Below are 130,088 nucleotides of genomic sequence, written 5' to 3'. Positions count from 1 at the left end.
GACATTTTTTTCAACAACAACAAAAAAAGCAATTCTAGGAATAAACCTTTTTCTGGCTGTTTTCAGATTTGTAGAGTGCCGAGAAGAGAAATCTAAATCCCATTTGCAAAAACCTTTAACTCTAATATGTGAAAAACAAAACTTTTTGAACCTGGCAACCTTTGAACCTGTTAGAATAGTAGCGTGCTTATAGTGGCGAGCATTCATCGTGGAAGAGCGGCTTAGCTTCCACTGTGCCTTTGTGTTGTATTCTGGCAACATTTACCAAAATTCTGTGTTAAAAAAGAGGTTCAGTTGGCCTATTGATTTCAGTGTAGCGGCCCCATTTAACAAAACCGCTCACGGGAAAAGAGAATTAGTCCCTGTAAAGCTACAGGTCGAGAGAAGGTCATTTTCCCCTTCAGTTAAGATAATTAGAACCGAGAGAAGACACTGCGAGCTTGCCACGCCATCCCAGAGTAAACTTGATCTCTCTCTTACTTTGCTGAACTCGCTGCTTCAAACACGAAAGGTATGCACCATGTGGAGATCTAGTCTCCTTTGTCCCTGATGGGCCCATGTTGGCCCATCATGTTGGTGGAGACTGTTTTTGACAGCTCCGTGGCTCCTAATCTCCCTAGAAGTGGCCTGTAATGGCCATGGCGCCTGTCTGCACCTTGCGCAAGACCTTCATGTTAATTAAAGTATCAAAACAGTCAGGCTGTTGAAGCTCAGACTCAGATTAGATTTGTTCTGAATAAATTCTAGCTAATGCGTTTTGCTAGTGGCTTTACAAACATTGGCAGTCTTTTCACAATCTTCGCAGAAATTAAATATCCCCCAAAGAAAGGCACGTTTATTTGCATAGCACATTTCATACATATAGTCATTCAAAGTGCTCTGCATAGAAAGGAATTCAAAATAATTATAACGGATGATTAGGAAATAAAGTCAACAATAAAAAGATAGAATAAAAAATGTGATTCCGATCCAATGTATTTAAAATATAATTAAAAACAAGTAAGAAGAAAAGAGAAATCTATGCAGAAAAATGTCAAAGAAAAGGTGGAAATAACATCACAACGTTTATTTCCATCAAGAGGCGCAAAAGTTTTTGGTCAAGATGTCGAATTGACAATGCAAGAGCCGAGCACTCTGTAAAGTCTCCTCCAGCACATCCCAAAGACTTTCAATGAATTTAAAAATGAAAATGTGATGTTTATACCCCCAGTGCATCCAACATGTAGGTGTCTTTGTTACAACAGATTTTTAACTGTTGTAACTGTTGTGTCATATAATGCATGTCAATGGGTAACAATGAAAGCAAAAAAAAACATGGCCTGTGGCTCATGATGACACATTGATATCTTAAGACACAAAACGATCAGTTTGACACAAATCGAGCCGTATTCATATAATTTTTTTACCTCAAATAGAACGCTATATCCAACAGCCTGGAGCTCACTTCACTTCCGGTAAAGGTGGTTAATACACACACTCTGGCGTCGTGTTGTATTTGAGGTAAAAAATGATATGAGTACGGCTCGATATCTCACACAAACTGATTGTTTTGTGTCTTAAGATATCAATGTGTCGTCATTAGCCACAGGGCTCTTTGTGCATGTTGTCTAAGCATGTTTTTCTTTTTTGCTCTCATAGAATTGTTACCCATTCACATGCATTATATGAGCTACACACAGCAACTGTTGGAGGTAAAAATCTTAATTTGGGTTCTGCCGAAGAAACAAAGACATGTTGGATGAACATCAAATTTTAATTTTTGGGAGAACTGTCCCTTTAAGGTCTGGACTCAGAGGTGAAAACGATTCTTCATGCTCCTTCCCGACCATTCCTTCACAATTTGAGCCTGATGAATCTTGACATTGGAACCCTGGAATATGCCATGGTGTGTTTTCCTACATGGTTGTTTAAAAAATTAAAACCTGCACACTCCATCACTTAGTGTTAGAAGAACTGTTGCCAAACATAACATGCTGGATACATTATAATCACTGCAATAATGATCCAGTCATAGACACTTAAGCATTTGCCTATATAAATCCAAACAGTGTCTTTTCTTTTTTCCTTTTTTTGGCTGGGAAGTATATATTATGATGTTATGTAGTGTTAAAATGTTATGTAGTATTTTGCTTCATTCCATCCATCAATCCATCCAACCAAATATTGTTTTATGTTTGTGTCATTTAGTGGCATTGTCTTTTCCAAACTGCTTCCACCATCTCAATCCTTCCTGCAATCCCCTCTTCCCCTGATTAGTCTTTACAGTGATAGGATAGAAAAACAAAACGGTTTGCTCGTTGCTGTGGGAAAATCGACTGAGTGTAGTCTAGTTAGCTTAATCAGGGACAGGTCCTCCCCACTGCGCCTCCGCAGCTGTTTCACGCTGTAGCAGGTGGCCGGCAGCCATTCGGGAGAGTCTGGAGGCTTACACACTAACATTTTCCTCCGCTGGCAGTGATGGGTAGACAAAGCATGGACGTGATGCAGATGGAATGAGACAAAGGGGCAGATGAAATACAGACATAATATGACAATATTGACATGTAATTGACAGTGCTGTAGACACAAAATTGATTTACCATAGCAAAGTAAAGACATAACACGAACCATTTAAGCACAGACTCAGTGTGACTGACTAAACATGTCAAGGTACAGACAAAACATATCAAGCAAGTGTTAGGAAGGGTTAATTGTAAACCAAATGTAACCTCATAAATGACTGATTTTAAATACTCACAAGTGTAAATTTTAGTAAGGTTTATGCTTAAAACAAGACAACATTTTAACAGTGGGGCAAATTTAATGAACTCAAGATACTGTATCTTATCTGAAAATTTGTATTAACTAACAAAACGAGGCAAAAACACTAATAAGAAAATAAACTCTACTAGAGTTTTACGTAATATAATTAGTAAATGTGTATAAGCAATGCAATATACTAATGACCTATATATATATATATATATATATATATATATATATATATATATCAGATACTTTTTTCATTTAAGTATTGAATAAAATATTTTTATTTGTAATGAAATATATGTATATGTTGTTTTTACATTGATCACAATCTTTTTGCAGTGTAGTTTTGCAATGTTTTTTTATTCAGTGGCACGATACAGTAGATTCTCAGTGGGGAATATGAATAGATGAGCAATGTTTTGTCATTAGTCTCCATAAGTCTGGCGCAGATGTGATTATGCACGTTGATAGACAAACACAGGTGTGCCCACACGCTTTTATGGACAGCTTTATTTGCACAGATGCATCAGATTCTTCACAATTAAAATGAAATAAGACCAGATTTAGTGTCCCCAACTGTCTTTGTTTTCACTTGTGACGTTACGTCTGCCATTTGTTCGGTCTAATGCTAGGGGTCAAATATTGTTGCTGTCTGTCTGTTTTATAATTACATACAAGGAAGTAGTAAAAGCAAAGCATGTCAACCCTTAATCCATTCTAACCAAAGAAATGACGACGTTCTTCTGAATCATTTATATTAATAGACCCAATTCTGAGAAGCTAAACTGCAATTAGCATTTCCATCAGAGGACAGGCTTCCACTCCAGAGACTTGTTATTCTTTAGAATGTGATAAGACACAATTTAACAGCATAAAATCGAGTGTGTGCATGTTAGGGGGAGGTGAATGGTGACATGCTTCCCTGGTGTCCATGCTGAGTCATGAATAAAACATGCTAACAGAGAAGTTTGAACTCTCTGGGCTAGAGCAGTTGGCTGGTTTGAATGCTGATGATGGAGCTATTACGTCTCATTTATATTCCGAATGAGCACTCATAGTGACTAAATACTGCTTGCTGTGCGACTCGCTTTAAAAATACTGGGGCTGTTTTGTTTTAAAGAAGTACGTTAACATTCATGGGTACTAAAGGAGTGTGAAGATGGTATTGTCAGCATTTCTAGTGGTAGCTCTCTTTGCCCAGATGGCTTTTGACATGGTATGTCATCATTTGTCTAATATAGGTTTCGTAACATTAAATTCAACACCCATTTGACTAGTGTGTTAGAGCAAATATCGAGGTGAAATGTCAGCAATTTTGCATACATCTTAAATGCCTGCATTATATAATGTTATCCAATTTGATTCAAAACTATATATATATATATATATATATATATATATATATATATATATATATATATATATATATATATATATATATATATATATATATATATATATATATATATATATATATATATAAATTGTGTTGGTTTTTGTTGGTTTAACTTAAAAAAGTAAGTAACCTGGTTGCCTTAAAATTTTGAGTTTATTGAGTTGATACAATGAAGGAAATTTGTTTAATAAATAGAAACTCAAAATATGATTGTATCTGAACCACATAAAAAAATTGATAAATCATGAAAATAGCACTATTTGGCATGTTTCACTGCGTCATCAGAAATAACACACACACAATTACCCAATCTGCTTACAGAATCTTTTAATAATATTTGAATAAACGTTGTCGAATCTCGAAACATTTTCATTGTATTAACTCAAAATGTTAATTTCAATGAACTTAAAATTTTAAGGCAACCAACGTCTTTGAATAAAAAATTTAAAAATAAAAAAATAAAAAGTAAATGCAGGCCCCAATCGAACATTTTCTAGTGACTGATCACATCTAAATAGTTCAGTTGGCCAAATTTAATTTCTGTGAATTAAATTGCATCAATTAACAGATATTCAATTTGGCAAACTGATCAGTCACTAGAAAACTTGGGGCCTGAATTTCTTTTTAATGTGAAGGAAAAAGGTGTAGCTGTTCAATTTGAAGAATAAAATAACTTCAAGCCTTGGACCTTGTTTGTAACCTCTATAGACATTGAGCGGAATGAATTACAATATTCAGATTAGTGGTTATGGTGCAATGAACAATTATTCATTTTCCCTCACTGATCGCATATATATTTGGTTACGTGTTTCTTATATAATCAGATCTCCAGAGTCGTGCTAGATGAGCACAAACTCAGGAGTGAAAGGAAACTAAACAACAGTGATTTCGAAGGCAATAACTAATTATTCACAGGTGTACTCTTTGACAGTAATTAACATGAAAGAAGTTGAGTTTATGCAGGTACCACAGAGAGCCTGGCAGATGGATCTAAAGTTCTCACTTCTGCACTTCTTCTTTACTACATATAAACCAATTTTCTCTTAATCTCCAACACTTTCCATTATCCCTAATTCTGGATGCTAAAACAAAACACTTTTATGCTGTTTACTGTATTTTTCATCGGAGTGTCTATTTACACCAAGTGCAAAAAGTGCGCCTTGTTAGAAAGCGCTATTTACACTAGCTCTGCCCATCAATGCCTGGTTGGGCCACACAAGATAAAAACCTTGCGTGTATCAGCGTCTTCAGTAGTGCAATCAGAAGAACGTATGGCTCATTGAACTGGGTTTTGAAGCGATCAACCCGGGTTCGAATCCGCCTTTTACCAACCTCACGCTTCTCCCTTTTCCTATCACACATCACATCGGAAAGGTATTTGCTTTCAATAAAAATGAAGAAAATGTTCTAAAAGTGGAAATAAAGTGCCTAATGAAATGTTAAATAATAATAAATGTATCTTTGGGAAGGTTTAGGAGTAGGTGTAGGGAAGGTTTTTATTGTCCCATTAAGGTGGCATCGATTTAATAATTTAAATATATCATGTACACAATTATTATTGCATCCTGTTAATGTAAAACAATACTGAGATGCAAAAAGTATGTATCTGCAAAAAATAAAGTATAAAAATAGCATCTAATAGCATCTCTTACAATTTACACATACTGTAAATAACACTGCAATATTTTCACATAGTGTAATTAGCATCTACAGCTATTTGCACTTAGTGCCTTTTTCTACTAATTCATTCCTCCTTGTTTACCAGACCAGGCTAGGATCAGGCCCAGATCTGCAGACTTTTTTCACATTTGCACTGATTTCACAAGGGACAATTGCGTTATTCTGCAAGCATTTTACAGTAGCCAAAATATGGCCTCAAATTTTGCTGAAAGTTCTGTCGGAGATAAGTTCATGTGAACCTGGTTAAAACCTCAAAAACTGCTAGTGAGTTTAGTAAATGGGTGGTAGTGTGGGAAACTGTATTTCCTCAAACAGAAAGTAATGGACAACTCATTATAGGAGGAAAGCAAGGACACGGGAAGCTTGAAGGAAGTGATTTAGCCTCCTACTATTGATCCTCTGTGGATAACAGAAGGTCTCATGCTTAAACAGGATTAAGAGCAAGTAAACAGCGGCGTCTTTTAGCAGGCGTCCATGCTTATCAGGGGCATTAGTTTCCCTCTGTTTGCTGCCTAATCCACGCTGAGATGGCATGCCGCAGCGTATAAAGGTTGCTGTGTTTCAAGTCAGCCCAGAACTGTAAGGAGGTTTCCTCACTCTGAATGAAATAACACACACAGACATACACATCTTCTAGACCATATCAAACCCTGCCAAATTGCATTCCCCCCTCCTCAGTTTTTTTCTTTAGGACTGTTATGTTTGGAAGACAAGGGAATTAAGTCTCTATAGAAAGGACTAACACATGGTGAGAATGTTCTTTCAGGGATTCTGGGAAGAAAAAAAACTTTAAAGGGGTTGTTTCCGACAAAATTAAAATTCTGTCATTAATTACTCGTCTTCATGTCGTTCCAAACCTATAACGCTGCATTCACACGGGGCGTCGGCATTAACTCTTGGCGGAGGGCGTGGCTGAAGCTTCATGCTGATGCGACCATCATAGTGACAACAGCCAATCACACGTCTGCTCTAGGGTTGCATGAACACAATATGCTAGGGGTATTTGCATAGGGCGATCTGATTGGATGACGGAATCTTCAACTTCTGCCGCTTGCAACGCAAGTGAAGCGACGCGACGGAACCCACATTCAGTTCGGCAACGCATGTTCAAAGTAAATAAGAAGCGTGAATGCAGCTTAAGACTAACGTTCATCTTCGCAACACAGATAAAGATCTTTTTGACTTCATTGACTGCAACACTGACACTTTGACGCTTCAAAAAGGTCATGAAGATATTGCAAAAACGAATCCATATGAATCAAGTGGTTTAGTCCAAATTTTCTGAAGAGACTCCCTTTATACAATGAACAGATTTAAAAAGCCTGTGAAAATGAGCTAAAACACTTAACCCCTTAACGCCGCATTCACACGGGGCGTAGGCGTTAACGCTTGACGGAGGGCGTGGCTGAAGCTGGGTGCTGACGCGATCGTCATAGTGACAACAGCCAATCACATTAACTTGCCGCTTGGACCAAAACACAACACAAAAAAAGCACCTTTTTATGACAGCTAGTCTGTGAGACGAAATGGATGCCGATTTGGTGTTATGTGTGATTGCGATTGCCCGTGTAGTTGTTGTCAGTGCACTGCACAGGTGCTCAAAGCTGTTGGCTAGCGTCTGCTGTAAGATATTTGCATACGGCGATCTGATTGGATGACGCCTGCGCTGACGCTTGAAAAGTTGAGAAATCTTCAACTTCTGCCGCTTAGAACGCGAGTGAAGCGCCGCGACGGAACCCACAATTCAGTTCGGCAACGGATGATGTCACCCATTCAAAGTAAATGGGAAGCGTTAACGCCTACGCCCCGTGTGAATGCGGCGTAAGTGTCACTGGCCCACCGGTGGGCCCATTTGCCACTGCATGTTTAAAACAATTATATCCTATATTTATCCTGATCTAATGTTGACAAACTATATATCATTCGAAAGCTTACGAACTCAAGATTCATCCTGTGCAAACCATTTTGAAATCGGACCTTGCGTTACCATGGAAACGGTGTTCTAAATTATTCCAGCGGGCTCCTCCCCAAGTGGCGTCATCATGTTTCATATTTATTTAACATATTTATTTAATTTATAATAAAAACCTTTTCTAATCTTGACAAAACGCATATCGTCGGAAAGGTCTGAGTCTTACGGTTCTATATCTGCAAACTGTTTTGTGATATTTACACAAAAATATATACATTTGACACAGGAAATTGCATAAAAAAATATCAGTGGAATTTCAATGACACCCGGTGGCTATTTGTGGTACAACGCCTAAACAAAACCTCATGGGAACTTCAAATTTTGTGATATCAACTTCAAATTTGGAACACAAATTGATTAGACATATGGCTTTGATTTGATAGTAATTTTAGAGTCCACATTATTTTGTAACATATTTATATTAAATATTAACTATCTAGTACAGTATATTTGATTTACAGTACATTTAAACTTCCATAACTTTTTTTTATACTTTAATTTTTTTAAATTTTAAATTTTTCACTTGACCAATACTTTGCTGACTGTCTTCTTTTAAACAAGACCAAACTTATGTCTATATTCCAAAGCATTCTTGAATTGCAACCATTTAAGTTTGGATAGTGAATTTTCATGTATATTTTCATAAGGGGGGTGACGCTTAAGCAAATGCATGTGGTTCGTCGAATGTAACTGTTATACCCATTTCTAATAAAATGTGGTAAACGGAAGCTCAAGCATGTTTTCTTAATGTGCGAGAACTAATGAGGAATTGATTTTCAAGTAAAAATGCTCCTAATCTGGTTTTGCTTCTGATATTTCTTCGTTGTTGAGTATAGCATCTCCCAATGCATTGTTTATTGATATTGACATTGACAAGTAGCGGGAAAAAAGGTCTAATCCACCTTGCAAAAGAAAAGATTGACTTTTGATCATTCTGGTACGAACCAGAGTTGGAGTAATTACATTAATTCTTGTAAATCATTATCTGTAATGGTAAATATACCATGCTAACTGAGGTGAGGTAAGCAGGATATTTAGTATATTGGAAATAAACTGCAATTTTGTTTAAGGCCTTAAGCCAAATCCCAGATCTAGATTAAGGCTATGTTTAGCTACACTGCCATTCAAAAGTTTGGTTCAGTAAGATACAAGCACGAAAATATTAAGCAGCATGCGAAGTCTATATTTTAAATGTAATTTTGTCAGTATGAATATTGTTTCTGTTCATTGTCTAATGCAGTGGCATGTGTCATCCCTGAGTGGTCATCCACTGGGTCCGTGTTAAACAGAGGGTGAAGAGGATCAGTTTGCACCATTCTGGTGTGTGTACTCCTCAGTGAGACGTGTCAGAGGTGAGCTGTGTGAATGGGGGTCCCGGTTCACTCCTCCTCCTCCTTGCTGAAGAGGCAGTGAGGCAGAACGTTTCCAGGGTTGAGGCTTTGTCTCGGGGTCGTGGGCTTCGAGGAGGAGAGGGATTCCTAAACACTTAAGTCTTACCGGGAACCAGACAGACACACAGAAAGGGATGATTGTGTTATTGACCTAGCTGATGGAGAGTGAGTGAGGAAAAGTAAATCTATACAGAATTGAATGGGAGTTAAGAGTTGAAAGGTAATATAAAGAAAAGGAAAGAACTGCCATTTTCCGTAACAGCAGTGAAGTAATATATATATATATATATATATATATATATATATATATATATATATATATATATATATATATACTCTATAAAACTTGGTGTTTTGTATTTTGTATCATTGTACTGACAATTTTATTTCTACACTGTAAAAAATTATTTTAAAAAAATAAGTTACCTGGTTGCCTTAAAATTTGAGTTCATTGAAATTAAAAATGTGAGTTTATACAATGAACATTTTTGATAATCGACAAACTTTATTCAAATATTATTAAAAGATTTTTTTCGACAACCTTTATTAAAATATTATTAAAAGATTTTGTAAGCATATTGGGTAATTGTGTGTGTGTTATTTCTGATGACGCAGTGAAACATGCCAAATAATGCTATTTACATGATTTATCAATTTTTTTTGTGGTTCAGATACAATAATATTTTGAGTTTCTATTTATTAAACAAATTTCCTTCATTGTATCAACTCAAATTTTTTATTTCAATAAACTCAAAATTTTAAAGCAACCAGGTTGCTTACTTTTTTAAGTTAAACCAACAAAAACCAACAACAAAAAATTACAGTGTGGCTCAGATAAAATAATATTTTGAGTTTCTATTTATCATTGTATCTTCATTCATCTTCACCTTCATTGTATCAACAAAAAAATTTAATTTCGATAAACTCAACATTTAAAGGCAACCAGATTACTTACTTTTTTTAAGTGAAACCAAAATTATAATGTTTTTACAGTGTTGTTTTACGTTTTAAATACCATGTCGTTTTGAAATGTGCCATGTTATGAGATGGTTATAGTGTGGTACTTTGACATACTGTGGTACTAAAATTAATTTATCATGAAGTATCATGTCAAATAAAACTTTTTTTTTTTTTTTCATTTTTTAAGGATTTACTTAATGTTGAAGTACCACATACATTCCACAGTATATACATAGTCATTCAGGACCATACTACATATAAAATAAATGTAGCATGGTTTTTACATCTTATACGCATCACCGTACTATTAAACCTCCGTAAGTTAATATATGGATTGGAAAAAAATAAGTAAAAGGCTTCCTTAGTGTTCATTTATGAAGCTGGTGAATCTTTGTTTCGGTTTGGAAGTTTCAGAGTTTGGATTCATATTGGATGTTCCAATTATCCCTCGGGCTGGGATTAGTTTTAATCCTCTTGGTTATTAGTTAACATATTCCCTCTTCAAAGCTGAAGTGCTCCGATCCTGCCTGTTTGAAAATCCGAGAATTTGATCCAGCAGCTTGTGAATTAGACTTTATATATATTTCTCACAAGTGATTTGTTTATTTATAAAGAAAACTGAATGCACAACGGATGCATTTCTAAAAGCCGTGTGAGAGGTTTGATACTGTGGACAAGGGGCAGAAATGTTTGATGTTAAAGAATATGGCATATAACTAGAGAAATCCATCCATGCCTCTCAGAAAATGTATCACTAAGCCATTATTTGTATGCAAATATATGTGTGCACGCATTTGGAGATATACAAGATGTTTGTGCATTCTGAAGCATTGCATCACCCAGTTTCTTGTGTTTTTTCTTTGAATTTCATCACACCCTTGTGTGTGTGTGTGGGGTGTGGGGGGGGGGGGGGCATGTTTAGGACACAAATGTGTATGATGACATGGGTATGACATAGGTATTACAAGGAGAGGGTTAAATATGAAGACGCCATGTCCCCACTTTTCAAAATGCTTATAAATCATACAGGATTTTTTTTTTTTTTTAGAAAGTAAAAATGCAGAATGTCTCCTGTGATGGGTAGGTTTAGGGACAGGGGCAGTGTAAGGGGATAGAAAATACAGTTTGTACAGTATAAAAACCGTTACACCTATGGAATGTCCCCATATGTCACAAAAACAAACGTGTGTGTGTGTGTGTGTGTGTGTGTGTGTGTGTGTGTGTGTGTGTGTGTGTGTGTGTGTGTGTGTGTGTGTGTGTGTGTGTGTGTGTGTGTGTGCGTGTGCGTGTGCGCGTGTGTGTGTGTGCAGATTTGCTTAAGTGGGTGTGAATGCCTCAAGCTAAGATCCTATCGAAGCTGTCTCGTCTAGAAATCAAAAATGAACAAATGGGGAATGCTGGGTTTGTTGAGACGAGAACATGGGGAAAAGCTCTATAAGCTCTGAGATAAGAAAGGCGGTTCACCCAAGGTCAAACATCCTGTTAGCAAACACACTAACAGAAACTGTCATGCTTTTGCATCCTAATGAAGGTGCATCAGCTGTTCGGTTCAGCTTGGCATCAGCCTAACCAGGACATTTGTATCGGATGTACATTTCTTGGAAATAATTTATAGGCTACAATACACCATATATATATATATATATATATATATAATTTTTTTTTTTTTTTTTTTTTACAGCTTCTCATTATGTTTTTGGACACGTGTTTGTTATTTGATTGAAGCAATTCATTTGTTCTCAGTATATTACATACAGTTTATTTATTTATTTATTTTATTATCACTCTGCATATCTGCATTAGACAAGAAATGTTTACAATGGTATTAAAGTTGCATATTTTAGTATAGCAACGATTGCAATTTCAGTACTGTACAAATTCATTTTCAAATGTCCCTTCATGTGTGCGATTCAGACCCCATCTGGCCTCGGTTCTCTGCACTAAAGATTGCTTTGAACCTTTCTTTCTCGTTTCCTTCAGCCCTCATCAGCAGAGCTCTGCTCTTGATTGTTGTGTCATGCTTTGGCCCTGAAGCTCGCATTCATTTCCTCATATACAGCGCCCACATTATCTTCCAGGGAGGTCCTCGTCTTCAAATTACTTAGCTAAATTTAGTTCCCTTGGTTCAGTTTGTGTAATGACCCTGATTAATTAGCAAGAGAAGGCTTTCTAATTTATGTTGTTGTTTTGCTGAGTCTATCTTTGACCCCCGAAAGTGGCGAGAGGCACTACAGGCGCTTTGTTCTGTTGTAACGGTGGTTCTTATTGCTTTGCTTCCTTGAATTTGTCCTCTCAGTACAGCTCTACCTTTTATGATGGAGTAGATATTAATGCAGTTTTCTCAGTCATGCAAAACGATTTTTATCATCAGTGCTGTTATGTGTGTCCATTTCAACAGGTCAATGGAAAGGACTTGTCCAAGGCAACGCACGATCAGGCGGTGGAGGCCTTCCGTATGGCTAAAGAGCCTATTATGGTCCAGGTGCTACGCCGTGCTCCCAGACCCAAACCGACAGGCCCAGCTGGGGAAATGCAGGTGGTGGACATCAGCACCCAGACGGACATCACCTTCCAACATATCATGGCCCTCAGCAAGCTTCCTACATCCTCCCCGCCTGTGGATGTGTACCTGCTTCCAGAGGGGTGGGTGACGGCTCTCTGGACCAATCAGAATGCATATCACAGATTTCAGTTATAACTAACTAGTGAAGATGGTGCTTTTTATAGCAAAGAGAGTGCTAAGACACATGACAAATGTAGCCTTTACTTGCCACTGCACATAATTCATAAGTTACTCAACTAGACTTTTAATATTTGTCAGACTAACAGTGTTTTGGCCAAGGGCACAAGATGAAATTAAGTTGCTCTCATTTTTTGGCTCTCACGTCTCACTGCATGTGTCCTCAGGGTTTGTCTCTCACATATTACTGACATCTATTTTTTTTTAAAGAATGAGAACGAGAAAAGATTTTAATTGTTTTTTAGCCAATACACCAAAATTAAATATAAGTTGCTGATATCTAATTTTCGCAGTTGCTTTTTTTTTTTTTTTTTACCTTATTAATTCTTGTACTTGGTAAAAGATTATGGCTGATTTTTTTTAAAACAGAGCTTGACTGGTGCTGTCCAAGAAAAGAAAAGAAAACATAGTTACAGCTCTAAAATCGATTAGATGAGCCATTTTTATCATTTTTATCTGTTATTATTATTATTATTATAAATTAAAATATTTATTGAACATTGCTATCTTTTATCACTATTTCTGCCATTTTATCTTCCGCATGCAAGATGTGAAATTGGCAGCTTAACCAGTAGCATTTCACTGACTGTATTTATTAATAAACCATCTAAAACTTGAATACAGAGTTGCACATTGCCTCTATATTATTGTTCTTTACAGTATAATATTGTTTTGGTTTTATGTTTTCTAGGCACTCTCCTGCACATGAATACTTCGACCCCAATGATTTCCTCGAGGGAATGCAGCACGAGATAGAAAGAGAGGAGCTGGAATATGAGGTAATGCCCTACAGAATCTTTCTCTTTCCTCCGTCGTCTTCATCCCTGAAACGTGAATTAAGACATGCTGACGCCAGGCCTGATGCAAACTGTCTCCACTGATCCATTGGTGAATTGACCAACCACACCCACCCTCACACAGACACCGAAGTGGTCAGCTGTACCGATATCAAGTAGCCTTTTTAGCCCTGTTCCCTTGAACAGATGCAAGATGGGGGTGTCATTATTTACTTTTGTCATTGACTTATATATCAGTGAAAAGAGATAATTGGATAGGTTGGAATTAGACTAACGACTGGCGTGATGGATCTGAGTGTACAATAAGCATAGACAGATTACGCTGTAATGAGAGTGGTGGGCTGTGAGTCATGAGGGGTCACGAGTGAGTCCATAAAGAGATGAAGTTCAGAGACTTATAGTAGCAGATGCTCTGCACGCAGCCCTCTCGACGACCTCTCATTGGCCCCTGAGGGCCTCCAGGTGCCGCAGTGGGGCCCTGTAGACAGAGATCAATGGCCAGGATGGGACCAGTCTGAATGCCCAACAACAACACCTCCCTCTTGCCTTGTTTACCTTGATTAATGCTCTCCGTTGCACTTCAAGGACAAAGTAAAAGCGTTTTAGAAGTTGTGAGGAAATAATGCGTTGAAACACAGTGTTTTGGAGACTTTTCATACTGTAGTTCAGTATTGGCAACTTTTGTAATTATGTTATGCAATTAACTAACCAGCTTATCAAATAGTTTATCAGCATTGTCATGAGCAAATTCATGCTCAAAGTAAGAATCAAGTTTTTTTTTTGGAAATAAGAGATTTATAACGGACATTTATTTCTTGGGTAAATCTCATGAAAACTGTCAAGCACGTTATGATTATATTTCACCCTAAAATAATAAGTAAGGAATTATATGTTTCAGTTACGTTTAAAACGGATTAGGTTTAGGACCATTAAGACTTTTTAATAGACAAAAATACAAAAAAGTTAGAAAAAAGTCTTATTCTCAATTTATGCTGAATTAAATAGTTTAGTTTTCACAAATGTATTAAGCAGCACAATTGTTTTTAACTGTGATTTATAAAAAAAATTACTTGAGCACCAAATCAGCATATTAGAATTATTTCTGAAGGATCATGTGACACTGAAACCTAGAGTAATGATGCTGAAAATTTTTACTATAAATCACACAAATAAATAGGTCTATACTATGTATATATATATGTGTGTATATATAAATATATGTATATGTATAAGGCGAAAATGCCTTGTTGATGCTAGAGGTCAGAGGAGAATGGGCCAACTGATTTAAACTGATAGAAGAGCAACTTTGACTGAAATAGCCACTCGTTAAAACTGAGGTATGCAGCAAAGCATTTGTAAAGCCACAACACGCACAACCTTGAGGCGGATGGAGTAAAACAGCAGAAGACCCCACTGGGTACCACTCATCTCCACTACAAATTGGAAAAAGAGGCTACAATTTGCACAAGAAGACTGGAAAAACTGATGAGTCTTGATTTCTGTTGAGACATTCAGATGGTAGAGTCAGAATTTGGTGTAAACAGAATGAGAACATGGATCCACCATGCCTTGTTACCACTGTGCAGGCTGGTGGTGGTGGTGTAATGGTGTGGGTGATGTTTTCTTGACACACTTTAGGGCCCTTAGGGCCAATTGGGCATCGTTTAAATGCCACAGCCTACCTGAGCATTGTTTCTGACCATGTCCATCCCTTTATGACCACCATGTACCCATCCTCTGATGGCTACTTCCAGCAGGATAATGCACCATGTCATAAAGCTTGAATCACTTCAAATTGGTTTCTTGAACATGACAATGAGTTCACTGTACTAAAATGGCCCCCACAGTCACCAGATCTTAACCCAATAGAGCATCTTTGGGATGTGATGGAACAAGAGCTTCGTGACCTGGATGTGCATCCTAAAAATCTCCATCAGCTGCAAGATGCTGTCCTATCAATACGGGCAAACATTTCTAAAGAATGCTTTCAGCACCTTGTTGAATCAATGCCACATAGAATTAAGGCAATTCTGAAGGTGAAGGGGGTCAAACACAGTATTAGTATGATGTTCCTAATAATTCTTTAAAATATAATAATAATAATCACAATATACTGACCCTAAACGTTTAAACAGTAGCATACCTGGACATGTATTCATTTGTCACCTATTTAAATTGACTAAGACTGATGGTGGAGCTTTTCTTGGTTGTTGTAGATTACAGGGGATTTTTTGCAGTAAGCTGTTTGATTGCTCAACAACAGCTTCATTCACCCTCTATACCGTCATGTCTGCTGTGAGAGCAGCCCCGTGAGAGCTGTGATCTCCATATGTATCTTGTAGATTACTGGTGTTGACACAAGATGAACGAGATTCGGTTCATGTACATGTTTGAGGCAGCATGTAGTTCTGTCGCGGCACTCTTTAATCTGGGCAAATTATTCAAATGTGTAGATCAAGACGACAGATTGTGTACATTTTTATGATTAAGCTGTTTTATGTACACGGTTTGTTTTGTCAACTTACAAATGACTTATAGTTTCTATGCATTGAAATACCCCTCTCTTCTTTCAGGAAGTGGATTTATACAGAACTAATATCCATGATAAATTGGGGTTAACGGTGTGCTACAGGACCGATGATGAGGATGAGACGGGGATCTATGTCAGTGAGGTGAGTTTTATCATGAAAGTAGACATTTTTGTGATTGTAAATGTCTGGGGTACGTTCTCAATTGTGAATTACTGTTTTCTTTGTTGGGGTTTTTTTTTCTTCGGGTATGTATTCTTGGTCACCAATGTTCGTCATTGTGCAGATTGATCCAAACAGCATTGCTGCAAGAGATGGACGAATTCGAGAGGGAGATAGAATCATTCAGGTTAGCTTTATTTCATTAGTCATTTTTCTTATTCCATCATATTCAGGCATTGTCTAAAAAAAATCTCCACTCTACAATTCAGATCAATGGCATCGAGATCCAGAACCGCGAGGAAGCAGTGGCTCTTTTAACCAGTGAAGAACACCCAAATGTGTGCCTGCTATTGGCTCGACCAGAGATACAGGTCAGAGACCCAAAATACAGACACACCATACAGGCTATTCACCAACTTTGAAGGACAGCTGATATATGATAGGTTTTCTCCTGTCCTTGTTGTTTTAGTTGGATGAAGGCTGGATGGATGATGACAGGAACGACTACCTGGATGACCTCCACATGGATATGCTGGAGCAACAACACCATCAGGCGATGCAGTTCACAGCAAGCATGCTCCAGCAGGTACAGTAAATCCATCACAAAGTCACTCGTGGAGTCTGTCAGGAGGCATATCAGTCAATCATAGCTCTGCCTGTCAAGGCATGACATCTAACATATCAATCATAAATTCTGTGTCCGTCACTGTGCAGGAGGTAAAGCGGGCAAGCTAGGACTTTGGTTTAAAGAAAGCATGAGTAGGCCCAATTTGCACCTGGTTCTAAAGGCACAATATGTAACATATTTTGATTTAAAATATCCAAAAATCACTATAACAATGTGATCTATTTTGTATACTTGTGTTTTTACCTTATCCAGATTGTTTCCAAAAATGTTTAAATCCAGAGAAATTAGCTATTAGCACCTATCAGTGATATCATAGCCGCATTACCCTCGATTTCCATGGAACTATGGAAACACCAAAGAAGCTTTAATATAAAAGCTGCACACTTCATCACTTAGGGTTAGAAGAACTGGTGCCAAACATATAACATGCTAGAAACATTAATCACTGCAATAATAATCGGATTCGAGGAATCTTAAGCATTTGCTATTTAAATCCAAACAGCAACTTTTTTTTCCGGACAGACAGTGAAATATGCACAATATGTATATTGATGGGGATGCAGCATTTTGGAAATATTTGATATGATAACTGATAATTATTATTTAATATTAATGTTTAAACCGACTGATATCCAATTTGCAGTATTTAGTCACACACATAGAGTAATGACATTACCTGACTTGTTTCTTTCAGAAGAAGCTGGAGGAAGATGGAGGTACAACAGACACTGCCACGCTGCTCTCCCACCACCATGAGAAGGACAGTGGAGTTGGCCGCACTGACGACAGCACTCGAAACGATGAGAGTTCTGAGCAGGAGAATCTAGCAGATGACCAGACCAGCGCCTCCACCACACTAGGCAGCCGACGCAGACTCGCCTACAGCCAGGACACTCTAGGTAGTGGTGACCTCCCCTTCAGCAGCGAGTCTTTCATTTCCGCAGACTATGGGGACGCAGACTTCTTGGGTGACTTTCCTGCTGACGAATGCGAACGGTTTCGCGAGCTTTTGGAGCTCAAGTGTCAGATGCGGAGCACGGGCAGCAGTGGTACACCGGAGCAGAGCGTGTTCTGGCCCAGTGGCAGTGTAGGTGGTGGACAGGGTGGCGTCGGCGAGGAGGGCGTCGACAAAGAGCTGGAGCTTCTGAACGAGGAGCTCCGCAGCATTGAGCTTGAGTGCCTGAGCATAGTCAGAGCGCACCGCATGCAGCAGTTGCGCGAGCAGTGCCGCGAACAGTCTTGGATGCTACATAACAGCGGCTTTCGCAACTACAACACGAGTGTGGATGCAAGACGCCATGAGCTAGCGGACATCAGCGAACTCCCAGAAAAGTCTGACAAGGACAGCTCCAGCGCATACAACACAGGAGAAAGTTGCCGTAGCACGCCACTCACTCTAGAGCTTTCCCCGGACAACTCCTTGCGGCGTGGAAACGAAAATCAGGCGGAGGCAGGGGCAAGTAGCAGTACATCGGGTGTCAGCAGAATTCTTAAACCTCTGCTGTCGCCTGTCCAAGAGGCTTGCAGCCCCAGCAGGGGTCGCCCGACCTTGTTGAAAGAGTCAGAAGCTGGAACCCAGCCTGAAGTCCGAGAACGCAAAGCAGGTCGTCACGCCCAGCCCCAATCGCCCTATAAACATGCCCACATCCCGGCCCACGCCCAGCACTACCAGAGCTACATGCAACTGATCCAGCAAAAATCAGTAGAGTACGCACAAAGCCAGATGAGCCTAGTTAGCATGTGCCGGGACCCCGTCACTTCTGCTGACTTGGGACCCAAGATGGAATGGAAAGTGAAGATCCGCAGTGATGGTACACGCTACATTACCAAGCGGCCCATCCGGGACAAGCTCCTGAAAGAGCGAGCCCTACGGATCCGAGAGGAGCGCAGCGGGATGACTACAGATGACGATGCCATCAGCGAAATGAAGATGGGTCGCTACTGGAGCAAAGAGGAGCGCAAGCAACACGCCGTTCGTGCCAAAGAGCAGCGCCAGCGCAGGGAGTTTATGAAGCAGAGCCGTATTGACTGTCTGAAGGAGCAAGGGGGCAGCGCCGAAGACAAGAAGGAGCTCAACATCATTGAACTGAGTCACAAAAAGATGATGAAAAAGCGGAACAAGAAAATCTTTGACAATTGGATGACTATCCAGGAACTGTTGACCCATGGTACAAAGTCCCCCGATGGGACACGAGTGTACAACTCCCTACTGTCAGTGACCACGGTGTAGGCTCTGAAATGTTCTGTATATAGGACACTACCGATTGGGGTAGACAATCCTGCCTCGTTCAATGCGGCAACATTTGTAAATAGGAAATAAGAATGCCTTGTCTGAAGGAACTTTGTCATTTGCCAAGAGAAAGTACCATGAGAGTTTGAATAGGACGATGGATTTATACAAGTGATGAGAACATGTTTTCTTATTTGCTCTGTCCATTTCTATATTGAGCTTGTGGTTTGAAATATTATATTAATGAACTGATTAATTACCATTCGTCCTCTTGAAAAGTTTTGCAAGGACCATAAACGACCATCAGCATTTTTTTTTCTTCCAACAAGTAACTAACTATCAGCAGTATTGTACTTTTTTATGCTTTTATGCTTATTAAAGTAATGCAGATATTTAGCGATATGGTCATCACAGAATATGTGGAAGATGTCATTATATACTTTGCAGTCAGGGTTTTACAACAAAAACGATAAGTTTGCTTTACAGATTTGAAAGAAAAGGTGCTGTTATTCCTTAAGTTCATACTTCAGCTACTGTTACATTAGACATGCATCACAGTGAAACCATTTATTAAAATCTAAATCTGTTCTTATTGTTGATATCAATGTTTGTTGTAGACAAAAAAAAGCCTTTTGTATAGGTCTCCATTCTATTACAGCAAGATAATACAGTTTAACAAATCATTAGTTAGGAATGCAATTTGATGTCTTGTAAAATGAGAGAAATAATAAATTATTGTTTTATATTTGATGAGCTTTTGAAATATTGTTGAGCATTTTTTTCTTTTTCAGTACATTTCCACTAAAAAAAAGGTTTCAGTTTGCAGCCACGAAGTTGTGTTTTTCTTCAAACCAGTTTAAATGACGGCAACAAAGGGTTCGGCAGATGTGTGTGTTTCTGTTCATGTCTAAGTCTGTTAGGGGGGTTATGGGTGGATGGTGTCCAAACTTCAGTGACCGCTCGACCTCAGGGCCACTGACCCAGCCCAGGCCCTTGTTTCTGCTTATCTGTCCCCAGCTGTGTGTAGCTCTGAAACGTAGAGCTCAGGTCAGTGAGCAGACCTCTATCTCATTACAATCGCACTGCAATACCACAGCTGCAATGAGCGGCTTCTGTTCCTGGAACACGTACTAGCTCAGTCTTTTTCTGGAAAACTTCATATATTTGCATTTGATGATAAAATATCAAAGTGCAAACAAATGCTAACTTTTCTCAAAACTTTTGTCTTAGTTTATTTCACAGTTTGATTTGACCAATTTTAGTTGATGGTTTAAGTTCAGAAAGCTGTTTATATTGAACTATACATAAACTATATTGGACATGTTCCACAAGGTTTGACAACCGGAAAGTGTCCAAATGTATATATATATATATATATATATATATATATATATATATATATATATAAATGTATAATTTTTTTCCTGAAAGGTGTGCCATATTTTTTTTTAAACAAGTGCAACGTATCTCTTTTGCAATAACATTCATACATTTTAAACATGTCTTAAATGTTGCGTTTACTTTGTGAGGTCATTGTGTATACAGCAAATAGTCTTTTTAGGCATGTACGATTTACCACTGTATTATCTAAAGACTTTGTCAATACAAATGTAACTGAAAAGACCTGTTTCATACCTTGACATCCTCCCCCACACCCCAAAAATAACACACTGCCACAGTTCTGAGGTTATAAAGCATCAAAGCCACTTACTTATGTACTGATTACTTGTATATATAATACTGAGTATATAATAGACAAAAAAGCCCATACTATTGTGTATCTTTGTGCAAACGTTAAGGAAATAATTATGTTAATAAGGGAGGAGATGGAACATGCTGTCACCCTCCTCCTCTCTGTCTGCTTGTGCGTAATTGATTGCTTTTCTGCTTGCCTAAAGGAGGACTGTTTGTGTGATTTATGTCCACAGAGATCTCTTCACACACACTCTTTTAATAGGAGATAACAGCTTTCCATGCAAAGACAAACAAAAAGAAGCAACTGCAATCAATTCTGAGTTGTTCCCTTCTCGGGCCAGGAAGAGAGGCGAAGTGAAGATTGCTTTGATCCCGCTCTCTGTTATATTTTTATATTGGTAATGAATGAAGGTGGGCAGCTTGTGATACGGTCGGCCGTTCTCCGCTGTTAGTTTTGGAGCTCCTCTCATTTGTCTAAATGTCACGGCAAAAGAAAAGGAGAAGCTCTAGAGTAAATCGGCTGTTGACCGATAAGACCACTGTTTGCGTCCTTGGCTCTTGTTCAGCTTTGTGAGAGGAAACCGTCTGATGGGATGGTTTTATTGTTAAGAATGAGAATGAACTCCAGTGTGCCTTCTCTGCTTGGGAGATCGGCAATAGCTTATTGTTTTGGAACTTTTAAAACCACACGTCTTGAGGTGGCAACCGCAATATGGTGAAAATCCCATTATACAAATTATGTATTTATTATATTTTGTCCATCTCTGTTTATGACCTCGCCCACTGATATGGTAACAACTATTACTGTCCTGCAGAGACCTATACTTGGCGTCATCGCATCCTATAGGTCCACCCACACCGAAACTCATTGCATTAAAGTACTCATCATGTATATTAATCATTATATATGAATGAGAACTAGTAAGCAACCTAATCAGTATTATTTTTTGATTTAGTATTCAATTTAGACCAATCTACCTTTTATGTAAATGACTTAAAAAAGTTATGACCTTGAAGAGGGAAAAATTAGATGACTAACTTGTAAGACTAGTCAGTTTATGCAAGCAGTCACAGATTTAGAGCGTTGCGAGAGCGAAAAGGAGAGAACTACTCTGATTGGCCGTTTGTTATTTACTGTCTCTCCTCTGGATGAAAAAAATGACTGGAGTCAAGCGGCAACCTCCCATGGTCCTGTGGTCCCATTGATAAAATGAGAGCTCAGATGAGCTGATCTTGAATTCTCCTGTTATGACGTCATACCAGCAAAGGTTTTCTCGCCTTCCTCTGCTTTGCCCATGATCTGTCAGAAAAAAAGGTACATTGTAGGGCTGTCACTTTTCATTCGATATTCGAAAATGCATTCGAACATGACGTGAAATATCCACAATCGAACTATAAATAAACTATCCATTTTTTAAAGTGCCATGTAGCGCAATTTTTTACAGTCGGGTGCGTTTACATGGAGCACTAATCGGTTTAAAAGTCCAATCTGAATGAAAATGCTCCATATAAACACCTCAATCGTAATAAAAATGGCCAAACTGAATGAAATTGTAATCGGTTTGAGATGGGTGGGATAAACCTTTTCATGAATCAATAAAACGGAATGTTTCACCATATAAACGACCTGACTGGATTACTTTTGAGTGTGCGTAATCCAGCGCGCGCACAGTACTGTGCATATAAAGTACACAGCACGGCCTTCGGCACTGAAGAGTGAATGTGAGCCCGCTCACATGCACCAAGCATGTTGACAAGAGAGGAAAGTACATTTTTCTGAGCTGAAGGATAAACTTTTAATTTCGTAAGAAGTTATGAAGATAATGTTGGCATAATGACAAGGTCCCTAAACCTACCCATGTAAGCAAACAATCAACTACTTCAACTGCACCTGACATAGAATTTATTTATTTTTCTGAGATGATTATTACACTTTACATTAAATAAATAGCTTTTATAAAACCGTATAAGTCCTGGTGGCCCTTGAGAGTTATATGGTATCCATAAACAAATTCCAGCAGTTGGAGAGGGCGGCGTCGACATCTGATGCGGTAGACAAACTGAAAGCTTTGATGATTGCATAGTGGCACTTCATATCGATTAAGTTGATAACCTGCTGTTTCAAACATTAAGTTAACAATTTATTTTTCCATACAGGCTGTGGCCTGAATCCTGTTTATGACTGTCAGACTGTTAATGCATTTGTGATTAAATCTTCGTTACTGCGGTGTCCGTAGATATTCGAATATATTCGAATACATTGCTTGATATTTGATATCCTTTCGAATGAGATGATTTTCAAAAATGACAGCCCTAATACAATGCTGGGGTGGTACCCTAAGGTACAAAACTGAAAAGGTACTAATACCTTTAAGGTACTACTATGTACCTTTAAGGTAGGCCTACTAATATGCACTCTTAAAGTAATGTACTACTATGTACCTTTTAAGGTATCTGGATCTGTCAATCACATGTATATCTGCAGTGCATAGCCTACTTGTCCAAACTGCCGTTAAGCTGCTCAACAGAAGCTCTTACTGTATTCATGTCGATGTCGTGTCTGTTGGTTTTGGACTTTTGGTGAAAGCATTTTGTGATTGTGAGAGAAATAAAGTTGCAAAGTTCACTCTTGTAGCCTATATTCAGAACTCTCAGATACAAACAAAATAAACTCGCGCTCACAGCGCTCTCAAAACGGTCATGAATCAGCGTATTGATTCATGATTCGGTTGCGTGTTTGCAAACTGCTGATATCACGTGACATTGGCAATCCGAATCATTGATCGATTCACTGATTCGTGGCCGTTTGAATCTTCGTTTATTTAAGGTTTGAAAACAAACGCGGAAGAGAAGACGATGAGTAAAGTAGCAGTTTTTGTTATTTTTGGACCAAAATGTATTTTCGATGCTTCAAGAGATTCTAAACTAACTGATATCATGGACTACTTTGATGATGTTTTTTATTCCCTTTCTGGACATGGACAGCAAAGTGTGCTTGCATACGCTCTCGGACTAAATATAAAATAGCTTAAACTGTGTCCGAAGATGTCTTACGGGTGTGGAACGACATTAGGGTGAGTCATAATGACATCAATTTCATTTTTGGGTGAACTAACCCTTTAAGGTTAACATATCAACAATGTTTGTCATGTTTACATCGGCTTCAAACATGGTGGTCCTAAACTGGTTTTTATAATAAGCTATCAATTGAAATTCAACCCTGAATAATTGGTCAAAAATTAGTATTGTGTTCACATTTCAAACCCTGTAGGGTTTCTTGTTTCACACTTCTCCAAGTCCCTAAAGGTCACAGTACAAAATGAAAATGGGAAAACGTACTGAATGTTAATTAAACTAAGACTGCTCATTTTTAAATTGCTGTAGGCAACTGCACTTATGTCATGTTTGGTTTCTTGTGGTCTGTTGTTAATTATTTGACATTTCCAAGCTTACAATATTTTGTGGGCAAATAATAGATTGAATTCAACTTCAGGTCATAACATGTCATAAAAACAGCACAATGGATCAGTCAGTCACATGTATCAGACATTAATATTTTCACTGTAAAACAACAAAATCTGTACAAATAGGGCATAATGTACTGTATAAATATTAAGGAATTTTCGGTATTGGTTTTGTACAGGTGTTTTACCTATATTTTAACACATTGCATTAGTTTGTGTTTTAAGGGTTAACAGAAATTTCCGTAAAATTACTGGATTTTTTTATTACATTACCAGTACATTTTCAGTTTTGATTTTTTACAGTGTAATGCATAAACAATGTAATTTCTCAAATTATGCAGGTGAAAGGGCATCAGACATAACAATGACTGATAGCAGGAAAGTAGACTCCTGTCTGATCATTCACCATATAAAACTCCCACAGACCCTCCAAGATGTCAGAGAAAACGTGAAGTATGCACCCAATTCAATTAAACCTCCTCAGCTGGGCTGTCTGTTTCTCCAGATCCATGAATTCTGAATAGTGACATCTCATTATTTTAAGATGATGTAGTTTATTTAAAAAAAGACCCTTTACTGAAACACTTCAATCAGTTGAAATGTTGGACAGAGTTTATGTGCAATTTCCAGAGTGCATTGAACTGCAACTGCATATCTGTAGGAATGCAAGAGACAATTTCAGTCTCAATTCAAAGGCGCGTGGAATAATACCTGGTCACACATTTAATTTTTTCTCTGAGTGCTTTTATTTAAACACACATTCTACTATAGTTAAATATATTTTTAATAGGCCTACCCTGTCTTGGTGTGCTGAGAGGTTAAAAAAATACCGGTCAATGAATCAAACTTTAGTTCTGGATTAATGACGCAAGAAGCCCATCCGTAGTTGCGCAGCACCAACTGAGACATTTAGCAAGTAGTCTATGGGTTATTGAACCAAAGAACTGGTTTGAAATCAACAAATACAAAAAAATACCTTTGACAGAACCATCACATTCTCTTATTATTGAATCTGGCATGTTTTAGGTTTGATTTGTTCATTTCAAACCGTTATTTGGTTCAATAACCATTCGATGCTGTGCAAGGAGAATGCGGGCTACTTCAGATGTGCATCTTGCGTCATTAACTCGGAAATAAGTGTTGATTCGGTTTGATTTTGTTTTCGTTTAAAACGATATTCTGGTCCTCTATTAGTGCAATTCATTTGAATAAAGGTGCTTCCACATCTATAGTTCGGTTAATTTAATCCGTTTCATTTCAAACCTGTCGGTTCAATATTTTTTGGTCCATATTTAGTTCATAGTGGACTAGGACTAAATGTTTTTTTGTCTGTTTTTTTTTTTTTTTTTTCTACAAGTATAAACACTTAAAATAATGATTATTTCAATAATGAGCTATACAAAATCATCACTGCACTGATAGGATTTCATTCCATACCTTATTCACAATAGCACCATCTTTGATTTTTAAAGGGGTCATGAACTGCGTTTTTTTAAAATGTTTTATGAATGAAAGCAAGGCTGTGAGGGATAGACATACATCTCTTTGATGGGTTGTACTGTTATTTAATGTGTTTTTGGATTGTTCTGCTAACAAAACACTGCAAAATATCTTTCCAAGGAATTTCACTAGACAAAAAACTGCAAAAGAGCTTTATACAGCTTTTTACAGTGGATCCCATTGTAAACATGGCAAGTTTATCCCTCAGCCTTACTTTCATATTTGTCATGGCACTGCTCTGAATAAGGTATATAGTCTCAATGATTTTATTCTGGTCTCTGGTTATGGTACGGATGTTCTTAATAGGTTCTGCCAAACTGAAGAAATAGTAGAAATCTTTCAGTCTTCAAACACAGATTTGTCATTCTCCCACCAGCTGAAAAAAAACCTCCACACTGACCTTTTTCTTATCCTCACATCTCACAAAGCTTACATCATTATCTTTCAGACTCTGGGCAGTAGATGCAATTGGACCAGTGATTTGAGGTGTGGAGGTCAGCAGTAGCCTACAGCAACACATCAAACGAAAAGTAAGATCTGTTCTTTGTTTCTATGTTTTAATGTGAAGATCTATTGACTGATAACAGACTTGGAAAAAGATGATGGTAGCTGAATCATTTTCATTCTCATTTTGAAGAAACATGCCTGTCACCAAATCATTCAGTGTTGTTTGAGACAAGTCCTTTTGGGACTTGCACTCAATAGTGATGCATTGCATTTCTGTAATAATTTTCCAGCAGAGTACTTTCTCCCATTTGACTACAGGGAAATGAATGGCATTGGTTTCACAAGCAAGAAATCAACAAGCAAATCGTTTTCTTTCTTTTTTTTTTCCTTTTTTTTGTTGATGGTTCTTTTGCAATATATTATCTCAAATGCTGTTTTGACTTTTACATCAGTCCTAAATTAAAAAGAGGTTATTTATTGATCTCTGCGGTGCAATTCAGGAAATTATCTAAGTCAGAAAATATGCAATTCATGCATTTGTTGTGTGAACACACAAATGGTAAAGAATGGCCTTGACCCTGTGCATGACCGCAAGCAAAATTTACCCCCACTAGTCACCTGACCCTTGAACTTAGCAAGGACTTGTTAGGTTCAAAGGTTCTGTTTAGCCGTGTTGTTTATGGCTTAGTATTGCAGTAAAACTTCTATGGCATTTTCCCTTTAGAGCTGTAGAAGGGCTCTATTCCCATCATAAATATATATATATATATATATATATATATATATATATATATATATATATATATATATATATATATATATATATATATATATAGCCTATAGGGCTGTCGAATGTAACAAGTTAGGTTTAACTAGTGTTACATTGTGTGACTACAGTTTTATTCATGTAAATGCTTTTAAACCACTAAAGCCCAAAAAGACACAAAAAAAGGACGCAGTGCGGTACAGGGGCGCACGTCAGTGAATCTCCTGTATGTGTGACACAAACACAACTCGTGCATACATAAAGCTGCTTCAGACAGTGCTTGAACGGACAGTGCCTGTGAGTATCGTTGCAAGCACTGTCTTACATTGAAGTCTTAAATGAAATGAGTTGTGAGAAAATGGGATGCATGGCGGATGAGACCAATTCCTGTAAATTGAGAGGTGGGCCCTCCATGGATCAGACTTGTTTGTTCAGAACATCCCACAGATGCTTTGAGATCTGAAAGGCCAAGTCAACACTTCAGACTCGTTGTTGTGCTCCTCAAAACATTTCTAAACCATTTTTGCTTTGTGGCAGGGCGCATTATCCTGCTGAAAGAGGCCACAGCCACCAGAGAATACTGTTTCCATGAAATCCTCATGGATGGCAGGACACAAGGTTTCCCAGCAGAACATTGCTCAAAGCATTACACTGCCTCCGCTGGCTTGCCGCCTTCCCATAGTGCATCATGTACCATGTATTTCACAAGTAAGCGACACACACGCACATGGCCATCCACATGATGTAAAATAAAGTGTGATTCATCAGACCAGGCCACCCTCTTCCATTGCTCTGTGGTCCAGTTCTGTTGCTCACGTGCCTAGTGTTGGCACTGTGGTGGTGGACAGGGGTCAGCATGGGCACCCTGACTGGTCTGTGGCTATGCAGCCCAATACGCAACAAATTGCGATGCACTGTGTATTCTGACACCTTTCTATCAGAACCAGCATTAACTACTTGAGCAAATTGAGCCAGTAGCTCATCTATTTGATCAGACCACACGGGCCAGCCTTCACTCTCAATTTATTCCTCATTTATAATAATATAATTATAATTTATATTATAATGGGTTTATGTGAATATTGTTTTAAGTTTCAACATTTACTAATACATTATTAAAATTAATACGTTGTATTTGTTAGCATTGGTTAATGCACTGTGATCTAACAATGAATGACTGTATTGTTATTAACATAGATTAATAAATACTGTAACAAAATTATTGCTAGTTCATATTAGTTAATACAATAAATGAAAGCTTTAGCATAAGTTCTGCCGGGAAGACTTAATTGTTACGTCACTTCAACTTTGTATCTATCCAATCACATTCTAATACTTGGGTATTAAAGATCGGTACTTACTCATGTTTGAGTTCGCAGATGCTGATGCCCCAAATCACCACCATCCTCCCCACCACATCCAAGTCATATCCTTCCCTACATCCACCCCACCACCACACGGATGGTCCCTTCCATACCTCACGAGGGGCTGTGCCTCTGCCTTCGTCTTCAGGCAGGATATGCAGAGTCCGGACCCTTTAGATTGTGAGCTACTGGCGGACCTATGCCAAAAGTACTTTATTGCTTTACAGTATTTATTTTCCCGAGTCTTTCTGGCAGAACTAATGTTAACAAATGAGGCATTGTAAAGTGTTACCAAAATGTAGAATTACAGCACTTTCTCTTGATATTTTCTTTGCATTTACACTTTTCCACACCACATTAGGTCAATATCAAAAATATTGGAAGTGAGAACAGAGGTTAAAACAAGTACTATACAATGTAAACGTTACGCTCAAACCCCCGGCGTTCCTGTCACTGGTTGCCGTAGGCACTGTTGTGTCGGAACATTCAGTGAGGTGAGAGTCGCTCTGCTCTCCTGGCAGTAGCAACTGTACAGCATCGTTCCATCATGTTTACCCTGAGTACCTCGAGCCATCAATACAAGACCTGTTTCTTCAGCATTCTCCGTCTCTTTGAGAAGTCAAACATCATGGCACAATGCTTAACATGCCTTTCCTTCCTTTCCTTGTGTTGCTATAAGAATGCTTTTGTAGATACTTCTGTTTTTTTCCATTGCAAATATCTTGCACACCTTAGTGGGCAATAATTGAGTTTTGATGAGCTATGCCAAAACCAAAACAAAATAAGGTTTTGTTAAGCGAGTCAGCAAGCCTACATTTTATATCATGATGCATAATAGATTTGTTTAGTAATTATTCACCTGTTAAATTTAAATTCAGCAATGGGTAACATAATGGAATCCTCTGAACCGAAATAAATACAGCAGATAAAAGTCGCTGGCATGACATTTCCAAAATTGCCAACTATTTTAAATCTAAACTGATGCATTTAGATGCTTTAAATGGAACAAAACATGCTGAATGCCCCTAGTGCTTCAAAAAAGTGACTTCTGTTAAAAGGTCTTTCACAGTGTAACAATGTGGTGTAGCATCTCATTTAATTTACTGCCCCTCTTTTCCTATGAACGTGTTGATTTACTGCCTTTGACTGTGTTGAGAAAAAACGTAATTCTAAGGATTCTGTGGAATGTTGTGCCTTTGAAAGAGCAAGATAAGTTTGAGCACTTGGATGATTTTGTGCTGTTTGCTAAAATCTAGATTTAGTTTTTGCTCTGTATTCAAATAGTTCACCTTCACAACATACCCTGCAATATGCATATTGGTTTATTTTAAAGCCAATTAGATTTACGTTCAAAATTCATATTTAGTTTTAACATTTTTATTTAGTTGAAGAATGCATTTTTTTCTTAATGACATCAAAGAGATAAAATAGACACATTTGATGACTCTTATAGATCTGTGTGTTTCACAGACAGATCAGGATTAGGACATTTAAGTAGCTTTCATAAATGTGCCTTAGGAAAAAACATTACTACGACATATTTTAAGATATACTAAATTGCCAAAAGTTTTGGCACACCTGCCTTTACATGGACATGAAACTTAATGTCATCCCTTTCTTAATCCATAGTGTTTAATATAGAGTTTACTCTCCCTCGTCTGCTTTAACAGCTTTGACTCTTCTGGGAAGGCTTTTCACAAGGTTTAGGAGTGTGTTCATGGGAATTTTTTATCATTCTTAGAAGCGCATTTGTGTGGTCAGACAATAATGTTGGACGAGAAGGCCTGGCTCGCTATCTCCGTTCTAATTCATCCCAAAGGTGTTTTGTCTGTGTGTTCTATATGAAATTGTCCAAAATGTCTAGGTATGCTGAAGAGTTCCTTTCACTGGAACTAAGGGGCCTCACACCATAATCCATGGAAACCCATTCCATGAAGCTCTCTACACACTGTTCTTAAGCAAATGGTAAATGGACTGCATTTATATAGAGCTTTTAACAGACCCTATGGCCATCCAAAGCGCTTTACATTTTGCCTCACATTCACCCATTCATACACCGACGGTGTTGATCTGAAGGCCACACAAAAATTGAGCATCTGTAGCTATTGACTTTATACAGGAAGTTGGTGACTTCTGTGCACCTCAGCATGTGCTGACCCCGCTCTGTGATTTGATGAGGCCTACCACTTCGTGGCTGAGTTGCTGTTGTTCCCAATTGCTTCCACTTAGTTAAAATACCACTAATAGTTGACCGTGGAATATTTAGTAGTAAAGAAATTTCACGAACTGACTTATTATACAGTTGGCAACCTATCTCTGTACCACGCTTGAATTCACTGAGCTCCTGAGAGTGACCCATTATTTCATAAATGTTTCTAGAAGTGTCTGCATGCCTAGGTGTTTGATTTTATACACATTTGGCCATGATTGGAACACCTGAAATTAATTATTTGGAGGGGTGTCCCAATACTTTTGCCAATATAGTGTGCGTTTGTGCAAGTTGCTGTCAGTTAAAACAGCACAAACATGCATTTTAGTCTGGGACTATAGGCGTAAGCCTTTTCTGTGAAACCAGGGGGTAAAAATAAAATATTTTCAATACATTGTTTAGCTGAATTGTTTCACTAAAATATCTGCCTGTGTTGTTGTTTTTTTAAACAAGAAATGATACTTTCACATTTGGTGGCCTGCATCAGTGTAGCTACAGTGAGTTACTCACATTTTATATGTCATGGGAGATTTGGTTTATTGACCATCAGAACTAATAATAGCTCCCTCGGGGGATGAGGCAGTGCTGATGGCAACACACCGGTTCAAAGACCATCTTAACAGCAGCACAAGCCCTAAATCCTCTAGCTTTCTCAAAATCAATCCACTCACTGTATTTAGACGTTATTGATTTTATTGGTTTTCACTTGTCAGGTCATTTAATACCCTCCAGCCTCTATTATGATGAATCTGCTATTTCACATAGCTGTAATGTTGATGATTACATCATTTAATAACCTCTGCTCATATGTAGCTTATTTAGTCACAGTATGAGCAGCTATGCAATCACACTGGGATATTGATTGAATGCATGACCGCTTAGAGGGATTCAAAGAGTTGTCCAAATGATTGTGCATTCGCTGCGATAATCAGCGCTAACTAGTGCACATGCTCAAATTGGATGTCAAGATCAGTCGATTGACCTGTACCTTGATGGCATGTGGGTTAATTTCTCCATTGCTAATTGAAATGCTAAACAGACAAACAGACACACAAAAAAATCCCACAAATGTGCACTGAAGGTGGGACACAGAATATAGAGATTTGAGCATTGGTTTTTTACATATGTTGTATGTTGCACAAACACAAAACAAAATGTTCCCCACCATTTCCCAAGTCCTCAGGTAAGGCACCCACACAGACATGTACCCTTTTTCCTGTTATATCAGGGGCAAAATTGCTCAAATTGCCTCTTTATTAATCTCCCATTTACACTTTTAACATCCTCTTGCAAAAAGCAGCATTCCCTGCACAAAATGGCTGCTAAAAGCCTAGCTGTGTAGTAAACCAGGTCCTCAGCTGCTATTAGCCTGAGAGGCCGAGGGTACATCTATAAATGGAGCGATGATGGAACATCCTCCACAAGAGTCAATTAAAGCACTTCATTAGACTGCAATACTCCAACAGAGGCCACAGGCCCACGAACCCAGTAATGATGCCAATCAATGTATGTATTACTCAGAATTAGCTACCAGCTGTCTGGAGAAGGGCTAGATCTTAATGCTAAGATGAATAATGAGCCAGAAAGTATAGCAAAATATGAAGTGAGTTTTATGTTTTTATGAGGTAGTGTTTTACTATGTGGATGCTAAACCTTTACAAAAAAAAATGTATTTAAATTTTCTATTAGTATACCTATAAACTAAAAATAAGTATGCTTTCAGTGTATATTTTATGTATTTCTGACAAATGTTCTTTATGTACATTTCTAAAAAATATCTGTGCAAACCAGATGGAGTTTTGTCACGTTGAGTTAAATAAGATGATTGACAGCTGGACAGCGAATGAGAAAGCTCTGAGATCATAAGTGGTGTGCACCAAGACATAAACAGACTCATACATTGCTGTACATGTCATTCAACTCTACAAATCAGCATAATTCAGTGAGAAATGAATAGAAATGTTATTCTGTAAGATAAAATATTTTGCAAACATGTTTGATAAATCTATATTTGTCCAAATATGCGCATGTTTTGACTAAGTGCCCCAAACGGATGTTGTTTAGTACATGTATGTGACCACAAATAAAACGGAGAACACGTGACTGGCTTTTGATTCTTGTTGATATTCTATTCAAAATATTGTTCATAACAGATCGATTATAATGCACTCCTGACATAAATTAAGAAAGTATTGTCGATGCAACCTCATTTTATCATAAACAATGGTCAAATAACTAAGCTGAAGGCTTTAATCTTTAAAATTAAACCAAGTTTTTCCAGATTAAGTTAGAGTGTGATGTTTTAACGTTCATTAAATGTTGACATCAGTAATTTGGGGCCGTATAAGATCTTTGACTGGAAAGGGATTAAGTTATAGCGCCACCTATGGTATGATCTCCATAAAACTTCCCATGCTTCTTCAGCATTTTAAAACACATATACCCAACAATTATCATGAAGTTCTGAGCTTTCCCTTAGGATTTATAGGCTTTTGAGTGTATTTTGCCACACCTCTTTTCTAAATGTCCCTGCTATAGCCATCCAAATGCAAAAGTTCAGCTTTTTTTTCAGAGATTATTGATCTAGAGACTCCAGAGAATTGTCCTAGACTAGTTTGGTTCTGATCAGGAAAAAAAAACAGGGACTAGTTTGCAAAAGTAGGTTTTATCATAATTACGAATATTTAATTAAGGATTTGATTGACAGCAATGGTTCCAGAGGTAAAGTTGTTCAGCATGAGGAGATCTATCAAATGATATGCATATATTGCAGATGTGTTGAACACCACGTGATTGCAGAGCCATAAAGCTCGTTAGCGCCAACTAGTGGCCGTTTTCTTTCAAAACCTCTAGTACCATGAGTCAAACAGGCCCAACAAGTTTCGTTATGATCGGCCTCCGTTAACCCTGTCTAATAGGTGCTCAAACTCCATTGGCTGATGGCAGCCATGTTTTTGAGGTACGCCAATGTCCTCATAGACCACCACATACCAATTTTCAAGTCAATCGGACTAGCGGTCAGATGATTATAGCCGTTTTTAAGTTTAAAAAAAAATTATAGCGCCACCTAGAGCCCAAACGTCGCTATTTTTTAATTGTGATCAAAAAGTAAGCCCATACATTTGTACCAAGTTTAGTGATATCTCATTTCTTTCTTGACTTATAGCCTTATTAATAAAATAGGCTCCACCTTGAACGTCCATTTTGACGCCCCATAGCGAAATTGAATCGAAATTTTAACTTTTTTTCAATGATTATTGATAATCTGACTCCATAGAACATGTCTGCACTGGTTTGGTTTCTATTGGTCAAAAAACCATGGACAAATTTGCAAAAGTAGGTTTTTCAAAAAACCTAAAATATCTCAAAATTGCAGCCTGAAGAGCGAGCCAATCCGAGGCATACGTCTGGTCCGTTTTGAGTCAAGGATTCCAATGATATAAGGCACTTGAGGCTACGGCCAACGGTCTAGGAGTTATGAACAGTTTCGCGCAATTGATCGTTATAGCGCCACCTATAGGCCAATCTGGCTCATAATTTGATAACCTCTCCTCGATTTTTGTACTACCTATTGCCCAAGTTTCAAGTCTCTAGCCCTTACGGTTTGGTCTGCACGATGCGTTTTACGGCAGAATAAAAAATGCTACAAATACAATAGGTTTTTAAGCACTTCGTGCTTGAACCCCTAATAATAATAATGATTTATTATTTATTTATTTAGACAGAAACTATGGTACATTTTGTAAGGGTTCATGCAATAGAACCATGCATCATAGACAGGGTACTTTACATGAAATGCATTTGCCACTGATTCCATCTTGTAACTAGCCTGTAAAGAGTTGAGCCAAGAAAACGGGCTTGGCAGACTGTGTTCAATATGTTCCCTCACCTGTTAATGCGGAGAAAACAGATGGCAAAAAGCAGATGTCGGATACATTTTGCAATATGAAAGCAGTAATCTTCTTGTTACTTCTTCTCCCGCCAAGCTTCATTTTAAGTCTTGGTAGAAATACCAAATAGCACACCTGGGAAAATTTGTGAGTTATTTTCCCATTTAATGATATCTAAAAGCTCATCCATAGAAAAAAACTAGTGGCTCTGCCTCATCCTTGGACATGAAGTTCAGAAGAACGGTCTTGGTCAATGCCTGTCTGACAAGTCCGTGGTAGTTCAAATAACATTTCCCCGAGAACAGTGTTTTTTCCATCACACCTCTTCAACAGTCTGGCAATTCCACGACTTGACACAGGACAGGACAGCTCATCCCTCTACACAATATTTAAACAAATGAGTCATCATCAAGAGGTTGAAATGTTTAAAGAACATGTCTATCACATAAAACCTAGAGCTGCAGTACGCAAACATATTTCGCTCCACTGTCCGCCGGCCCTTTGCCAGTTGTCATGCATGTGCTGAATATGACCACATGCATATCCGCAGTCAGACGGGCTCAGGCAGAAATCATGTTCATCGGTGAGCTAATGTATTTGAGTTGTATTAATGTTACAGTGGTATGAAGAATGTCTGGATGACTTGTATTCCTAAATGGATTTCTGATCATGCTATGTTAGTCACTTGACAAAATATCTTTGTCTCTTAGGCATGCTACTCGAAACATGTTACTCGTGGGAAATCAAGAAAACAATAAGGCTAACCGTATTGAACTACAATGATTAGTCTTCTGTCGATAAAAGTATCCAAACAGTTGCTCACCTGTCTAATAAAATGCACAACATATTAAAACGTATTGTTGTTTCCACCAATTCCATTGTTTACTGAAATCAAGCACAGCTATGACAAGCAATGCAATGACACAAGCCATTACACTTGGTAAAATGGCAGATTTCTCTGAATTTAAAAATTGAAAATATTTGGGATAATGTTAGTACAAAAGTCAACTAAATATATAACATTGTTTTAGTGATTTTGGGATATTTTAATCCAAAAATCCTACATATTATGCCTTTAATTTGACTACTTTCTGTAGTCTAAAGTCTGGCTGCATACCTTTTATCCTTTTACCAAGTTCAAAAAGTCTCTACATTTTTAGAGTTTGCGATTGCTCCCTAATTTCAGCTTCCACATACTTTAAACGGCTCTTTAAGCTGATGGCCACGTGGGAGTCTCAGCTGACGGGTACATTGGACACGGTGCCCACAGCAGTCGAGCAGTCATCGAGACTTCATGCCAGGGAGAAGGATAAAGGGGAAGCGGAACAGAGGACGGTGACAGCATCCCATATCTACAGCCCCGGGGCTGTCAGCCTGTCTCCTCGTTCTGGGGAGGGGTAAACCTGTTAGGCCTGGCTGGGAGACTAAACACTACCCTCTATTGGATGACACAGAGATTGTGCATGGTGAGGCTTGACCCTCGCTTGAACCACGTTGAGGGTTACAGCAATGAGAAAAGTGACCAAACAGTGAACTTCCAATCCAATCCAAACCAAGTCAATCCAAAATGATAATGCGCATGAAGGATGCAAGCTGCTTTTCATTTTGGAATGAAATGATATAGGATGGGTTTACAATTCTCTAAACTTGTTTGTTTGCATAGCAAGTTCTTGTTCTTACATTCCTAAATACAGATTTTGAGGTACACGAATTGCAGTTTTCCTTGCATAAGTTGACATGTCTTAGTAAAACAGGCTATTTGATGAGAGAGAGAAAAAAAACTGTTGGCACTTGATCTTATTTATCCTGAATTTAATCGGTTATTAAAATTAGGCATAGCACTCTGAATTTGAGTTCGCTAAACCAATGCATAAATATCTGTTTGGTTATTCTTTGATAGAAAATATATTAATCAGTTAGGTAACACTTTTACTACATGTACTTATTAGAGTAATAACAGTAAATTATGCATAATTACAAGTAATACTAAACCAAACCCTAATCTACATTAAGTTAATTAATATTACTCAGTACTTATTTGAGTAAGAACAATGTAACGACCTTAAAATAGTGTTACCACTAATTATTTGTATTAGTGCTGTCAAATCGATTAATCACATCTAACATATATATATATATATATTATAGTGTGTATATACATAAACACACACCCACATACATATATATATATATATATATATATATATATATATATATATATACACATACATATTTTATGTAAACAAAAACTGTTATGTAAGATGTGATTAATCAATTTGACAGCACTAATTTTTTATAAAAATTTATTTTGAGTTCATTATAATAAAATGTAATTCAAGATAACTAATATTGTAAAATGACTAAATATAATTTAGACATGTATTCAATAAACAATGTAAAAAAAATAATTTAAAAAAATTAGGTTGGACACTTTTTACCTTTAAGAAAATTGTCCCAAACAACCTTAATTCATCTCCGTTGAAGACAGCTGTTTTTTTTAAATTAGCAATAACACTCACTGATGTTCACAATACGACCAAAAACATTAAGCATTAAGAAAGCAGATATCTTTAGTTTCAATTGTAGACATCAATGACAACAGCATGGTGCATTCATGATTTTGCATTTATTGTTTGGTCCTCATTTCCAGATAACAGCTTTTGCTTTAGAATATGAGACGTGCAGGACCACTTCACCACAATGGCCTGTTTCAAACGTTTGAACTCTTTTCATCTCTTCTAAGTCTCAGACACTTTTAACGTGCCCTCTGTTGGGAATAATATAAACATTAGACATGCCTCTTATGAAGCACACATGTGGTAATTGCAAATTATGAATGGGCTTGATTGGTTATGCAGAAGAAGCAGAGACGTTTTCCTTGTGTGTGTGAATTCACTGTATACCCTAATGCTCAAATAAATTCATTGGTTTCATTTGGTCAAACTTAAATTCTTTAAAACTTCAATCAAATTAACTTTAACGAGTATATATACATTTATTTTTCTTTTGAGTTCGCAATACTGACACATTTTAAGTAGTCCTAATTGTTTTATGAGTTTTATGAACTAAATTTAACTGAAACTTTGCTGGGATTTCTATTTCCCAGCATGCTTTGCCATGTAACTCTAAATGAAGAGGAAATGTATAAGTACAAAAAATTCTGACAGTTCAGCTTACTTAAACTTTTCTTAATTAAAAATGACTTATTACTTTAAAGGGGCCATGAATTGAGAAATCAACTTTTCCCTGAGCCCAACGTCCCAGGGTTAAAGTTATATGTTTTCCAGACAGGCTACCAAGTGTGTTGTTCACTTTCTCTGTATGTAATGCACGGTTCGCGGTTATATCCTATGATCGGGCACACTGATAAAAACAACTTGTAAGATTTACTTGATAAAATCTTTGTAACAATTTGCACTCAGTTTTTCTAAGTAAAATTTACTGCTGCGATATCAAGTACAACTTACTTGCCAATATCAAGTAAAATGTACTTAACTATAAATGTAATATTTGCAAAGACATTAAGTAAATGTTACTTAATTATATTTAACTTAGCATGTTGTATTTATTAAAGGTAATCAAGTAAATTTTATAAATCTGTATTATTTACTCTTATGAAGTAATTAAGTAGATTTTATAATGTTTGTCCATTTGACATTTTGAATTACTTAGTTGAATTAATTTATATTACTCACTATTATTATGTAAATGTTGCTATTTTAAACCAAATAAATGTAATAATGTTCTCTGCATCAAATACATTTATCACAAATCACACATAAATACAATGAAGTTGAACAGTTTATTATGTCAAAATTTACAATTAACCATTAAATCAGTAATGTTCACTTCAACTGATTAAGTAGTTAAGGTACATTCATTATAATTTACAATAACTGTAGAATTAACCATGTATGGTTCAACTAAACACCAGCAGCCAACAGTGGCATAACTAACATTAAAGGGTTAGTTCAGCCAAATATGAAATGTATCACATTTGAGTCCAAAAATAACAAAAACTACGACTTTATTCAGCATTGTCTTCTCTTCCATGTTTGTGTTCAATCCTCAAATAAAGATTCAAACGGTGAAGAGAAGCCAATGCTGAATAAAGTCGTAGTTTTTGTTATTTTTGGACCCAAATGTATTTTGGATGCTTCAAGAGACTCTAATTAACCCACTGATGTCTCATATGGACTACTGTGATGATGTTTTTATTCCCTTTCTGGACATGGACAGTATAGTGTGCATACACTTGCATACGCTCTCGGACTAAATATAAAATATCTTAAACTGTGTGTTAAGATGAACGGAGGTCTTACGGGTGTGGAGCAACATTAGGGAGAGGAGTTAATGACAGACATTTCATTTTTGACTGAACTGAACTAACTTAACCCTTTAATGACGAGCACATGCATTGTCCAGCTGAAACAGAATGGTCACTTTTCCTTAATGCTCATTCATCGACTGGATCCTCTCGATCAGCTCCATGGACGACCATCTGAAGGATATGTTCAGCAGCAACACTGCGACTGTCCTCCTGCATACAGTTTGTAAGAAAGAAAGAACACAATTCCATTTAAGAAATAGAATTACATTTATAACATTACATTTTATTTTCATTAAAAAGGTGACCGGACCTTCATGTCGTTAGCTCACTAAAATAGAATTGCTGACATTCATGCACTTGTTGCTAACGTTATACATCAATGCTTATTTGGTATCAGAGTTCACCTGCCATCCAAACTTTCCTTCTTTAGTGCAGAGTGCAGACTAACTTATGCTTTGATATAATAATTGCTGTGAAATTTTCAGTGGATATAAAAACAACTAACTTAGACACTTTAAAAAAATGCTAACATTAGCTAGAGGACACACACACAGGTAGCCAGCACTTAATCACGGCCAGCTAACATTAAATTATTTTGAAGTTAACCAGACAGGGTGACTTTTTCTACAAGAACGTGGCTAACTACATTTAATCCCCTCTATCTTTGACTAAACTCCAGTCTCAACTTTATAGAAGTGGATAATGCTTTAGCTTTAGCTACCGTTATTGTGATTAAAACTCACTTTTAGTCAATTTTAAACCGTAACATCTATGCAATAATCAAACCATCAAAACGAAGTACATCGTTATCACAAATCTAAAATAGAAAGGTCAGAACTTACCGAGAATAAGTCAGCCATGTAAAAGCGACATCCCAAACCGACCGTCTCTGCCACTGAACCGGGATCTTTTTGAGCAACAACAAAAACGGCCGGGCAGATTCAAACACACTTTGCTTTTCAGATTAAAATTTACTTAGTATTTTTAGGTGAATGTGCTGTGACTATAAAACATTAAATACTATTTGTAAATATATAGTAAAATGTACTCTTTCTTCTCAGTTAATTTATTACATTAATAAATTGTGTACATTTTACATAAGATATATAGTTCCAACTTAATCTTGATTTTACTATGTATAAATTACATGAATTAATGTAATAGATTTTACAATACCACAAAGTCATTTTTTTCAGTGCAGGTCAAGTAATAAAAAAATAACATTGTAATTAATTGCAGGTGGATGAGAGATAAATCATTTTGTTTGTTTGATAAAGACATTTTTTCTAGCTGGGCGAATCTTTCCGGTTGCCCCACGTGCTTTCAAAACAGTCCCTCACATGTACTCAGAGGGGAGCCGAAGCTCATCGGCAAAGCTTTACTTCCAAGTCTTCAGTGCGGCACGCCCATAAAAACCAAGCGTTCCAGGAGAGAGGCTCAAAACCAGGATAGAAAAGAGCCCTTTTACTTATTCATTATGATGTTTCTGAATGTAAAAACCACTCGAACGTCATTAAGTTGATATCAGACAACAATATAATAAAATATAAAAAGCCAGTTCATGAACCCTTTAACTGTTGGGTTTTGCCAACTTGTTTGAGTTTACAGTGGTGTCAACAATTTTAAATGTCGAACTTCACGTATGGTTGTGTTGCTTTACAGAGGTAAATTGTAAGAAAAACTTTGAATCAAGCTCCAGTATCTGCATGGCCACCAATATCCCATCACTGTTCATCAGCTGCACATTGTCTTTAACTTTAGCTTTGTAAATAACAGACACTTCCCGGGTTATTAAATCTAATTTTGAGTTCTAACAACGGGGCAGACCAGCAATTACTATAAAAGAGTGCATGAGAAAATCAATAACTTTCACATTATCTCTCAGTCAATGCATCAGCTTAGTAGAAATGTGCAAACTTTGTGTTTTAGATCATGTTTAGCATATGGTTATGTTTTCTCATGCAAATCTGACATTATTGTGGTTGTTTACCCTCTCATCCCTTTATCCCCAAGTAATGAAACTTTGGGAGTCAGCTCTAGGTCGATGTTGTCATATGCTGCTACGACATAATGAAGCTTTATGGTAACAATCACTTCATGTCCTCTTTGATGACTAATGAATGAATATGATATAATCTATAATTTCATGAAACCTGGCAAGAACATGCCCAGTCCATATTTCACCATTAAAGGGATAGTTCACCCAAAAATGAAAATACTTCCATCATTTAGTCATAAAACTGTATACATTTGTTTGTTCTGCTGAACACAAAAAAGATATTTGACATTTACATTTATGCATTTAGCAGACGCTTTTATCCAAAGCGACTTACAATTCAAGCGAGTACAGGAAGCGATCTGTCAAGAAGAGGCAAAGAAACGCAAAAAGTGCCCTTAATACCAAGATTTGTAGAGAAGCAAAAACCAGAAAAGGGAAGAGGAAAAGAAAAATAGAGGAGGAAGAGAGAATTTGAAAGAATGTTTTTAACCAAGCAGATCCCAGCAGCAATTGACTACCATAGTATTTCCCCCCACTATGGTCAATGGCTTTTTTTTTCAGACGGGAAACCTAAAAGTAAGCCCAGAAAATAAAGAACCTTTTTGTGCATTGAAAAGGTTCCATGGAGTTTAAAGTATTTTCATTGAACCATTGATGCAAATAGATAGATACACAACACACACACATTTAAATATATATATATATATATATATATATATATATATATATATATATATATATATATATATATATATATATATATATACATACAGTCTTGTTCAAAATAATAGCAGTACAATGTGACTAACCAGAATAATCAAGGTTTTTAGTATATTTTTTTATTGCTACGTGGCAAACAAGTTACCAGTAGGTTCAGTAGATTGTCAGAAAACAAACAAGACCCAGCATTCATGATATGCACGCTCTTAAGGCTGTGCAATTGGGCAATTAGTTGAAAGGGGTGTGTTCAAAAAAATAGCAGTGTCTACCTTTGACTGTACAAACTCAAAACTATTTTGTACAAACATTTTTTTTTTCTGGGATTTAGCAATCCTGTGAATCACTAAACTAATATTTAGTTGTATGACCACAGTTTTTTAAAACTGCTTGACATCTGTGTGGCATGGAGTCAACCAACTTGTGGCACCTCTCAGCTGTTATTCCACTCCATGATTCTTTAACAACATTCCACAATTCATTCACATTTCTTGGTTTTGCTTCAGAAACAGCATTTTTGATATCACCCCACAAGTTCTCAATTGGATTAAGGTCTGGAGATTGGGCTGGCCACTCCATAACATTAATTTTGTTGGTTTGGAACCAAGACTTTGCCCGTTTACTAGTGTGTTTTGGGTCATTGTCTTGTTGAAACAACCGTTTTAAGGGCATGTCCTCTTCAGCATAGGGCAACATGACCTCTTCAAGTATTTTAACATATGCAAACTGATCCATGATCCCTGGTATGCGATAAATAGGCCCAACACCATAGTAGGAGAAACATGCCCATATCATGATGCTTGCACCTCCATGCTTCACTGTCTTCACTGTGTACTGTGGCTTGAATCCAGAGTTTGGGGGTCGTCTCACAAACTGCCTGTGGCCCTTGGACCCAAAAAGAACAATTTTACTCTCATCAGTCCACAAAATGTTCCTCCATTTCTCTTTAGGCCAGTTGATGTGTTCTTTGGCAAATTGTAACCTCTTCTGCACATGCCTTTTTTTTAACAGAGGGACTTTGCGGGGGATTCTTGAAAATAGATTAGCTTCACACAGACGTCTTCTAACTGTCACAGTACTTACAGGTAACTCCAGACTGTCTTTGATCATCCTGGAGGTGATCATTGGCTGAGCCTTTGCCATTCTGGTTATTCTTCTATCCATTTTGATGGTTGTCTTCCGTTTTCTTCCACATCTCTCTGGTTTTGCTCTCCATTTTAAGGCATTGGAGATCATTTTAGCTGAACAGCCTATCATTTTTTGCACCTCTTTATAGGTTTTCCCCTCTCTAATCAACTTTTTAATCAAAGTACGCTGTTCTTCTGAACAATGTCTTGAACGACCCATTTTCCTCAGCTTTCAAATGCATGTTCAACAAGTGTTGGCTTCATCCTTAAATAGGGGCCACCTGATTCACACCTGTTTCTTCACAAAATTGATGACCTCAGTGATTGAATGCCACACTGCTATTTTTTTGAACACACCCCTTTCAACTAATTCAACTAATTGCCCAATTGCACAGCCTTAAGAGCGTGCATATCATGAATGCTGGGTCTCATTTGTTTTCTGAGAATCTACTGAACCTACTGGTAACTTGTTTGCCACGTAGCAATAAAAAAATATACGAAAAACCTTGATTATTCTGGTTAGTCACATTGTACTGCTATTATTTTGAACAAGACTGTATATATATATATATATATATATATATATATATATATATATATATATACATATATTGATGACCTGGACATACTGCCATACTACAGTTTCATAAAACATTTTTTTTTGGTATATATTAGAGTCTGAAGTAGTAGTATCTGTTAGCTGAGCTACTTACGTAGTCTACACATAACACAAGAAATATCACTCGACTTCATTATTAATAAGCTTTGGTTCCTGGTCTCGTGGATCAAATTACAATTCATTTACTTAAGACTCGTTTCCATTCCCACAGCGGGCAGGGTTATTTCCCAAGAGATGGGCGTTCAAAGACGACAGTTAAACGTAACCTCTCACTGCGCATCATGGCAGGATTTAGACAATCCACTTTTTATTTCCTCTGAGAGGGCTGGGTAAATTTCAGTAACGCGTACTCATGCGACCCTGACATTAGCCAGTCAATACGAGCACATTCATAAGACAGACGTTTCCAGCCAGTAAGGTTTCCATTCTTGAAAAAAACCTGAAAAAAGCATTGTTCTGAGTCAGCGGGCCTGTTAGAGACATATGACTGTGACAACAAGAAAAGGAAACTTGTATTTAGGAAATGAAGCAGAAAAATTTGTGCAAGAGCTTATTAACAGCAAAATGAATTAGCATGCATTAATTTGAGGAACATGATTATGGCTTATGAAAAGGATGAAAGAATAAGGAGAAGTTATGTAACAATAATCCTCCTATGAATGACATCTCTCCCTACTTGTTTGTGGTGCTTACTGAGAATTAAACTTTGCTGTAGATTAGAACACCCATAGGACAAACTGTAAACATGGATGCATCAAATAGTGTGGTTCGTTGGGGACAGTTCTCTGATCTTGTCTGATCTTTTGACATCAATAAAACCGGTGGAAAAAAGCCCACAGACTTACATTGAGGGAGGGACTCGGGTGAAAACGTTTTTTTTTTTTTTTCAGAAGAGTTGGAGAATCCATCTCTTTAACAGTGTAAATAAAACAGAAAATAGCATTAGTCCACCTAATCTTAAACTTAATGCAAACAAACATTTTGTTATACCTTCAGATACTTTACATAATTAGGTTTGTTAAATTAAAGAGTCTTCCAAACATTTAAAACAATAACATTTATTGCTTCATCTGAATACTGTATTGAAACCACACGCATTCAGTAATACACCAAAAAAAAAAAAAAATTATACATGGATGCACAAAAGGCAGTGAACACACAATGCTCTACAAAACACTACTTTACAGAAATTTAAAAAGTCTAAATATCAAAAATCACACAGCTGCAAAACAGCAGCCAGCTGTTATTGGTGGGACAACTTGGGGTTTGACTGTCACAAATGACATTATAAATGAGCTAGTCGGAGCAGTCAATAACCACCTGCCAAAACAATAAAAATGAAAACAACTTCTCATAAAATAGATTGAAATGCTGGTATAAATTAATGTGAATTATGAAATCAGTTTAAATCAAGAGGTAAATGTACCTGACATAAACCATTCACTGTCAATGCAGTGCAGACTGCAGAGATAATACAAAAGCGAAGGTGGTAGCGTGTGAGAAGAGATTTTACATCCTGTCAGTTACACACAAAGGAGCAGAAAGAAATTATGTTACGCTAGGTTTGAATCATTTAACAGAACAAAGATAGCTATGGCTTGTATTTGCTTTGAACAGAACCAAAATGAAGCAGCCAGTTATGAGTCTTCAGAGAGCGCAGGATGATAAACTCCATTGCCCTGATGTTTGACACTGTGACTAAAATATTAATACACCGTTGCAGAGGAGACACATCCTAGCATGTGTCCGAAAACTTAGAAACAAGACTGAATACAGATTGAACCCTCTCTTTAACAAAGACTAAACTATTAAAAGAAATATTCCAAGATAAATACAAGTTAAGCTTTAACAACAGTTCATATTTTGTCTCTGAAATGCATTTATTATAGAAGGCAATGGACAAGCGATATACACTTATGCTTTTTCTTACTGAAGAAATGAGTCCGAATGATTTACTGTAGAAACCAAAATTATCCCAAAGCTGTGTCAAAAGACTTTAACTTGTATTCAGTCATGAATATTCTTTTAATTAGCCGTTTAGTGATTTCTCAGTTGACAGTGTGATTACTGGACACCAAAGAACTTCAGTCAAATCGCTTTGACAGACTAGCAGAAACCAATGACATGGATGAAACTGAGGAAAGAAACTTGTGTAGAAAACAAAAAAACTTGTGTTTAAAACCTTGACTTGAGCAATAAAATCATATGTACATCTGCATAAAGTGTCCGTTTGGGAAGGTTGGAGAAGTTAGGTACTCTTGACCAAAAGGCGCATGGTGGTAGATTGGGTGTTGCTTCTGATGGCTTTTGTGGAAGGCCACTCAAATGTGTGCCATCGTAATCTCCACAAAAGGACGCAGTTATTGTTTAGAGCAGTAGTCTGCAGGCTTTTAGTCCTGCTCCATAGGCTCCTCCTCCGCACTCTCAGAGTCCTGGGCCCCTGACCCAGAGTCGCCCTCTGTGGGTGACTCTACACTACTGCTGCTGGATGTGGGTCCAGAGGCAGTTTCATCAGTGCTACTGCTGCTGACCTGCTCGCTTGGCTCCTCTCCTTCTCTCACCTCAGGGCTAGAGGCCACACCCGCTGGGGCTCTCTGCTCTGATTGGTCCATATCACTAGGCTCTTCTGAGGAGTCATCTGAACCACAGGGAACCTCTCGCTCAGTAAAAGCCTCTCTGGAATCTGCAGCGGAACACTCAGGCTGTGTGCTGGAAGGCTCTGCGTTTGTAAAGAATAGAATACATTAGAGCACTGTCTAGTGTGCAAACACCCTAAAAGTGTAGAAACAGGTTACCCTACCTTGGTCCTCAGAGCCTTCAACTGAACCATGAGGTTTCCTTTCCTCCTCTTCTTCACTCCCCTCCTGCAACATTGATGACGGCGATTCGGCATCCTCTGACTTGTCTGAGGAGCTTTTGGTCGGCGTAAATCTGGGTGTCTCGACAACCTGCTCGTCTACATCATCTTCATCCTCATCATCTTCATTGCCATCCTGGTTGAATTTGAGTCTCTTTACTTCATGTTCCTCCTCCTCCATTCCTTCATCTTCCTCATCATCTAAGTGTTTGTTTTTTACAGAGCTGCTGAGAGGCCCACCGATGCCCGATAAAGACGCATCACTGGAACACAGATATATGAGGATATGTTATATAGGAGGATAGTTCAAGCAGTTTCATTAATCATCATGCAAGAGATAAGTGATGTAACCATCAACATTTTACACAAACAAAATCATGAAAGATGAGATATGATGGTAAACTTAAGACTACCAGGCCGTTTTGCTGAGTCCTTGTGGTGTGTTTGTCTCTTTGTTTTCTGTACTGTCCGGAAGGCCGTTTGTGGCCAGCGAACTGGACATTGAGTGTTTCTGTCTGTTTAACGGTCTAGGTGTTCCTGGACCATTTACTTTCCTGTAATATAGAGAGAAATCAAGTCAAACCCATTTTTTAAGCGACTAGTCCTAAGCTCCGTACATTTTCCTCACCTCTCTGTAAAGGCAGATGTGTTCCCTGACAACATGACTCCATTCATTCTGTTGACACCACTGCAACCATTTTTCCTACAAAGGCCAAAAATAGCTTTTCATTCATCTACAGTAATTAAAGATATCCAGATGATCAAATTAAGATGTAGCAGCTTTATGATTTTAATATTGAACTGTAAATACTTACTCAGATGTAGGATAAATGCAACTGACCACCATCACATTCTGACAAAGAGAGAAAACAATCAATATCACATAACATAAGCAACATCAATTCTACATTTACAACCTCCTACTTGGGTGAAAAATAAAAGTGCAGCAAAATGAAACTTTCTGCTTGTATTTAAGCACATAAAACACAAAGTTCCTTCATCACATAATAATAAAACCCATTTAAGAAACACATTTCTATATCGATAAAATCGCACACCTGCAAACCAAACGCAAGGGACCATAAAATCAACAGAGTACCTTTATGGAAGTCAGAGATAGCACGTAATAATATCCCACATCTGACTTCAGATGGAACGTAGCAAAACTACAGTAAAAATGCAAATACAAAGAGAACACACTGGGAATGCACTGTCAACCCTATAACAACATGATGAAGAAGATGTCTCAAAGTATTTCGTAGCAAGTGCATCTAAACAGTAGGGATGCAACAATACAGTTAGTCCACGGTTCAATACATACCTGGGTTTTTAACCACGGTTTGCAGTTCGGTTTGTTTTTTTGTTATTCTATTCTTAGGCGACAGGAATAGAAAGAAAATGTTTTTATTGCAATTTCTTTATTTTACTTAAAAGACTTGAAAAACCTTACTTAAACTTAAAACTTTAACCCTTGTACACATTACTAGAGTACTGTATAATATAAAATAAATATACATAAAGAGTTACAGTGGCAGCTCAGAGATGTACAGTATCATTTAAGTATGAAATTTAATTAAGTGAATTGTTCCAATTGTTTTGTTGTTCTATTAACATAATTTTACAGGTGAAGTGTCCCTTTAAGGACAAGTGTTCACTAAGGCTGCGCTGCTAAGACCTGCTTGTATCTCATATACAGACACATGATTTTAATTTCACTTTAGACATAACCGACTAGGTTTATATATGTTAACCTTGTGTATATTTGACGGTATAAGCGCAATAAGACTACTTTAGTAATCACGCGTTTGACAGGCTTTTAGTGCTCACGCTCAGCGTATGTAAAACAGTGCATAAGCACGTGAATTAAATGTTTAACTGGCAAGGCTTTTGTAACGCATGCAAATAATGAACTTTCGTGATTGTGAATAACTATAGTGTAGACTCACAGACCCACTCAAACAGAGCCGAAATAACCTGAGAAATATTTAAAACTGAGAGATATAGAAATAGTTAATTAAATGCAAAACCAGAAAAAAAATTCACAAGCGCGTGTTGAACTGTGAATGTTGTACCGAATGGTTCAATATTATATTGAGAATTGTGGCATCCCTACTAAACAGCATCCATTTATTAGCCTTGTTATTTTTTAACCTGAATAATGCATCACGGATCATGCACTGACCTTCTCTACCCCTCTGAGAAACTTCTCTGTTCCTGTGTAGTTCCTCTTAGGTTCAGTAAGCAGCTCACACAAGCGCTGGATAGTAAATGGGATCCTGGATAGAGAAAATATTTGAATAATATTTGAATTAGCTGGTGCAATCCCCACAACAATCTCCACAATGTCCTCTACTCTTTCCTGACACGCATATAACAAGGATTTACGCTAGCATGGTTATATTCAACAGCCAGAAGATGGCACACTTGCTCTGGGGTAAAGAAAAAGGCTTGCTCTTTATGCAAAACAGCTTACACCTTTTACAAAGACAATCCCCAGTGCCTTCCTAAAAGGACAATAGTGATAGCACCACACAATGCAATTAATTAAGTGTTACTAACCCGTTGTATCCATCAACAATCTTAAGTATTCTCTCCTTCATTTCTTCAAAGGGAATCGACTCCACATTAGGGTTGGCAGGCCCTCGCTGCTCTGGGGCCGACGCTCGAAAATCCTCCATTACTTTCTCCAGTTTGAATATGAAGTAGCTTTTAAACTGAGACCAGGACACCCTGGAGAGGTGACAATATGGAGTATTAATCACACAGACAACTACTTGTAAGGAACAAGGTCTACCAGTCTTGATTCTCTTCATTACACAGCCACAAATCAAAAGAAAAAGCATAAAATTGCTTTGTGTTTAAAAAAATGCTTGATAAAAGAGACATACCATGTAGGATACTTTTTTTAACTTTTTTTTAAGGGCCCACAATTCAGTGGGTCATTACGCAAAAATATTTAAACACAGACTTCAATGCAACAACAACAACAATAAGAAGGTATTTCAGAGACCTAGATACAATTTGAACTCTCGATATGCATCTGACTATGTATTCTCACAATTACTTCATGTGAAGGGAAAATGAGGGCAGGTTGTCTAAAGCAGATCTCGTCGATAAGGACAAAGTTCAGTGTGTTTTGGAACAAATCCAAAAGTGATGTGGTGTTAAAAAAAAAAAAAAAAACCTTGTGGTACTACCGAGCAAAGCATTGATGATTTTAAACAAACCACTGAAACAGAGGTTTACAGCAAGGGTTTCTGTGCCCCTCTTAGATCACCCACCCACGTATATCTGGAGGTACTTACAGGGTTTCCCCGGTCTTCGCAATATGGCACAAAAACTGGTCCAACTCTGGAGATGCTTCTTTCTTCACCCTCTTGTCAAAATCTGCAGAAAACACAATAATAAGAATGTATTGTCAAATTCAAGTTAATATGACACAATCATTTAGAACATCTTAGTTCTGGAGTGCATTTAACTGCAAAATCTAATAACAGCTTACAATTTTTTTTTTTTTTTTTTCCATTCTAAATCTAGCTAGTCCATTCTGACCCTAAATCCGCATACATGGAAAAAGGTACGTTATAATTTTTATATCTAATATAATAGTTTGTAATGTTCTAGTTTTAGGTAATCTGCAAGTTCAAAATTCAGACAGCATTTTCTTTTCTACACCTATCAGAGCACAATTATTCTTGTAATAACATGCATGATTTTATGAAAATTATGAGAAAATGTATCTTAACAGTCTTGTTATTAGGACATTTTAAAGTTCCGAGTGATATTTCATGGTTATGTTATTCATGGCTAACAGTTACTTCAAATTAGACCACTTATAACCAGCCCAGCCCTAAACTTTGATGACAAATATGAGAAAATATTAAATCCTTTTCATAACACACCCACATAAGAGCTAAAACAGGTTCAATCAATCTGAAATAAATAAATCTATTTAAAATCACCATAACTATATATATATATATATATATATATATATATATATATATATATATATATATATATATATATATATATATATATAGTTAGTGTAAATATAAACACACACACACATAAAAAGAAATGAATGATTAACGTTATTTACGCTATAAGAGTAGAGCTGAGAATACACCTTCCTTTAGGATGTAAATGCAAAAAAAAAAAAACGTTATAAAGACTAATTTAAAAGAAAAGCAGACTTTATTATTAAACTCACTAGTTTAGAGTTAACCCGGTGAGGAAAATATAGTTGAATCAGCTCTATATCATCCTAAACCACTAACTCAATTACTTCTCAATAAAAATAGTATATTTTATAAACGTATTAGTTTACTATCCCGGCAAAAATGACAGAAGTCATAAAACAGGAGGATGAAACCTGTTCATCTGCTCTTAACACACAACAGACCTCGAAAAACAGTAAAAGCCATTTAGCCACAGGCCATGCTAACATGAGCTAACTCACATTACAAGCTCCTAAGCACATATAACCCCTCTCTAAACTCACGCAGACCACCTCAAAACACACAACCGGGTACCTTTAAGAGCTTCCAGAAGAGTGTCTATCTCCATGTTTGTGTTGGTGTCCCTGTCTTCAGCTGAAAATCGAGAGCTGATGGCTGCTGTTGAGCTCAGTGAAGAAGAGGACAGGGGAAACAAATATGGCGGCGACCGCGACGTCACTGCCGGCCGCTCTTCAGGAGCCCTGACTGTTGCGCAATAGTATGTCTGCGTCTCAAAATCCAGTCAGCTGCCTACCAAGTCCTAGACATCATTTTTGGGACATTGATTGTAATCGGTACCGATGCAATGTTTTTGTAGATGTGCCTCACATCCTTGTTGTGAGCTGTCTACGTGGACATTTTGAAGCACAATAGGCGCGTTCTGAGCAAAGCGTTTGTCTGTGCATAAATGCTGTGAAGGTTTTGAACACGGCCTTAATCTTGTGCAGTCTGACTGGAAAATTAGCCTATTTATAAATGAACGGTCATCTCCCTATTTATTTTAAACAAGTATCACAATTATGATTTCGCTCTGGAATTTAAATGTACTTTTAAAATTGTAAAATGTATTTTTACTACCGTAACATTATAGCCCATCGAGATACCACACCATCTAATTATAATGCATGACAATGTTGCATACATAAATATTGTTAATGAAAGTAATTAAGTCTTCACATATTTTCTGACCAATAGAATTGTGTATAAATTCCTTAATTCTTATCAAAAAACGTAATTTCAGTACAGTCACGTAATACAAAGCCAAATCAAAATTAAATGCATATTTATTCATTACATTTCTGACATACACACTTCTGTATAAAAGACAATAATACAACAATAGAAGACATTCAGAAAGACAGAAAAGCACACTTGATACAATGAACATAGCTGGTGCGTCTCTTGACACAGAGATAACATGAGATGTATAGTCCCCTGAGTTTCCAGTTAAATAAATCTCATCACTGATCCCAGACCAGTGACAGGAGGCTGGAAACTGGTCACGCATATAATTAAGCACATTGTGCTAAATGAACATATCAGAACACACAAAACACTTACAACACACTCTCCCCCTTTATAATGTTTGCACTTTCACACACAGTCAACAAATTAAAAGGCTGCAATTACACACGTACAATTATTTTAGAAAGAAAGAAAGAAAGAAAGAAAGAAAGAAAGAAAGAAAGAAAGAAAGAAAGAAAGAAAGAAAGAAAGAAAGAAAGAAAGAAAGAAAGAAAGAAAGAAAGAAAGAAAGAAAGAGGAAATGGGTAAACTGATCATACTGGTCCAGAGTTTGTTTCATTAATCTAATCTTGTTGCCATTTTAACTTATATTTCATGTTACTTTCTCTAAACTCAGTATTTGTTTAAAAAGAACAAAAGTGCAATTATCTGCAAACTGTACATCTGTGTATTATTTTATTGTTTTGTCATAGTGTTTTTTTATATATAAAATACTGTCATGATGTACAAACCTTTCTAATCTGCACATTTATTTTATATTACATTAATTTAATCCCACCATGACAGAAGTTCAAACTCTTAACAAAACATCATAAAACAATAAAATGCTGAAATTGACCAGACTGAATATTGCTAAAAATATTTTAACACTTAGACAGCTAAGCTCTCATAAACTGGTAGATTATCCTAAAAGGACATTCTGCCACATATTCAACATCAGATTCATATCAAAATAAAGGACATTGGAATTAATTGGAATTCTCACAAAAAGGCCTTGTGAGATACCCCATAGAAAACATTACAACATCAGACTCCTAGTCCTTTCTAATCTCACTAACAAGTCATCTTCAATGTAAACAGTGTGAACATCCACCATTAAGGCTGCGCTTAAACTGAATGTACATCTTACTGAGTTCTAAAGGCTGACAGGCTAATCCTCTTTGGTTGTTTCTGCGTGCTACATTCATTTTTCGTGATTTGAAAACAAGGCGTTATCTCATGCTATTAAGCAGAAGAATGCACAAACAAATCGGTGCAGCCACTTAAGAACAAGAATTAGATAAAGTGTTCTGAGACACAAATGGTGTAATACTAGATTTAAACTAAATGCTGAAAAATGGTACAACACAGTTGTAAATAAACAGCTCTGAATCCATATTTTTGGATTTGCTGAAAAAAGCTTGCCAACGAGTCTCTCACATTCACATTCAGATGGTTGGTTACCCGCAGTTGGAGGCACTCAATGCATTTGGTTACTTCTCTCTTTCCATCCAGCAGACCAAAACTGCTGCTTGTTCCCGCTTAAATCTCCAACTCCGCTGGCTCATGAAGCTCATACTGGGCCTAATGGACCAAATGTAGCTTGCCTCTGGCATTGCTCATCTTCAATGAAATAAAACAAAAACAGATCTGATCCAGGCAGCAGGCAGAGACCCTTCCATTTGAAGCTGAAATGCTGCTGAGGATCATTTCTGGTGTGCCAGTCGGACATGGCGCACCACTTTTTTCTCATAAACAGCCCTCATGGTCTTCTCGATCTGTTTGAGGAACACTTGTGGTATTCTTCCACAAAGGGTGTTAACTGTGTCTAGGAACTTAGTCTGAAGAGGGTAAAACAAAGACTGGAACATGTTCTCCTCAAAGGGATACTGAAAGAGAAGATGAAATGCATAAGTGGTTGAGCAACTGCTTTGGTATAACTGTAGAGGCAAAATTAATTATGTCCATATTTCATATCTGAATTCTGAACAGCAGAGGGGCCATGTGACTCAACCAGCCAAAAGGCTTCCTCTTGAAGAGACGTTTTCCTGCTATTAGCCTTCAAGGAGAGATTCAAGGAGACTGTACTCTGAATGCACAATGCAACACTTCAATTTAATCTCATGATTCAACACCCCCAGGATTTGATTTGTTAGCACTGAAAAATTAGAACGTGGCCTGAGCAAGCAAAGCCAAATGAATTATATTTCTTAAGCTTACATAATTTGATTTGATTTGTCTATTTAAATCGATTAATCACATCCAAAATAAAAGTTTGTGTTTACATAATATATGTATGTGTACTGTGTATAATTTTTTATGTTTATTTGAGTACACACACACACACACACACACACATATATCTGTGTGTGTGTGTGCGGGCATGTTTTTGTGACATATTAGGGCACAAATGTGTATAATTTCATGGATATGACAGGTATTACAAGGAGAGGGTGAAATATAAGGACATTGACCATGTCCTCACTTTTTTAAAATGCTTATAAATCATACAAGATGAGTTTGTTTTAGAAAGTAAAAATGCAGAATGTTTCCTGTGATGGGTAGATTTAAGGATAGGGGCTGTGTAAGGGGATAGAAAATATGGTTTGTACAGTATAAAAAACATTACGCATATGGAATGTCCCCATATTTCACAAAAACAAAGGTGTGTGTGTGTCGCACACACACACGCATATATATCTATATATTGAAATGTTGGATTCTGAAATCTACTGCTGCTTCAATATACAGTATATATCTGAATTAAATTCATAATCAAAGCCATAATCAATATTTATCCTCTTTTATTACTATGATGATTTCTAATGAATCATTCCAGTTATGATTTTACTTAATCAATAGAACCACTAATTGTTTGTTTCTTCATATATTTGTTTTCTAAAGTTTGTATTTGGTCTCTCAGTGGTGATGTGGGTCTGACCTAGGGATGTGATATGTCACTAAACACTTGATTGCAACATTTTTTTAAGTGTTTGAATTTTGGAGGGCCAAACATGCCAGCAGTGCCTTAACAATGCGTGCTCATTTAGCCCAGCTACCAGATATGAAAAATGGATTTGTCTTTTATTTTATATGGTCTTTTACATGTCTTTTATATTTCCTTTTACTGAAACACTAAAGAGTTAACGTGAATATTGCCTGTGCTGTGCTACAGTCTGTACCTTCACTGAGAGCAAGCATGTGTTATCAGTATGTTTTGGGGAGCATTCTAGTTAGAACTGGAGCTTAATCAACTTCAACCTTGGAGAGACTGTGCAGCTGTGAATGTGCACAATATTCTGTGTTGCAGATCAGTATTAAAAGGGGATTATAGGCATCCTAAGAGATGGGTGGACTTGTTGTTCTGGACAAGCTGGCTCCAGACCTGGAAGGTCACAATGTGCCTAATTCCGTGGTTAAAGCATCAAAAAGTGATCTAGGGACACATGAATCTGGTTTATTGACAATGTGTGTTAATTTACTCTGAGCCAATCAGAATCATCCACCTTGCAGTAATGGCATGGACAGACTTCAAAAACAGTATAACTGTATGTATGTGATGGGGAAAGAGGGAGCGTGGCTTCATTCTTCACTACTGGTTCTGATATATATATATATATATATATATATATATATATATATATATATATATATATATATATATATATATATATATATATATATATATATATATATATATAATTTTTAAATATTTGTTATTCACATATAAATATAAACATTTGATTTTGAAAAATGTGAAATGTAGTTTTTCTTAAATATATGCATACAAATGTATGTATATGTATATATATATATATATATATATATATATATATATATATATATATATATATATATATATATATATATATATATATATATATATAGGAGAAAAAAGTTTTACCAATAATAAAAAAAAATTTTTTGTATTTTTTGCTCTTGGTTTAACTAAAGGTCAGCAGCAAATTGGTCAATAAAGGTAGATGGAATGCATAAAAATATTTGTTTTGTTTAACATTTAATTATTGGAGGTTTGCATAGTCTGATTTTGCATATGACTGATTTTAATCTTTTTGAGGAATACTGAATCTTAACGCAAGGGAGATGAATAAATGCTCAAATTTAGTCTAGAACTACAATAACCTATTCACACTTACTCTTGATTTCTCGACATGGAGACAGGAGAGCTGTCAGTCCCATAAATGTGAAAAAGTAACTTGCGTTACTTTTATGAAAAAGTAACTCAGATATTTTGTTGTACATTTGAAAAGTAATGCTAGTTACTTGAAAAAGTAATCTTATTACGTAACTCAAGTTACTGGTAATGCGCTACCCCCAACACTGGTCAAGACATTTATGTTACAAATACAATTGATTTCTATTTAAAATAAATAATGTTCTTTTTAACTTGAAAATCAAAGAATCCAGTTAAAAAAATTAAAAAAACACAAAAATATTTTGCATAACAAATGAAGGATCACTGGAGTAATGGCTAGTGAAAATTCATCCTTGCCATCTAAGGAATGAATTTGAAATGATAAGTTATTTGAAATTATAATAATAATTAGCAATATACGGTTTTATTGTATTTTTTATGCAGCCTGGGTGACAAAAGAGTTTCTTTTCAAAAACATTTACAAAATCCAAGTGAGCCAAATGTTTGAATAGTGGTGTACTGTACATATATAATTATGATCAATCTGACAGCCATTCTATTAGTTCTATCATATAACTGTCTCCTGAAAAGACAGTGCCAGCCCACCTCACGTATGGCATCATACACCACTCTGAATGCGGGCTGCTTGTCGTCATGGTACACTCCACGGTTACCATGAAGAATAGACACTCCCTCCTCTTCCGCAGCTTTGCAGTTGCTTCCATACATGCAGTGATCTGGTCTGTAGTTCCACTGGCATGGAAATATGTACAGACACTCTGTAAACACAAAGAAAAATATTCAATGTTTTATCGAAAACTGCAAAATAAGTGCAGCACTTGAGCTGAAAATCTTAATTTTCCTTCTATTTGTTGGTGTGTGTAGTTGCGCTAGTCTCTTGGATCAGTTCCATTACAGTTGTCAAACAAGCACTACCCTTGCCAAATGTCACACCAATTTAGGGACTTTAATAACATCACCTGTCAATATCTGTTCCAGTCAAGATAAGTGTTTATCTACACAAAGGTTCTTATCTCTATAAAAAAAACAGATAAAACGATAACATTCAGGAAGGTGAGGAAAGAGAGGGAGAGATGAACTGTTTTTTTTGTTCTGGGTACAAATGGAAAGATGTCGCTTTAAGCTCTGCACTAAAAATAACGATTGGACTTGGAAAGTTTAGTTGGCATGTTCGTGATACAAAGCCACAATGCTTCACATTCATCTTTCAATTTGGATTTAACCCTCCAGCAAAACAATTAAACTAGAGCTGTAACACACTAGAGTACAAAGCAACACAAATACAGAAAGGACATGCAAGTGTATGCAGGTTTAAAATTATGCATCTGAATATTTTATTTTATTTTTTATTTTTACTGTGCCAGTCTAATGATACAGCGATTGTATCGCATATGCTAATATAATGATACTTATTATACTCATTATATTTTCCAAAACATGGTAATATGGAGGCATTTTGACATTTACCATAGTATGTACCAGCTTTTGAAAAATATCATAGTATTATCTTAAATGCCTAAAAACATGGTAAAACCAAAGTATTTTGATATACCATGATATACCAAGTAAGGGATAAGCCACGGCTAGCTGTGCATTAAACAATTTTAATGCATGAAATTTGAGGCAAAGAAGTGCATTCAAATAATTTAATGCACAGCTAGCTGTGGATTATCCCATGGTCATTTGCAAGAATTGACAACTTAAAGCGGTTATTGATTATTGCAGCAAAATATTTGACCGGAAAGGTAAAATTTACGGTTATTTTAGTCAAATACGACTTGCTAGATCTAACATTGTGTGCACTTGGAATCAGACACAGAGATAAAGTAGATTTATAGCTTTGTTTTTAATTAATTTTAGTGAGAGAGTGAGAGAGAGAGAGAGAGAGAGAGAGAGAGAGCGAGAGAGAGAGAGAGAGAGAGAGAGAGAGAGAGAGATTTGTATCTGTGTGACGTGTGTGTGTGTGCTTCAATGAAAACAGTGCATTAATATAGATCTGTGATTAAACTGACTTGGAACTATCTGTGCATTAAATGGTTTTATTGCACACTTTCCAGCCAATCAGAATCGAGTATTCAAACAGACTGTGGTATAAAGAATATACCATGGCTTTTACAAGATACTCCAAGGTACTTTAAAGATGTAAAATCAACAACAGTACTTGACTTTGAATAAATGGGTCTTCAAAACATACTATTTGTGTAGTACATGCCAAAAAAAAATATTTTTTGATATACCTCCGTATTTTACAAGATAATTCAAGAGCTTCAAAGAATACTATGGCACATATCCAAAAAACAAGGTATTTTGATATATGCCATAGTATTTACAACATACTTAAACTTTATTTTAAAAGCACCATGGAACATGTCCAAAAACATCTCTTTTTTGTTGGTGTTGTCTAATCATACTCATAATAATCAAGCATATCTTTTAGCAAACAAACATGTACCTGGATTGTAGTGGAAGATGATGTTGAGGAGGTCTTGGTCTCCCCATGTGATGTGGTTCTTGTATTTCTGATAGAGAGGGTGTAACAGATTTTCCCATGACAGACCGCTGGCGATCATGCTGTTCTGTAAAATCAATAGTGGCAGGTTATTTTCTTCAACAGTGAATCTGGCAGCCACTTTTCAGACAGCTGTTGATATGGAAATTGAGGGGGGTTTTTTTCAGAAGAAATTTTCTTTTTGTCCCCCCCAGACAGCCTTGAAAATGTGCTTGGGTTGGAAATTACAGTTCTAGCTGAGTTACAGAGACATGCTAATCCAGACTTCTCTCTCTATCTCACTCTTTCGCTCTCTCTCTCTCTGGCAATCAGTAGACTTCCATCACTGCCTACTAAAAACAGCCTGAGGTTAAAAGGGTTTAAATGTGAAAAGAAACCTCAGAAGGCATGCGAACGTCATAGCCTCAACCCATTACCAAGAGGAATAAACTATAAAAGAAAAATGCTGGCAATACCTAGTTATAACTAAGCTAAATAAATAAATAAATGTATATATACATATATTTTTTTGTAACAATATGTAATTTTTCGCTGCTAGAGGTCGCTTATTTAAAACAAAGGCGTAGCTTGATGATGCCTTGATTTCGCTGAGCTTTTATATCATGCCGCAAGCGAGCGCTTCCGTGTTTTCAAGCGTCTTTGGTGTTTCCATGGTTTCTACAAAATAAAAATGTAAACTGAGGGTAACACAGTCATGGTGTCATTGATAAGTGACGCACGGACATTCTTGGAAACATCTGAGATAATGTAAAGTACACAAGTCAACAAAATATATAACATTTGTTCCAGTTAGCCCGGTAGCCCTGCCCACCAACTCATGGAGCTGATCGGATCACGCTAGCCAGCAGCAATAAACATGCTTAAGAAAATAGCAAGATATTGCGCTATACCTGGTTGTGGAAGATCACAGCCGCTGCAAAAGCTTCCTTCAGATCCTAATATTAGTAAAGTTCCAGCTAACGTGGTGAAGACATTGTAGCCTTAGTCTCGTACTGGATTTGCAGACATATTGAGATTAAAACACAATGCTGTGCCTTCTATATTGGATCCAACAGGAATGGTGCAACACACTTATGTGAGTAAAACATGTGTTTTATATGTAATAGTTTTGCATTGTTACAGATCATTTGATAATTTGTACGTGTCTAACAGAACATACCTTAGCACGCTGTCACAGGCTGGAGAATACTTTATTTGTTAGTTCATTGCGATTCGGAGTCAGACTTGGATATGTATGGGCCAGGACCTGCAAAGCCCAACGTCTCCCGGGGCTATGTGTTTTCAAGGCGGGCTACCAAAACAGAAGCTTGTCGGCAGGCCGGTGAATCTCAAATAGTGAAATAATATTTCTTTTTCTGCGCTGTTCACTCTCTTGACTTGATATTTGAAGGGTGTTCGCTCTTATATCCACCGATCGGCCGGGCCAAGTAATACAAAAATAATATTCCAATCAATCACGTGTGGATAAGAAATAAATAATTGTGTTGTTTGATCATGTTTACAGGCCCTGCGATCGAGAGAATCATTCCGATTGCCACTTTCAAATCAATCCCTCCCTCATGTAAACTAAACTGACAGGGGAGCTGAAGCTCATTAAATATGCAAATCTTATCCAATCCTAGCCGTGGGCGTTTACTTCTAAGTCTCCAGTGCAGCACCTCCAAACCGAGCGTTCAGAAGAGAGCCTCAAAACCAGTGTAGAAAATAGCCTATACAATATTGGCTGTTGCTGACAAAATAAAATACAAATCTCTAATATAAAATATGTTTAGAAGACTTTATTATTTCTAGTATTTAAAGTTTAAAAAAGGATTTTGGACCACTGAAATTTCACCATAACCAGAGCTACTAAGTAACCATCAAAATACAAGTCAACTGTATTGTTCCTTACCCTGAACAGAGTGCTACGAATCCGTGTGAGGTTCATTAGCATGACTCCTGAATTGACCCCTGTGACTCCATAAAAAGGGTGCCTTGCGAAGCGGCTATACCAGCCGATCTTTGGGATCTCGTGCTCTGGGGCCATGGCAGCTAGCTGAGTGCTGTTGAAAGCCTTCAGAAACTTCCAGATGTCATCCATAGGGCGGAGAAACAGAACATCTGTGTCCACATACAACAGCGAGTCCACGTCCTTCAGGATTACCTGATATCACAAGAAACACTTGGTTACAGTCAGTGTGGTGAGATGGAAAACACAAACAATTGAAGAAAAAGTATTAAGCAGCAGGGACCTACAGGAAGAAACAGCCTCTGGGCAGCACATGGCTTGAAGAGTTTCTTCCATTCATCTGCATTCCCCACAGAGAAGGTGATTGGATATATGTTGTATTGAAACCTGGAGGACACCGTCTGAGGCCACACACTGAACTGTGAGAAGAAATGGAAAGCATCAGTCAATGTCATGACTGTCAGGCTTCGGTAAACTGCACATCTATTGCCTACAGGTGTCAGAGTGTGAAGAAACCAATATACCAATCCTTCAAAAGAGCAACATTTTGTATCTTTTGTAAGAATTTTGATTCATAGAATGTAATTTAGAAGTCCCGAAGAGATCTATACCCATATTGTTATACCTTGGTCTAACTAACTAGGACATGGCATGTTTTCATTGTCTTAAGGATCAATTCCCCCACTATCAGCTTTAGCATAAACCTGTGTCAGTTTATGTGTTTATGATTTTTTGCACATAACAGTAACATATGTAGCTAGTTGGGTGAGATTCTTTGCATTTATTATGTCTAGATAAAGAAGAAACCACCTTAGGAGGATATATGACCCCTTTTTCCATGCAATTTTGCAAGTGACAACCCATACGACTTTTTTGTGTATGTAAACAATAGCCGCATTTCCACCACAGCAACTGTCCTCAGAAACTAGGGACTTTGGGGTGGTACATTGTGTACGCTGGGACCAGGGTCTAAATGAAGTTCTGGGTAAAAAATCTATCATCCCTGCTCATAAGGCAGTACTTTTTCAAACTTCAGGAACTATTGGGGTGGGACTTGGGCTCGGAACATGCTGATTGGTTGAGTTCACGTGGCATTTTGATTGGTTGACTGCAGCATTTTTTTTCCAACTACTATTGTAAAGGAGCAGCAGGGCTCGACAATAGGGACTGTCGATGGCCCGGGGCCAGAGTGAAACACACTCGGGCCAGCTGATGAAACTGTCACTTGCCCATTAGGGCCAGTTTTGCATCCTCACGGTAGTTGATGATAGTTGATTGTGCATTTGTGAACCATGCCAATTTAAATATTCAAACATGGACGAGAAAGTGTCTCTCAGTTTAGTACTCTCACGTCTCACACACATCATGCCCACGCGTCTGACAGCGCCTGTCTTGTCAAGTATCTTCGTAAACAAAGTCGGTTAAGTCAGTGAGAAAAAAGATGTATGAAAATCATTTTTGACAAAGACTACATTCAGATGGGATTTAGAACTATGATCAAATCACAGATGGAGAAGATGGAGTCCATCAACAGCCCCAAAGCTTCACAGTTGTTTAATGTTAGCTCGTCCTGGGTCGACATTTCAGTTAAAAACCGTTAGCCATTTTGATTTTGTTTATTGTTGACAGCATTATTTTTCAGATGCATCTGCTTATATGAGATTGCTCGTTTCTAAGTAGTGCTTGCTGCAGAGCATCTGGAGCTCAAGGGTGGAGCTTAACCTGTTCAATGGGTGGAGACACAGGGTTATGGGTAGGGTTAGGGTGTGGTTAGGAGACACAGCTCCACCCATCATGCCCACAGTAGCTGGAGCTCCAGGCTGGAGGTAATGGCTCTGCAGTGAGTAGCCTCTCCTTGTTTCTGATTCTTCACCTGTGTTTCGATCTGGAAAATCTACTTGGTTGCATTTTATTATTCTCATTATTCTAGCACATTTTTTTCCAGCTGTCCGTGATCCCATCAGAAAAGACCTTCAATTTTTGAGTCATACCAAATTATTTAAGAACCACTGGTTTATAATATCCTGCTGATAGACAAATAACTACTGCTGAAAAGGCTGCAGAAAAAGAGGACATTTTAGAATAGCAAGCATGACATTGCATTCCTTCTCTATCTCTCTTCAAAGCCTTTATCTTCCTTAAAGTTCCTTTATCTTTAGCAATACGGTGCAAGAATAGATCAAGATCAGCTCATGGCCAGAGGGCACCTTTCAAAAAGCATCAGCTGTCTAAGTGTAAAAAACAATGTAACATTTTTTTCCAATAACAGTCTCTCTGTTGTAAGAAACATTGTAAATCATTAGGACTGTGGAGAAAGACCACTCTACCAGAAACCAAATAATGTGTTACCCACAACAGCATAATAAAGAGATCAATAGATTAATGAGGTTTCTCACTTTACCCTCCTCACCAGACTGACTGTCAGGGTTAGCCTGACATTGTCTGAGGGTTACCACAAAGCCACAAGTACAATACAATTGGAAGTCAGTGTTCTGTCAAAGGTCGGTTTAAATAACTAATTAAGGATCTAAAAAGACAATCATTATGATTAGAATTACCATTATTAATATCACATGAGAAAGAGCTTTGTTATTGAACGTTTGAAAAAGGTTCAGAACCCCAAATATAAGCAATAAATATAGTAGCAAAGTTTTTTAGCAAATTTATTTAGCAAAGCACTGGAAAAATATGAATTGTACCAAAATAATTAATGATAAACTGAAATGGCCAAACATTAAATTTCAGGATGTACGACATTATTTAATAAAGAAATAATTTAAAAAAAAACAGTAATCAAACGGATTTGTTCTCAGAGCAAATATTTACAGCCCTTTAAGCTATTTATTTATTTATTTGTATTTAATGCCATATCAGCAGCAATGGCTATATTCAATCCACAGTATCACTTCAGTAATTTTTTTACAATAATTTAACAATTTTGTCTGAAAAACAATCAGTGTGCAAAATCAGGCATATATACCAATAACAACAACAACAATAATACCAACAATTACATAGAATCTTTCAATTGAATATTTGACAGAAATTCTAAAATGACTCCAGGAGAAACCTTTTTAAAAACTTCCAGAGTGTGTTCTCTGAATAAAGACGTTTTCTAGTATTATTTAAAAAAAGGAAATTCTATTCAAATATGTTTTACACATGTTTTACATGAAATTCTAACACAAATCTCTAACCAGCTTCTCTTCCCTTCTCTTAAATATGAACGAGTGAGTCTTGAATGTCCAGTTCGGCATCTCGTAAAGACAACCTGGCCATATCTATTTTCAAAATAATAATAAATATCTCCTTGATTTAAAACTGGACTCACCTCATATAATTTGTTATTTACGTATTCATTCAATTCCATTTGTCATTTATTTTAAATGTGCAGGTTCAATATGGGTTTAATGTCAGATACTGGTAATTACATTCTGTCATTTCCAACTGAAATGCTTCCTTTCCTGCTTTAGCTAATTGCTCATTACCAGTCAATACCATATTGCCTGGTATCCAACAAAAAAAACCAATATTAAAATCTTGTTTCTTTTAAGATAAGGATGTTCCGTTTTCAAAGAATCAAGTGCTTGTAGGCAGGATTTAGAATCTGTGCAACAACAACAACAAAATATAGCTGCAAGCAGCAATTCCGGGGCCAAGCGCAAAGAAGAAAATAAGACATGCCAACATGGCTAGGAGTGAACAGCTGCAAAAATGAACCATTAAAGACCTATTAACATAAGCTGAGGCAAAAAAGATATACAATTATACATAAAGTAAAAAATTAATAATGTATCACTTTTTACCTACAGGTGGCGCTGTGACCAAATGAATGTGGTGTGGTCAGGGTGAGGTGACAATGACACATGCACAGTTTGCTGTCAATATGTCAAAACATTGCAGAGATACAACCTTAAGAGTCATTTTGGCATCGTGCCTCAGCGCAAAGAAGAAAATGAGACATGCCAGCATGGCTGGGAGTGACCAGCTGCAAAAATGAACTATTAAAGACCTATTAACATAAGCTGAGGCAAAAAAGATATACAATTATACATAAAGTTAAAAATTAATAATGTATCACTTTTTACCTATAGGTGGCGCTGTGACCAAATGAATGTGGTGTGGTCAGGGTGAGGTGACAATGACACATGCACAGTTTGCTGTCAATATGTCAAAACATTGCAGAGATACAACCTTAAGAGTCATTTTGGCATCATGCCTCAGCTTCGTCGCTGTGTTAAACAAAAACTATTTAATCTATTGATGTGAAATCAATAACTTTGTGTCGGGATGGGCTGAAGATGATACGAGTCAATTTTGGTGAAAATCGGACAAACGGCCTAGGAGGAGTTTGAAAAAGTAGGTTTTTAACTAATAACAAGATGGAGGAGAGGACGTTTTACCAAATATGGCAAAATTGATATCTATGTTCTCAGCAGTAGCCAAGGAATGTATTATGACCAGTTTCATCATAATAGGTTAATTTATTCAAAAGTTATTAACCTTTGTGTAAATTTTGTTATATATTTTGACCACAAGGTGGCACTGCCCCGAAACTTTTTGAGCACCTTCAGGGCATGGTGCAGAAGACACATAACAAGTTGCGTAACGATATGCTAATGCATTCGTAAAATACAGCATTTTTAGACAAAATTAAAAATGGCCGACGCCCAAAATGGGTGATACGGGATAGTTGGATATCTATCGACTCGGCATGATGTCCCGAATCTAACAAGACCACTTTTATGATTTTTGGAAAAACCCATCAGAAGTTATAAGCCAAAATAGCCATTTTTTGTATCTCCGGACCAGTAGGTGGCACTGCACCGAAACGCTGTAGATCACTTCAAGTCATGCTCGTGATGACATGTACCAAGTTTGGGTTGAATACGATAAAGCATTGCAGAGATACAGCCTTAAGAGTATTTTTGCAACTGCTACGTAAAATTTGTTTGCGCATTTATCAAAAACGATTCGACTAATCAACTTGCCTTTAATAACTTTTTGTTGGCATGGTCTGAAGATGATCTGGTTCAATTTTCGTGAAAATCAGAGCAACGGCCTAGGAGGAGTTCGAAAAAGTAGCTTTTTTGGAAAATTCAAAATGGCGGGAAAATTTTCATGACGGAAAATGACGTCATAGGGTGCAATCGAATCGGCTTGAGCCAAGGAATCAAGGGAAAAAAGAATTTTGTTTCTAGCCCTTATGGTTCAAAAGTTATTAGCATAAACATAAGTGCAACTTTGGACAGGCGGTGGCGCTAGAAGGATCGAATTGGAGACTCAAAATTTGCTATAGTGACAGATGGGACTGTCCTCTATCTGTGTGCCAAATTTCACAACTTTTTACCATACGGTTCTATGGGCTGCCATAGACTCAAGAGCGGAAGAAGAATAATAATAATAATAATAATAATAATAAATATAGCTGCAAGCAGCCATTATCGGGGCCAAGCGCAAAGAAGAAGACAAGACATGCCAGCATGGCTGGAAGTCTCAAGCCAACTGCAACAATGAGCCATTAAGGACCTATTAAGTTGATTTTAGGCAAAATAGCAGTCAAATTTTAAATACAGTCAATAATAATGGTTTAATGGTTTATCACTTTCGACCAATAGGTGTCACTGTTACAAAACTGATGTGGTTTAGTCAGATTGAGATGACAATGACACATGCAAAGTTTGGTGTCAATATGTCAAAGCATTGCAGAGATACAGCCTCAAGAGTCATTTTTGCATCATGGCTCAACTCTGTTGCAGTGGTATATGAAAACTGTTTTGTCTATCAATCTGAAATCCATAACTATTTGTCAGCATGGTCTGAAGACGATACGGATCAATTTTGGTGAAAATCGGACAAACGGTCTAGGATGAGTTTGAAAAAGTAGATTTTTAACAAATAACAAGATGGAGCACAGATATGTTTGCAAAATATGGCAAAATTGGTATCTATCTTCTCGGCATGAGCCAATGAATGTATTATGACCAGTCTCATTACAATGGGTTAATTTAATCAAAAGTTATTAGCATTTCTGTACATTTTATTACAACTTTTGACCACAAGGTGGCGCTGCCCCGAAACTTTTTGAATATCTTCGGGACATAGAGCGGAAGACACATACCGAGTTTTGTAATGATACACTAGTGCATTCTTAAATTATAGCATTAGCATTTTAAACCGTAATACTGCATTGAAGTCAATGGGAATTTCATGTTTTGTTTTATTATAGCGCCACCAAGAGGCACAATCCCACCAATTTTTTTATGTGTCCTCGTAGTGAGCCCATACATATGTGTGTCAAGTTTGGTGAAAATATTTCATTTTGTTTTGGAGTTATAGACATTTATATGAAAAAACACGTAAAAAATGACTGACACCTGACTTTGATTGGATTTTACTACCCCTTACTATCAATATTTTGACATTTGGGCATTAGCGTATAGCTATCGACCTATGTTTCCGAACTTCTGAGGCTGGTTTCGTCTCGATCGGACTAGCGGTTTTGAAGATATCAGCAAATGTTTTTTAAGCGCTAAATTACAACGCTGCGCAAACCATATGCCGAAACTGGGCATGTCTTGTATCGTTGGACTCGGCAAGGATTCAGGAGCCCAAAAAAGCTACTCCCATCAAAATTTTTCACTCACACCCAAAGTTATAAGCGTTTGAAAAAAAAGAATTATCCACTAGGTGGCGCTGTTTCGAAACTTCTCAGGCTACTTCAGGGCATCGTGGTGATGACCCATACCAAGTTTCGTAACAATCCGTTCATGCGTTCATAAAATACAGCATTTTTGCACATAATTCAAAATGGCCGACATCCAAAATGGCCGACATGGTAAAATTGGATATCAGTCGACTCGGCATGACGCCCTGAATCTAATGAGACCAATTTTATGATTTTTGGATAAACGGTTCAGAAGTTATAAGCCAAAATATGCATTTTTCGTATCTCCGGACCAGTAGGTGGCGCTGCGCCGAAACGCTGCATGTTGCTTCAGGTCATGCTTGTGATGACATGTACCAAGTTTGGTTTGAATACGATAAAGCGTTGCGGAGATATAGCCTTTAGTGTGTTTTTGCAACCTCTACGTAAAATTTGTTTGTGCGTTTATTGAAAACGATTGGACGAATCAACTTAAATTCCATAACTTTTTGTCAGCATGCTATGAAGATGATCTGTTTCAATTTTCATGAAAATCGGAGCAACGGCCTAGGAGGAGTTCGAAAAAGTAGGTTTTTCAGAAAATTCAAAATGGCGGGAAAATTTGCATACCGGAAAATGACATCATAGGGTGAAATCGAATCGGCTTGAGCCAAGGAATCCGATGAAAAAAGAATTTTGTTTCTAGCCCTTAGGGGTCAAAAGTTATAAGCATAAATATGAGTGAAACTTTGGACAGGTGGTGGCGCTAGAGAGATTGAGTTAGAGGCACCAAATTTGCTATAGTGACAGCTCAGACTGGCCTCTATGAGTGTGCCAAATTTCACAACTTTTTACCATACGGTTCTATGGGCTGCCAGAGACTCCTATGGCGGAAAAAGAAGAAGAAGAAGAAGAAGCAGAATAATAATAATAGGAACACTAACGATTTCAATAGGTGCCTCCGCACCTTCGGTGCTTGGCCCCTAAATATAGCTGCAAGCAGCAATTATCGGGGCCAAGCGCAAATAAGAAGACAAGACATGCCAGCATGGCTGGAAGTGTCAAACCAACTGCAACAATGAGCCATTAAAGACCTATTAGGTCGATTTTTGGCAAAATAGCAGTACAATTTTAAATACAGTCATCAAGCGCAAAGAAGAAGACAAGACATGCCAGCATGGCTGGAAGTCTCAAACCAACTGCAACAATGAGCCATTAAGGACCTATTAAGTTGATTTTAGGCAAAATAGCAGTCAAATTTTAAATACAGTCAATAATAATGATTTAATGGTTTATCACTTTTGACCAATAGGTGGCACTGTTACGAAACTGATGTGGTGTAGTCAGATTGAGGTGACAATGACACATGCAAAGTTTGGTGTCAATATGTCAAAGCATTGCAGAGATACAGCCTCAAGAGTAATTTTTGCATCATGGCTCAACTCTGTTGCAGTGGTATATGAAAACTGTTTTGTCTATCAACACGAAATCCATAACTATTTGTCGGCATGGTCTGAAGACGATACGGTTCAATTTTGGTGAAAATCGGACAAACGGTCTAGGATGAGTTTGAAAAAGTAGGTTTTTAACAAATAACAAGATGGAGGACAGATATGTTTGCAAAATATGGCAAAATTGGTATCCATGTTCTCGGCATGAGCCAATGAATGTATTATGACCAGTTTCATTACAATAGGCTAATTTAATAAAAAGTTATTCGCATTTCTGTACATTTTATTACAACTTTTGACCACAAGGTGGCGCTGCCCCAAAACATTTTGAGTACCTTCGGGACATAGAGCGGAAGACACATACCGAGTTTTGTAACGATACGCTAATGCATTCGTAAATTATAGCATTAGCATTTTAAACCATAATACTGCATTGAAGTCAATGGGAATTTCATGTTTTGTTTTATTATAGCGCCACCAAGAGGCACAATCCCACCAATTTTTTTATGTGTCCTCGTAGTGAGCCCATACATATGTGTGTCAAGTTTGGTGAAAATATTTCATTTTGTTTTGGAGTTATAGACATTTATATGAAAAAACACGTAAAAAATGACTGACACCTGACTTTGATTGGATTTTACTACCCCTTACTATCAATATTTTGAGATTTGGGCATTAGCGTATAGCTATCGACCTATGTTTCCGAACTTCTGAGGCTGGTTTCGTCTCGATCGGACTAGCGGTTTCGAAGATATCAGCAAATGTTTTTTAAGCACTAAATTACAACTCTGCGCAAACCATATGCCGAAACCTGGCAAGTCTGGTATCGTTGGAGTCGGCAAGGATTCAGGAGACCAAAAAACACACTCCCATCAAAATATGTCAACCACACCCAAAGTTATAAGCGTTTGAAAAAAAAAATTCTCCACTAGGTGGCGCTGTTTCGAAACTTCTCAGGCTACTTCAGGGCATCGTGGTGATGACCCATACCAAGTTTCATAACAATCTGTTCATGCGTTCATAAAATACAGCATTTTTGCACATAATTCAAAATGGCCGACATCCAAAATGGCCGACATGGTAAAATTGGATATCAGTCGACTCGGCATGACGCCCTGAATCTAATGAGACCAATTTTATGATTTTTGGATAAACGGTTCAGAAGTTATAAGCCAAAATAGGCATTTTTCGTATCTCCGGACAGGTAGGTGGCGCTGCGCCGAAACGCTGCATGTTGCTTCAAGTCATGCTTGTGATGACATGTACCAAGGTTGGTTTGAATACGATAAAGCGTTGCGGAGATATAGCCTTTAGTGTGTTTTTGCAACCTCCACGTAAAATTTGTTTGTGCGTTTATTGAAAACGATTGGACGAATCAACTTGAATTCCATAACTTTTTGTCAACATGCTCTGAAGATGATCTGTTTCAATTTTCGTGAAAATCGGAGCAACGGCCTAGGAGGAGTTTGAAAAAGTAGGTTTTTCAGAAAATTCAAAATGGCGGGAAAATTTGCATACCGGAAAATGACATCATAGGGTGAAATCGAATCGGCTTGAGCCAAGGAATCCGATGAAAAAAGAATTTTGTTTCTAGCCCTTAGGGGTCAAAAGTTATAAGCATAAATATGAGTGAAACTTTGGACAGGTGGTGGCGCTAGAGGGATTGAGTTAGAGGCACCAAATTTGCTATAGTGACAGCTCAGACTGGCCTCTATGAGTGTGCCAAATTTCACAACTTTTTACCATACGGTTCTATGGGCTGCCAGAGACTCCTATGGCGGAAGAAGAAGAAGCAGAATAATAATGAGTGTGCCAAATTTCACAACTTTTTACCATACGGTTCTATGGGCTGCCAGAGACTCCTATGGCGGAAGAAGAAGAAGAAGAAGAAGCAGAATAATAATAGGAACACTAACGATTTCAATAGGTGCCTCCGCACCTTCGGTGCTTGGCCCCTAATAATAGGAACACTAACGATTTCAATAGGTGCCTCCGCACCTTCGGTGCTTGGCCCCTAATAATAGGAACACTAACGATTTCAATAGGTGCCTCCGCACCTTCGGTGCTTGGCCCCTAATAAATATAGCTGCAAGCAGCAATTCCGGGGCCAAGCGCAAAGAAGAAAATAAGACATGCCAACATGGCTGGGAGTGACCAGCTGCAAAAATGCACAGTTTGGTGTCAATATGTCAAAACATTGCAGAGATACAACCTTAAGATTCATTTTGGCATCATGCCTCAGCGCAAAGAAGAAAATGGGACATGCCAGCATGGCTGGGAGTGACCAGCTGCAAAAATGAACCATTAAAGACCTATTAAAATAAGCTGAGGCAAAAAAGATATACAATTATACATAAAGTTAAAAATTAATAATGTATCACTTTTTACCTATAGGTGGCGCTGTGACCAAATGAATGTGGTGTGGTCAGGGTGAGATAATGACACATGCACAGTTTGCTGTCAATATGTCAAAACATTGCAGAGATACACCCTTAAGAGTCATTTTGGCATCATGCCTCAGCTTCGTCGCTGTGTTAAACAAAAACTATTTAATCTATTAATGTGAAATCAATAACTTTGTGTCGGGATGGGCTGAAGATGATACGAGTCAATTTTGGTGAAAATCGGACAAACGGCCTAGGAGGAGTTTGAAAAAGTAGGTTTTTAACTAATAACAAGATGGAGGAAAGGACGTTTTACCAAATATGGCAAAATTGATATCTATGTTCTCAGCAGTAGCCAAGGAATGTATTATGACCAGTTTCATCATAATAGGTTAATTTATTCAAAAGTTATTAGCCTTTGTGTAAATTTTGTTATACATTTTGACCACAAGGTGGCACTGCCCCGAAACTTTTTGAGCACCTTCAGGGCATGGTGCAGAAGACACATAACAAGTTGCGTAACGATATGCTAATGAATTCGTAAAATACAGCATTTTTAGACAAAATTCAAAATGGCCGACGCCCAAAATGGGTAATACGGGATAATTGGATATTTATCAACTCGGCATGATGTCCCGAATCTAACAAGACCGCTTTTATGATTTTTGGAAAAACCCATCAGAAGTTATAAGCCAAAATAGCCATTTTTTGTATCTCCGGACCAGTAGGTGGCACTGCACCGAAATGCTGCAGATCACTTCAAGTCATGCTCGTGATGACATGTACCAAGTTTGGGTTGAATACGATAAAGCATTGCAGAGATACAGCCTTAAGAGTATTTTTGCAACTGCTACATAAAATTTGTTTGCGCATTTATCAAAAACGGTTCGACTAATCAACTTGACTTTAATAACTTTTTGTTGGCATGGTCTGAAGATGATCTGGTTCAATTTTCGTGAAAATCAGAACAACGGCCTAGGAGGAGTTCGAAAAAGTAGCTTTTTTGGAAAATTCAAAATGGCGGGAAAATTATCATGACGGAAAATGACGTCATATGGTGCAATCGAATCGGCTTGAGCCAAGGATTCAAGGGAAAAAGGAATTTTGTTTCTAGCCCTTATGGTTCAAAAGTTATTAGCATAAACATAAGTGCAACTTTGGACAGGCGGTGGCGCTAGAGGGATTGAATTGGAGACTCAAAATTTGCTATAGTGACAGATGGGACTGTCCTCTATCTGTGTGCCAAATTTCACAACTTTTTACCATACGGTTCTATGGGCTGCCATAGACTCAAGAGCGGAAGAAGAATAATAATAATAATAATAATAATAATAATAATAATAATAGGAACGGCTACGATTACAATAGGTGCCTCCGCACCTTCGGTGCTTGGCCCCTAATAATAGGAACGGCTACGATTACAATAGGTGCCTCCGCACCTTCGGTGCTTGGCCCCTAAAAATACATTGTTGTTCCTTCTCTATCTGTTCAAGAGCTAAAAGTTCAGCTGGGAAATTTGAACTTTATCCAGAAATACATTTGCCATAGATTTGAACCAATCACTACTGCGGCAGATAACTGAATGTCTGACTTTGATCCATCTGTGTACACAGGTACATGAGTTCTGCATCTTGATGATTTGTGTGTTTTTTTTTTATCTGAGCCAGGTTCATGATGATGATTGTTGTTGTTTTTTATATTCCAGGGTGGTATAGGACACAGATGCGTCAATGTTTTGATATCCAGATTAATATGTGCATTTTTTAGTGCGATTTTATGCAAATTCCAAAAGGACTGATGTATCTGGGTCTGGCTTCATACATGTAGGTAAATATTGAGGATGAAAAACTGAAGAATATGCTGGGTAACTTTCATTAGCTTTTAGCTTAACTATATAGTTGAGAGCCAATTTCAGCTTTATTTTATGTCCTTTAGCTATAGTGGCACATTATATTAAGAGAATTGAGTTGCAAGGAAAAGAATCAGAGTGAAGCAATAGTGCTTAAAATTATGCCCAAAATGTGTGCTGGATTTTTAAAGCTGCATAGTTAGGAGATTAAACTTTGTCTGAAAGTCAGTTATCCATTGCAAAGCTTTCCTGAGGTTAAAGATATGCCTTAGAGAAGAAAATATACTCAAACATTGGATAAAAAAATGAAATAACTGAAAACACAAATTTTAGGTCAGCTGTCAGCTAGACATTACAATCAACTTAAAAAGAAAAAAATAAGTTAGCCACAGCAAATATGAAAGAATAGGACATGCGCTCACCCCTTTTTTAAATTGTTCAGCCAAGTTCTCCTCTGCAAAGATGTGAAATTTGATCTTCTTTATGCTGAAGAGCAGTGCTGACTTCACCATGTTGAGCGTTTCATCTAGACGGTTCCCACAAGCCACCACTGCCAGGTGCATGACATCCTCTGCTCGTGTGACCTTTGACACGGGGTGTCCCACCTCACTCTTCTGCCTAGAGGTAAAGACATTTAAAAAAAAAAAAATCCATCCAAACCGTGACATCAACAAAAAAAACATCTGGTACAAATCAGCTGGGTCAAACCATGAGACAACACGGTCGTGATATACTCCTTTCTCTATACACGATTCTTCTGGCACATGGTATGATTCAAGGCAAGGCAGATTTGCAACCAACTTGATCGGAGAACACACAAGGGCAACCGTATAAAAATAAAATAAAATAAAAACACGTACCTACAATATGATTCAGGTAACAGTCTCTTTATTAACCATCATATCTTCTCAGAAATAATATAAAATAAGAAAAATGCTAAATATTTCTTATCCAAAAAGTAATAGCAATAAATAACACCAGTAGGCTATTATTAACAGCAAATGCTTTTTGAAGAAGAAAATAACAGCACCTTTCAGCCTACCACTATCATGCAATGTCAAACATGCAGTAGTAGTTCTTTACATGTTTTTGCATTCCAATGCGCTTCTTTCTTTCTTTTTATGTTTTGAATTAATCAAATCGTCTAGCCCTAAGAAGAACGTGTTTTTGTGGTTACAAATGTGAGACGAAGGTCAGATTCTACCTAGTGGGATTTTTTTGCATGAAATTGCGTGATTTGTCCGTGCGTGTCTTTTTATATCATATCCATCAATAGAGAAAAGACGCTCTGGCGGCTTGTGTATGGTGTGGGTAGGGATGCAATGATACTATTTTTTCAGAACAGAAACATTAAAAATTCTGAGTATCGGCCGATACAGATACTAAACCGATACCAATGCAGCTTTGATAAAAATTCTATGTAGAATTTCTAAACCTCAGTGTGTTGAATTGAATAATCACTATTTTGTGAGTTAAGCACAGTCAACTAAATACAGACAAGTGTTAATAAGTATAGATACAGTAACTTTCCATCTAAACTGGTTACATCGCTTAATCCTAGTAGTTAATGTCTTATGAGCAGTAGGTTAACCATATTTATTCAGAGTCACGCAGAGCCAGAGCACAACCAAAACAATGTTCTTCCGGAAAATGCATGCAGGTTTATTTTCCCCTATCAAACACCTGACACAATACAAGTGTTTTTTGGTAGTTTCAGCCCAACACAGATATCATTTTCGTGTCCAGCACCACATAGTTTTGCCCATCACACCCATCTGTTCGCCCATGGTCGTGCTGGTCTGAGAATGAGGCATGTTCTCGCAAAACCTTATAGTATGCCCCCGAACACTTTCCATATATGGCAGGCTTATCACTGTATCATGGCGAGATACCTTTGTATATTTTTTGTATTAAACCAGGTTTTAACCTGGTCACCATTCATTGCCATTATATGGAGGAGCGTTTGCAGGACTATTTTTACAAATTCTGCTTTTGAGGTCAAAAAAGATAGAATGACATAGGGCATTGGTACAACAGCAGGGGGAGTAAAATATGCCTGTATTTTCATTTTAGGGTGAACTATCCCTTTAAGTGACCCGGTGTTCACTGGAGTCTGTAACAAAATTGTTATTGGTGTGGTGTTTGCTTTTGTGATTCATGTTGAGTCTCTATCACTCCAGGGAAGTAAGCTCTCTAACTCTCTAAGCTCTACCCAAGAGATGACCTCTGGGAAAAAAGTCCTCCATTTATCCAAGGCTTTGGTGGAGGAAACAAATTCATACCGCAAGAAAAGCATGCAGCCTTTCAGACAGACTTCAAAGAGCTTCCATTAAGGCAAGGACGTGCAAACACTCTTGCTCTTTATTCAACTCAAAAACAGACCTTGATATGAAGTGAAAGAAAGAAAAGGAAAACACCTTAAGGTTTGATAACAGGGATGTTTTCACACCTGAAAGGTCATTTTCTGATTTTTCTGCCCATTATAGATCATAGACTTGTAGCACAAAAGACTGTAGACTGTGGTTTCCTGTGGAAAACGCTTCCTTTGTTTACACCACTGCAAATTAGGCAACAGGAATTGCATCAATGTTCTAATTGAATGATATCAAACAATTGATTCTTTTCATTTCTTCAATCATTGTCCAATATTTAGAGGCATTTACTTTCTGACCAACATTTCAAGCATACAACCTGAATTCGGCACCGTTTTTAAATCGACATGAAATGTTCACATGCTCTGATCTTATAAAAATTCTTGCAGTCTGAGTGGACACATCTGGAAACATTTAGACTGTGGAAGGCTGAATTTAATATTGCACTCCTTATTGAGCAAAAGCTGAGTTCCTGTAAAAGTTAATGCTGACACTGATGTTCCTCGTTGAGCGATACAATTGATTGTAGACAAAGTGAAGCTAACTGGCAACATGAAATCGAATTAAAAGTGATCCGAAAATGAAATAGGGTGGGTTTCTATTGTGTCTACTCTCTAACTTCATTGTAAAACAATATGAAGTATATCTCTTAATTTAGCTTATATAAGGTCATTATTTGATTGTTTGTGTGAATCACAGAAATGTATCCATTGTACAGAGGAAACTATGAAAGCATTTTGAGAGTTGAGTGCATATTGACTCACCTCTGACTGGCTATTGTGTTTAAGAAATCAACAGTGATTGGCTACATTACTCAATGCTGCAAAAACATATTGTAAATAGAAACCTTTGACGCTCTCCATAGCCCAACACAACTAAACACTGTAGTGTTTGCCACATCTATTTTGCCAATATGATATTATTACAGTATTTAAGTTTAGGAACAGATTAAGGACTGCTCTCCACAATGATATCTGTCGGAATAGACAGATAAATATTTATTTATTTATAATAAATATTTATTTATTTTTGTTTCCATTTGTTAGCGATAGGAATGCACCGAAATCAAAATTCTTGAAAAAGAGGAAACCAAGGGCAAAATCCGAAAAACCAAAACACCGAAAGAAATTAGGTAATTTAGAAATGAAGGTATTGTTAGTAATTGTAACCATTGCATTTATGGCTATGACTTTGTAACTTTACAAAAAACCAAGGCATTGCAATTGCATGAATTAATATTAAAAATTGAAATAATAAATCAATTACAAATCATGCAAATATTTATTTAGCACATTGCAACTTGACCTCTCTCATGTACATTAAATAATAATGTACAGGCCTACTGGCCTGCAGAAACAATTGAATAAAATAATCAAATGTAAAATAACTGCATATTTAACTGTTTCAATTAAAGATTTATCCTTATTTAACTTACAAAAACTATTCAGTCAAGATCAGTGAGTGATGTCCTGATCTTTTGTTTGACATTAAACAGACAGCAGTGACGGTTACTGCCCCTTTAGGGGTATGTGTCGTCTTTCTCGACTGTATAAAGTTCTCTTGATATCCATCAAGATGGACATGTTTGTGCGTGTTTGAGTTTGTCTGTTTAAGCGTAAGACTTGAAAGAGAACTCAATATTTGCGCGCTGTGAGACGAGTGCGTGCTTTCGGATGATGCACAGAGACAGATCTTCTCAAAGCGCGTGAGTTCTCATTCGCGTCTTCTGGCTCTACACCCGGGTGATGACGGCGGAAACGACTGGTCATATTCGGACATACGGCAGCACTCGCATGCACTGAACAAAGCTTACAAAGAGAGACCGCTTTGCCCGTTTTTCTTCTGTTAGCGCTGTTGTTGTATTGTATCACTGAGGAGCCAGTACGTGTATCCATCGACAGAAACATAAAAAAGCATCCTTTTTCAAGGATGAAAATTTTCGGTGGCTGAAAATTCGGTGCATCCCTAGATAGCGATGAATCGAAATGTTGCTGCACTTCACACTGGATTATGGAGCTTTACTAGTTTGTGCATTGTGCACATTACAGTCACTAATTTAATCCTAAAACTTAAAAACAAAACAATTGAAACACCAAGGAGAGATACAAACAAACAAAATAACATACAGAACAAAGCCCTGGCTGCATGTATATGGAATTCAGAGAGTGCTTTTCCTATACTCCATAATCAACACGACCAAATTATCAGCACCTTTTCCCCTCTTCAGAATGTCTGCATGCCTGTCCTGGCAGAGCTAGCTTTTCAGTGGCAACTTGCTTTAAGCTAGAAGATAAAGACTGCAGAGGAGGAATCAACTCATCGAGAGTCACGGGTGGCAATGGGGAGATATTTGGCATTCCGTGTAGAAACGGTATTAAACAAAGGAGGATAGAGAGATAGAGAGAGAGAGAGAGAGAGAGAGAGAGAGAGAGAGAGAGAGAGAGAGAGAGAGAGAGAGAGAGAGAGAAATGGAGGGCTCTTAGTCTTTCTCCATGACATGTTTATAGCTTTATATAATGTAGCAGCAGTTGCCTCTAGTCATAGCTGCATTACAGATGACAGAACGAGCTATTCGTTTGACAGTTGGTAGACATTTATTTCTAGGTGCGGCAAAAGCGGTTGCAGTGTTTTGCGATTCTGGCAGAGAAAGGTGTTATGAGCACCCAGCTTTCCAGTAATGCAGGTTCTTTTGGGAAAAGGTGTGAAAGAAACATGAATGACAATGAAGTAAAACTGCAGCAGTACATTATAATTCATTATACTAAAAGAACAGCTCACAGAAAAAGAAAAAATCCACCATTATTTACTCATTTCAAACCTGCATGACTTGAGGCGGTTTTGAAAAATACTTTTAGTCCATACAATTAAAGTCAGTGGGAGCTAATGTTGTTTCGACTTCAAGGGAGAGTTCACCCAAAAATGAAATCATTCTGTCATTAATTTCTCACCATCATGACGTTCCAAACCGTCAGACTTTCGTTCACTTTGGAACACAAATTAAGATATTTTTGATGAAATCTGAGAGATTTATGTTCCTCCATTGACAGCTACACAACCACTTTGACGCTTCAAAAAGTTCATAAAGAGATCTTAAAACAAATCCATATTATGAATCAAGCAGTTTAGTCCAAATTTTCTGAAGAGACACGATTGCTTTATATGATGAACAGATTGAATTCAGGCTTTTATTTTATTATTTTTGGCTAACCAAAAAGGTGGCATGACCCTGGTTCCTTCTACAAAAACTCAATAATATCAATAACTCAAAACATTTTTTTTACTTTACAGGAAGTAAAAATCTAAAACATAAGCTATAAACATGAGTAAATCACAGGCTAATTTTCATTCTTGGGTGAACTATCCTATTAATGGTGTTGACGTTGAAGTCATGTGACTGTGATGTAGTTGGTTTATAGCTTATGTTTCATTTTTGGGTGGACTATCCCCTTTGAGCTTAAGACAGCTCTTTTAGTCTTTATTTAAAAATATTTTCCACAGACATTTTAGGCATTTAACCCCAAAAAATACCCAGTAAAAAACCCCACTGACAGGATGAAGGAACTGAAAGTACCAACTCATTTCCGGGCCATCAAAAATACATCATCCCTGCAGCACTCTATATTCTGAAAAATTTCATCATACAGGTTTGGAGTGACATGAGGTTAAATACATGAAGGAAATCACAATTATTTTTTATAATACAACAATAAAAAGGTCTGGGATAAAAAGGTTTGCGTTTGTTAGAGCCCTCAGGACAAAACAAACCCTTCGGGCCCCTTGAACGTGATGAAACGTATCATATGGGACACATTTGTCTGTTTTGCAACAGTGAGGCAGGAAGCATGTCTGGAGGATGCGCTTAAAAAGGAAAAACTCGTGCGGAAGAGTTAATCACTTCTAAATAAAAACACAGGTCAAATGGGATGAGATGGCTTTGCCCCTCCCCCTTCCTCTGCGGAGATGGATAGGGAGCCAGGAATTAAGCGCATAGAGTGTTTTCCGAATCACACCCTCTCATCTGTTCTGTTTGTACGGTGGATCTGTTTAACTAATTCCACCGCTCTGCATTGGCCCTTTGCATTGTGGGTTTATCAGCAGAGAGCAGTCACAGGGGTGCGGACATGAAGACGGATCACTGCTGGAAACCCAACAGGAGGGTCAAAGGGTTGAGATATCTCGCAACTGCAATTAGTGACGTTTATGTGGAGCTGTCAGAGGGACGATAACATGCTGCTGAAAGAAGGCAAGCAATGAATATTAAACTCATCTTCGTTGCAGAATTGATTTCACACTATCAAAAAGGCATCCATCTATAGGTCGCCTACCTTTACATGATTGATCTTACACTATCAAAATACTGACACAGATCAACCAATCTTCAGTTCACCTACAGGATAAATGTGACAGATCCTTTTAATTATGACTCGGAAGGGGCGGATCATCTTGATGAATAAACTACTCCATCCTCGAGTCACAAGGGACTGTGTGCACTCACTCCGTACAACCAATCATTGATTTTGTCCTTCGCTGAAGACCCTTTGGGAATGAGGCAACTGCGTTCAAGGTGACCTTTTTAATAAAGCCGTAATGAAAATACAATTGAGATAATCGTGGTGCGCACAGGGGGCTCTTAGATTTGGCGTTGTAGCATGCGCAATGCACACTGGTCTCTGGTAAGACTTAAGACATTAGTGCATGGTAATCTGGATGTAGTGCAAAAATTGTGTCATGCATGGGTTCCTTCTTGTTACATTAAGAAACATAAGATTGCACAATCATTCAAAAGACATTCTTGCTAAAATCTCCATTGTCACAGCAGGCTTTTGACAAGAATGTCAAAAAAGAAATGGATTTGCTGCTGACATCCAGGAAAAGACCAATGATTTATGGGCCGCTATTAAAACATGATTTGCTTTGATTTGCAGTGACTGCAAATTACACTGAGGTCATAAATATCCTTGAGAATCAACTAATGCACTGATCATATTCAACGTTACAGAAAAGGGAGTTTAAAGAAAGTAGACCAGTAGAAGAAGAAAAAAACATGCATTCTATTATACTGTATTATATCACATGCATTATATTCAAAACGTCTTGAAAATCATATGTATGCATTCTGTTTTTGATCAATCTGGTTGATAATCAATGATGTTGCACTTGAAGAATTTCATACCGAGTCTTTACGATGACATTCCCTCCTCCTCTGCTGCTCAACTTCGGCTGTTTGCGGATTAGTTTCGGTGGTTTGTGTGGCTCTTCGGGGGTTTGTTTCGCTTCTTTCGGCGGTGCAATATCCTCGAAATAACTGAAGGATGGAAAATGTTTTTCTTTCGCAACTTCTTTCAGCGGCGGCTCATCCGCAGCGTTCCCCCCGAAAAAGTACAAAAGTAGAAAAACTCCAAAGCATACCGCGATCGCCACAATCTTACTGTGAATTCTCATTGTGAAAAAGTGCTCTGTCCGCGTTTAAATGTCTCAACCATGGCACTGGTTAAAACATGGGGACATATTTGTAGTGTGCAGCCATACTTCTTCATTTGTACTGTGATGATGAAGACGATGCTGGCTGCTCAGCTTAGCGCCGATATACACACGTATATGAATCTCTGAAGGCGGACCTTACACTCCTTACCGTAACACGTGTAATACATTCTGTCATCTAGTGCAAGTAGGAGAAACTGTGGGGATGGATATATTATATGAAACTTTTTATTTTTATTTTGTTATTACCGTTATATTATATTATATTATATTATATTATATTATATTATATTATATTATATTATATTATATTATATGCATTATTTTGTTAATATTCACAATTACATATATTATATTCCTTTTATGCATGTCTATAATATGAAATATTTGTTTTATTTTGTTCATATTCAAAATTACATATATTATTATAATATATTCATTTGATGCATGTCTTTGATATGAAACATTTATTGTGTTCATATTCACAATCACATATATTATATTATATTATATTATATTATATTATATTATATTATATTATATTATATTATATTATTATTCATGTCTGGTATCCATCAGGATACCAACACTTTTTAATAATAATAATAATCTTTGACAAAATAATGTTATTTTCATAGATTACATTATTGTAATTTCATTATTGTATGATGACAGCTATTGGTTACTCTTCAACCTGATCTAATTCTCAAATAAAATCATTCTGTTGAAGGAATTGTTCCAGTTTTGCAATTTGATTAATACATATTAGATTTTAAATGACATTAATTGCAATGTATTCCATCAGCTTTACCATGTGCATGTAGTATCCAACGAGAAATTCAGTGTAATGTCAAGTGAGTTTGTTGTCCTCCTTATATGTGGGATTACGGTAAAACATGGCCATCAGAGAAAGCAGGAAGCACGCCATGTGCTGCCATATGAGTTACTGATGTTGTTTAGCGCATGTAAGTGTGCACAGAAGAGGTGTGAAGGTATCAGTTTTGTTTTATAATGTTTATATAATTTGCCATTTCCTTTTTTATATCGTACTATACAATTTGAGAACGTTAAAGTCCAAAATAGTGCATGGAGCGGATCCCGCCTGCTTTTTGATGGCATAAACATTGCATGCACAAACAACCTAGCAGGCAGCTTGACAGCTGTTTATCTGCAGTGGCTTTTTTTTTTGTAATCATTCAATTCTTTATTTTGGGTTTGTTTTTTTACCCTGTGTGCATCAAATCAGTATAACGACTTTGGTTACTTGGATGACATTTATCGATGTTTTTTTCTTTTATTTTAGCCCTCGATATTATCAGAACGTGTCTAAACTTGTGAATAACAGTGTTGTGTTGAAATATCATTAAGTTTAATTTGAAACTAACCACATCATCCAAGGTTCATAATGTACCAGTTGGCAAAGGGGTTTGTCTCATTGAATTAAAATTAAATAGCCACAAGGTGGAGTTGTAAGCTGCCATATTCTTTCTTTTCTTCAGATATTATTGACTGAATGTCAAACAGAAAGGGACTGATCTATCTTCCTTAATTCATTTTACAGTGCAAGGTAATTCATTTTCTTTTTTAGAAGTGTCCTTCAGAGATTTTCACACACTCAAAGTAATAGAAACCTACATTTTAAATGCATTTTTGCTCATTTATTAGTTGTTAAGTGAAATTGTGCCAAGTATGACATCATTAACAGTGCTATCGATTACCAGAATAAAACAAAAAATAAATAAATACAATTTAAGACTGTAAAGTAAAATATCTTATCTCAATAAGATCTATTGAATAATAAATAGACATTTCTGGGATTTTGTAGGATATTATTTGATTCTTAGATGATTAATTCTAACACAATTGTGTTATGCATTGTTGCATTTTATATATATATATATATATATATATATATATATATATATATATATATATATATATATATATATATGTATGTATATATATATATATGTATGTATATATATATATATATATATATATATATATATATATATATATATATATATATATATATATATATATATATATATATATGTATATGTGTGTGTTTCCCCCCATTTCTGAATACTAATTTATTTATCTGTTTCTCTTGCAGTTCTTTGCTGTGTGTAATCATGATTACACCAGCGTTTGAGCTGAGCCAAGATGCCAATTTCCTCACTGTGATTATCCGTGTACCCTACACCAGAACATCTGAGTTTGACATCTACATCCAGGGAGAAGATTTGAAGTTCTATGCCAAGCCATACTTTCTCAGGTGACTCACCTGCAAATGCTATGATTTACATTGTTATGCTAAAACACTCCAAAATACAATTTAAGAGGTTTGCAAAGCTTTTTACATACACATGCACACCTCACCCACACTTAAATTCCATTGCAAGTTCTGAGAAAATGTCTAAAATATTTTTTGTGTTGATGCCACTTTAGTTTTAAATTTAGTTATGAGTAGGAACATATATGCGTGTGGTTTTGATGACAAATGCATATTGCAAATAAATGTATACATTTGTATTTTATGGACTATATTGTTTGTAGCATTATTAATGAATCTTGTGTAATTTATCTAAGGTTGACTCTGCCTGGGAGAATAGTAGAAGACGGCCGCGAAAAAGCTTCATTCAATATCGATAAAGGTAACAATCACTCTGTTTTATATTCTCAGAAAACCTGTGCTTCTTTTGTTTGCCGCTCAGTACCTCACAAGCTTCATCAGAAGCAGCAATGACCTAGGAAAAGGTTCCACACATCTAGCCAGCATGAAAGGACTAGCTGCAATTGTGTTGTTGTCTTTTGACGAGACGTCAGCTGCGTCTCGGCCAAAAAGCTGCGCTTGAACACACCAAAAGGATGTGTTTTGGAGGCGACTGTCACCTAGCATGTGGGTTCGGTGCCTGCGACTGAGTAAAATATATGTCTATATCAGCAGGTATCAATGGTCTATTTTCATCATTCAAAGCGGGAAGCTGAAACTACTGCAGATATACAAACCGTAAACAAAGCAGAGCTTGCTTACCATTTTAAATATCAATCACGCTGATCACTTTCTTTATTCCAGTCAGCTCATGTTATTATGAAAATATTTTAGCATTCGAATGCTCAGGTAAGATGAGATAATTATAACAACCTTCTATCTGTACTGTCTTGACATATTTGCTTTCGCTTTTTATTTAATTTTCGTTCACTGACTTATTCATTAAGCTGAACAAACAATCAGAGCTCTCTTTCACTGACGGCCCAACGTCAATTCAACATGCTGAAATCAAAAAGATCCCAGACAACGTCTGACTAGGGCCAACGGTGTGGACATGCCAAAAAAAACAAGGCTGACTGATGCTTAAAATACAGTCTTAAAGTCAGTTTGTGTCAGGGTGCATTCAGATAACACATGTAGGCATTAAAAAAAAAAAAAAATTATATTTAGTTAGAAATTTTTTGCATTTCGGGGTTTTTCTAGCCTGACAAGCCAGACCCATATCAAGAAGTTTGGTCTGGAAACTCACCATTGACAGGGCTCAATCTGAGGGTCGGGATAAACGGTTGTCTTTCAAACTCCCTCTGCATGCGATAGGATAGCGCTACAACCAACCAGAGCAACGAAGGTGAAACAGAGCTTGTTGATAGATTAAACATTCGCTGTATCCGGTCGGCAAAACTCAGAACTCCGAATGACTTCAGTGCCGTTCTTTGTTCTTTTCTCAGAGAAAAGCTTAACTCCAAGTCTTCCAAAGTCACGGTCAAAGCTGATTCGAAAGACCGCCGTTCGCCAGTTTCTGTGTTTACTAGAAGCACGCAAACGCAACCCGGCCATCGTCATTATGGCCCCGCCCACCGACTCTATAAACGATGTGATTGGCTCGACAAGAGTTATTTTACAATTAGAGCTCAGAAGGGTATTGAGAGTTGCTAGATGACACTCGCGGGCGGATTAGATTTGCTGCCGCTAGGGTGCGTCTAGATTTCTAGGCTAGGGTTTTTCTATATGGACTGAAGCATTCCATTCATTCCTGAGGGGAAAGGATTTGTTACTTTTTTATTTATTAATTTTTTTCCCCAACCACGAAACTCCTCATTCCAGTCAATTTGTGGTTCAAGTACGATGAAACTCCAAGGTGGCATGTAAAGCCGCAACCCGTAGGTTTACCTGTCACCAATTTTTAAATGTTTAAGCCATGAAAAAATAAAGGCTTTTTAACTTTTTCAACACACCCATCGAGTGCCTTGGGCTACTTTTGCTTCTAAACTCCAAGGGTCTTGGACCACTCTGATGAACACTCAATTAAAAAAAAAAAATGTTAAATTATTTTTGGGTCAAAATGACCTGAGGGAAGTGAACGTGCAGTTCTAGTTCCACTGTATCTTTACAGTTTAATTATTGCTATTATCATAATTATATCTAAACAAAGTATAGTGTCGTATACTTAAGTAATTATACTTACAATAGTCAATCATCTAAAAATGGCTGCAGGGTGGGGTTTGCGCTTAAAGTTAGGGTAGGCAAATTTTAGAGCTTGTGTTAAAAGCATAAGATCCCACCCTCCGTTCAGAGCATCTTCAAGCCACGCCTCCTTCAAGATACATGAACGTACAGCAGGGAGCAAACAAGCGTCACGAGACGTCGTTAAACTACCACATGTCTGAAAAGACCAGAACCTTACAATAATAATGAACATAAACAACTTAAAGGGTTAGTTCACCCAAAAATGAAATTTATGTCATTAATGATTCACCCTAATGTCATTCCACACCCGTAAGACCTCCGTTCATCTTCAGAACACAGTTTAAGATATTTTATATTTAGTCCGAGAGCGTATCCAAGTGTATGCACACTTTACTGTCCATGTTCAGAAAGGGAATAAAAACATCATCAAAGTAGTCCATGTGTGACAGTTAGTTAGTTAGAATCCCTTGAAGCATCGAAAATACATTTTGGTCCAAAAATAGCAAAAAAGGTGTAAAAACAGATACACTGTTGCAACGGTCATGAACCAGCGGATTGATCGCCAATGTCACGTGATTTCAGCAGTTTTACACGCGATCCGAATCATTAATCAATACGCTGCTTCATGACTGATTTGAAGACAAATGGGGAAAAGAAGACTATGCTGAATAAAGTCGTAGTTTTTGTTATTTTTGGGCCAAAATGTATTTTCGATGCTTCAAGAGGTTCTAATTAACTAACTGATGTCACATGTGGACTACTTTGATGATGTTTTTTATTCCCTTTCTGGACATGAACAGTATAGTGTGCATACACTCTCTGACTAAATATAAAATATCTTAGGCTGTCTTCCGAAGATGAACAGAGGTCTTACGGGTGTGGAACGACATTAGGGTGAGTCGAAGACCTGAGACCTGCTCGCATCTCATATACAGATACGCAATTTTACTTTCACCTTTGACATAACCGATTGTGTTTATATATGTTAATCTTGTGTATATTTGAGAGTATTAGCGCAGTAAGACTACTTACTCCAGTAATCACGCGTTTGACAGGCTTTTAGTGTGCGTGCTCGGCGCATGCAAAACAGTGCATAAGCACGTGAATTAAATGTTTAACCAGCAAAGCTTTTAAAACGCATGCAAATAATGAACTTTCGTGATTATGAATAACTATAGCGTAGACTCACAGGCACACAAACAGAGCCGAAATAACCTGAGAGAAATATTTACAATGGAGAGAAATATAAATAATTAATTAAATGCAAAACCTAAAAAAAACGCTATTCACAAACGCGTAATGAACCGTGAATGCCGTACCGAACAGTTCCATATTATGTTGAGAATTATAGCATCCCTTATATATATATATATATATATATATATATATATAACAATCACTAAGTTATTTGGTCTATATATATATAAACTGATTTTGTCATAACACCATTTCCTGTTAAATTTGTATCAAAATTCAAACAGTGATGTTTGTCATGAGTTTGACAAAATTCAAACTCATCATGCGGATCATGTAGGCTACACATGAGCTGAATTTCACTTCTTTTCCAGTTACAGAACGAAATATGAATGTCAGAAGGTATGCTATATGATAATTTGATACAGTACAACTTACAGAAGACCACCGCGTCTCTCAGGACACCCGGGATGTCGCGTTTTTCCCTCTTGATTAAAACATGAATAGACCTATTCATCATAATCCCGTGATAAAGCTGACAAAATAATAATAGTAATGATATTGCAATACTTTTTAAATGTTTTCAAATGATATGCGATCATTTTGACATTTTAACCGAAAACCATGTGATCAGTTAGAAACAAATCATAAACTGGCATGATTGCGACCGCGTCTCGCACCAATAGTGTCAATCACCTGACTGTGGGTGAAACTTGCGATTTGAACTATGATGAACATTAATATTTCTTTATGAATTTTAGCAAGCAGTTGTGTTAGAAGGAAAACATGGTCTCTAAACTGAGTCCTGAACAACGCGCGCGCTTGTCAACATGATAACTAATCCTCACCTGGTTGTGGAAGCAGCCGTGTTCAATGAGACAACACGCGAGGGGAGGGGGAACAAAAGCAAGAGGCGGGAGGCGCGCGAGCGGGGGCGAGCACAGCACAGGGAAGGCAACCAAGCAAAGTGGTGGAATCAGAATTAAATATAAACAATATATCGATATATACGATATGTCCAAATCCATATCGAATTGAAAAAATATCTCTATATATTTTAAAAATCGAGATATCGCCCATCCCTAATTTAGACCAATTAACTTAGTGATTGCTATCAGGATGTGAAGAGACTTGTATAACAAAAATGTTTCCGGAACAAATCACCTACCCTGCCTTTAACTGATTTGTGAAAAATCACATGTACAGGATACAGTATACAAACTTCACAGGACATAAAGAATGACAATTTCTGGGCGACCCGAATTTGACAACTGGATTGTGGTCCAAGGAGGCTGTCTGAACTGCCCTGTGGAAATAAAAAATATATATTTCAAAGATGAAATATTAAGGAATTTACGGCAACACATTGCTACTCGACTGCCAAGAATTCTTACATTTCCCCTGGAATTGATTGATAGGCTAGTATTTTTATATACCCATTTGATTTTACAATTATCATAACAGTTCAAACTGTCTAACTGCTCTCCAAATAGCTTGAAGATTTCCAGTTGCTATATAATGGCCACAGGATCCTGTTCCTGACGTCTCATTGGCCTTGTTTCAGCGTGTCCTCTTTGATCGACAGCCAGTGAATAATTCAGCAGTAGTCTATCATAAATAACGTCTAATTGCTTTCTGTGTTTACACTGAGTAACAAGTAATTATAAATCATTCACAAATCTGGAAGGACTACAGTCAAAGCAATTATTGTCATTTTAACACAACCGTTTTAATCTTTAATGTTCCAGCAGGGTCTAAAATTATAGGTTGTTTTATTGCAAGGATGTCAAGCACAGACTTTCAGATTGTAAACGTTTGGCACTTAATGTGTGGAATATAATCCCTCTGCTTTTTTACCCCTATAATTTAGCATTTTCCACAAATTCCTGTTTGCACAACGGAAAATGGTCAAAGATCGAAAAACCAGTCTGGTGGGGTCTGGCAAATGATTAGTGCACTGTGCACATATCGTGCTAATGTGGAAGATGTGGATTTGAAGTTGTCACGCTCCCTCTCATAAAATCCTGTCCTCTCTCTTTGGGCTTCTGTCAATAAAACGTGTTAAGCCGACTCAAGCCAGAGTTAAAGGAACAGATCACCAATATAATTAAGATTGTGCCATCATTTACTTGCCCAAATGTTGTTCTAAACCTGTATGGCTCTCGTTATTCTGTAAAAAGCTACTAAACTGCTGACTTGCCTCTCTCTCTCTCTCTCTCTCTCTCTCTCTCTCTCTCTCTCTCTCTCTCTCGTGGTATTTCTTTCCTAGCAGACTTCATTATAGCACACAACTCTCACATTTAATCAGCCGGTTGAGCTGTCAGCATCATAACGATCCCTCTTCTTTATTTATTGGGATACACCTTCAGTTTGATTATACTCTCGCTCACTCTCTATCTTTTGTGTGGTACTTATCAATCTTTAATTCAGGAAGAAACAGCAGAAGCAGCACTGATTGTGTCTGACCGATCTGCTGTAGCCCTGACATGTCTTTTAATGAGCTTCCTATTAGCGCTTTTAATTATACCTAATGGCCACGGGATCTTCTGCTTGACATCTCATTGGCCTCATTTCAGCGCGTTCTCTTTGATCGACAGCCAGTGAATAATTTAATAGTCGTCTATCATAAAGCAACTAATTGCTTTCTGTGTTTACATAAGGAATTATAAATCATTCACAAATCTTTAAGGACTAACAATCAAGGCAATTACTGTAATTTTAAGGATGTTGGGGGGGGGGGGGGGGGGGGGGGGGTCCCCTCTCTTTTTTTCCTTCAATTTAAAATATTTTCTACTTTCCCAGCTTAATAAGTAGAGACAAATATAAGGAAGCCACATGTAGGTTGATTTCCCAGACAAAACATTGCTCTGTTTGTTTAAGAATCCCGACCAGCTCTACACGGCAACAGTGGCTTAACCAATGGAATCAATTTGGGGCGGGGCTCTCTGTTTGATCCACCAGTGGCGGTCGGCGAAAGTGTTCTCAAGACTTTCTTTCTTCTGTAGAAAACAAAAGACGACATATTGAAAAATATTGTTTTGGACCCCATGACTTGTATTAAATTGGACAAAAATAACTTATTTTACATTCGACAGAAAAAAGAACTTAATATTCAATTTTGTGTAAACAATCGCTTTAAAGGATATTTTGTGAAATTCATCCAAGTGAAACAAATGTTTGAGAAAGAATAATTCTGTCTATCCCTTTCCTTTTATCTATCTATCTATCTATCTATCTATCTATCTATCTATCTATCTATCTATCTATCTATCTATCTATCTATCTATCTATCTATCGTTCTATCTATCGTTCTATCTATCTATCTATCTATCGTTCTATCTATCGTTCTATCTATCTATCTATCTATCGTTCTATCTATAGTTCTGTCTCTATCTATCTATCTATCTATCTATCGTTCTATCTATCTATCTATCGTTCTATCTATCTATCTATCGTTCTATCTATCTATCTATCTATCGTTCTATCTATCGTTCTATCTATCGTTCTATCTATCGTTCTATCTATCGTTCTATCGTTCTATCGTTCTATCGTTCTATCTATGTATTGTTCTATTGTATATCTATCTGTCTGTTTATTTATTTCTATCTTCTCACAGAAGAAAGAACTGAATATTAATTTTTGGGTGAACAGTTGCTTTAATGTTTCAGTGTAACGGAAATAATGGCACATCTCTTCTGTATTGTGACAATCATCCACTGCTGTGTGATTGGATAGAGAAATGCATGTCATTGTTGCATTTGTTTTTTAAAATGTTGTATAAAAATATCATATTTAATTAAAATATCAGTAAATCTTCCAGTGAAACATCAGACCTCTTTCTGGTGACGTATACCTGACTTCTCTGATCTTTTTACTCAATTGTCTTACAATCGAATGCCTGTTCACTCATTCAGGTTGTCCTTCGTCCAATCAACAACTGATGGATAGAACTAACTCCCTGACGTATTTTCTTTTTTAATAATCAGTTTCACTTGAATGTAAGTCACAATACAGAAAAAGATCTCTGCTTCCATTGCATAGTAACTTTAAGTATTTGTGTGTATGTGTGTATCAGGTCTCTTCACGCTGCATGTCCCCAAAGAGACAGCCGGACAGCACTTTGAAGGTTTGGAGATGCTCACCAGTCTCCTGGCTCCTAAGGGATCAAGATCAGCCAAACCGCTGGTGGAGGACGCAGGTGAGGTTTAATTCGCACTTGGGTATGAAAAGCTGATCGTCTTCTTGTGGCATTTCTTACCATTTCATTCTGTCTCATTCTGTATTCTCTGAACGCCCTCTGATGGCATTCTCTCAGAGGCCTGTGGTGGAGGATGTGAGGAGGAAGATGAAGAGGAGGAGTTTGATTGGCAGATAGAACAGGAGATTTACACCGAAACCCCAGCGGAGACGCTGAAAGAATACCACAAGTATGGCTTTGGAAACCTCAGGTCTGGAGTCTTCACTAGACTGCAAGTAAGAATGTTTGTCCTTGATGGTACTGTAGATGCAGTCTTTTTCTTTTAAGAAATATTGAAGAATAAATCGACCTGGAGCTTTTGTGGACAACCTATTGTTTTGCTTTGCACCAATCAGGAGGAGCTGAATGAGGTGATTGACGTGAAGGATCCCGACAACACCACTCCTGAGCTCAGGAGACGCAACCGATTAGATGCAGAGACCACAATATTCTGTACTGACCATTATATGTAAGTCCACCATCCCCGTTCCTGTACTGAATGTCATCAGATCTGTCATAACTACAAAATAGTACAATGACATGAACATTTAAAACATTTTATATAACATCTCTCACACAACAAATCACCCCTCTTGACACAATTTGTTTTGGGAGTCAGTTTGATTGATTGACACGTCTGTTTGATTGATGCAGGGTAAATTTGTATGAGGACGAGGAGGAGATCACAAATCTGCTGAAGTTTAAACCATGGTGGAGGGAACCGAGTCTGCACTCTTCAGCAAACTCTGACACATGTGAGACCTTTTTTTAAATTTATTCTCTAAATTTATAAAGTTATACTTTCTAGCATTCTGTGCATCATTATCACTTTGTCCTGTGTGTCTCCGTGGGACTGGATGGAGAATTTGGTCGGGTTGAGTTGAGGTCACTTTACTATGTGAGTTGGAATATTTCCAGAAGTGCAGTTTGTAGTTTCTACCAGCAGGTGGCGCGCCTTTGCTGGAAACTGATTTCGTGATCCTAAAGTTAGACAACTAGCAACAGCGTCGTGTTCACACGTTGCATAGGATTGGAACTATTTTGAGTGTTGTTTTAACACTCATACTTTTACTCTTTTTGTAAAAGATTTATGTTTTTTTTTATGTTTTATAACTGCTGAGTCATATTGATGAGGCTGTGTGTGAGTCACTGAGTTTAGTCAGCTAGACACAAACCACCTCAGCCCACTTTTGTGGCCACAATCAGCATGTACTCTATCTGTCCATTTGTTCTTTCACTCTCTGTTTTTCTTAATCTTTCCTTTAATCATCAATCCATCCATCCATCCATCTATCATTATATCATTCTATTGATCTATTGTTCTATATAGTTATATTATTCTGTCTATTGATCTGTATTGTCTGTCATTCTTATAGTCATTCTATCACTCTATCACTGTCTTTCCATCTATTATATCTGTCTATCCCCATCCATCCATCCACCCACCCACCCATCCATCCATCCATCTATCTATCTAGCTATCGTTCTATTATTCGCTCTATTGATCTGTATTGTCTGTCGTTCTAGTAGTCATTATATCATTCTATTACTGTCTTTCCATCTATTACTCTCTATCATTCTATCTATAGTTTAATGTATCTGTCTATTCCCATCCATCCATCCATCCATCCATCCATCCATCCATCTATCCATCTATCTATCTATCTATCGTTCTATCGTTCTATCTATCGTTCTATCTATTGTTCTATCGTTCTGTCTATTAATCTGTATTATCGGTCATTCTATTAATCATTCTATCACTCTTTCCATCTATCTATTTCTCTATCCTTCCATCTATCGTTTTGTCTTTCTGTAGTTTAATCTATCTTTCTTTCTTTTTTTCTATCGTTTTGTCTCTTTCTTTTTTGGCACAGCTGTTGTGATTTTTCAAATACCGTAAAACATAATCTGGTACGTTTAAAGTTGCATGGATTATTGACGTGTGTGTAATAAAGCGGCACAGACATGGACAGCCGAGAAGTGATTGTGTCCCACACCAGCACGTTCATCACTAGAACAGTGTGCTAATAACTTAGTGCCCGTTTACAAAATGAGGATATTACTCTGAGCTGCGAGCATATGTTGGTGCGGGGGGGACGGGGGGTTACACAGCTGGTCCTATCACAGAAGAAGAAGGAGATGGAGAGGGATTAAACAGAGGGAGATGAAGATATTCCAAGATATGCTTTCCAAAACGTCTGTCTGTCTCTGCTGTCAATCAATCAAGTATCGTTGTACAGCTACTTAGCACCCAGACGCTTTTATACACCTTCGTTTTTCAGTGTTCTCATCAGCATGCTGGATGCATGGGGCAGATTAATTGGGACTAATTGCTTGGACAGACCGTCCTGAACATATTGACTGAAGTGGGCAAATCCCTGCCAAAATATATTCTCCTCGCCACTGTTTTCTAAGGTTTTTCCTGACTGGATGTGGCTCATTAAGCCATTAAAGTTAATTAGACCTTTTGCTTTTGGGGTATTAGGGTGAGCTTGTTCATTGCTTAGCTATCGTTATGGATTATGGGGGAAAAGTTGGCTTTTTTTCCTTTTTTCCCTCAATGGTTTGAGATTATTGGTTTAATCTCACACAACCCAAAAATCAAATGAACAGAATCAATTATATTGTGCTTAAACAGAAAAAAGCCAGAATGTAATATTTAACTACAATATTATTTTCATCACAGCTAAACCCATTCATAGCACATTTACCCACCAACCCCTTTCCCACAAAATGTCCTCCTTAATGTTGAAAATCCATTCAATAAAAATGCATAATGATATGTTGCTTGCTTAGTTAATTGAAAAAAAACCTTGGAATTGAACCCATTTTAATGCAAAACTAGACCTGCACCACTGACATATCAAATATCTAATACAAAGTGTTTTTTGTTTAATACTTTACATTCTATGCAGTTTGCAGATGTTATGAAATAGTTAAAGACTTCACTTTTCACTCTTTCTCCGTCTCTTTATCTTAATGGTGAGGAATTTTCCTGCACAATGGTCTGCGTTTTGTTTCCTTAAATTCTAATTCAAGATTTCTGATTCAGATTTTTTTCCCCTTGTGCGTGTATACATGTGGTGGTGTACTTACTTTCCCATGTGTATCGGGTATCTTCACACTCTAGGTCCCAATGGAGATAACAGCCTCACCGTGTGTGTTTTATGCATGTATGCACCTCATTATCCTGCTCCCCCCATCTCACTCCAATAGCTAATGTTAGTGGTCTGGACACCTGTGTGGTGTCAGATGTTGTTTTTGCAGATCTTTCCATGTAATTGAAGGATAAACCACAAAGAATTCCACAAAAGTAGACCGCTGTAGCCTCAAAAAGACATGTGCAATATTTGCAAGTACACTTAAAAAAGAACATTTTGTCATTGTTTACTCACTCTTAACAGGAAACATGTTTTTGTTCTATGCAACTGTGAAAAGTGTTCAGGCTGCTAGTTTTGATCAAACTTAAGTGACCAGCAACAGTGTTTTTTCCTATATACCATGCTGTGTAAGGCTTTGTATGAGGAGGAACAAGCCAATATTCGTTATTACATATGTTCAAATCTGGAATATTCACAAAACATGAGAACTTATTTGTTTGCATACAACCGGAAATGCAATTAACTCAGCATCGTAGAAAAATGAGGAGGTGGCGGTGGTGAAGAAACTGCACGCTTAATTGGTTCTCAGATGTATTGTCAGCTGGCTAGCTATGAAATAAGGCAAGGTTTTCACTTTTATGTGCAATGTTCAGCATATAAGAATGATTTCTGATGGATCATGTGACACTGATGACTTAATCCTGAAAATTCACTGGAATGAATTACATTTGAAAATATATTTAACTAGAAATAATTTTATAGTAATGATCTTAGTAATGTTTCAAAATAGTTCTGTTTTACTGTATTTCTGTATATCCAATAAATGTAACGTTGATTAGCATCTTAGCATCACCAAACTTTTTGACCATGTTTCTTTGACACATTTTTCCATAGAAGAAATGGTTTTGAAATTATTATTATTTTTATAAAGTGCTAAGAGTTCTGTTATACACAACAGAGAAACAAAAAACAAAATATGTCACTGAGTAGTTGGTGGCAGAAGCAGTTTAATATAAAGAGAAGACAAGAGCTGGGGTGGAGCTGAACTCCCTCCTCAGCTCCTGGTTTTGGTCTCACAGGAGTCAGTGTTTCCTGCCAGGTGGAGGCAGCTGTGTTAGAGGGTAAATCAGGTAGACAGAGAGAGAGAGGGATAGAGAGAGAGAAGGGGGAGCTGTTCAGTCGTCATGTCGCTGGAATCCAGCAGATCCCAATAGAGCCAGAACTTGACTTCTGCCAGCTCTAGCTTAAAGTGTGTGTGTGTGTGTGTGTGTGTGTGTGTGTGTGTGTGTGTGTGTGTGTGTGTGTGTGTGTGTGTGTGTGTGGACATGCACACAAGGGGCTCTATCAGGGGCAGCACTGCAGCCAAGGAGGGGGATCACTTTCAGCTGCTACTAAACTGCTGACTTGCCTCTCTCTCTCTCTCTCTCTCTCTCTCTCTCTCTCTCTCTCTCTCTCTCTCTCTCTCTCTCTCTCTCTCTCTCTCTCTCTCTCTCTCTCTCTCTCTCTCTCTCTCTCTCTCTCTCTCTCTCTCTCTCTCTCTCTCTCTCTCTCTCTCTCTCTATCGCTGCCCTCCCTTCGACTCCTTCCTCCCTGGTGCAGTATCTAGTCAGTTTAGGGCATCAATCAAGCTTTGTAACTTTGCTCTTCCCGTGCGGTAACTTTTCTATGCTTCAAAAGCCTCGTCTCCGACTCTGATTCAAAAATAATTGCGGCGAGCATGCTTTTGTTTCTTAAAGCTCTCCGTGGAGCAGAGGCATCCATCATTCCCTGCTGGAGCCCTGCGTTTAAACTTGTTTTTTGGGGGAGAATTTGCCAGAAATTGACTTTGACTGTACTTCCCTGAGATAACTTGATAAACAACACCGAATGTTTCTCTTTCTCTTTACTTCCAGCAATAACTTTCACAGAAGAGGAAAACGAGCAGATGAGGAAATTCACAAACCGCTCGTACTTGCTGGATAAGAAAGCGCGCTTCCACGCCTGGCTGGGTTTGGTGGACATCGTTCTCGCGTATGTCTACGATGTGCGCACTACGGAGGGAGAGCACAATGTAAGTGCACGCTTGAAAGCCACAGATGACTCTCTCAGCTAGTAAGTGGGTTTGGCGTCCGGATCCTGGCATTTTCACGTGCAGGAAGTTGATACATTCTTATAATGTTTTCCAGATAGTCCCAAGAATCTCTTTGGAGGCCACTGCACATGGTAGTAATTGTAAAAAGCAAAATGAAAAATATAAAAATGGTGGTTATGTTTTAAAACACGGCTTCTGAAGCTGAAGTAATAGAATGTTTCGTGCTTCAGTTTTAAAGAGGTCTGCTGGATTGACTCCAAAGCTTTCAACATATGTTAAATGTACAGTTGAAATCTGGGCTTTGATTCAATCATAATAGCTAGAGAACATATCAAACCTTCTTAAAACATTCTCATGTCTAAAGTGATAAATTTAGCCTTGGACCTGTGTCTTGGTGGTTAGCGCTTGTTCTCATTGAACCGTGGTGCTCATGTGAGTGACATTTCCCCTCTTTTACTCAATTATTTCTGTTCTTTCATCCCCATTGATTTAATGAAAAGAGACAAGATTCTGGACGATTCCATTAAGCCACTAATTATAGTCATTTTATTTCTAATAACCAATAAATGGCTGACATTTGATATTATTTTGTGTACTTTACCATTCATATGTTGCGGTTGGTAAGTATTTTATGCTTACTGCATCAAAAGTGCAGTAATATTGATCGATATTATTATTACAATTTAAATAAACCATTTTCGGATGTCAGTGCATTTAGAAAAATAATCAGTATTATAGCATTTTAAACTTTAATATTGGTTAAGTGCGAGTCATAGTTGAGGGATGGTCACACTGCACTTTTCCTTTCATTGACTATCGTTCATAGGCATGCAAATGTAGGAGACAAGAAAATGCAAGCTCATGAATTTAGCTGCTTTCCAAAGTTCAAGTTTGGTGAACTCTGTCCTGCAAATTCATATCACATGAAGACGTGTGACTGATATAAGATCTGATTGACCTCTTAGTTAAAATAAAAGAGCGCAAACTTTAAATCTACTTTAAAATTGCAGCATTGCAATAAAGTAAAGTATATTACATTTTTCATAGGCCTATCTTATATGTGTAATTATGTTTTTTGGCATCATACGGTGACTGTTGCTGTATTCATAGAAAATCTTAAAGTCTAGTGTGACTGCAGCTTTATGCTAACATTTGACCAGCTTTATATAGTCTACCTTGTATACTGTCTGACATCAGTATGGTTCAGTTTTGTGTAGTGTGTATGATCGTTGATGACAATATTTATCAATGCTGTTGGGATTTGCAGGTAGAGTCAGCCTGGACCATCAGGAAGCTCAGCGGTACTCTCAGCTGGCTGGAGGTATGTCATACATTTAGCAGCACAACAAAACATGACAAACAAAAAATGAATGAGCGGGTGACCATTAACAAAAACTTGAAAGGGTTCACATACACTGGCCAGGTTATTATGACCTAAATATATTCCTAATATTGTGTTGTGTCCACCTTTTGCTGCCAAAACAGCCCTGACCTGTCGAGGCATAGAGTCCACTGGACCCCTCAAGGTGTGCTGTGGTATCTGGCTCCAAGATGTTAACAGTAGATCTTGTAAGTTGTGTCACCTCCATGGATTGAACTTGTCTGTTCAGCACGTCTCACAGATGCTCGATTGGATTGAGATCAGGAACATTTGGAGGCCAAGTCAACACCTCAAACTTGATGTTGTGCTCCTCAAACTATTCCTGAACTCTTTTTGCTTTATAGCAGGGCTCATTATCCTGCTGAAAGATGCCACAGCCATCAGAGAATACCGTTTTCCATGAAAGGGTGTACATGGTTTGCAACAATGCTTAGGTAGGTGGTACGTGTCAAAGTAGCATCCTCAATTTAGAAGGACCCAAAGTTCCCCAGCAGAATACTGCCCAAAGCATCACACTGCCTCCACCGGCCTTACCTTCTTCCCATAGTGCATCCTGGTGCCACGTATACACTCCCGGCCATCCACGTGATGTAAAAGAAAATGTAATTCATCAGACCAAGCCACTTTGTTCCATTGCTTTGCGGTCCAGTTCTGATGCTCACGTGCCTACTGTTGGCACTGTGGTGGTGGACAGGGGTCAGCATGGGCACCCTGACTAGTCTGCGGTTATGCAGTCCCAAACGCAACAAACTGCTATGCACTGTGTATTCTGACACCTTTCTGTCAGAACCGGCATTAACTTCTTGAGAAATTTGAGCTACAGTAGCTCATCTGTTTGATCCGTTTCGCTTCCCTGGCCGCCCATGACCCTTTCGTCACCACTGTTCCTTTCTTGGACCACTTTTGATTGATACTGGCCACTGCAGACCGGGGAACACCCCACAAGAGCTGCAGCTTTAGAGATGCTCTGACACAGTCGTCTAGCCTTCACAATTTGGCCCTTGCTCAAATCCTTCTGCTTGCCCAACTCTGAGTTCACATTTGAGGGCAAACTATTTACTTACTGCCTAATATATCCCACCCAGTCTATCAGGTGCACTGATGAAGAGATAGTCGGTGTCATTTACTTCAGCTGTCAATGGTCATAACACTATTCCTGACCAGTGTATATGGAGACTCTGGTTTTGCTCAAATCTGAGCTTTAGGACTGACTGTCTGCTCTGCCATTCTGCAAGTGATTAAATCTGATCTGTTTATACAAACAATGTAGTCAATATCCTGTGTATCTACTTCAGTTGCTATAGTAATGTTGTAAGCATCAGCACAATGCCAAGAGCACAGTGCAGAGAGTAGCTGTCAGTGTGGAAAGAGAGGTCGAAAAACATGGAAATTTTGCCTCTGCTCACATCTATCAGGCTGAACTTAAGGCGTACAAGAGAACATAAGAGACAGATTCAACACATTTATGAAGATACTGCTGACTTGTTCTTTTGGTTCACTATACTCTACACAGTTGTCACAGTTCACTATACAGTATTTTTGTAAATTGAACTGGTCATTTAAATACTGAAGGAAAGGGATAAATTCTCAATAAGAGGAAAATTTAAACCTAAAGTACTAAAATTACTAAAATAAAAAATAAAAATCTATTTCAAAACATCCAGAAATACTATAATAGTAAATTAATAATAGTAAAATAACACTGGTTTGTTATACAAGGAATGAGAAAGGTAGTGTTTATGGACGCAGATCCAGACAGCATCGTACTCGTTGTATGATGTTACTTGTGCTTAACGTCGCAAATTTTGCCTGAACAGAAGCTTAAGATAAGAGTATGTAACATTCTGGTTACATTACATAAGAGATTTGTCTTCCTGTGATGTGATTTCTCTTTTGAAACCAATGCTGATATTAAAATACATGCAGATTATACCACTGTCCATCTATCTGTAAGCTCAGCAATTTTTAGAGGTATGTTCTTTACACTTATCCTACCCAGATGCAACACACCAGTTTACAGCACCAATTAATTTGTCTGAATGTGTAATGCATAAAAAACATTCACAAAACATCTGATTTGCATTCTTGGCTATAAGGCACTGCTCATAATGCAACCATGTTTTAAATTTGAAAAACAATCTTGTAACAATGTTTTCATGATCGATCATTGGTGTCTCCGACAGCAAGCACTCGATTACGCCTGCCTATCCCTGATTTGCATAAACTTGCATGTGTGTCTAGTGAAATGTAGCTGAAAGGCATTTACATTTTCATCATCAGCATAATCTATCCTGTGCCAAAGTGGACACCAAAGCGAGGGACAGATTTAACCTTAAACTGCTTGCGTGTGGTGAGCAGAGCTCCAAGCTTTGTGTGCGTGTGTACGTGTATCCTGACTCCTGGGGCGGCAGCAGTCCCTAATCCCCCACATTTCCACTGTGAGTGTGACAATGAGGACGGGTAACCCGACACCTCTCCCAGCTCAGCGCGCTGAGAGCCAGCACTCCGCTGCAATACTGATAATGGAAGGGTGGTAATGACATCCTCCAACTGCCTGCTCTCTCTCTCTCTTTCACTCACACACACACACACACACACACACACAAAACAACACAAACCCTGTCCCCCTCATTTCCTCTTTCACTGTTTCCTTTTTAGTGCTTGCAAGGCAACTCTATATTAATATTCCTCAAATATTCATGTTAGGGTTTTGTCCTAAACATCTGACCTCTGAATTAAATAGTGTTAATTTCATTGCCGAATAATTTTCATCATCAAATTTTTTTAAAATCACTGATGAAAACAGGACAATAACTAAATAAAGCAGTTTTGAATGGCAAAAACTATGATGATAAATCTGTTGACATTTTCCATCAATGGATGAAAACGAGATGAAAGTGTTAGGGAGGGACTCTTTTGGGTAGATATCCATTCAGAACCGATGCCCTGCATTGTGGATGCGCACATATTACTTGTAAAATACCAAACGGGGATGAATGTTGTTGGCATACACTTGCTGCATGTCTCATAAAATGTTCAAAAATGTGGGAGAAAGAGAAGAACAGATATATAAAAAAATCAGACAATCCGAAAGCTGCCTCTCAGATGTCGGCGCACAAGCTGTCTTTCGTGTCTTTTCGGACTTGAACGGACAAACACACACAAAATTGTCAAAATGTCAGTTTCAGTGACTTCAGGTAAACGCAGCTGGTAATGTCTTGAACATTGACCATAAATGGAGAATATCAGATGTGTATCAGTGTGTCGGATCTGTGGATTCGTCCTAATAAACCTGCTGCTGTCCGTCATTAATGTTCATCAAACAAAACAAAAAAAAGAAATTTCCCTTGATATTCTTGACTGAATCAGTTTAATAGCTTTAATAATGATTAATCTATATTTAATTCATACAAATAAATGTTTTCTTGAAAGAATGTTGTATGCATGTTGTTATAAAGAGTGCATATATCATTAATTGAGAAGGCCATGTTCTGTTTTCTTTATGAGAAGCGTTTTGTTTAATTTTAAGATAAATATGTGGTATGTGTCACAGCAGTTAAAGGGATAGTTCACTTTGAAATTAAATTTTGATATGTGTTTTAGCTTACCTCATGAGCATCCGAGATGTAGGAGTATTTGTTTCCCCCAGTAGTTTCAATTTTGATCATTTTAGGTCGAACCGTTCTTGTCTGTGCCTCACATAATGCAGGTTTATGGTCACCACCTCAAAGAGCATACACAGAGAAGTCCAAATTAAACAATCCCCCATCGTAAGTATACACTGATGGCCTAAGACACGAAACGAGCGGTTTGCGTGAGAAAACTAACGTTTTTACCTCTTGTACACCACTACGTCCGACTGATCCGAGGGCGTGCGTGTTTCCTGTTGTGACATTTGCGCGCTCTGGCTTTAGTCTGCGCAAGTGCGGAAAGGGCCGGAAGTGGATCTCTCGCACGTGTACGTCTCTCATTGTTTACACAGAAATTTGGGAAGTGTTACCTTTCACTGTGAAGATCTAAACATATTTAGACGTACAGGACATCGCAATGGATGATTTCGATATATTAACAGACAACGTTGATTTTTTTTTTCACAACCACATTTATTTGAACCAGAATACACTGATCAAGAATGTGATACCACTTCCGGCGCTTTCCACGCTTGCGCAGACTAAAGCCAGTGCGCGCGACTGTCACAACAGGAAACACGCACGTGCGCCCTTGGATCTGTCGGACGTAGTGGTGTACAAGAGGTAAAAAGGATATAAATACTGTTCGTTTTCTCACACAAACCACTCGTTTCGTGTCTTAGGCCATCAGTGTATACTTACGATGGGGGATTGTTTAATTTGGACTTCTCTGTGTATGCTCTTTGAGGTGGTGACCATAGACCTGCATTATGTGAGGCACAGACAAGAACGGTTTGACCTAAAATGATCAAAATTGAAACTACTGGGGAAACAAACTCCTACATCTCGGATGCCCATGAGGTAAGCTAAAACATATCAAAATTTAATTTCAAAGTGAACTATCCCTTTAAATCTGTGTCTGTATTGTATGTTCAAACCTTAATATCATTCATATTAACAGGTTATTAGATGTTTTTCTCTAGGATGAGTATGGAAATCTTAAAATGCTTAATTGATGCATTCAAATTGAACTAAACCCATTACCTATTAACTAAAACTAGACTAATTGAGTTGACATACAAACTAAATCAATATTTGCTGTTAAAAAATAATACAATTTCTGCATCAGCATCAACAGCTTCAAGTACAGACGCTGAAATTTTGATATGTGGATCATTTCAGCCTTGCGTGCTACGTATTTTTTGTTTTAAGTGGTCTATGTGACCTATATAAGCCTTTTGAAATCATATGAAAGGTTTGTGTGAGGAACAGACCATTTTGTCAATGCTATTCACTGAACAATCTTGACATAGTTCTCTTTAAGAGTTCATGAAAAGTAGCCAGTTTTGAGTCTTTTCTTTTCAACGAATTGGTTGATTTGATTCACTCAGGCTGAATTATTTGTGCACAAGCTGGATATATCTGGCTCTTTGGTTCTTGTCACTAGTTTCATTTTTGTCTGAGTAATAAAGTTGATGGCATTTCTAAAAGTGTGCGTGTGCGTGTGTGTGCGTGTGCGTGTGTGCGCGTGTGCGTGTGTGTGTGTTTTTTTTAAGCCCGCTAGCACTTACTATTTTTAGTGAATTGTCTCATCAAGCTAATTGATTCATTCGGTTCTTTTATAAGAAATGCAATGAGTAAATGATGACAAAACATCCTTCTAATATTTGCACAATAACAAATTACGGTTGTCTTCTTTCTCGCAGTTATTTGCATACAGACTTGTGACTGGTCTTTTCATTCTTGCATCTATTTAACCATATGAAGCCACCTACTGCTGCAAAGACAGTGTTGCATTATGTGACGACTCTTATGCGCAGCCAATAGAACCCAGGACACTGCCTCTGAGGCATTTCATCTACAGAGAACAATGACCTGAAACCGAAGCGTCCTAAAACTATTATTTAGCTATCTTGCTAGCACTGGTATTTCCTTCAGGAAATGCTAATGTAGTTTCTCAACACCCTGTCATTGTCTCCTACTCTCTTTCTCTCTCAATCTCCTTCATTTCTCTTCCTCTCCACCCTGTGTTTTGCCTAACCAAGTGTGAACCCCCGGCCGGCAGCGCTCCTTATGCCCCCCCCCCCCCCCCCCCCCCCCTCAGCAGGCTTATTTACACCAGTGTTTAATAGCCTGGGGGAGTGCATGAGCTATGGTGACATGCTAGAATGACTCCGGGTGCATTCTTAACAAGCTGCTGAGAGAATAGTGGAGGGGAGGGAGAGTGGGAGGCTGGAAAACGCAAAGAGAAAAGGGAGAGAGAGAAAAAAGACATGTGTTTTTTTCCCCCAAAGCACTTGTCTGTTGATGCTTAGACTATGAAGAACTCTGAGGCAAGCGATTAAACACTGTCTAGAATTAAGCACGCTGCTTGGCAAGGTGTTTAAAAGTTGACCTACTATTTACCCTGCTAATAAAACGAGAAGTCGTTGGGAATAATTAGAGCAATTTGCTGTAATTACCAGTGGAGTAAAAAAAATGATTGATGTAATATGCCTAGACAGATCTGGAGCAATTTACTAAGTGTGTGTGTGTGTGTGTGTGTGTGTGTGTGTGTGTGTGTGTGTGTGTGTGTGTGTGTGTGTGTGTGTGTGTGTGTGTGTGTGTGTGTGTGTGTGTGTGTGTGTGTGTGTGTGTGTGTGTGTGTGTTACAGACGTATCACTCGGTACAAGACGTGCTGGTGTCTTTCGGCAGGAGGACTTTATGCTACCCGCTCTTTCGACATTTCTCCCTGATCACAAGAGCTGTGAAAGACGTTGCTTGCATTTTTCAGTCTGGTGAGTTCTGTCCCTCTTTCTTTATTTCCCAGTTAAACTTCCAGACCTCTTAGCCATTTCCAAGCCACCAAAGGATAGGGTTGAGGGTCAAGAATAAACGCATGACCTGTTCTTCACCCTATAAACCCTGCAGTGCCTCCACCTCATTACAAGAATCCCTGCTGCCACCACAATGAAAGCAAGCATATCTCATTCAACAAAGAAGGCAGATTTCTTCAAATGATTAGATGAATGTTTCATTTGTTTAATGTTTATTTATCATGAATTTATCAGTCATATGACTTGATCCAATAGATAAAAAAAGTAGTTGATATTGTATCAGGCTACTGTTATAAATCGTTTTGCTTTGCTTTTCTGTTGGAGTGAAGTTTTTGTTTTTTTAGAAAAAAAGGCATTTTAACATTGACATATGAAATATTCTTAAGGATGAACTTGACCTTCATCCTTCATTTACTGGTCAAAAAGCTTTATCTTTTCATTTTAAGAATGTTTCGATATTTTTACTGTGAAACTATTTGTTCTCAAGTCCCATCCCACATATTTTGTTCTCTGTAAATTTCAGAAATACGTCACACTACAGAAGCGTGAGTTGTGAATGCGATTTCATGTTGACTTTAAGAGACTAATGACAACAAGAGCTTGACAGGCAACCTACATTTACCCACAGCAGACAGCGCTGCTCACTCCGGACCAAATTTAACGCTCCCTGAACAGCGGGGTGCTTTGCTAAAAGACATGTTCCATGACAAGAAAGTCAACAGATTGGTCATGTCTTGGTGTGCTTAGTCTTGCTGTTCTGTCAGAGTAAGTGGGAGGGAGGTTAAGAATGAGGGAATCCGAGAGGGATGTCTCCTTACTTCTGAAGAAATCAGCGATTCTGCAGAGTAGACACTGTTGCCTTTGATATCTCTGCGAGAGGAGCAACCTTTAAATCAAAGAAGCCATCTGTGGGAGAGACAGAAATGCTGTGTAAACACGATGTTAGTGCTTATAAATAACTGCAATTAAAGGGCTTGTAAGATTTTGGATTAGCAGTGTATGGATGATTTGAGAAGTCAGAGCAGAGACTACATGACAGAACAAGATAAGATAAGCAAAATCACACTTCACTGATCGCAGGTTCATGTCAGGTACTGGCAGCTTCCTGTACAGACTGAGAACACAGACGTGTACTCATGGAAGATTTCATTAAGAAATGTTATTTGCGACCCATTTTAGGCCCAAAAATGGTTGTTCATTGTGAGGGGGGGGAAATTAAGCATTTTCCTCCAAAAGGAACTGTTGTCTACTTATGACAAGCGGATGAAAAGGGAAGGCCCTTGTAGACTTCAACTGGGAAGTCTTTTTAGATGAAGAAAAAAAAAATGTGTATGGAGAAAGTAAGGGTTGGTTTTAGCTTTCAGGTTGATTCTAAAGACCAGACAAAAAAAACACAAAAAAACATAATTTACATTCATAATAAATGTTGGTCTTATTGTGCACACTATTCTAAAGAAAGGTTTTATAATCTCTGAAAAACGAAAGCTTAAGACAAAACAATCAATGCTATCCTCAAACTCTGAGATTAAGATTCTGACTGAAATTTCTATAGTGAAAGAAGTCCAAAGAGCTGGTTGGTTTGGCTACTTGTAAGCATTTCTTAAATCACATTTCAGATTAGATGGACAGAGTGCAACAATACTCTCCAGTGGGGCTTAGTACTAACCATGATGATCCAGTCAAATCAAGATGGATAAAATCAAGTCCCACCCTGCATTAATTCATACTTTATTGCTTGGGAATGCCATTTCATGTTGTATTTTAAAGGGGTGGTAAAACATGATTTCACTTTTCTAACTTAAGCTAGTGTGTAATGTTGCTGATTCAGCATAAACAACATCTGCAAAGTTACAACGTTCACTATATAAGTCATGGACATTTAAAAGTTGGCCCTTGATGTACATACATTTGGATATACAGTAAATATTTAATTGATCCCTGATGATCAAACATAGGCAGCATTCCCAGGGACCCCTTCAGAGCATCGCTAAAGCCAGTAGAGTCTGCAAAGCATTGCAAGAGACTGTTTAAATTACCCCATGTCTCTAAGCATATAGCATTACAATAATACAACAAGCACTGACTAAGAGACTTGCTGTCTCTTAATTATGGTAGTTATGGCGTGAACGCAGCATAAGCTGCTTGTTTTTGTTCGGGAAGAACTTTAAAAGGTGGCTGCTGTTTATTTGTGGCGCTCTGTGACTTGTCTGTCTACGACTCTGCATAGGCTCATGAAACGCGCTGGTGATGTGTGATGTCTGCGTGAGCAGAGTTTGTGGAAGTATGCAAATACATATGTTGAAAAGCAAGTAGGACAGCCTACACTTTCATTCGGGCCGAATGCAGTGTTTGGGTGAACAATTTTTTTGTCCTGAGACTTCCACAGAAGATATATCTATAAAACCAAATTATATTTAGACCACTTCTTCTATTGGATGCTCTATTGGATATTGCTATCAGGATGTGAAGAGACTTTCAACCAGTAACAAAAAGTGTTTATGAAAAACATTGCCTACCCTTCCTTGTTAAGCTGAGTTCAGCTATATGCAAATGAGCAGTAGTAACCAATGGGAGAGCATCGCTGTGATCTGCCATGTCAAGTATGTAGGAACACCTGTTAGTACCAACAGTACAGTAACGGATTTAATCGGAGAACATCAGCAAATGATTTTTGAACGTTTCCTAATTGGGTTGAAATTGTATTTCAATTGAGTTGTCTTTCCTTTAGAGGTTTTTAAAATGCCAGCAGCCATATCACTCTGTAGCCCAAGACTGGTTTCCCACTGAAGCTAGGCAGGGTTGAGTTGGTCAGTACCTGGATGGGAGACCAACTGGGAAAACTAGGTAGCTGCTGGTAGAGGTGTTAGTGAGGCCAGCAGGGGGCACTCACCCTGTGGTCTGTGTGGGTCCTCACGCCCCAGTATAGTGGTGGGGACACTATACTGTCAAAGAGCACCGTCCTTCAGATGAGACGTTAAACCGAGGTCCTGACTCACTGTGGACATTAAAAATCCCAGGATGTCCTTTGAAAAAAAGTAGGGGTTGTAAACCCAGTGTCCTGGCCAAATTTGCCCACTGGCCTCGGTCCATCATGTCCTCCTTATCATCCCCCTCTTCTGATTGGCTTAATCACTTGGTCTCCTCTCCACCAATCAGCTGGTGTGTGGTGGGCGTTCTGGTGCAATATGGCTGCCGTCGCATCATCCAGGTGGATGCTGCACATTGGTGGTGATTGAGGAGATTCCCCCCTTTCATGTAAAGCACTTTGAGGACCCAAAAAAAGCACTATATAAATGTAACAAATTATTATTTTTTATTATTAAAAATTACTTGATAGTATTATATCCATCTGTTCTCTGAAGTTTACATTGGTCCTCTTACTCTTTTCCTCACGGTACAGATTTTTAAACAGACCGCTGGGTTGTAATCCACTCACTGGCATATATTATCACGCAAAGTCTGTGACATTTCACTTCAGTTTACAATTTGTAGATTTACAACCATCAAAGCCCCACGAGCAATAAGGCTCCCCTTTAATGAACGGTAACAGCGGTATGACTCCCCTCGGAAAGCAGGCTGCCCTGTCACACCGTGAATCCTGGGTAATTAATTTGTCGGCGGAACATGAATGGAGGTGTGTATCTGATGTGTGTGTACTCTAATTTGAAGCACTTCGTTTAACCAGCAGTGAAAGCAAACAGTTGTAGGTAGTAGGAAAACAAACCCATTAATGATCCTGCACGAGGAAAGCCGTGATGGAAATGCTATCCAGGGGTAAATATTTGAACAGCCCTCTGGCAGCTTGTCTGGTTGTTCTCAGAGAGATCCTGCTAAAGTCAGCGGCCCTCAAGGAGATTGAGGAGGGAGACTATAGATAACAACCTAAAAGATGCACTATGGGCAAATATAAATGCTCAACGTTCTGGGGCATGCCTGTATTTCATTTAACTGCATAGTTTGGGTTCAGTTTCCACTTGTTTTGCTTTGCATTGGTTTTGGCTTGTCAGTTAGCACAGTGTTTCCCCACTTTTTGTCATGGTTACCTCCGTAGCACAATGTTAAGTACCCCTTATATATACTAGGATTAATTCCAGGCTTAATTGTTTTCTTTTATATATATATATATATATATATATATATATATATATATATATATATATATATATATATATATATATATATATATAAATTTATTTTTATTTATTTTTATTTATTTTTTTTATGTTATTTATATCTGTAGTGGCAAAGCTAAATTTCCGGCAGCCATTACTCCAGTTTATCATTCTAATATACTGATCTGGTGTGTGTTTGTGCTTTATTTTTTGGAAATTGTTTTATCCTTTGGTTTAGATGCAGGTTCATTTTCATGGCATTTAAAACGCCCTTTTACATCATTCAGAGCTTGACTTTTTTTGCTAAGTTCCATCTTGGTTTATTGAGATTCATTGTTTTTCTCCGCAGGAATTGTCATCTTTAAGCCAACGTGATCAATCTTGAAAAGTACATTGCCAGATTCACGATGATAGATGTAGCCCATTTGATGCAGCATAATTTGGTGTCAATGTTCTTTAATATGTTTTTTGCAGCTGTTTGTCGAGGTTAGCTGCTTTGTTCACTCATGTAAGGTTTTTCCACATAGAAAACAGTCATTGCCACCCTTTTGTAATATTAATAATTGGGTGGTTTAAGGTCGCATCTCACCAAGCTTGTCAACAACACATCCAGGTCATATTCCACACCAAAATCTTTTACATGATTTTCATGACAGTTCAGAACAATTAGCAAAATATTTCTCCACTCAAATGTAGATTTGTGTACTGATGACATGTTTTGCAAGCAACATATAAATCCCAAATTGTAATTATATTTTAGTAAACCTTGATGTCAAAGTTTAGGATGGTATCTAGTGAACTTCTGATAATGGGTTTCATTTTATTAATGCTAGTTTTTTATTATTTACTTTCTTTTGAATCTAGGCATGTTTTTGACAAGCTTCGTGAGATTGTCCTTTTAAATTTTGGCACCCTGTGGACCTTTACCATCTGTGCTTCCAGTACCCGAATCTCACCTTGTCACCCCATTTCTCTTCTTCCTCTTTTTATTTCTTCTCCCTTTAACTTCTTCCCCTGAGATGCCTGATTGCAGCACATGATTAACTGGCTCAACATGCAATCTAAACCCAGCACACACTGCACCGCACAGTCCCACAGCTGGTCTTCGGAAGAATCCAAAGCTTTCTTTTCCTCCACTCTCCCAGGGAGCAGTGAAGAAAAGTAGAAAACCCTTCAATTATAGATGGATGAAAGTCAGAGAAAGAGAGAGAGGGGGGAGACGAATGGAGAAAGACAGAGTGTGGTTCAAGTTCCTGGAGTTTTTCTCGCATGTCCTGAAGCTGGAAGCCATGGCGGCTTCTCTGGGTATGAGCTCCAGATTAAATGGGAACCAAATGTTTGTGTAAGGCTTTCCTCGGTGCGAGTGCACTGTTTGTTTTCTGAGGCGGCTGGAATGTCTCCACCGGCTGCCAGGCTATTCTTTGGGCAGCTCGAGAATCCTCGGGGTCCTGCTTTTCCTTCACAGCTGAGCCCTTTTCCTTGCGCTGAGGGGATATTTGGGAGACGGGTGTTATGACAACAAATATCATCGCTGTGGCGCGGTGCCCTTAAGGTGTTTGTGTGTTTGTGGGTGTTTGTGTATTGTGGAAGCTTCTGCCAGAATGGAAAATACAATCATCTCAAAAAGCATTTGGTCAGCATAGATTTCCCCCTTTGCTCCAACAAAGTTACACAGTTAATTACTAACTCACTCCACTGCTTAAAACAAAAGGAAAGACAAAAGATACATTTACTGTATAAAAAAAGTATAGCAAAAAATTTTCAGAGAATATAGATCCAGTCAGTTAGGTTTTTGTTACCTCGCTGATTTAAGCATGAACCTCACTAAAGAATACACCCTTCTGTGTTTAAACTGATTCAGTGCATGTTTTCTTTGTCACAGGGAAGGCATGCATCCTGAAATGTCTGCTAGCCATCCATAAGATCTTCAGGGAGAACGATCCGGCCTATATCCTCAATGACCTCTACATCACAGACTACTGCATCTGGATCCAAAGGGTCAAGTATGTTCAGTCTAGCACCATGTCAGCTTGAATCAGAAAAACTTGAAATTAACTAGGTCCAAAATCTGATTGTCTGAATCCCTGCTGAGAGCTAAACAGCAGGTTTATTAAAGCAGTAAGCCACAAGAGATGGCGTTAGTTATTTTACCAGGGGTCTTGTTAGGTGAATCTCACAGGTCACATTTCACGACAAAATCAAATGATGAAAATAAGAAATTATGTTTTGTTTAAAGAGAGATTCCTGCATTTTGATTTCTATGATGGTTAAGCACATTTTCTTTTAATAATCAATTAAACTACCCCAAAAACAATTAACTATATGTTGTATATATTTAATGTGTGATATTATTTTAATTATTTTTAATTAATAATTCTTATTTTATTTATTTAAAAAATGTCATTACAACAATGAGAATTTACTTGGAAATTATCATGAAAAATTATGTCAATTTTCCCAAAAATAGGCTATATTTTCTTTAAGCAAAATCTTATTTGTGTCTTTTTTGGGGTGAGATACAGTGCATCTGGAAATTATTCACATCTGGAAAAGCGCTTCACTTTTTCCATATAAATGTGTGTTACAGCCTTGTGTCAAACTATGTTAAATTCATTATTTTAATTAATATAATTCTACAAACAATACCCCATAATCACAACATGAAATAAGTTTGTTTGAAAGCCATATCACCCTGTAGCCCAAGACTGGTTTCCCACTGAAGCAGGATTGAGGTCTGAGTCTGTGGTCCAGAGCACTCTAGGACAGGTTTTAATCTGGGATGTCTCTGTACATTGCTGCATTTATCTTTCCCTCGATCCTGACTAGTGTCCGAGTTCCTGCCACTGAAAACATCTCCACAGCATGATGCTGCCACCACCCTGCTTTACTGTAGGGATGGTATTGGCCAGGTGATGAGCGGCACCTGGTTTTGAAACTTGTCATTCAGGCTGAAGAGTTCAATCTTTGTTTCATCAGACCAAACATTTTTTGGCAAACTCCAGGCGAGCTGTCATGTGCCTTTTTCTTAGGAGTGGCTTCCGTCTGGCCACTCTACCATACATGCCTGATTGGTGGAGTGCTGCAGAGATAGTTGTTCTTCTGGAGGGTTCTCCTCTTTCCACAGAAAAACGCTGACGCTCTATCAGGGTGACCATCAGGTTCTTGGTCACCTCTTTGAAATCTGCCCTTTCGTCCCGATTGCTCAGTTCGGATACGGCCAACTCTAGGAAGAGTCCTGGTTGTTCCAAATGTCTTTTATTTATAGATGATGCAGGCCACTGTGCTCATTGTGACCTTCAATGCTGCAAAAATGTCTGTACCCTTCTCCAGGTCTGTGCCAACGATTCAATTCTGTCCCAGTGGTCTACAGACAATTCCTTGGACTTCATGGCTTGGTTTGTGCTCTGACATGCACTGTTAACTGTGGGATCTTATATAGACAGGTGTGTGCCTTTCCAAATCATGTCCAATCAACTGAATTTACCACAGGTGGACTCCAATCAAGCTGTAGAAACAACTCAAGGATGATCGGTGGAAATAGGAGCAGCTGAGCTCAATTTTGAGTGTCATGGCAAAGGCTGTGAATTCTTATTTACATTTAATTACTTTCATATTGTCATTGTGGGGACTTGTTTATAGAATTTTGAGGAAAATAATGAATTTAATCCATTTTGGAATAAGGCTGTAGCATAACAAAATGTGGAAATATCTGTGAATGCTTTCCAGATGCACTGTAAGCTCCATACATTTTTTGTCATGTTTTTGTCAGGTGAGATTGACCTTCTCATGTACAATGAGAAGCAGAGTGAATAAAACCAGTAAGCAATAGTATAACACAAAATATGAAGTTAGAGTCCAACAAATGTTTTATTTATTTTTTCCAGTCTCTGCTAGTTAAACAGAACCACAGTGATTTAACTTGATTCATGACGAATGGTATCGCAATCATGATTTCTGCTCGCCATTTTTTGTAATCACTTCCATGTTTAAAATGCGAACTATAGCATAATTCAGTAATGAGATAAACTCTGCTTCCCGGCTGGTGTTCAGCTAAAGTCGTACGCTCGTCTGTAAAGAGTCCAGTTGAAAAATATGCATCTAAAACTGTAGGCCCAGTGCCCAGACGTGATAAACGTCCTGCGGGGATTACACAGACATTTTTCAGTCCTGTGTTTTGCTAAAGTGTAGATTTTCTGGCAAGAATATGGCTTTGACATCTAATTAATAGTGGATGTGTAGAATGGCAGAGTTTAAATGTGCCTGTTTTTTCAATGAGACAAAGGGAGAAAATGAAGGAAAGAGATGGAGAGAAAAGAGGTGGGTACAGAGACTCTTTGTCCATGGTCCACAGAGAACTGCACAGTTCTACTGTCAGTGTGCTGGAAAACTTGGTTCCTCTTGCTGGGCCTCTGAGTTACGGAGGAGAAAAGGCAAAAGGGCAATTTAGGCAAAGCAGTATGATATCTTTCTTCACTCTTCTTATATTTAAAGGATTAGTTCACCAAAAATGAAAATTCTGTCATTAGTTACTTACCCTCATGGCGTTCGACACCCGTAAGACATCATCTTATGTTCATCTTCGGAACACAAATGAAGATATTTTTGTTGAAATCCGATGGCTCAGAAAGGCCTCCAATGCCCACAGTCATTTCCTCTCTCAAGACCTATAAAAGGCACTAAAGACGACGTTACAAAGCCCATCTCACTACAGTGATTCTACAATACATTTATGAAGCGATGAGAATAGTTTTTAAAATTCATTAAAATTGTAACAAATTCTTCAAGTTGTTGTCTTCCGTCTGGGCCTCTGACATGAACTCACAAAGTACCATGGCACATGCGTGAGACTATTAAGTAGAGCCGGTATTCGAAAAAATAAATAAATACAGTGACGATACAGCAATGTAGTTATATGACTTGACTTTTTTAGAATTTAACAGCTTAGATAAGATGCGTCTTCCTCTGCTTGTAAACAAAGTTCCTCGCTTCCGGGTCATGTGTCAGAATGCCAGTGCTACGTCACATTCTCGCGCATGCGTCGCGGTGCTTCGTGAGTTCATTCAGAGGCCCAGATGGAAGACAAGAACTTGTCTTATTTTAGATATAAATATTTATTTTAGATTTTTTTTTGTGTGCAAAAAAATACTCCCGTCCCTTCATAAAATTATTGTTGAACTACTGTAGTGAAATTGACTTTTTAACAATGTCTTTAGTGCCTTTAATGGGTTTTGAGAGAGGAAACTTTCTGAGCCATTTCAACAAAAATATCTTTATTTGTGTTCCGAAGATGAACAAAGGTCTTACGGGTGTCGAATGACGTGGTTAAGTAATTAATGACGGAACTTTCTTTTTTGGGTGAACTAACCCTTTAAAGCAAAATGAACATAAAATATTAAAAACCAGCGGAAAATAGTGTCCTTAGTGTTCTCTATGAATCACTAAATGCATCATCTGAGACCTCAGTAGCATTGACCTGCGATTGAGTACTTGTGTTTCTCTCTCCCTGTTTGGTACTTTATTGAACAGAACAGAAGAAAACAGACCGGAGAGCTGTTGAAAAACGCAACTTGCAGTGACAGCACTCTAGTGCCGCTGATGTGTCTTAGTCATACTTGCCTTGAGGCGTTTGACATCTCTCAACATCACACTGAAAATTGATTTCCAGTTGCTTCCTTTTAGAGTATCTTTAGCAGTGCTGCAAACTTTTCCTTTGAGTTCAGACAAAGCCCCTCTTGTCATGGGAAGTGACTGCAGGAGACTTGCTCCTCCTTTTAAGTGCTGGAGCATTTGATCTAGGGCTGCAGCTATCGATTCTTTTTGTAATCGATTAATCTACCACTTAATCGATCGATTAATCGATTAATCGGATAATAATTACTTTTTCTTTATTAAAGAGCAATAAGAGACAATAAGACGGGTATCTTAAAATTAACATCTAATTTGTCTTCTTTTTAGAAAAATTAAGTTTTATTGCTGAAATTGCATACATTAATAACTGTGAAACTAAACAATTTTAATGCATACAATTGCCATATTATATTAAATAAAAATCTATTTCAAATTACTTTAAAAAGGTAAACATAGTTCAATCTAAAACTAAACCTACAACCAATAAATCTAAATAGTAGTAATATAAATAACAATAATGCCAATATAAATAATATAAATATTCTATAAATTCTATATAATATAAATATTCTAATATTCTATAAATATTCTATAAATAATATAAATAACTAAACATTGTATTTATGTTGTGCAACTTAACTTTCATGTATCAGCTTCAGCTCAGGCATGACATAAGCATTTACTGTCTTATTTACTCCTTTACTGGAGCAAAACATATTGGACAGGTTAACTTGGAATAAGAGATGTGCGGATCAGCTCTATCGTCACCGAATCAGCTGTTAGAAGCAAACCATCCACCCGCACCCGATCGTCACATATTAGCTACACTGAAGTAGGTTGCTAAACAAAACAAAAAAAAAATTATTTTGGCAAAATTACATTTACATAAACCAGGGTCGACAACCTATACATCACACGGAGGAATAACCGCTAGAACGTGATCAAACGCGAGATATGTTTAATTCAGATAAAGTACATCACACATGCTGATCTTTTGAGCTAATCATTCATCATTGTAACACAGCTTGCTTTAAGTTAGTAGCTATAAATATGATTAAAGTGTGATATTTAAATTACACAAATCAATGAAAGCACGCAGCTCTGAGCTCTGAAAGCACGAGCGCTGCTAATCACACACACACACACACACGCACACGCGCACGTTACAGCTTGTTCTGATATTTGTTGCGCCTAGTATTGAGAACATCTAATGGTGCATTTCGAAGATATTATCAAGTAGGATATATAAAGTCTCATTAAAGATTTCACACACATCACAATGACGGTGATCCATGTGCAAAGCTGCAAACTCCATCGAGTTCATGTGTTTGGAGTTGCTTGTATCTCCTCAGCTGACGCGTGAACTGCCGCAAATGAAACTTAAATGTTCAGCGTCGCATCCTGAAGCTCAACACACAGTTTTCTTCATTTAAAAACAGCGATATTAAATGATATTACCAGTGCTGATGCCCGCCCGCTCTCTCTCTCTCTCTCTATCTCTCGCATTGCGGTCTTTGGATCTCGACATGAGCTGAAAACGAAAGTTAAAGAACGACACGCATTCATTGTATTTTAGCGTGATATGAGAGTTCCGCGTCTTTATTAAAATCAACATATTAACGATTTCTCTCATCCACCTGCAATGTTTGGGATGTTTACGCACCTGAACCGCGGATATAACCGCAATCCGCTCATACTCCGAGTCCTTACACAAAAAACGTCTTTCTCCAATATCTGTGTGTAGTTAAATGGACTAAGCGAAGCGTCGAGGCAGATGATTTTGCCTCGAGGATTTTTTTGATTCGATTAACTCGAGTTACTCGATGAATCGTTGCAGCCCTAATTTGATCAAATCCCCACTGCTCTGGTTTGTGTAGACAACTCCCTGTTATCATAGCAGGTTTGTTGTGACAGCGTTTTCAACATCTGACATATCCTCTGTCAGATTATTTAAACAATTCTCTCTTCCAAAAAAACTCCTCCCAGAAGGACGCCCTAGTCCAGTTATCTGAGCAAGTTATCTTTGTCTGTTCACATAGCGGCAAAATGCAGTTGTCAGCCTTGTTTTAGAGTGCAAAATTGTTAAGAATTCTGAATTGCCATCCATTTATCCATCCACAGATAAACAGACTGATAGATAGATAGAAAGAAAGAAGAATGGATGGAAATTCTTAATTTGAAATCCATTCATCCACAGACATACAGAAATATTGGATGGATGGATGGATGGATGGATGGATGGATGGATGGATGGATGGATGGATGGATGGATGGATGGAAATTCTGAATTTTAAAACCCATCAATATTTATAGATAGATAGAATGTTCGATGAATGGATGCGTGTGTGTGTATGTATAGATTGATAGATAGATAGATAGATAGATAGATAGATAGATAGATAGATAGATAGATAGATAGATAGATAGAATGAAAGGATGAGTGATGGCTGAATAAATGGATGGAAATTCTAAATTTGTAGATGATGGCTGGATGGATGGATGGAAATTCTGAATTTAAAATCCATCAATATTTAGAGATGGATAGAATGATCGATGAATGGATGGAAATTCTGCATTTAAAAATCAAAAGATGGATGGATGGATGGAACTTTTTAAATTTGAAATCCATCCATCTTTCGATTTGTCTCTGTCTGTGGATTGAATCTGAAATTGATAGAACAATGAATGAATTGATTAAAATTTCTAACGTTGAAATCCGTCCATCTGTTCGTGCATCCGTTTGTGCATCCATACATCCATTGTTCTGTCTGTTTTATCTTTCGTTCGGCATCTTTGTCGCTCTGTCTAGCTTTAAATTTTAGTGTTTTCAAACTCTTCATCAAGACAACATTCAAAGCTTGTCTTGAAAAACTTTAGCCTAGAAATCTAGACTCACCCAGCAAATCTAATCTTCCCGTGAGTGTCGTCTTGCAACTTTCAATACACTTTCGAGCTGTAAAAAACAAACTTTGGTCGGGCCAATCACATCGGGTATAGAGTTGGTGGGCGGGGCTTAACATAATGACGGCTGAGTTGCGTTTGCGTACTTCTAGTAAACACAGAAACTGGCGAACGGCGGTCTTTAGAATCAGCTTTGACTGCGACTCTGGAAGACTTGGAGTTGAGCTTTTCTCTGAGAAAAGAACAAAGAACGGCACTGAAGTCATTCTTAAAAAGGCAAGATGTGTTCTGAGTTTTGCCAACCGGATACGATGAATGTTTAATCTATCAACGAGCTCTGCTTCACCTTCGTTGCTCTGGTTGGTTATAGCGCTATCTAATTGCGTACACGCCATGCAGAGGAGGTTTGAAAGACAACTGTTTATCCCACCCCTCGGATTGAGCCCTGGTGAGGTTCCAGAACAAACATCTTGATGTGGGTCTGGCTTGTCAGGCTAGAAAAACTTGGCTTTTGTATTTAAAAGTTACAAGCATATAAGTTTATTCTACCTCATACTACTTTGTTGCATTCAATTTTTAATTGTAATTTTGCATCTTGTTAGATAGTTAGATAGATAGATTTTTGCATTGAAATGTGGTGCAGCTGTTTTTAGTGAATTTGCCCCTGACTGTGTGAACGTAGCCTTTGTGAGATCTCTGGATTATAGATGTTATCCAGTCTCATCTGTTTCAGCAGTTCCTCCTCAAATCTCCTATCGGCACTCAGACACGATCAGCTGCTCGTGATGAATGCTGGGATTAATAAACGCTGCCCCTGAGGGGATGATTTGTAGTGTCTCTCTCCAGTCTGACCAGCTTTCTCACTCTTGAAGTCTTCGAGACTGCAGGAATGTCATGCTCAAATTTATGACGTCTTAAAGACTTCAGTGTGATTTAAGTCTCTGTACTGGCCCTCCAATCAACAACGAAACAAAGTGGATTGAGTTGGACACTCCTCTCTGGCTTTTTGACTGACACGGCTCCATTAATCATTGTTTGACATTCTGATGGCAACATGCCTGACAATTAGCCGACATCTCTCACTGTAGGGTTGGAATAGTGTCAGACAAATTGTCCCATTTCTATCTGCTATTGCAGAATTGAACCCACATGACCCAACTTGTTTATTTAAGTGATATTCTGTAATGAGTTACTCATCCTCAGGGTGTTTCAAACCTCCATGCTGTTATGTTTTTACATGGAACACAAATTAGTTTGACACTTCACATGCTTTTTCTAATTTAACAGACCGTCAAGCTTCACAAAGGATAACATTTTTTAGTTTTGTTCTGAAATTGGGACTTCATTTGTTACGATGTTGCATTTTTCTTTTTGGTTCGGTTTGCTTTCACAAGGCAACCTTTCAAAATCATACCAAAATGTGTTCACGCAAGTCACATGCGAGTACAACTGTCCTCTTATTAGTTTCCTCTTATGAGTTTCCTCTTATTAGTTTCCTCAAGATGACTGACAAGTTTGCTCCATTAACTTACTGTGTCTTTATTTGTAACACGCAATACGAATGTAGTCGTCATTCCAGTTGTATCCGAGCCATGTTCATATCTGCCTAAATGGACCGAACCAAGGAGAATATGCACCTTGTTCCAAAACAAACGCTCAGATGGGAAAGCACCCTAAGGGAATATAGGAAGTTGAATGGACCTTTTCTTTGAAGTTTGATATTCTTTGGTCATTGTAAAAAATATTGTATTGAAACCAATTTTTTGAAAGTTTTTTCGGAACTGTATGAGGATAAATAAATGATTTTCTTTTACTAATTTATGAGGGAATTTCTAGCACAATGAGAACATTGCAAGTTTGTGAATGAACTACTAAAATAATTTCCTTTTGTTTGTATTCTGGGATTCAAAGGCAGTTTTGCGTTAACAAACATCTTGGATAGAATGATCTCTGTGCTCTAGAGAGGCTGCAAAACAACGAGTTTGTACAAAAAGAAAACTCATGGAAGATTTAGCCTACAGACATTAGCTTCCATACAATATATTCAGTTGTCCTCTGTTTCAAAAGTCCCCTTATAGCAGCTCTGCGATCAATTACGGTCAGCGCAGATGAGGCTCTGCTACACATTTCAATGTGTGTGCCGCTGATGCCGTACTCTGAGAGTTAGAGCCAAACTACTGAGAGGAGAGTGCTGGCATTTTCTTATCTTTTCTTCCCCCTCCCGTCCAGCATTCAGAATCACTCCAGTGAGTTGACTCTTTGGCCAGTTCAGAAAACAGATAAGGTGGTAGTTACTGTGTTTCACTAAGTGCAATGGAGCTGTTATCTGACAGAGACTTGCTTTCTATTTTCCCTTTGTGTTCAAACTCCTTAATTGGGTCAGTCAGATTCAGAATGGCAACCATGGCAACCTGTTTAAGGTGAGCTTAAGGGTTTATCTTTTGACAGGACAAGAAAGTTGCTTTCTCTGACATTGAGAAACGGCACATTGTCAGAGTATTGACGCTCAGCCAAGTGTTTTTCTCCAGGGACTCGAGCCCCTGGCTTGAGGGTAAAGAGGCCTCCAGGGGCCACATGGGTCAGAGGTTTCGTAAAGCTTTGTGGTCAGTTGCCCCAGAGTGGACGTTACTGTTGTCAGTTAGTGTTAAATCACAACAGAGTAAAGAGGTGTGAGAACTGTTTTTTCACTTCTTGCTTCAGTAGCCAAGTGAATTGTGAAATCCCCCTCTAGCATTGAAGGAAATCAGGCTTACAATTTCTCGGTTTGGTGTGTGTGCGGGTTAATAGCACCATTTAGGTTATTAAGGATTGATGTCGCTTCAGTTTAGATGGCTTTGAGTTTGATTGGGACCTTCTTGGTTTTGTTCACTGACATTTCACTAACTTTCCATCTGATTTAAGTTGTTTACCTCTGATCGTTTTGATCAGGTTTGTTGTTGACTGTATGTTGGTTGTAAAAAGGAATTAATATTTTGTTGGACTGGACTGACCATTTTGGGATTTAGCATATAGAAATATTGGTGAACTTGATTTATTTACAGTATGTGTACTACAGTGTATTTGTAGTATAGTTTACCAAAGAAAATATTTGTAATATAAGGTAACTACATGGGTTAAGGTTAGGTTTAGGGATAGGTTTAGGATTAGGGTTAGTACCTAGTTATTACCCAGTTATTGTAAATGCTATAACTTGCAGAACAGGGCTGTAAAATTAAGTGTTACTGAAATATCTGCAGGCGTATTTGTCACTTATGATTAAAGGATTAGTTCACTTTAAAATGAAAAATGTATATGATAATTTACTTACCCCCATCTCATCCAAGGTGTTCCTGTCTTTCTTTCTTCTGTCGAAAAGAAATTCGAAAAGTTTTCGTCACACAATGGACCTCAATGGCAACCAAAATGTTGAAGGTCCAAATCAATGCTTTTCCCAAAGGGCTTCAAAGGCTCTGCATGATCCCAGGTAATAGGGTCTTATCTAGCAAAACTCATTAATTTTCAAGAAAAAATAAACGTATATACTTTTTAACCTAAATTGCTGCGACATGACACGGATTGCGCAATCACGGCAGAAAACTCATGCTAGACTTAGGCAGAAGTACTGCCCCAAGCAAATGCCCTTTACAGAAAAAAAACTCCTCCTCCAACTTCAAAATCATCCAACATTGTTATTTTACCTTTTTTTGCTAAAGGTTGTTTGTATTAGTCTTCACACAAGCACTTTGTAAACACGGGGCCAGTACTTCTGTCTATGTCTAGCGTTACCTTTTCGACATGATTATGTAATCCGGAGCGCACCACAGCGAAGACAAAGATGAGCAATTTAGGTTAAAAAGTATAAATGTAAAACAAAATTTTGAAAATGATTGATGGTTTCAGTAGTTTAGTCCTTTATTTTCATCTGGGATCGTCTAGAGCCTCTGAAACCCTTTGAAACTGCATCGATTTGGACTTTAATCACAAATTACTGCTAAGAAAATTAGCAAGAATTGCACAAATACAGTAGATAGTTAGCCTGACAAGCCTGACCCACATCAAGATGTTTGTTCTGGAAACTCACCATTGACAGTACTCAATCCGAGGGGCGGGATAAACGGTTGTCTTTCAAACTCCCTCTGCACGCGATAAGATAGCGCTACACTAACCAGAGCAGCAAAGGTGAAACAGAGCTTGTTGATAGATTAATCATTCATAAACCCTTTTTAAGAATGACTTCAGTGTCGTTCTGTGTTCTTTTCTCAGAGAAAATCTTAACTCCAAGTCTTCCAGAGTCGCGGTCAAAGCTGATTCGAAGACCGCCGTTCGCCAGTTTCTGTGTTAACTAGAAGCACGCAAACACAACTCTGCCATCGTCATTATGGCCCCGCCCACCGACTCTATACACGATGTGATTGGCCCGGCAAGAGTTAGGTAATTACAGCTCAGAAGGGTATGGAGAGTTGCTAGACGACACTCGCGGGCAGATTTGATTTGCTGCCGCTAGGGTGTGTCTAGATTTCTAGGCTAGTAGATAGTCACTTAGCATTGAATAGCCTACTTTGTTTTCTTTAAAGGTGCACTATGCAACTTTCCGTCCACTGGAGGGCGCCTATTCTAAACAAAGGCATAGTTTGATGACGGCAAGTGTGAGCGCAGCATCTTGGGAGATGTGGTCTTCACCTCACAGCCGGTGGAATATAGGACTCGGACAGAAATCATGTTCATGGATGCGGTTATTAACGTTACTGTAGTGTGAAGCAGAGCAGGAGCGAGTGTTGTGGAGCTGAGCCCGGCCGCTGGAGCGATTGTTACACAAACACTCGGCATGACATTACTCCGTGCATTCACATGTTTACACTGCTAAGAGTAAAGCGCTTCGGCCGAATAAAACCCGAAACCGAGGGTAGCGCAGATATGACGCAATTGACAGGCGACTTCCTCAGACGCTATGCTGAAACGTCCCGGTCCTGAGTTAAAATAGCAATTTTCTCACAAATTACAAATAGTTGGAAACATTTGGGACACTGTAGGTACTCAACTGAACAAAATATATAACACTGGCCTAGTGGTTTTTGGATATTTTACAGCAAAAATACTACATAGTGCACCTTTAAATGTTTAAGCCGTTTTGGGTAAATATGCAGACAGCTTTTTACAGGAAGAAGAGCCAGTGTTGTTCCAAATAGTTCATGAGTTTGCTTTAAATAGTTCATAAGTAGTTTAAAAATGTTGAGTTTAATCTGAGACTAAATATTCACTATATAGTTTAAATATGGACTCTGACCAAAGCCAAAACCTGAGCTTAAATGAGCTTATTCTCTAGCCACTTCTTGGTTGCCTTTGCTATTTGAACAGGAGCATTGTCTTGTGGATGAATAACATTCATCTAATGATCATTCCTCTTTAGATAAAAACTTTTCATTTGTGGGAAGCAAGCCATTCTGCAATATTCTTCTGTACTCCAAATCAATAAATGACTTTTAACAGTGAAGAAGCTCACTAATACCAGCAGATAAAAACGCTCTGTACACAATGACACCTCTTTCTCAATGCTTCACTGTGGTAGAGATGCATTTATTACTATATTTTTCAGCAGATTTTAGAAGCGCTCTGGACTCATGTTTCATTGTAATTCTGCTGAACCACTCTGAAACAAACTTCCCATAGTCTGCACAAGAATGGCTTTTCAAGTAGTTCTGAAATCTTCCTGACTAATCATTTGTGGTTAAGACAAATAAAAGCTTAGTGTTTAGCCATTTTGGGCTGGGCCTATTTTTATTTATTTTTCACCCATACCCTGGAGTGTATTTGTTTTTCCTAGTAGTATAGATATACATTGTCACAGGCATTCAGTGATTTTGGTCTAAATTTCATTTCATGGACTTTTAGTTTGTTTTAACCAGTGTTCTGTCTTCCTTTGTTCAGTTTCCCACCACTGGTGATTCATTTGATCTTCATAGGTGTTTGTCATTTTACATTTAACCTGTATTTAAGTTGCAGTCTTTTCAGTTCTCATTTTTTCTGGTATTGTTCGTCTTTGCACATTGTCTCGCATTTAGCTTTCTATTTGGAGTTGTTCAGTAGACCTTGTTTCATTTTCATCATCATCGTTGTCTTCCTTGGAGTATACGTGACATACATATATTACTATGTAGAAAAGTGTGAATATATTACCACAATTAACAGTTGAGTTGTGTTCTGCTTGTCATGTGATCTGAACTTGGTATATTGTTTTTAGATCATTTTTTAGCATTGTTTATGTCAACATATAAATCCCCTGTAAATAAAGCACAGATTTAACTTACAATTTTACCAAATTATTTAGAGACGAGTCTTATGTTGTGTCCAATGACAGAAAACGAATTTCTCTGTTGGACATAGTCTAACAGTCTTGTTTGAGCGCACTTCTGAAATAGAGAGAGAGAGAGAGAGAGAGGATTGAAGTGTCCCGCTGGTGTGAGGAAAGTGATCCCGGTCTTAGAGCTCACACAGATAAGTGGATCATATTCACTCTCAGTGTGTGGTTTAGCAGCATTTGAACACTTCAGCTTGTACTGTCAGTCTGAGCTGTGACTGCTTCCAGTTCCCAGAATCCTGAATGAATGAAAAGGCTGAACAAAACAATGCCACCAATTTGCTATATGTATTAGACTGGGTAAACCCAGCCTGATTATGCCGGCGATTTGATTTTGCGCTGCAGCTCAGTCTAAGACTTGTACATTCATTTCTACCGCTTCTGTTACACTTTTGCGGGAACCAATCACAGACTGGCTTATCCACCTGGCGCGCTATTGGCGGGTTTAACACGATGACGGATAGAGAAGCGATGGGTCGTTGCCCGTTGATCATGCCTCTTGTGGTCTGATTGGTTGAAGGACTATCCAATTGCGTACAGAGTCATTTGAATAATGCTGGTTTATCACGCCTCTTGTGCAGTAGAACATACAGAGCAGACTCCGCAGACCAATGTTCAATCTTAAATTAAGCTTGGTCTGGAGATAGTCAGGCAAAATATGTATACCAGTAATGTACCATCATGCAGTCGCTTTGGATAAAAGACCCCGCCAAATGAATGAACGTGTGCTAAATACTTGACTGAAATGTGTTCACAGTTCAGCCTTATAATAAATCATTTACTTTGTTTCAATGATTTTATTAATCTGTGAAAATACTGTTTCAAATGGCCTTATACCATTTTAAATGTTCTTAAAGACTAATCTCATTGAAAAGGCAGAGGTACATATCGTCCTTGTGTTCTTGATTTGTATATCTTAAGAGCTTAATGTAGACGCAGCCTGAGAGCTTTGTTTGTAGTAGACGAGTAATTCACCACAGGTTCACCCCATCTCTCCAGACATAAAGGTCTCCGCTATTTTCTCAAGCTGCCTCTAGTGTGTCTTTGTTGCGGCAGGCTTGTTTTTATTTCCCTCTTCTCCCAACCTTGAAAGCCGCCCCTTCTCGGTTAATTAAGGCGAACCACAACAGTGCCATCGTAATGACTGAATTGTGTACAGCATTATCCTTCGCCCCAAAAGGGGCCTTTGTTTCCACCGCAAGCGTGCTTTCTCTCACCGCAGAAGTGAAGGAGGAGAGGGAAAGATAGAGACAGAGAAAACAAGCGAGCCTCTACAATCCTAACTCAATAATGACTTCCCACGGGGAGACAACGAATATGGCAACTGTTTGGAGCGCCACCGTCACTGCTATTGGACTTCTAGCAACCACATTACTCCAAGAAGTGCTTAATAGTTTTATGAACCTTCTTTCTTCTTCTGAGAGCACATGGTGCTTGGTGCTTTTCAGAGTATTGTCTGGGTCCAGGGTTAGAAATTAACCAGGGGTCGAGGAAAAAGTGCTCTGAAAAAGTCTGTTTTTTTGACACTGTAGTGACCTGTAGAAGTCAGATATGTATATTCCCTCTCAGAAGCAGGTGTTGTTTTTTAGGAAAACAATTAACTACAAACTGGGACTGGATGAAGAAAATGTATTCCAGCTGAGCATTTATTGTGCCTTGGTCTAGCACTACTTTGATGCTGAAAATAGTACAAATTGTAAATGGATTATATTAGTAAGCATAATCACATTGACCTCTTGTGCTGTTTTTTTAAGCAACTTTTATTACTTTTGCCATTTCGTTAACATTGCATTTTGGGTGAAATGCATGAGTTCTGTCATTCCATTCCATTTTTAGACCTTTTTGCTCATAAGGTCTTTGAAAATATGCTGTTTCTGAGTGTGCAGAATGCTGTGAAATATTGCAATTTAAAATAACCGTTTTTTTATTTAAAAATCCACCTGTGGTTAAAAGCAGGTATTTAATGCTGTTTATGTGTCTGTGTTGTTTTTAATATGCTTTAAGATAAACCATGTGCAAATTCATAAATCACACCATTGCTGAATATTTTTTCCTTAAAGACTCAAATGGTCGCTGGTGTTTCTGACGTCACAAACTACCTTGTCACGACACCATGTGATCATCAACCATGGGCGTCAGAAATTTTTACTGGAGTAAATGTAATTTACATTGTGCAAATAGTCATTTACTAAACGTATGATTGGGCTAGACAAAATTACAAAATTCACCAAATAATTTGCAGTGAAAACGGTGTAGTGGTAAGGCACATGGCAGAAAGTTTGACGCAAATCGACCCACATTTTGCCGAACTCGCTCTACTCCCTTTTCCCATCACATATAAGATTGGAAAGGCATTTATTTCCAATAAAAATTACGAAAACAATTGAAAAAGGGGAAATAAATGTTTTTTTAATAATAATTGTGCCTTTTAGCAACCAATATTCTGGTGCCCATGTCATCAACGAGTTGATCTTTGAGTTGGTGCGAGCAAGTGGAGACAGATCTAATTTGCATATTCATGTAACCATATATACTAAATAAAGCAAGGGTGTATAGTTAATTTTTCACTTGAAAAAAACAGAAATGCATTTTAAAATTGTATTTATTCTTATCGTCAGTGTCCCATGATCTTTCAGAAATCATTGTAATATGCTGAATGTTGAAAACCACTGCTTAATATTTTTGTGAATACATGATTTTTCAGGATTCTTTGATGAATAGAAGTTTTTTTTAAAACAACAAATTTGAACATGGAATTTTTTGTAACATTATATAATTGTTAACTGATTTTTTTACTAACTTAATTTCCTTACTGCATAAAAGTATTAATTTATTAAAGTTTATTAAAAAGTCTTAATGTCCCAAACCTTTTGAACAGATTGACTGAAATGATCCACAAAAGCTTAGCTGAATATTTTCTGTTTAGCTAAGCTTTCGGATTGCCTAAAAATCTATTTCAATGATGTCTACACTCTTAAAAATAAAGGTTCTTAAATGGTTCTTTCGACAGGGTGTATGGTTCCATGAAGAACCTTTAATATCCACAGAACCTTTCTATTGCACAAAAGGTTCTTTTTAGTGCAAAAAGGTAGCCTGACAAGCCTGACCCACATCAAGATGTTTGGTCTGGAAACTCACCATAGACAGGGCTCAATCTGAGAGGCGGGATAAACGGTTGTCTTTCAAACTCCTTCTGCACACGATAGGATAGCGCTACCACCAACCAGAGCAACGAAGGTGAAACAGAGCTCGTTGATAGATTAAACATTCGCCATATCTGGTCGGCAAAACTCAGAACACATCTTCCTTTTTTAAGAATGACTTTAGTGCCATTCTTTGTTCTTTTCTCAGAGAAAAGCTTAACTCCAAGTCTTCCAGAGTCGTGGTCAAAGCTGATTCGAAAGACCACTATTGGCTAGTTTCTGTGTTTACTAGAAGCACGCAAACGCAACTCGGCCGTCGTCATTATGGCCCCGTCCACCGACTCTATACACGATGTGATTGGCCCGGCAAGAGTTGGGCGATTACAGCTCAGAAGGGTATTGAGAGTTGCTAGATGACACTCGCGGGCAGATTAGATTTCCTGCCGCTAGGGTGCGTCTAGATTTCTAGGCTAGCAAAAAGGTTCTTTAGACTATGAAATTGTTAGAAAAAAATGGTTCTTTGAAGAACCTTTCACAAAATGGTTTCTTTGGGAAACCAAAAATGGTTCTTCTATGACATCTCTGTGAAAATTAATTTTTGGTTCTTCCTGGCACCTTTATTTTAAAGGGTGTATGGGATTGTTGCGACATTTCATGTTTAGCTTTCTCAAAAAAGTCTTTATAACACCTACTAGGCCAGTCTGTGTATTATGTAATTTACCCTGTAAAGCCACTGATATGTGTCAAACCAGTTATGCCTTTCCGTCTAACCATGACTTCTCCTTGACATATCACAGTTTGCCTCTTTATCTTAGATAAACACTTTCTGAAGGCACCAAGCATACTTGATTTAAGCATTGTGTACACAGTGTCCTCCTGAGACTGTAGCGCCACTCTCCTGCTAGGAATCCCTGTCCGCTGGCGGTCCGGGGATCATTAGGCCTGTGCGGTGATAACGAGGCATCTTGGTTCTCAGCGGTATGTTAATTGAAGCACCGAGTTCAGCGACGCATGTCAATGCAGACAGGGCGGTTTAGACTCGCATGCTTTTTTGTGAATGACCACGACCTCAGACCCCACCCCGCCCGCTCGCTAATCACCACAGTGATGAAGGATTTGAACGGCTCGCAACTCTGAATGGTAGCCCCTTGAGTTTTGGCAGCACCCGGGCGCATTTGCTACATGAATAATGTATGCCTCAAGGCCCCTTGTAGTACTGGGATCTTTGCATTGAGTGGTAGAAATATATATTTTTTATTCTAGAGGAAGGTTTGTCAGCTCGCTCTGCATAATGCTTCTCCCCAGGGGAACTTTGTGGCACATGCGATATAAGTGAAAGTCTGATTGATGTATTTATTTTTGTGTCCAGACATTAAATATTGTGTGCATTACATATTCACAAAATTACAAAATATTAAATAGTTGTAGAATTAAACATATGACACCAAAAAGCTCTTCAAAAGCAGTATATATACACTCACCTAAATGATTATTAGGAACACCATACTAATACTGTGTTTGACCCACTTTGGCCTTCAGAACCGCCTTAATTCTACGTGGCATTGATTCAACAAGGTGCTGAAAGCATTCTTTAGAAATGTTGGCCCATATTGATAGGATAGCATCTTGCAGTTGATGGGTATTTGTAGGATGCACATCCAGGGCACGAAGCTCCCGTTCCACCACATCCCAAAGATGCTCTATTGGGTTGAGATCTGGTGACTGTGGGGGCCATTTTAGTACAGTGAACTCATGGTCATGTTCAAGAAACCAATTTGAAATGATTGAAGCTTTGTGACATGGTGCATTATCCTGCTGGAAGTAGCCATCAGAGGATGGGTACATGGTGGTCATTAAGGGATGGACATGGTCAAAAACAATGCTCAGGTAGGCCGTGGCATTTAAACAATGCCCAATTGGCAATAAGGGGCCTAAAGTGTGCCAAGAAAACATCCCCCACGCCATTACACCACCACCACCAGCCTGCACAGTGGTAACAAGGCATGAGGATCCGTGTTCTCATTCTGTTTACGCCAAATTCTGACTCTACCATCTGAATGTCTCAACTGAAACCCAGACAGGCAAACATTTTCCAGTCTTCAACTGTCTAATTTTTGTGAGCCTGTGCAAATTGTAGACTCTTTTTCCTATTTGTAGTGGAGATGATTGATTGATTGATTAGATAATTGCATTAATGAAAAATGTAACAGGTGTTCCTAATGCAACTATCTAATCAACCAATCACATAGCAGTTGCTTCAATGCATTTAGGGGTGTGGTCCTGGTCAAGACAATCTCCTGAACTCCAAACTGAATGTCAGAATGGGAAAGAAAGGTGATTTAAGCAATTTTGATTGTGGCATAGCTGTTGGTGCCAGACGGGCCGGTCTGAGTATTTCACAATCTGCTCAGTTACTGGGATTATCACGCACAAACATTTCTAGAGTTTACAAAGAATGGAGTGAAAAGTGAAAAACATCCAGTATGCAGCAGTCCTGTGGGCGAAAATGCCTTGTTGATGCTGGAGGTCAGAGGAGAATGGGCCGACTTATTCAAGCCGATAGAAGAGCAACTTAAACTGAAATAACCACTCGTTACAACCGAGGTATGCAGCAAAGCATTTGTAAAGCCACAACACGCACAACCTTGAGGCAGATGGGCTACAACAGCAGAAGACCCCACAGGGTAACACTCATCTCCACTACATATGGGAAAAAGAGTTTACAATTTGCACGAGCTCACCAAAATTGGACAGTTGAAGACTGGAAAAATGTTGCCTGGTCTAATGAGTCTCAATTTCTGTTGAGACTTTAAAATGATTGAGTCCGAATTTGGCGTAAACAGAATGAGAGCATAGATCCATCATGCCTTGTTACCACTGCAGGCTGGTGGTGGTGGTGTAATGGTGTGGGGGATGTTTTCTTGGCACACTTTAGGCCCCTTAGCGCCAATTGGGCATCGTTTAAATGCCACGGCCTACCTGAGCATTGTTTCTGACCATGTCCATCCCTTAATGACCACCATTTACCCATCCTCTGATGGCTACTTCCAGCAGGATAATGCACCTTCACAAATCTCCAATCATTTCAAATTGGTTTCTTTAACATGACAATGAGTTCACTGTACTAAAATTGCCTCCACAGTCACCAGATCTCAACCCAATAGAGCATCTTTGGGATGTGGTGGAACGGGAGCTTCGTGCCCTGAATGTTCTTCCCACAAATCTCCACCAACTGCAAGATGCTATCCTATCAATATGGGCCAACATTTCTAAAGAATGCTTTCAGCACATTGTTGAATCAATGCCACGTAGAATTAAGGCGGTTCTGAAGGCGAAAGGGGGTCAAACACAGTATTAGTATGGTGTTCCTAATAATCCTTTAGGTGTGTGTGTATATATATTTAGAAACAACCCTGAGAAAAGCCCTTACATGTTCTTAGTTAGTTAGTTAGGGTTAGGAGTAGGGTCTGGTTTTGGGTTAGTTGCATGTAATTATGTATAATTTGCTGTTATTACTATAGGAACTACATGTAATATATATAAGAAGGACACTGTAAAACAAAGTGTTACTACTCAATTAAATGAGTTTCTTTTTTATTCACCAGATCCAAGCATGTGCTTGCACTAGCCGAGTCCCTACGTAATGTCAAACTGCAGAAAAACGATCTAGAACTGGAGCTGGAGGTACTTGAACAAGCTGCTGAACTTGCGATAAAGGAGGAAGAAGATGAAGGTGAAGAGGACTCCAGCAGTGGTAGTGACTCTGAGGAGGAGGAAGAGAGTGAGGAAGAGCAGCCTGAAGAAAGGACAGAAAATAACCAAACAGGATTCAGTACTCTTAAACCTCAGATTCTGAATGAAAAAGCCATGATTGAAGCTTTCCCCCTCCGTGCTGAGCTCCAGTGTGGCGGTGGAGAGCCGCTTGAGTCCAGACGGATGATTGAAGAGCTGGGAGAGAGGCTGGAGGAGGGGCTGAGGATTGAGAAGGATGTGCCTCGGGGAAGAAGCTCTATTAGCGGCAGTAACACCGAGGGAGAGGGAGAGAGAAAGAGAGAGGGAGACCATTACCTTCGGTGTGCAGCTGAGACGGAAAGAGATGCCACGAAAGCAGCAACCAGTAGAGAGCTACTTGATACATGCCTTCAGAGGAATCCACTGCGTATCTTAAGCACTGAAGAAGTGGACAGTGACGATGATGGAGACCTTCCTCTTACAGTGGCAAAAGAAGGACCGTAGTGGAAACATTATTGCTTGGATATCGCATTCCTTCACATTAAGTAACGGATGTATCCTTAAGTCTATTGATGAGCTTTTTCTTTATTCGTGGATATATATTGACATCAAATTACGGTTTTATATGTGTCATTGTCATAATTTCTGTACATTTCTGTCAGTTTTTTGCAATATATAGCAATAAAAGTTTACTTATTTTATTGTATATGCTGCTTTTTCCATTATGCCAATATGTGTGTATGTGTATGTATATATATAGAGAGAGAGAGAGAGAGAGAGAGAGAGAGAGAGAGAGAGAGAGAGAGAGAGAGAGAGAGAGATATGTACTGCATATTCATGCTTACTCAACAGTCATTTATACAGTGTCTTTTTTAAAAGAAATACCCGTTCGAGGCAAATATCTTCATTCCTGTGGCATTTCAGAGAGATTTAGGGGGGTGTTATCTCTACAAACTGATCTTTTGCAGTGAGTTTCTGCAGTCTGTGATGCTGCTGTTATTTACATGCATCCTGTTTGCGGTGAAGCGCGATCCCGCGTGTGTTAGCCCCACTCTGATGAGTGTGAGATTAACATGTTGCTTGTTGTC

The 130,088-nt window shown here is 37.9% G+C and overlaps 4 protein-coding genes across 10 annotated transcripts in view; 2 read left to right on the top strand and 2 right to left on the bottom strand.

The window, feature by feature from the left end:
- Positions 1–19,980, top strand: part of pdzrn3b (PDZ domain containing RING finger 3b) — a 115,931-nt gene extending 95,951 nt beyond the window's left edge. For 4 of the 5 annotated variants that reach the window (XM_067460224.1, XM_067460223.1, XM_067460227.1 and 1 more), the window contains 7 exons: positions 12,546–12,790; positions 13,579–13,666; positions 16,258–16,356; positions 16,499–16,561; positions 16,644–16,745; positions 16,844–16,960; positions 17,697–19,980. In XM_067460224.1, coding sequence (XP_067316325.1) covers positions 12,546–12,790; positions 13,579–13,666; positions 16,258–16,356; positions 16,499–16,561; positions 16,644–16,745; positions 16,844–16,960; positions 17,697–19,232 — 2,250 coding nt within the window. In that variant the 3' untranslated portion in view covers positions 19,233–19,980. The remainder of the gene's footprint in view (positions 1–12,545; positions 12,791–13,578; positions 13,667–16,257; positions 16,357–16,498; positions 16,562–16,643; positions 16,746–16,843; positions 16,961–17,696) is intronic. The other variant, XM_067460225.1, reaches the window with a different exon arrangement.
- A 24,421-nt stretch (positions 19,981–44,401) lies between these two features.
- Positions 44,402–50,909, bottom strand: ppp4r2b (protein phosphatase 4, regulatory subunit 2b). The gene is made up of 9 exons (XM_067460222.1): positions 50,752–50,909; positions 49,522–49,603; positions 48,776–48,946; positions 48,399–48,492; positions 47,032–47,069; positions 46,845–46,919; positions 46,630–46,770; positions 46,160–46,479; positions 44,402–46,078 (listed from the first exon to the last, which is right to left on the bottom strand). Exons 1-9 carry the CDS (start codon positions 50,783–50,785, stop codon positions 45,750–45,752), a joined length of 1,284 nt encoding a protein of 427 aa, XP_067316323.1. The 5' UTR covers positions 50,786–50,909; the 3' UTR covers positions 44,402–45,749.
- A 573-nt stretch (positions 50,910–51,482) lies between these two features.
- gxylt2 (glucoside xylosyltransferase 2) lies at positions 51,483–80,375 on the bottom strand. The gene is made up of 7 exons (XM_067460221.1): positions 79,951–80,375; positions 72,828–73,023; positions 60,363–60,494; positions 60,019–60,270; positions 58,071–58,194; positions 56,204–56,376; positions 51,483–53,330 (listed from the first exon to the last, which is right to left on the bottom strand). Exons 1-7 carry the CDS (start codon positions 80,217–80,219, stop codon positions 53,148–53,150), a joined length of 1,329 nt encoding a protein of 442 aa, XP_067316322.1. The 5' UTR covers positions 80,220–80,375; the 3' UTR covers positions 51,483–53,147.
- A 764-nt stretch (positions 80,376–81,139) lies between these two features.
- On the top strand, positions 81,140–129,706 carry shq1 (SHQ1, H/ACA ribonucleoprotein assembly factor). Of its 3 annotated transcripts, none has more exons than XM_067460219.1 (13): positions 81,140–81,223; positions 81,758–81,825; positions 82,375–82,536; positions 82,851–82,915; positions 89,990–90,112; positions 90,230–90,387; positions 90,508–90,620; positions 90,806–90,906; positions 95,145–95,302; positions 96,591–96,644; positions 102,988–103,111; positions 109,145–109,265; positions 128,874–129,706. In XM_067460219.1, exons 3-13 carry the CDS (start codon positions 82,394–82,396, stop codon positions 129,502–129,504), a joined length of 1,791 nt encoding a protein of 596 aa, XP_067316320.1. In that variant the 5' UTR covers positions 81,140–81,223; positions 81,758–81,825; positions 82,375–82,393; the 3' UTR covers positions 129,505–129,706. The 3 variants fall into 3 exon arrangements, with proteins under 3 accessions (XP_067316320.1, XP_067316319.1, XP_067316321.1); XM_067460218.1 differs by having other exon boundaries at positions 81,165–81,250; XM_067460220.1 differs by lacking the exon at positions 81,758–81,825 and having other exon boundaries at positions 81,192–81,250.
- The last annotated feature ends 382 nt before the right edge of the window (positions 129,707–130,088 follow it).

Source organism: Pseudorasbora parva, chromosome 12 (genome assembly GCF_024679245.1).
Source record: "Pseudorasbora parva isolate DD20220531a chromosome 12, ASM2467924v1, whole genome shotgun sequence".
In the NCBI taxonomy this organism is placed as follows: domain Eukaryota; kingdom Metazoa; phylum Chordata; class Actinopteri; order Cypriniformes; family Gobionidae; genus Pseudorasbora; species Pseudorasbora parva.
This window is presented reverse-complemented; position numbering and strand designations above follow the sequence as displayed.

Excerpts from the sequence above, each read along its gene's own strand:
- shq1 (XM_067460219.1), top strand. The coding sequence starts at position 82,394 with ATGATTACACCAGCGTTTGAGCTGAGCCAAGATGCCAATTTCCTCACT. Across the intron at positions 90,113-90,229 it reads ACCGCTGGTGGAGGACGCAG|AGGCCTGTGGTGGAGGATGT; the intron begins GTGAGGTTTAAT and ends GCATTCTCTCAG. Across the intron at positions 96,645-102,987 it reads GTACTCTCAGCTGGCTGGAG|ACGTATCACTCGGTACAAGA; the intron begins GTATGTCATACA and ends TGTGTGTTACAG.
- ppp4r2b (XM_067460222.1), bottom strand. The coding sequence starts at position 50,785 with ATGGAGATAGACACTCTTCTGGAAGCTCTTAAAG. Across the intron at positions 49,604-50,751 it reads TCTTCTGGAAGCTCTTAAAG|ATTTTGACAAGAGGGTGAAG; the intron begins GTACCCGGTTGT and ends TGTTTTCTGCAG. Across the intron at positions 46,771-46,844 it reads ACATCTGCCTTTACAGAGAG|GAAAGTAAATGGTCCAGGAA; the intron begins GTGAGGAAAATG and ends TCTATATTACAG.
- gxylt2 (XM_067460221.1), bottom strand. The coding sequence starts at position 80,219 with ATGAGAATTCACAGTAAGATTGTGGCGATCGCGGTATGCTTTGGAGTT. Across the intron at positions 73,024-79,950 it reads AATGTCATCGTAAAGACTCG|GCAGAAGAGTGAGGTGGGAC; the intron begins GTATGAAATTCT and ends CTTTACCTCTAG. Across the intron at positions 53,331-56,203 it reads TGTATGATGCCATACGTGAG|TATCCCTTTGAGGAGAACAT; the intron begins GTGGGCTGGCAC and ends CTTCTCTTTCAG.